The sequence below is a fragment of the Castanea sativa genome, chromosome 6, assembly GCF_040712315.1.
Source record: "Castanea sativa cultivar Marrone di Chiusa Pesio chromosome 6, ASM4071231v1".
In the NCBI taxonomy this organism is placed as follows: domain Eukaryota; kingdom Viridiplantae; phylum Streptophyta; class Magnoliopsida; order Fagales; family Fagaceae; genus Castanea; species Castanea sativa.
Genome location: NC_134018.1, coordinates 1,448,939 through 1,593,117, shown reverse-complemented (window position 1 = coordinate 1,593,117; position 144,179 = coordinate 1,448,939). Strand labels below are relative to the sequence as shown.

The 144,179-nt window shown below is 33.6% G+C and overlaps 7 protein-coding genes, 1 long non-coding RNA gene and 4 other non-coding genes across 24 annotated transcripts; 4 read left to right on the top strand and 8 right to left on the bottom strand.

The window, feature by feature from the left end:
- Positions 1-130: 130 nt before the first annotated feature.
- On the top strand, positions 131-7,756 carry LOC142638131 (subtilisin-like protease SBT5.4). 2 transcript variants are annotated; one of them, XM_075812132.1, is made up of 11 exons: positions 131-414; positions 677-776; positions 869-966; positions 1,140-1,304; positions 2,136-2,244; positions 3,886-4,423; positions 4,683-4,780; positions 4,892-5,137; positions 5,204-5,318; positions 5,415-5,628; positions 5,736-7,756. In XM_075812132.1, the coding sequence occupies exons 2-11, from the start codon at positions 718-720 to the stop codon at positions 6,278-6,280; spliced, it is 2,187 nt and encodes a 728-aa protein (XP_075668247.1). In that variant the 5' UTR covers positions 131-414; positions 677-717; the 3' UTR covers positions 6,281-7,756. The 2 variants fall into 2 exon arrangements, with proteins under 2 accessions (XP_075668247.1, XP_075668246.1); XM_075812131.1 differs by having other exon boundaries at positions 667-776.
- A 22,822-nt stretch (positions 7,757-30,578) lies between these two features.
- LOC142640709 (uncharacterized) lies at positions 30,579-32,810 on the top strand. The gene is made up of 2 exons (XM_075814925.1): positions 30,579-30,688; positions 31,776-32,810. Exon 2 carries the CDS (start codon positions 31,800-31,802, stop codon positions 32,472-32,474), a length of 675 nt encoding a protein of 224 aa, XP_075671040.1. The 5' UTR covers positions 30,579-30,688; positions 31,776-31,799; the 3' UTR covers positions 32,475-32,810.
- A 3,046-nt stretch (positions 32,811-35,856) lies between these two features.
- Positions 35,857-36,072, bottom strand: LOC142641845 (small nucleolar RNA U3). Its single transcript, XR_012845521.1, has one exon. It is a non-coding gene; the product is annotated as a small nucleolar RNA U3 (small nucleolar RNA).
- An 8,996-nt stretch (positions 36,073-45,068) lies between these two features.
- LOC142641844 (small nucleolar RNA U3) lies at positions 45,069-45,286 on the bottom strand. Its single transcript, XR_012845520.1, has one exon. It is a non-coding gene; the product is annotated as a small nucleolar RNA U3 (small nucleolar RNA).
- A 1,726-nt stretch (positions 45,287-47,012) lies between these two features.
- On the bottom strand, positions 47,013-48,847 carry LOC142641302 (uncharacterized). 2 transcript variants are annotated; one of them, XR_012845367.1, is made up of 4 exons: positions 48,572-48,847; positions 48,035-48,084; positions 47,413-47,695; positions 47,013-47,281 (listed from the first exon to the last, which is right to left on the bottom strand). It is a non-coding gene; the product is annotated as an uncharacterized LOC142641302 (long non-coding RNA). The 2 variants fall into 2 exon arrangements; XR_012845366.1 differs by having other exon boundaries at positions 47,013-47,695; positions 48,572-48,839.
- On the bottom strand, positions 48,590-48,807 carry LOC142641838 (small nucleolar RNA U3). Its single transcript, XR_012845514.1, has one exon. It is a non-coding gene; the product is annotated as a small nucleolar RNA U3 (small nucleolar RNA).
- A 3,377-nt stretch (positions 48,848-52,224) lies between the features above and the next one.
- LOC142638545 (protein DNA-DAMAGE INDUCIBLE 1-like) lies at positions 52,225-54,309 on the bottom strand. The gene is made up of 6 exons (XM_075812571.1): positions 54,222-54,309; positions 53,444-53,536; positions 53,271-53,330; positions 53,001-53,073; positions 52,451-52,508; positions 52,225-52,353 (listed from the first exon to the last, which is right to left on the bottom strand). Exons 1-6 carry the CDS (start codon positions 54,307-54,309, stop codon positions 52,225-52,227), a joined length of 501 nt encoding a protein of 166 aa, XP_075668686.1.
- Positions 54,310-54,581: 272 nt separating this feature from the next.
- Positions 54,582-54,798, bottom strand: LOC142641843 (small nucleolar RNA U3). Its single transcript, XR_012845519.1, has one exon. It is a non-coding gene; the product is annotated as a small nucleolar RNA U3 (small nucleolar RNA).
- Positions 54,799-57,795: 2,997 nt separating this feature from the next.
- On the bottom strand, positions 57,796-64,757 carry LOC142640774 (protein DNA-DAMAGE INDUCIBLE 1-like). 2 transcript variants are annotated; one of them, XM_075815030.1, is made up of 15 exons: positions 64,508-64,757; positions 64,319-64,351; positions 63,875-64,002; positions 63,012-63,120; positions 62,515-62,631; positions 62,122-62,187; positions 61,118-61,180; positions 60,938-60,982; positions 60,565-60,626; positions 59,959-60,052; positions 59,156-59,248; positions 58,983-59,052; positions 58,727-58,797; positions 58,374-58,442; positions 57,796-58,126 (listed from the first exon to the last, which is right to left on the bottom strand). In XM_075815030.1, exons 1-15 carry the CDS (start codon positions 64,571-64,573, stop codon positions 57,992-57,994), a joined length of 1,221 nt encoding a protein of 406 aa, XP_075671145.1. In that variant the 5' UTR covers positions 64,574-64,757; the 3' UTR covers positions 57,796-57,991. The 2 variants fall into 2 exon arrangements, with proteins under 2 accessions (XP_075671145.1, XP_075671144.1); XM_075815029.1 differs by having other exon boundaries at positions 57,796-58,120; positions 64,508-64,666.
- An 11,817-nt stretch (positions 64,758-76,574) lies between these two features.
- LOC142637932 (general transcription and DNA repair factor IIH subunit TFB1-1) lies at positions 76,575-87,009 on the top strand. Of its 2 annotated transcripts, XR_012844938.1 has the most exons (21): positions 76,575-77,093; positions 79,061-79,139; positions 79,426-79,487; positions 79,722-79,785; positions 80,118-80,292; positions 80,691-80,766; positions 81,015-81,110; positions 81,355-81,399; positions 81,997-82,053; positions 82,238-82,393; positions 82,500-82,565; positions 83,394-83,517; positions 83,661-83,717; positions 83,812-83,921; positions 84,000-84,182; positions 84,315-84,428; positions 84,644-84,721; positions 85,433-85,480; positions 85,878-85,997; positions 86,201-86,269; positions 86,549-86,613. XR_012844938.1 is itself a non-coding variant. In XM_075811909.1 (20 exons), exons 1-20 carry the CDS (start codon positions 77,013-77,015, stop codon positions 86,633-86,635), a joined length of 1,827 nt encoding a protein of 608 aa, XP_075668024.1. In that variant the 5' UTR covers positions 76,575-77,012; the 3' UTR covers positions 86,636-87,009. The 2 variants fall into 2 exon arrangements, 1 of the variants encoding a protein (XP_075668024.1); XM_075811909.1 differs by lacking the exon at positions 85,878-85,997 and having other exon boundaries at positions 86,549-87,009.
- Positions 87,010-87,860: 851 nt separating this feature from the next.
- On the bottom strand, positions 87,861-88,532 carry LOC142640708 (uncharacterized). The gene has a single exon (XM_075814924.1). It carries the CDS (start codon positions 88,348-88,350, stop codon positions 88,144-88,146), a length of 207 nt encoding a protein of 68 aa, XP_075671039.1. The 5' UTR covers positions 88,351-88,532; the 3' UTR covers positions 87,861-88,143.
- A 10,893-nt stretch (positions 88,533-99,425) lies between these two features.
- Positions 99,426-109,562, top strand: LOC142639170 (TMV resistance protein N-like). Of its 9 annotated transcripts, XM_075813293.1 has the most exons (13): positions 99,426-100,159; positions 101,287-102,397; positions 102,556-102,828; positions 102,918-103,715; positions 103,808-104,592; positions 104,691-104,853; positions 104,941-105,129; positions 106,783-106,874; positions 107,121-107,180; positions 107,339-107,397; positions 108,347-108,417; positions 108,533-108,623; positions 108,948-109,562. In XM_075813293.1, exons 1-6 carry the CDS (start codon positions 99,669-99,671, stop codon positions 104,737-104,739), a joined length of 3,507 nt encoding a protein of 1,168 aa, XP_075669408.1. In that variant the 5' UTR covers positions 99,426-99,668; the 3' UTR covers positions 104,740-104,853; positions 104,941-105,129; positions 106,783-106,874; positions 107,121-107,180; positions 107,339-107,397; positions 108,347-108,417; positions 108,533-108,623; positions 108,948-109,562. The 9 variants fall into 9 exon arrangements, with proteins under 9 accessions (XP_075669408.1, XP_075669410.1, XP_075669407.1 ...); XM_075813295.1 differs by lacking the exon at positions 107,121-107,180 and having other exon boundaries at positions 104,984-105,129; XM_075813292.1 differs by lacking the exon at positions 107,121-107,180 and having other exon boundaries at positions 104,980-105,129.
- The last annotated feature ends 34,617 nt before the right edge of the window (positions 109,563-144,179 follow it).

Here is a 144,179-nt window from a genome sequence, read left to right as displayed (position 1 = left end):
AAGCTATAAGGCTGACTGGTACAAGTTTATTGGTAAGCTGTTAATTAAATTATTTTATGATTAGGCTTAGTATACCCCCCCCCCCCCCCCAAAACCCCTTTTTTCCTCCACCAAAACAGCTGAGTGGGTCTTGACTTCAGCATATTTCCATTAATAACTGGAATATGGAGGAGAATAAGAGAGAAATCTTCTATCGCTTTCAATATTTACATAGTTGGCAAGGACGGTATCTATTCAGACTTTTAACTTTCCAGTCACTACAATATTGAACCAAAGTGCATGTCCTCCTTAAAAGAGAGTGCTAGTCAGCAAAGACAATACACAAAGAAACTAATGGGGCTTTCTGTTCTCACTCCTTTACTTCTATTAGTCATTTTCTCTTTGTTGCAGATGCCTACCATTGCCAACAAAAAGGCAAGTTTGTTCTCTTTTATTTTTGTTACTTCTCATTATTACATGCTTTATGTTTTAGATTCTTCTAAATGATGATTTTTTTTTTTTAATATATGTGGATAGAATTAACGACGAGTTTCAAAACTGGTATATTTTTTGCTATTTAATAAACCCCAGCAAGCTCTCCTTTCTCATTTATTTTTCTAATATTCCATTTGAGTAGATTTCATATATATGTGCCATTAATGGCCTTAAATTACTTTTATGCTTCAGTCTTATGTAGTGTACCTAGGAGGGCATTCACATGGACAAGACCCTTCATTGATGGATCTTGATGGTGTGACAAATTCTCATTATGGTTTGCTAGGGTCTATCTTGGGGAGGTATATAATTGTATACAACTCTACAAAATCTCTGGTCTTTAAAGTAGAATAGAAGTAGCAAGTTCTTTTTATTTGTTTCATTTTTCTCACAGCAATAAGAAGGCCAAGGAAGCAATTTTCTACTCATATACTAGACATATCAATGGCTTTGCTGCAATCCTCAATGAGGAAGAAGCAGCGCTGATTTCAAGTAAGAAGTTCATTTGATACATTTGTGCAGAAACGTTAGTCAGTTCAAAATAACAATTTCAAAGAAAAATGTTTTTCTCTGTTTTCCCTGTGTTTCATATCTGGTTTAATTTGTTTCTACAAGAACTGGAAGAATTTGGTCTGCTAATATATATGAACTTCCCAACCACACAGAGCACCCAAATGTTGTATCAGTTTTCTTAAACAAGGGGAGGAGATTGCACACGACAAGGTCATGGGATTTTCTTGGACTAGAGAGAGATGGAGTAGTACCTTTGGGCTCAATTTGGCAGAAGGCAAGGTTTGGTGAAGATACAATAATTGGAAACCTTGACACTGGTTAGTTTGAAATCCTCATGAGTTTTTTTTTTTTTTGCTATAACCAATTTAAATGAAACAATTTGGAATTAAGAATGAGTATTTTTAATTTTCTTAAAGAATGAAGTTACATTTGAATGTTCAATGTTGCATGAGAATTTTGCACTTCACTTATTGTTCACTTTTTTTTGTACAATCAATGTCTTTCAATGAACCTGTGATCCGTGGAATTCAGAATGTACATGGGCTATGTTTTGTCTAATGCTTTGATTTGGCAATATTAGACCAGATTTTTGTATAAGATATAGAAAAAAATAGTAATGTATAGACCACAGAGCAATTACTTAATAATACTTCAAATAAATCCAATTTTGACCATTGTGCATGACCGACCCAGTATGGCATTTTGCTAATTTGATTTGACTAACCCATTTTCTTAAGTTAAACTATTTTGTATGTATTTTTCAGATTTAGTATAATGTATACTAGAGGGATTACAGCTAGTTTGATTTCATTTAAACACCAAAAATACCTCATCCTTTAGAAAATTTATTTTGGATGATAATGTATATATTGTTTGAGCAAGCTGACAGCATTGAATCCTTCATTTTAGATCAATCTTAAGATGTCCTCATGCTTCCTCCTTGGCGGCGCTCATAACTATATTTTCTCTTTTGTATAATACCAACCATTTGACAGTGGTGGGGTCAACAAAAAAAAAGATCTTGCCTAATCATATTTGCTTTTGCTTCCCTTTTGAGTGGTACATATCTGTCCCACTGTTTCCTTGTCAATTGCTATCTTGTTTTGACACCTTTTGGCATATCACCTTTTATAATGTGGTTGTGATAGGTGTTTGGCCTGAATCAAAGAGCTTTAGTGATGAAGGGATTGGTCCCATCCCATCAAAGTGGCGTGGAATATGTCAGCATGGAAATAAAGACAAAGTCCACTGCAATAGGTCCATTTTCCTCTCTGCTTCCTGCCAATTTTAACCAGCAATATTGATAGCATTGAGTTTCTTTTCAATGAATCTTACCGGCCTTATAAGGTGGTGTTTTACCTTTTTTCCTGTTTCACAAGTTTATAATGGTAATTTTTAGAAGTGTTAAATGATTTTGATTGTGATGTCACATTAAATAGTTAGAGGTTCGTTAAGTAGTACAAAATCTCTGACAAAATCCTCCTCACACTTACTGTTTTGAAAATTTTATGAAAGTCAGTTCATAGCCATACAAGAAAACTAAATTTATGCAAATATTTGAGAGGAGTCGGCTAAAAACTAATTGTGTGCATCAGATAACCACATTTGTTTTCTGGTATTGTTGGTTTGATGAGAAATGGATATCTATCATTATAGTTACTTTGGAAATAACTCTTTCTATCCAAAAACTGTGGCCACATTTAAAAACCTGAACCTTATGGTTCAAAGTTTTGAAAAGAAGGGTCCAAAATATGTATACTGTTTGAATAAAGCTGCATAACCTTCTTTTAGAGCATGGTAGAATTTTTAATATTATCATTGAAGCTCATATAATTGAAGTTCTATAATATAAAATGTAACTTTGTGCTATTGGAATCACAGCCAACAGAAAAGACAGTGATAAAAACAAAGTTTTTCCTTAAAATACAATTTAAGTCAATTTAACTCCAACCATTCATACTAGCAGCTGACCACTCACTCTCCAATCATTATTTTAAAGTCAATTCAATTTGAGGATTTTTATTGCACATGAAGATCTAACAACTCTACATTGGATCCTCAGCTTAGATAAATGGTTTGAAAATTTTGTCTTTTAGCTTGCATAAGTTTGTCACATGTCTATTATTAAAAACATTAGGGCCTTTTTTTGTGAATCCTATACCACTAACTCTAAAACAAGCACAGCCACTGATTCTTCCTCTAATTCATGCCATGTTGATAGGATTTGCTAGCTAAACATAATTTGCTTTGCAGCTAGATGATTAAGAAATCCAAAGTCTTCTATTTGATGCCTATAATATTCCTTATATGCTTGTCCATTTGAAACAGAGTTAATCATAGTTGAGAAAAGTACCCAAAGGAAGTAGAATAAAAGATATCCAAGAATTATTGGCTCATCCCACATACATGGAACATATCTTTTTGTATACCATTGCATTTTGACTGCTTAATATAAGGCTGCTATTGTAAAGTTCACATGGTTGTATCTAATGTCAAGCTCTTAAGTCCCGTTTGGTAGAGTATCTTAAACACACATTTTCAATTTTTAAACAACATTACACGCATTTTCACACACTTTTTCACCCACACGTATTTCAAAAAACTACAAACAACATTACTCAAACTCCTCTACCAAACGGGCCATTAGAGATAGGAAATTTTTAGTTTTATTGTTTCTCTGATTTCTATGTGTCACCTTTTTACCAAAGCTTGTTGAGCTTGGTATAAAACAAAAAATAAAATAAAAAAGGCTTATTGAGGTTATTTGGCTTATGTACATCTTTTTAAAACTTTAACTTTTCTAAATACATTTGTACTTTTACCGAGCTTATAGTTAAGCCCAACAAACCAATGAAAATAACCTTTATTCATTATGCTGTGAATTTTTGTGCTATGCAGGAAGTTAATTGGAGCAAGGTACTTTAACAAAGGTTATGCCTTCTATGCTGGCACTCTCAACTGCTCCTCCTGTTTCACTGCACGGGACTATGATGGCCATGGCTCTCACACCTTATCAACAGCTGGTGGTAACTTTGTTCCTGGAGCTAGTGTTTTCAGCCATGGCAATGGCACTGCAAAGGGTGGATCACCAAAAGCCAGAGTGGCAGCTTACAAGGTATGCTGGCCACCAATTTCTGGTTTACAGTGCTTTGATGCAGACATCATAGCTGCCTTTGATGCTGCTATAAGTGATGGCGTTCATGTGCTTTCGGTCTCTCTGGGTGGGGCACCAGCTGAATTTTTGGAAGATGCAATTTCAATAGGGGCTTTCCATGCAGTTAAGCATGGCATTCTTGTTGTTAGTGCTGCGGGAAATTCAGGACCAGATCTAGGGACTGTAACAAATGTGTCACCATGGATGTTTACGGTTGGTGCTAGCACAATTGATCGAGAGTTCACAAGTTATGTTGCTCTGGGTAACAAGAAACACCTCAAGGTATTTTCAACCCTAACAACTTTTGTTGTTGCTTGTTTGGGAGATTTTATTTCATTAGCTGATTGGACTTTAAAAAATAAGCTGAGCAGAAGTACAGTTGTACCTAGAACACATAAGTTTTAAAAAGTTGTACATAAGTTGAATAAGCTGGCAAAAAGTTGTACATGAAAATGCAAGGTTCAAGGCCCTCGATGGTCTAGTACACCATTGTCATCAGAAGTAATTATGTGATAATCCATTCTACAATCTTCACTACCAGGGAGCAAGCCTTTCTGCTAGAGGCCTGCCATCTCAAAAATTCTATCCATTGATCAGTGCTGCAGATGCTAAAGCTGCTAATGCATCTGCGACAGAAGCGTAAGAACAACTCAATCTATCAATATTAATTTTATATCAATTAAAATTGTATGCATTGCTTCAATTCCTCCATCACATGTATAACTAGTGTTTTATGAAGTCCTGTTGTAGCCTGCAATGTATGCCTGGAACACTTGATTCCAGGAAGGTGAAGGGGAAGATCTTGTTCTGCCTTCGAATGAATAATGAAAGAACTGTAAAAGGCGAGCAGGCTGCTCTAGCAGGTGCTGTTGGGATGATTTTGGCTAATGATGAGCTCAATGGAAATGACGTTCTAGCTGAGACTCATTTGCTTCCTGCTTCACATATCAATTTCACTGATGGCAAATATGCCATTGCCTACATCAACACTACCAAGTAAATCTCTGAGTCTTTCTCCTATATTTTTTGCACTCATTCATGATATGTATGTATATGTAACAGGAACCCTATGGCTTACATGACTCACCCAATAACACAACTGGGAACAAAACCAGCTCCAAAAGTAGCTCAGTTCTCATCAAGGGGACCCAATATGATTCAGCAAGCAATCCTCAAGGTATGCTTAGCAATTACATTTACATCTTTAACATTTCTGTTTGTTACTAATAAACTTTTAAACCGATTGCACATATGATTTTGCTATGCATTTCAGCCTGATGTCACTGCACCAGGGTTGGACATAATTGCAGCTTACACCGAAGCAGATGGGCCAACTAATCTAATATTTGATAAGCGCCGGATACCTTTTAACTCACAATCTGGTACTTCCATGTCATGCCCTCATGTCTCTGGAATTGCCGGGCTTCTCAAAACACTCCACCCTGATTGGAGTCCAGCAGCTATTAAATCTGCAATCATGACCACCGGTACAAAAATCCTTTCTTAGGTTAATGATAATAATCTCGTGTCCTATAAAATGTGACATATACTTGCTCTAGAATTCCTAATGTTTTGGTACCTATTTCATCTGCAGCAAGTACAAATGATAACAACATGGAGCCAATGCTGGATGCATCCTACCTCAAGGCAACACCATTTGCCTATGGTGCAGGAAATGTTCAACCAAACCATGCCATGGACCCCGGACTCATTTACGATCTAACCATATATGATTATTTAAATTTCCTATGTGCTCATCACTACAACAAAAGCCAAATCAATTTATTCTTGGATAAGCCTTATGCATGTCCTAAATCATTTAGTCTAGCAGACTTTAACTACCCTTCAATAGCTGTCCCTAATCTTTCTGCAGATTCAGTTACTATTACTCGTATAGTTACAAATGTAGGTTCTCCAGGTACGTACAGAGTGCGTGTCAAAGCACCTGCTGGAGTCTGGGTCACAATAAAACCTAGGAGAATGAAATTTAAGGTAATTGGAGAAAAGAAGAAATTCAAGGTGATTTTGAAGCCTAAGGTTGAGGGTAAACCTAGAGGGTATGTTTTTGGAGAATTGGTATGGTCAGATGGCAAGCACCATGTCAGGAGTCCACTTGTGGTGAAGCACACTGAGAATTGATATTTACAGACATAAATGTCTCGTCTTTTTCATTGGAAAAAAGATTTGTTTATGCAATGCTTTTAACATGGAAAATAAAAGGGTAGTTATCAAGCAAGTCATTAATTTTGTTACCTTCAACTTTTTAGGCCTCAGTTTTTTTCTGGTTGCAGCAGAACGTCAAACCCAGAACATTAATCAACTATTTGTAACCCAGCCAAAAATAAATAAATAAATAGAATAAATAAAGTTGATGTGATTGTCAAAAACCAAGAATATTCTGGTTTCTTTCTTTTTTTTCTTTTTTTCTTTTTTTGTGGTTGCTGCCATTTTTATCGGATTATGAGTTGAAATAAGCCAGGTAAATACTACTCGAACTCAATCTATAGCCAACAGGTAAATTAAAATACTGATCCAGCTGAGCTTCACCTTGCAGTACTAGTCACAAATACACTGACCTTCTATTGATAAGGCTGCCATTACAAAGTTTTCTTCTTCTTTTTTTAACGAATTTGAAAATTTTTATTCAACAAACCACTTTGCAACAGTATTACAAATCACAGGCAGCAGCAGGCTGCAAACTATCAAAGGAAACTAATTAAGGAAGTTATCAAAAACAAAAGGAAACTTCCACAGGTTGCATAAGGTCCTATATTGGATAGAATTTCTAATATTTCTACACCAAAAGAGCCTATATATAACAACATATACAATTTAGTTTGCACCAGATCAGTTAATCTTTCCATTGTGAATTATGGCATTCCAATTAATCCAAATATGGTACATAACAGTTGTCCAAGCAATCTTGTAGATCAAGGAATAGCATGTGTTTGAGACTCCTAAAAATAATCTTGCCATAACAAGTATAAAAAGGCAATCAGCCATTTGCTTGCTAAAAATGCTTACAGTATTGTCACTACACTAAAAGAAATCAGGGCCTCGGATCCTTGCTGCTGATCATTTTCATAACTTTTGAGCTTTTCCTTCTCTCTTTTGCAGATGAATAGAACAACAAAGTCTCAGTAATTTTTTGAGATCAATTTGGATCCTCAACAGATGAGTGATAGTTACATGTATTCTCTTCCTCCATTCTATTCTATCCAAAGTCGTTCTCCTTGTTACTTTCTCAGTTGACATGTCATTTTTTTTACTATTTCTACTAGTGTTATGTTTGGTCTTCCTCTACCCTTTTTTAAACAGAGAATTTTACACCCTGCATAGCAGGATCTGCGTACACAATCAGTTAAGCCAGAGACTCATTTCCTCCAAGTTATCCAAAACTCAGCTCAACTATCACAAAGACTTCCCTGGCCATCCCGGACCAATTCACACCTGGTGACAAGGTAGTATCTGCAAATACATCATCTACTAATAGAGATCATTACATATCAACTTGCTAGGACAGATGATTGAAAATGTCACAAACTGGCCTCTTTTCTCTTAGGTAAAATTTCCTAATAAATGACATCACAAGAAATTAAAAGTACAATTTTCCCATCATTTTGTTAGGCCCAGAATTAGAAGCTACCTTCATTAATACAACATAGCCATAAATTATTTCATAATTTTTGACAATCTTCATGCAGAAGAATATCAGAATAAAGGTCACTCCCCCACCCCCCATCCCCCCCAAACCCCCAAAAAAAAAAAATCTTGAATCAATGCTTTTCAACTATTCCAAGAGAAACCACAAAAAGTACCATGTGGAAGATTTAGGCACAGATATGTCTTTTATTTGGCTTGGATGAATTAATAAATTTCTTCTTTTTTTTTTTTACTGAATAAATTATGAATTAATTTATTTGGCTTGGATGAATGAAAAATTCATTCAAAGCAGAAAAATACTTAAATATTAAAATCACTATTTTCTAATAGCTTAATCTTACTAATTAACTTCAACACAAAATACCATTCATCATCCACAGTCATACCTACATATATATACGTATATACATACCATCAACTAAATTTTAGACAAAACACCATTTAGCATGCATAGTCATACCTACTTACCTATACATACATACATACATATGCAAAATCATAAATAAGCTTATAAACCAATAAGATTAGATCTATTAGGAATTAAATATTAGACATGACTACCATATTAAAAAAGATAAAACATAACTCTGATACTGCATGAGAAAATATGAAAAAGAAAATAAAGAAAGTATAGAGAACGCAGGAATTAACATGATTCGACCTACATCCTTGCAGATAAAAAACTAAGAGAAGGTAAGGAAAGAGAGGAAGAATCGGAAACTTATGGCATGGGCGGAGTAGGGAAGACAAACTTTGTTTTTGCAACTTTTGTTATGGTTCTTAACCAAAACAAAGAGCAACAAGACCACAAATAACGTATGTTGTCCTCCCTACTCGCCCATGCCACAACCTTCCGAAAATCCAAACTCTCTCTCTCCTTTTTCTCCAATGACAAACACCACTTTGGTAGCTCCACTCATGTATGTCTGTAAGTGCCAATGCACCTTGAGTCTTTGACTAGCTAGTACTACACCTACCTTAGCTTAGATTATACATAAGACCCTTTCATGCACTAAGCATTATATAGGGGTGTGTCAATGCTAAAGTTGTGTCAGTAGCCGTTGGATTGAAGAGTTTTTGGTTAGGTGAATATTGATCTTGTCCGTTCATTTGTTTGGTAAAGTTTTCCATCAACTTTGGTTGAAAGTCTACGTGTTTGCCTATCCGAATTTCTCTTTTGCAACAAAGGTAAAGAAAAAGGAAGAGAGAAAGATTATTTATTTATTTGTTTGCTTGTGGTTCCATTCCAAAAACTTTTTGTCTTACGGTTCACATGTTGCCAATAGGAATCTCTCCTACACCGAGAAAGCAACACAACACAACACAAAACTGTAAAGTCACAACAGTGACAACACAAAACAGTAAAGTCACAAACCAAAGAATGACAATATTATGTGACTTGTTGGCCATTATTGGATGCTAATCTCTATTAAATATCAATCTTGATGGTGGATTACAGATAACTCTCTGCTAATACTATTCTTTTAAGTATTAACCTTATGGTTTTATTTATGTTAAATTTTGCAACCGACAAAATTACCTGACGGTGCAAATACTATTGGACAAAATTTTCAAGCCTCAGCACTAGGTGGTCATTCATAAAATCATACATATTTATTGTTAGAGCAAATCATACAACTCATCAAATAGGTCGCGTAGCTAAAAGTACATATGAATAGTTTTATCGACTAGCACATAATGGGTTGGAAAAATTTTCCTCCAAACCAATTTGAAGATAAATGTTTTCAATACTATTTATGTTTTTTTTAAGCATTCATTAAATTATTTAAATAAATTACATGTCCATGAAATTTATTTGAGTCACCACATAATAAGTTAAAGAAACCTTCCTCTAAATCAAATTCTATCTTTTTTTTTTAAGAAAAAAAAACTTTAACTATTATTTTGCACCATTAAAATTCGAGTAAAAATTTGGATTTGATTTCATTGTTTGGAATCAAAATATAGAAGGTATACATATATTTATAGATACTATTTTAATACTTTAATCTAAAAATTATCTAATTAACAATAACATAAATGAAGACAGACAAAATTTTCAATAATAGGTTGAAGGATATTGTTTCAACCCAGTTTAGACGAAAACTTTTTATAAATGTATCCAAACAGTAGTTTTGAAGTAAAAATAATCTCACTGATTGATATATATATATATATATATTTATAATTCGTTCAAAGGTTGAAGGAGTTCATTTCAAACCAATTTAGATGAAAATCTAGGTTAATTATTGTACGGATTGAGAATACCGGCCCATTACTAAGCTGGTGGTCCATTCAACAGATGGACTCGGTTTATTTCGACACTAAACCAAGCCCAATTAAGCCCAGCCAAACATTTAGACAGTGTACCCCCCCCCTACAGGCACGTTTGAGCATGGAATAATGCATTGGAAGAATCCACCCATCAAGGATATTAAACGACATCTTGTGCAAGTTCCAAGGAAGTCATATCAGCAGCAAGTGGTGGGTCCCATTTGGTCAGGAACTTAGTGCAAAGGGGCCCACTAATGTGAGAAAAAAGCCCCACATCATGACAACCCCACTAAAGAGAGGCTATAAATATAAAAAGAGGGATAGGGATCAAGGATTGGAAAAATTTTAGGGGAGAGAAACACGAGCAGTGAGAAAAGACATAACTTTGGAGAAAGGGAATCCTGTTCGAATTATAGGGTAGAGACTTGGCTATGCAACCATAGCCTCAACTAGGCCAGTATCAAAGAAGTTTAGGGTCATAGACAACAATTTGCCTCTTTCAGCAATCTTTCATGTCATTTCTTGGACCTTCTACTTGTGGGATAAGCCCCAACCTAGAGCACAAGTAAATTGGGAGTCTAGGCCCAAAAGCCTAAGTTCATGGGAAAAGACCACCACAATTATATAAAATCACTTTAAAGTATGAGGAGGTATACACTGTTATGGATATATGAGTTCTCTCTCTCATAACTTAGTGGGACCCACCAATTGTGAGAAATAGGACTCATGTAACAGGATATATTTTCTCCTAAACTATGGGATCCTTTGAAAGACTTACCTTAGGTCCAATATTCTAATCTAATGCAATACGTGGTTTCATCCTTACAGATCTATTAATGCACTAAGGCAATGGACCAAGCTATGTCCAACTTTCAAAGCTTGCAATCCCATCGAGCCCATTATCAAGTAGGGCCCATCAAAGGCCCACTAATGAGAACCCATTGAATAGCCCAAGTTCACGTTTGTAATGGAAAAATTTGGTAAAACATGGCCCAACACATTAAAAACACATTTACCCAAAAAAAAAAAATCAATAAAGAATGAAGTTTATGGTGGCCCCTACTTATTTGCTATGTGTATTGTTCGTAGGGTATGAGTTGTTAGTACTCACACGCAAGACAATCCCTTTCAATAGGACTATAACTCACAAGACCTTCCACTTGTGGGATAAGCCCCAACCTAGAGTACAAGTAAATTAGAGATCTAGGCTCAAAAGCCCAAGTTCAGGGGAAAAGACCACCACAATTATATAAAATCACTCTAAACTATGAGGAGGTATACACTATTATGGATATATGAGTCATCTCTCTCATAACTTAGTGGGACCCACCAATTGTGAGAAAGAGGACTCATGTAACAGGGTATATTTTCTCCTAAACTATGGGATCCTTTGTACTTTGCATCCCTAAACTTTGAAAAACTTACCTTGGGTCCAATATTCTAATCTAATGCAATACGGGCCTTCATCCTTATAGATCTATTAATGCACTAGGGCAATGGACAAGGCTATGTCCAACTTTCAAAACTTGCAATCCCATCTAGTCCATTATCAAGTAGGGCCCATCAAAGGCCCACCAATGAGAAACCGTTAAACAGCCCAAGTTCACATCTGTAATGGAAAAGTTTGGTAAAACATGGCCTAGCCCATTAAAAATACATGTACCCAAACAAAAACAAAAAATCAATAAAGAATGAAGTTTTATGGTGGCCCCCACATATTCGCGGCTAGTGTGCTTGGAGTACGAAAGAGTTTTAACTTAAATGTAAGAATCTTTATTTTGTATCACAAGGAAATTAGGATTTGGTTTAATTGTTTAAGTATATTGAATTTTATATTGTACATATTGTAGGCGTCAGAATTGCAATAGTCACAACAGATTGGTAAAGAGAGTTATGAAGAATCATTCATGTGGCCAAACATTAATTGCTCTCCTAATATCATCAAGATGAGTCCATATTACGGGCTGTCAAATATGATACAAGGAGAAAACTCGTCATTTATCAAGTATGATTAGATAAGTGGTTGGAATGCAACCATTTAGTTACCATGAAAACACATCTCAGTCATGTACTTATTTACTATGCTGTTCTTATGTGTTTTTATTTTTTATTTTTTTTAAGTATAGGGTTAACTGTTTGTCTATCTAGACCTAATTTCTAAATATTGTAGTGTTCTCTTTACATTTAAAGAACTCATGAAACTCAATTTGAATTGTAACTTATCATGTTTAAATTGATAATTGCATTGGTATACTGTTAAGACCCAATAGTTGTGTGTTTAAAATCAAGAGGAATTGAAAAACATAATCCAAAAAAATTGTAAAAGAGTCATGAAGGTTGGTACTAAAGACATATTGAAACAAAGAAAAATTGAAAAGCTACATACTGATGCAGGTTGGTACTAAAGATATATAGAAACAAAAGAAAGTTGAAAATCTACATACTGATACTTCTATAATTACTTATTTGAAATTCAAACCGGTTTCAAAAAAATAGTTTGTGGTTTAGAGCATTTTCTATTTTCACTAATTGTGTTTTGTTTCCCTGCTCCTGTTTTTAAAACAAAGCACACACATTTTTTAATTTAAACTCTTGGCAGAAGGTATAGCTTTTTTTTTTTGCTTTTTTCTTTTTTTGTTTGTTATGGTAATCAAAAGAGCCTACAATTTTGTTTATAACTGACATATTTTAGATATTTTAATAATTATTTCCGATTATTTTGAATCCCTTTATTCTTATGGCCCATACCTCCTCTTTTTGTTTATTTTTGTATCATTCTTTTCATCAGGAACATGTAAGTTTCTTTCCGAATAGTATATGTTGTTATAGCAATCATTTTGACTATTTGAAGTTTTAACTTAGCCTCATTGATTTAATAAATTTAATTGCGTAAATGTATATAATATATTTTGTGAATTTTGTTGATAGAATTGTAAAGTATGGTATTACTGAGAATAATATCCTTTTAATATGCAGTTGAATTTAAATAGATTAGGCATTCTTTGTTTTTTCTTTATTCAATTGCTTCTCATATGTGTAATTTTATTAACTATTCCGTGCATTACACGAGTTAGCGACTAGTAGATTCTATAATGAAACTAAATGTTTTCATTTTGTTTTTTAGGATAATTCTCCACTCCAGAAGGCATGTTATGATTTGTCAAATGAGCATCAATGGCGGCTTCAAAATTATTTTCTAGGGGGTTTAATAAGAAACATAAATTATACAAAATTTTAAACAAAAGATAAATTAAATATATCGACATCACAAAAAAAAATCTTTAATACATAAATTTTTACAATTGACTTCGACGATGTTTCGTATTTTGAAATTATTGTATGATATCTTCATTATCTATCCTACTAGCTACATATGTTTCAATGTACATAGTCAAACAATCATTCATGCACTAATTTCTCATTTGATTGATTTATTTAAAATTTCTTAAGATCTAAATGAGCTTTTTCTAAGGTTTAAGATTAGCAAATTCTAATTTTGTTGTTGGGCTAATTAAAAAATTTTCCCATATTTTAGATCAAATTGATTTGTTATTGAGCTTTTTCTTTGTGTTTAAAAAAGGTCAAGATATTGTTAAGATGATTATATTTAAGTTTATTTCAGTTAGGCTTAAGGTTAGGGTGTTCAAATTTTTATTTTAAGTGTCAAAATAGGGAAAAATATATATATATATATTATAATAATTTTTATTTTTTGGTTCAATTCAGGGGGTTCATTTAAACCCCTTAGGCTCCAAGTGGAGCCGCTCCTGATGAGCATCCAAGCAATTCTATTGGGAAGTTTGGTACTTATGATTTGACAAAGGTTGAAAATTCAAAATTACACAAAGATGGCAGGGGCAATTAGTTTGTTTATGATATTTAGGGTCATAAGATTAATTTAAACTTGAAAACTTGACATTTAATATTTTTGTCTCATAATGTAGCCCACTGGGCAACCTTTTGTAATAAGGTAGGAACCTTCTCTAACTCTAGAACATTAATGTAAAAGTTCTTTTTATATGCAAATCATTTTTCATCATCATTTGTTTGTACATAATTTCTTTCTCCTTTACTAACATAGGTTGGTTAATATTAAGAAGCAATAAGTTAGTTACAAGATAATCTCTCTTTATTGAGGTGCAAAGATGATCCATCATAGGTGGCAGATTTTGAAACCAAACAAAAGCATCATTGCTAGTATTGCCTATCTTTGACAACAATTGTGGTAGTTAGTTATCATAGAAATAATATATGTCATATCACAAGAAAGGGAAAAAAAACAAAAATAAAAACAATCTTCCAGAATTTTATTAATCACAATTGATTTTACAATATCCACTTAATATTATAACAATCAATTAACAAAAAAATCTAATAGACTAATTCTATGACTAATATAGACTCTTGTTACAATGAAACGGTAAGTATACAACACAATAAGAGATCAAAATATACATCAACATCCAAAATAAACAAATACATCAAATGATTGCAAATAGCAGCTTCAACTGCATTGCATTCCAATTTCCAAAGCTAGCACTTTAGCATCCATGATTTATGATATCCACTAGAGGAAGTACATCTTGAACAAAACCCCACTTGAATTGGTGCTAATAGTAGCAGCATTGTCTTCCAAAGCCAAAATTTGAGCTTCCATGCTTTAGGAGATCTACAAAAGGAAGTACAGTTTAGATAACACCACAATAGAATTTCTTCACACTCTACCCAATATTTTCCAACTAGTTTCCAACATATCTAACTGTACCATTTACATAAAAGCAATTAAAACTTATGAGACGAAATAGATCCCAAGTGATTGGCAGAATCTCAGAAAGTGATCTAGAATGAAAAGAAATATTCCTCTAGCAAGACACATAAAATGAAATGCCCAACATGCAAAGCAAAAAAGACAATAAAGATTACATATAGTTGATAACTATAGATGAACAACTCAAACTTGTTCCTTCTCACTAATGAAGTGATGTCATCCACATCAATAGACCAGCTGTTAGACAAATAACACCTGCAAGATGAGCAACACCGATATCTACCCACTCCAATATCTACATCAAATAATTAGATATATAAGCAGCATCGTCTTCATATGACCTTATATTTCTTTCCAGGAAGATATGCTTAGATACATTCTATGAAGGAAGAAAAACCATATGGTTTAGGACATTGACAAGGGTTACAAAGGAGATGGGATTCTCTTGTCTTTCTTTTGTGATGCTACTCAATGACTTAACACAATTCGATGTGTGTCCTGCTTATTTTCTTGATTCTTGCACAAATTTTCATATGCCCATCCTGAAGATTGCAACTGAGAAGCAAGAAACTAACCATGTTGTGAGCTTTCATCCAGGAGTCACGATCAAATTCAGGGTCACTGAAATCAGTGACAGGGTGACCATGGAAAAATTCAAGAACTACCACAAAGAAGCCAGCTGCTGCAACTTTGTCACTAGTTTCCTTCACAGAGAAGCAATGCATATTATTAATATCATATAGCTAGGAATAACTGATATTTGAATGCACTAACATCTAGTTTATCTAGAACATAAGAGTAAATTTGGCTGGCAAATAAGAAAATTGATGGAACACAAACAACTTAAAGACATGGTTGATGGCAGTTTGGATTTATGTGCATAGTAAAGCTTAAATATGATAAATTATAGTATTTGAAAAAAATTTGCTTATTGAGGACTGGATATTATTTGGCTCAAGTTTAGATAATTTATTGCAAATATATATCATTAACATGTGAAGGACCAAAAAGCAGTATGAGAAAAATCAAATAAATGGTGAGGATAAAAGAAAATAAAGAAGAAGAAAACATTATATACCCTGGACTAAATATAGCATTTCAGACTTGTGAACAGAACACTTCATATTTAGGATAAACTTATCAAAACACTACATATTTAGAATGCATATACAATCAACAATTAGAAACAAGTTCACTTTACAAGCCCTTAAAATCTATAACGTGGAAAATGCAAAAAAAACCCCTTGCAGTTTGCCTGTAAAACGCAAAGACCTCATGACCTTTTCAGTCTAACACACAAATTCATATAATCGTGCTTTAGTGATAATCGTGACATTTTCCATTACCATTGATGGTAAATAGTATATGTACCTCATGCAAGCATTTACACACTCTAAAATAAAGGGCAAAAGGGGAGAGTCTTTTCTGTTACCATCTCCAGCCTCTTTCCAAATGCTATAATTTCCATGAAATTCAAAGAACTTTAGGCCCCTTTGGCCCTTGGATTGCCTGGTTGTGTTCCATTAGCTAACTAAACATGCCTAAATTTAGGCCAATTACATGTAAATGGCCCAATTTTGGCCTTTATAGCTGTTGGAAAAAGGCATGAAATATTTCTGTCTCTTCTATACTCTATTTCATATACATATATAATTTCCTATGTGAGGCACATGTACTATTTACCATTAATAATAATGATAAATTAAAACAGTTATACTAAAAACATTACTTCAAGGATGTTATAGGTCACATGTCAAAATTCAGTGATCATGTCTTACAGGCAACCCACATGAATCCCCCTATGGTTACTTGCTATTTCATTTTCCTTATTTTCCTTCTTGGAAATCAGAGTTCAAAATTTTATAAGCTAACCATTGAATTCACTTTCCTTGATATAGTCATTCTCATAATATTCATCAGCCAAATTCTTCACTCAAACTAAAAATTTCAATCCTTCCTCAAGCACAACATAAGCTAAAATATTATGACTACAAGCCAAGACTAAAAGGATTCACTTCTATGCTCTCTCTTTTTTTTTATCATGAACTAGTTAAAATCATGAATGTTTTGTCATATGAATAAGACAACATAGACAGGAGCCAAAGGTCATCAAACAAGTCAAGTCAATGACTTGTAAATTAACACCATGCTTTCATAGTTTGTGTGTGCTAAGTAATTATCAAGTGCAACCCAGATCATGATCGTTGCCATTGAGGCTCTCTTGCTCACCATTACCAACAATCCCATTTGTATCCAATTGTAAGTCTATTTTCCATTCATTTCTTATTGTTTGAAAACTAAATCAAGGTAATAATAAACCATTTCGCTTTAATGCAAATTACACTTTTTCCTCCTACAAGATGAGTGGAGGACCCATTAATTGCACGTACAACTTACTAATATAAAAAAACCTACATCATTTAAATACAATTAATGAAACACTTGAATGTCTCATGGATTCATAATCACTATATATTGTTTTACAATGCACAAATGAAAAGAGAAAGCTCATCAATTTGAAACATAAATCGATATTATTGTTTTAAAAAGATTGAAGAGAAAAGCACACAAGACCCTCCAAGTGCATTGAAATTCCACTGTATCCTCCATTTCATTATCACTATTGTGCTCATTCAACTCGACAAGCCTAGAACCACTTGTTGTTTCTTCTTCCATGTGTGTGCAATCTAAATTATATAATGCACAATATTTTAAAACAAAGTATAACAGTATTATACTTATCTGTTAAAGCATGGTCAAGATTTCTATTAAAGCATGGTCAACTATAACAATAAGTATAACAGTATTGTAAGGTTGGATTTATTCAACCATATGTTGGTTTTATTCCGTGCCAAATTTACTTGTAATTTCAGCAATTAGATACTTTGTATTTAGATGGGATTAATGTAAGGGTTATGTGTGAGAGAGTGTGAAGAAATACAAGTGTATGTGCATTTAAAGGTTTCTCGCGAGTGACTCGCGACTAGCAACTCGCCAAAATGCCACACTTATGAAGCATGTAGGAAGCTGAAGGGTCACGACATCTGGAGCACTACAGGACAAAAAGTAAAGTCTGGCCTAGCAGTTATCTTGTGACTCAAACTCACAACTCGTTCCAGTCGCAAGAATAAGTTGCCAGAATACCTTGTATTGCTGAAAACTTACTTTTCACATTCCATCTCATACCCTAATATAAATACCCCTATACCCAAAAAATGTAAAGGTGGATATTGAGAGAAAAACCCTAAAAAAGGTTTCTACAACACACCCACCTCATTAGAGAGAGAGCTACTCATTCTTAGAGAGAAATCTTTGCACTCTCTTCTCCTTCCCTCTCCCATTGTTATACCCATTGAGAGGAGATTTGTACCCAAATACAACCCACACCTATTTAGAGTGTAGATAGTGTTTTAGAGCTTGGAAAGTATTGGAAGATGCCAAGGATGGCGGATGCAATATGGAGCTTATTGTGGGATCTGGAAAGCTAGAGAAGACGTGCTGGTACATTGGGTAGACTAGACTTGGAGGGTCTTTTATTATTAGTGTACTCCAACTTTATTCTCTAGTGGATCATTTTATCACTTGGAGGGCGGCGGAGAGTTTTTCGCCGAGTTCTTCGATTTCCTCTTCAATAACACATGCTGGTGTTATCCTTGTGTTTGCATCTCTCTTTCTTTACTCTTTAACCATTAATTGTTGTTGTGTCTATGATTAATTATGTGTTAAAGTAGTTTGCCAAATTGGGTATTGCCTATATTTCATATTTTGCATATACATTGTTTGAATATAAGCTTGTTTTGGCTATTTTGAAATTGGGGGTCTAAATATTCATTAGTGTTTTACACACTATTTAAGCTTTCAATTGGAATCAGAGCGGGTACACTTATTTTGGTTTAAATACGTATGATCCTTAACCCTTGTGTTATTTGCCACGGATAGTGCTTTATATGCTTCTATGCATGTTATGGTTGATGATGAATGCAACATGCCACGTGTTTGTGAAAATGCCTCTATAAGTATTTATCCTCATAATTGTGATGCTAATCTTTGAGTTTTGTTGATATTCCAAACACCAAACTCTTGAAGAAAAAAGCTAAGAAGTTTCATAAGAATTTGAGCAAGTTCATTGGTGAAAAGGATGATTTGATTGCTAAGCCTAATGAATCCAATAAATTGGTTGAAAAGTATAAGAAATTTGCTGAAAATTCTCTTAAAAAACTAAAGGAGTTTAAATGTTTGAATATGGACTTGGATGCTAAACTTGTTTTGTCTAACAAATTTGTTGATGATCTTAAATGTGAAAATAAATCTCTTAAGATGCATGCCAAGTGTTTGATTGCTAAACCTATAACTAAAAGGATGAAAATATTTGTTGCAATCATGTTGTGGTACCCGATTTTGTGCCTATTGTCTGTTTGACCTCAAAGGACAAATCAGCGTACATTCCTCCACACAAAATAAATCAAAAGATGGAAAGAAAAGCTATTAAGTCAAAGCCTCCGTTTAGGTCTCAACTAAAAGTTTTGGATGGATTTAATTTTGTTCCAACTTATCACCATTATGGTGTGATTGGTCATATAAAGCCTCAATGTCATAAGTTGAAGAGAGAAGAAAACCAAGTTGCTAAATCTCTTCCTAAAAATCCTAATGGACCTAAACACATTGTTTGTCACCATTGTGGTGCTTTTAGTCATCTAAGACCTCATTATTCTAAATTTCATGCTCTTAAAAGAATTAAAAGAAAAACGAAACTTAAGCTTCTTAGAAGTTGTGCTAAAAAGGGTAAACCAGAATTGAGTAAAAAGAACATGTTGTTAAAGAAAGTGTTTAATGCTCTTAACTCATTGTCTATATGCATCTTCGGTCCTCATTCTTCCAACCTCGTATCTCTTCTCATGAAACACTCATTCCAAATAATTGTTCTGTTTGGATGAGGAAGGGTTCCTATGGTTGAGCTTTAATTTGTTATGTTGGTCCTTAATCTAATTCTTTCAATCTTTGTAGGTCCCGTCATGCATTGAATGTCATATCTTCATATATTTTATGCATCTTGCATTTCTTTGTATACATTGTTTTTGTTTTGATCTTACTTTTATGTTTTAGTTTTGTGTGAGTAAAAAATCCAAAACCACATAAAAAGTGAAAAATTCAAAAAGTTTGATCATATATGTTTGAGCACATATCACATGTGAGTTTAGCCTAGTACCTTCATACAAATGACTTAGTGCATTTATGAGCTTACCTTGGTATGTATGTACATCTATCTTTGTGGGAAAAATCTTGACATCTATGTGTAATTCTTATAAATCGATCTTCAAGCTTGTCATGAATGATTAGTCAATAGTAATGTTGATTTTGATATATGCGTAGACTTGTGCCTATATCTCTTCCCACTCATTTATGTTTTTGCTTAAAGAGCTCAACCAATGTCAAATCTCGAAAAGAGATTATGAGCTGCAAAAGCGATTTGTATTGAATTATATGGTGCCCAAAAAGTCAAAGACTTACTCTCAAAAGTAAAACATCAAAAATTTCAAGCATTGATCTCAAAATGAGATGTAATGAATTGTAAGAAGCCAAATAAAAGCTTCTCAATGTAATCAAGTTTACGTGGGAGGTCATATATATTCATTTCTATAATTGAGATAGACCACTTGACTTAGTACTAGTTGTGTATGACTTGATTGAATTGATCATTGATGCTTCACTCTTGATTAAGGATTATTCCACATTTAATATTCACACGCAACACACATGCCTAATGTTCAATGAATGTCTTATTCATTTGTTCGATTGTACTTGATTAAATGTGTTGTATGTGTGCTCAACTACATGTTTGATCAAACTAAAAAGATTTTTGATCATTTTATATGTATTTGGAAGTGATTCTTATCACTTTTTATGTTCATGTTTTGTGCTTACTTTGTTTTTCAATGTTTTAAGCATGTTTTATGTTGAAAAATAGGTGTCAAAATTTTTGGTTACTCGTTTAGCGACTCGCGAGTGAGTCGCAAGTTTTGGCTACTTGTTTTGGCAACTCACTCGCTAGTCACGAGCTCATCCAGAGTCTTTCGCGACTCATTTCGTGACTCGCATAGTCGCAAAACGTCCAGAAACAACTTTTTAAAGGGCTTTTTGTGGGAAACTTGTTTTAAACCTCTCTCCTCCTCTTTAAAACTCCTCTTTTAATATTTTTACATCAAAACCCAACCAATTTGAATGGTTTTTCAATCCATTGACATCTCTGTTGGAAAATTTAAATCCCGGTTGATAGAATTAACAAATTTTAAACACATGTTGTTAATTAGATTTATTATGCATAAAACTTGTTAAAACAAACAAACATCAATATCATGTCAAAATCATATGCAGCGGAAAAGTAAATAAGACAAGATATGATGACCTAGGAAAACCAATGAAACCAACCAGTTTCACAGTAAAAAATCTGAGAGGAAACCTTTCCGACAAGTAATTCACTATAGTAAAGAGAAGTTTCAGATCTAGTACAAAACTTTTATCCCTAGACTCTACAATCCCTGTAGATGAACTCACAGAGAAACCTTCTACCGCTTCAGAACCTCTGAACGCTTCAGAACCTCTGAACGCTTCAGAACCTCTAAACTCTTCAATATATGAACGTCACCATTTGATGCACGGATCCTAGTATATGATTAACTCCTTTGCACGAATCCCAGTACGTGACTTACTCACCAACTTGAGAAAGAAGAATTTTTGCTGCAAAGTTTTTCACTTCATCAACAATGAAGATCAAGAAGCACTTGGTTACAAAACCCTAAGACACAAAGACGCAGTAACTTCTTTCAAAGAGAATAAGGCTTTGGTCACCTTTTGCATATGTTCTTCTTGTATTCTCTCATGTGACGGCCTCTAAAATAAGTCTTATATATGTCTAGGGTTGTGAGAAAAAAACCCTACACATAAACATAAACATAAACATAGGCCGAAAATCTGATCTGGAAATCTGAATTCACGTAACCTCGATAGATACCTCAATAGATAGCAGGTGTCGAGCCTCATTAAACCTCGATAGATAGCTATCTGTCGAGCAGTTGTCCGCAGATGTCCAACTATCTGTCCAGCTTTAGTGAACACTTTTTCTTCACTTGTTTCTTGGTCCAATCTTCATAACTTTAATACTAGACTTGAACAACATGTTTTTTAAAGTATTTACACATCCTAAATCTACCTAAATACAAGTAAAGTGCATTTTGTCAAAGGATTAGCCAAGTCTTTAACAATCTCCCCCTTTGGCAATCATTGACAAAACCACAACAAACAAATGACCATATGTGAGAAGTTATAAATCACTCAACTCATACTCACTTATTAAGTACAATAAAATCTATCATAAAACAAACTCTTGAAAAATTTTGCAAGAAGAGAGTTCATGGCATGGAAGACTTTGACAACCTGTATTTCTGAAACACTTTAAACAAAACTCATCAAGGTATCTTAGTATGAAACAGAAATTAAAAAATTGCATATAAAAATAAGAAACATGTGTATAAAGAAAGAAAAGAAACAACACATATAGAGATAGGTGAAGAAAACATACAACATTACATATATGTATCAAAGATAAGCACAATGTATGTAAACATGGTCACAAGGCCGGTGTCCAAGAAAAAGGAAGTAAGTACTCCTCCTAACAAGATGAAACACAACTCTCCCTTACAAGGTCATGTATTTCTCCTCCTAACTTGTAGAATCTTAAAAAGAAACCCAAGTTCTCCAATTTCTCCACTTTTTTGTCATGATTGACAAAGAATACAAGAAGCTATAAAGCTTTACCCGAGAAACATAAAGATGATCAAGGATAATCAATGGGATATAAAGAATCCATAAAAATGCATAAATATAATGAAACAATATGTTATGGATGACAAGATCAAAGAAATATGCAAAACATATCAAAAACAATGCATGCAGAGGATCTCGATGGATCGAGAGGTGTCGAGAAGCTATAGAGCATACCTCGATAGATCGAACAGCTATCGAGAAGCTATCAAAGGGATGGGAACTTTCTCGATTGATCCACCTAGCTATTAAGAGGTGTCAAGATTGCGATAAAAAATCAACTAAAGATTTCGATAGATAAGCTAGGTATCAAGAAGTGTCAAGGAGGTGTCGAGATTGCTTAAAAACAGTTTTTCAAGGAGGGAAAAACACAGACATACATGCAATCAAACAAGGAACTCAATCAAAGATCCAAACAACATTTTGATCTCTCAACAAGAAAAATGTCATGCATTTTGATCGAAAACAGACACGCACACACTAAACAAGTTTAACCAATTTTATATTTCAAAAACAAGTTAAGACAATTTAGTGAGCATACATTAACGCATGTAAATCTTGTGATGGCCAAATCACATTGTACCTACACATAAATCAAAAGTAGCAAAAAATATTGCGCATTGCGTGTGAAAAATATCGCAAGATTGCACAAGTATCTCAATGTTATAACGATTTGAGATATGAGAAAATTATTTTAACTCACACATAATCATAACTGTTTGATGGGGACTATCACCTTCGAGGTACATCCTAAAGTATTGACCCCTTGATAGGCAAAAAACGTATTGACCCCTTGTGATGGATTAAGTTGATTAATTAGCCAAGTTTATTAATTCATCAAATTAACATGCAAACGCATAGTAGCACAAAAAAAATCACCAATAAACTAAAGTGCAGCGGAAAATAAATTGACATGGTGATTTGTTTATGAATGGAAAAAATCTCCAAGGCAAAAAACCCTACCAGGTGATTTTAAGGTCACCATTCCCAAGAATCCACTATTATCACAACAAACGGTTACAAGTAAAGGAATCTCAGTACCTTATACTAACTTACAGTTCAACCTTTACCCCAATACCCAATTGGACTTATTCTGTAGTGATAATCTCTCTTTTTCAACGCACGGCTCCCAATACGTGACTAACCAATTGCGCGGATCCTAGTACGCAACTTCAATCACCAACTTGAGAAAATGTTAGCTGTAAAGTTCTTCAGTTCATCCTCACAATGAAGAACAAGAAGATGCTTTGTTACAAAACCCTATGGTGCAAAGACACAGCAACTTCTTCATAAAGAGATGAACTAGGGCAAACTTTTTCTCCGGTCACAAATTGCTCGAACAGACTTTGCTCAATACTTTTGCAACTTGTGTCTACTTTTACGGCCCTTAAAATAATCCGTTTATATGTCTAGGGTTATAAGAAAAGAATGCCCAAAAACATATCCACGGATTGGAATCAAAACAGATCTGAAAAACTATTTTTCTTAAACCTCGACAACTAGAGGTGTCAAGATGCCGTCAAGCAGCTGTCAAGCCTCAGGGCTGAAACAGCTTATTAAAGCTTGATAGATGAACCTGTCGAGCCAGATGTCGAGCTTTAATAACAGGCACTTCTTCAACTTGTTTCTTGGACAGACTTGTATGGCTTTAACACTTGATCTTGAAACCTTATTTCTTGAAGTATTAAAACATCCTATAACTCCCACGTCGCCTAGAAAACACACTTGCAATCATGTTTTAAAACATTTTGTTCTTTTTGCTTTTATTTCTTTGCATATTTTCTTTTATTAAGCAAACCATGCATGGGTGTATAAAAGAGAAAAAAGAAATATCCAATTATGTTAAGCTTTTTGACATTGCACTTTTACTATGCCGAAGCATACAAATATCATATCATGATTGGCAGGTAACAGTGGTGAGATGGTTATTTTTGCCTTTCTTTTAGGATTTTCTAATCCCTCCCATCAAAAAGAGTGATACGAGTGTTAAGTATAAGAGATCAGTTAACCTTACTCATCACAAACAAAGAGCCACAAAACTCACTTACTTAGTTGTGCATAAAGATGCTCATCTAAGTTACAAACGATAAAAAGTTTAGAAAACTCTATTTCAATGGCCATTTTAAGGTTCACAAGAACCGATGTACACAAATACACACTGTTTTTGTATTTTTTTAATTTTTTCCTTTATATTTTGAAAAAAAAACAAAATAAAAAAAAACAACCAAACAAAAATAGAGAAACAACACAAATGCATGAAAGAAAGGTGCAGATGCATGAAAGCATGATTCCAAAAGCAGACAATAAATCAAGTAAAGAGAGTCATACTTCAGATAGAAAGAATTAAAGTAGAGGACAAATAGAAAAGACAGTTAAGTCTTAGGCTCCTTTCTCACCCACACAGCACGAATCTTTGGCTGTGAAGATGAAAAGGCACGTGTTCTAGTATGTCTACCAAAGGACATAGAAGAATTAAAATTCTTCTAAAATTGAGTTAAAAAGCTCAAGACTTTTAATAACTCTCCAAGAGTTTCCATGACAACGGGGGTTAAAGATCACACTCAGAAAATTAATCTAATCAGAGTGTACCCGCTTTGATACCCCTTGTTGGAAAATTTAGACCCCAATTGATAGAATTAATAAGTTTTAAACTCAAGTTGTTAATTACATTATTATGCATAAAACTTGTTAAAACAAACAAACATCAATATTATGTCAATATCATATGCAGCGAAAAAGTAAATAAGACAAGATATGATAACCTAGGAAAACCAATGAAACCAACCAGTTTCACAGTAAAAAACCTAGGGGAAACCTTCCCGAAAAGCAATCCACTATAGTAAAGAGAAGTTTCAGATTTAGTACAAAACATTTGTCCCTAGACTCTACAATTCTCGTAGATGACCTCATAACAGAAACCTTTTATTGCTTCAAAACCTCTGAACTTTTCAATATATGAACGCCACCCTTTGATGCACGGGTCTCAGTATGTGACTCACTCACCAACTTGAGGAAGAAGAATGTTGGCTGCAAAGTTTTTCACTTCATTAACAATGAAGATCAAGAAGCACTTGGTTACAAAACCTTAAGACGCAAAGACGTAGTAGCTTCTTTCAGAGAGAATAAGGCTTCGGTCAGTTTTTGCTTATATTCTCCTTGTATTCTCTCATGTGAAGACCTCTAAAATAAGCCTTATATATGTCTAGGGTCATGAGAAAAGAAACCCTACACAAATACATAAACATGTGCCGAAAATCAGATCTGAAAATTTGAATTCCTGTAACCTCGATAGATACCTCGATAGATAGTAGGTGTCGAGCCTCATTAAACCTCGATAAATAGCTATTTGTTGAGCAACTATCCACAGGTGTCCAGCTATCTGTCTAGCTTTAGTGAACACATTTTCTTCATTTGTTTCTTGGTCCAATCTTCATGACTTTAATACTAGACTTGACCAACATGTTTTTTGAAGTATTAAACACATCTTAGATCTACCCAAATACAAGTAAAGTGCGTTTTGTCAAAAGATTAGCCAACTACATAAAATATGTCATTAATAATCTCTAAGGTAATTCTAAACTCTTTTTATTGATTTTGATCCTTAGATTATGTTTTAGAGAGTTTTTGTGCTCTTAGTTGGGATTTTCATCATAGGGGTTGGGAACACTTCATTTTTGTCAAATGTTTGTATGGGATTTGGTTCTTTTGATGATTTGCTTTGGATGTTAGCCCCTTGTGGCAAAAAGAACATGTATTAAGGGTGAATTTATGATGTTCATGCATTGTTTCACATTGTTATTCATAGTGTGCACGCTAGGTGTTTAATAAAAGGTCTCTTAGGCATTTTCTCACTTGTTTGAACTCCAATGAATACCAAACTTTAGGGTTTCTCATGTTTCCTCATTAGGAATATGTTTGGTTCATTAGTTGTGTATTTAACACACCTTGCCCCACATGTGCATTTTCCATACTATGGTTATGCATTGCACATAGCCAGCTCTTGCACACACCTTTGCTAGCCTTGTCATGCATTGGTCTGTACCTCGTTGCTTCATCCTAGCATGTCAGGTTTACCTTATGCTTTATAGTATTTTGTTATGTCTTTTGTTTGAGCTTCATTTTCTCATTTATATTGTACCCCTCATGCATCATTATCCTTGTTATACATTCATCTCTTGCACTCTTTTCTCCTTGACCCTTTGTTTATTCATGTCAAAAAGGGGGAGAAGACATTATGGTAATAAGAAAACTTTGTTTTGTTTGTTTTTCTTTATGTTTGTTTTCTTATTTGCTTTATAGTACTTTTAGTTAATGTTTTTGCATTTTTCTTTAGTACTCTTGTGCTCTTATTGGATCTTGTATCCTTGATGTAATTACCTTAGTGTTCTTGTATCCTTGATGCAATTACCTTAGTGTTCTTGCATCAGTTAAGTGTTAGATATGTATACATCCTTATGCTATTGTACTTCATTGAATGTATGTTAGGATGATCATTTGCTTTGCTTTGTGATCATTGTAGTCATTGCTATATGATTGTTTTGGTGTATGATTAAGTTGCTCATATGTTTCACATCATATTTACTTGATCACAATTTACTTGTTACATTATACTTGTCCTTTTATTACTTGCTTTACCTTGAGGGTCTAATGTGTTTTGTCCAAATGTTTCAAGTTACAGGTATATATGTTACAAGTTTATCACAGCTTCTAGATTTAGGTGTGAGTAAGTTTTGCTATTATTCCCAAACTCATGTTTAAGTCTAGAGTCTGTTCTTTTTCAAAAAAAAAAAAAAAAAGTCTAGAGTCTGTTTTAGGGTTTTGTCATGGAATTGCCAAAGGAGGAGATTGTAAGGTTGAATTTATTCAATCATGTGTTGGCTTTATTCCGTGCCAAATTTGCTTGTAATTTTAGTAATTAGATACCATGTATTTAGGTGGGATTAATGTAAGGGTTGTGTGTGAGAAAATGTGAAAGAATTTAAGCGTGTATGCATTTAGAGGTTTCTCACGATCAGATCTCGCAAGTGACTCATGACTGGCAACTCACCAAAATGCTACATATGTGAAGCATGCAAGAAGCTAAAGGGTCATGACAGCTAGAGCACTACATGACAAAAAGTACAGTCTATTCTAGCAGTTATCTCGCGACTTAAACTCGCAACTCGTTCCAATCGCGAGAGTGAGTTGCTAGAATGCCCTGTATTGCTGAAAATTGACTTTTCATATTCCATCTTATACCCTACTATAAATACCCTTACACCCACGAAATGTAAAGATGGATATTAAAAGAAAAACCCTAAGAGAGGTTTCTACAACACACCCACCTCATTAGAGAGAGAGCTACTCATTCTTAGAGAGAAATATTTGTAGTCTCTTCTCTTTCCCTTTCCCATTGTTATACCTATTGAGAGGAGATTTGTACCCAAACACAACCCACACCTATTTAGAATGTAGAGAGTGTTTTGAAATTTGGGAAGTATTGGAAGATGCCAAGGATAGCGAATGCAATATAGAGCTTATTGTAGGATCCACAAAACTAAAGAATACATGACTCTGAGAAATCCGTTGGTAGCAAGAGCTTAGAGGGCTCAATTACATTGGGTAGACTAGGTTTGGAGGGTCTTTTGTTATTCGTGTACTCCACTTTATTCTCTAGTGGATCATTTTACCACTTGGAGGGCGGCGGTGAGGTTTTTCGCCGAGTTTTTCGGTTTCCTCTTTCATAACACGTACAGGTGTTATCCTTGTATTTGCATCTCTCTTCCCTTACTCTTTAACCATTAATTGTTGTTGTGTTTCTAATTAATTATGTGTTAAATTAGTTTGCCAAATTGGGTATTGCTTATATTTCATATTTCGCACATACATTGTTTGAATATAAGCTTGTTTTGGCTATTTTGAAATTGGGGGTCTAAACATTCACTAATATTTTACACACTATTTGAGCTTTCAAGTATGGTGAAGATTTCTTTCAAGAATTGTATCAAACACTTTGCGAGCATTATTTATACCTTAATTTTCAATCCTCCCACCTTAATCATCGATTTGATTTTAAAAAAAAAATATTGTGTCAAATGCAGAGAAGTCCAGCTTTCTTTCAATGAGAATGAACGGTTACAAAGCAAGTAACAACAAAATTGCAATCACAACTCAGTAATTACAATAAGAAACAAAATCTGAGAAAGGTAGAGAGATGTGGGTCTCATCGTTTTAAGGAAGATAGAAAAGCGACAATGGACAACGATAGGGAGAAGAAGTTAAGTGCCTCTGCCTTCTGCCCTCTGCCTCTGCCTCCACCTCCGCCTCTACCTCTGCCTTCGGTGTGTGAGAGCTAGATTCTTTTCCAAAACCCCTTCTTTCCCTCCTCACGGAAATATACTAGTTTTTTGAATTTCATCTAATTGCTTGTTTTGTTTTCTTTATCCTTTTTTTTTTTTTTCCTTTTCCTAGTCAGATTATTTAAGTTGTGTTTTATGACTTAGCAGTGACGGGTAAGCAATATTGTAAAAATGTTGTAAACGTAGCATTTCTCATTATATATAGTATACTAGCCTTTAAGTAGTGCTTAGAGGCTCTTTTATTGTTTGGGTAAATTTTAATAACTTTTTGATCTCTTACACAGAATGCACTAAAAAATTAAACATGTAACTCTGGGCTTACTAAACTTAGGAAGGCACTTCCCAAATCCAACTCCCACAATACATTCTAAGATATATTTAGATCCAGACAACATGAAATAATTACCTCTAGAGATGATGTTGCTTTGTTAGGAATGTAGACTCCATAATGAACTTTAGCAGCCATGTTGTCAACATGAAGGGACTTCAAAATGGTGGCATATCATTTGTAGCATGGACTTCACGTCCCCTACTCGTTGATTGCAAACTTTTATCCTGAAAACATAAAACAACGTTCATTACAGAGGCTACATACAAAAATAGTTGTTGCTATGGAGGATAGGGATGGAAGGAGAACATTATAACTGTCTAATGATAATGGGTGGAAGATTGTAGTTGTGTTTGTGAGAATTTGTAGGCGGATTTTTTTTAAAGCTTTTTTTTTTTTTTTGCTAGCAATATCGGTGGTTAGTTAAGGAATAAGAAAGAATTTTGAACAATTAAATTTTTTTTAATCTATACTACAATTTAATTTTTTTTTGTTAACTTGTGATTATGGGAGGGTGGTAGTTTTATTCGAAGTTTTAACATATTTTACTTGAGTTTTTAAAGGTGAAGTTATCTAAAACTTGTATTGTTTTTAAACTTTGAATTTGAAAAAAAAAAAAGGGGCAACCGGGTAGTTTTTTCTATAAAACGCAAGATAGTTTTTTTTTTTTTTTAGAAAGGAATGTGTTAGATAATTTTTTTGATACAATGTGAATTTAGAGATAAAGATAAGTTTATCTATACTATTATTTAAGAAGTTTCTCTTATTTGGATTCCTCATTTTTTTAGTTTAAAAATGCCCTTACACTTTTATATTTAAGTAGAGACAAAACTAAAGGATAATCCAGTAAAAATGCAACTCCTAACTCTTACTAAAATATTACCTAAAAAATAGGATCACTCTCCTGTTAATTTTCAAATTACTTTATCCATTTATAAATTAGATTCACAAAATTAAAATTATATATAAAAACATAGAGTTTTTCTTTTTCTTTTTTTGCTAAAAAAATACTTTCCTGTTAATTTTTAAATTACTTTATTTACTTATAAATTAAATTCACAAAATAAAAATTATATATATAATAAAAACATAAAGTTCTTTTATACTAAAAAAGCTTCATTTATTGCGTGTAAGGAGACTAGTATTAAATTAAAGGTATTTCATTAGTTGTGTTTTTTTTTTTTTTTTTTTATTGAACGTGATTTTTGTTTTTTAGAATAAAATATTAGAATAAAATATGATATAGACACGCAAAACAATCCACGCTCAAAACCCTAGCTCTCCCTCTCTTCCTGTTCTGAGCCTCCCTCTCTGTGTTCAGTGCACCAACGCTAACAGAGGAAGCCATAGAAGATCAGGTACTCTCTCTCTCTCTCTCTCTCTCTCTCTACTTTTTCTTTATGATTTATCATTTATTCCAAAATTCATAATCTTAATTTTGTTCTTCCTCTGTTTTCTCTGAAAAAATTTTCCTGAACCGAGGGTTTTAATTTTTTGAGTGTATAGTTTGATGCTTTATTGAATCTAATCCAGAAATATTCAAACTTTAATTGATTTTCGTGTAGAAAAACCAAATGGGTTCTCAAGGCTGCGATTATTTCATGTATAAATTCTTCTTCTTCTTTTTTGGGTTTGTTTTTGTTGATATGTAAATTTCGTTTTTTGTTGTTGCCAGTTTGCTTAGGACAATACTAATCTTAAAACCCAGGAATGATTTTTTTTTTTTTTTGATGAATGAGCAAATTCATTTCGAAAGACACGACCCACTTTAGGCAAGGATAGGAAAATCTAAACAGTCAAACTAAGTATCCAAGAGCTGAACTAAAGATGACCCAATAGCAATCCTGACCTTAACTTCCCATTTAACAGTTTTGATGATAATATCATCAGAATTAATCCTGCCTCAATGAAGAATCTGAGCCGCCATAGTTGATATAAAGCAAACCATAAGGCAGTTTTGTATATGATATATCTCAAACTCGTTCCCTTCAAACTGATTATCACCCCCACAGCATGATATCTTGACAATGGAATTTAGGATTCCTAATAGAAGCGCCAACCCGTAATAGTTTTCCATCCTCTCTTTTAGACCGAGGGCACTTGAAGAAAAGATTATACCTGTCCTCAATTATATTTCTGCAGAATCAGGATTTTTCCTTAAAAATGGTTTTTTTTTTTTAATCCAAGTAAATATCTTAGTGGATTTTTTTTTCCCTCAAACAGAGCATGTTAGTTTTGACTTTGGTGTGGCAGATTAATAATTCAAAAAAGAGGCGAATGTGCATTTGCTTGAAATAGTTCCCCAATAACTGTTTTACGAATGTTTCATAGCGAGTAATTTCTTGGTACTTTGTGATTGTACAGCTATAAGCTTATAGCTAATACAATCCTTTTATATAGTTCATGTTCTAGTTGTGAATTAAGCTTTGTCAATTTACTTATTAGGTTGGAAGTTAGCACAAGCACAAAATGCAGTCCAAAGAAGCCCCTACTTCCATGGATGTTGAAGCAGTTCCATCTGCACCAAAGGTTGAATTTGGGTCTTTGCCAATGAAGCCAAAGTTTAAGCCTTTGAGTGCTCATGAGATGTCTGATGGTCAAGTTCAGTTTAGAAAGGTCAATGTGCCACCACACAGGTTCTCACCTCTCAAGAAAGCATGGATGGAAATCTACACTCCAGTATATGAGCAAATGAAGATTGACATTCGAATGAATCTCAAAGCTCGAAGAGTTGAGTTGAAGACCAGAACTGACACACCTGACATTAGTAACCTACAGAAGTGTGCAGATTTTGTGCATGCATTCATGTTGGGTTTTGATGTCATTGATGCCATTGCACTTTTGCGATTGGATGAGCTCTATGTTGAATCTTTTGAGATCAAGGATGTTAAAACCCTTCGAGGAGAACATTTGTCTCGAGCCATAGGAAGACTGTCTGGTAAAGGTGGTAAAACAAAGTTTGCAATTGAAAACGCTACGAAGACAAGGATTGTGATTGCTGATTCCAAGATTCACATGTTAGGTTCCTATAAAAACATCAGAGTTGCACGGGATTCTCTTTGCAACCTTATTTTAGGGTCCCCAGCTGGAAAAGTATATTCAAAACTAAGAGCAGTATCTGCAAGATTGGCAGAAAGTTTATGAAAGAGTTGTTTTCTCATGCTTGTGATACTTGGAAAGTCTTTCCTGAGACATGGATATTTTAGCTCAACTATGCTGAGTGTGATTGTAATTTGGTATCAATTTTGACCTTTTCGTCAACTTCCAGTAGTCTACCATTATGAGAATTACATTCCCTACTAGACTTGTTTTTTCCCCTAAGGTTATAGCCTCTTTCTTTTTTCTTTTTTCTCTTTTTTTATTTTTTTTGGCTTTTCTAATTGCTACTATTTGTATTTGCCATGATTTGCTGGTGGATTATACTATGTAACCGCATCTCAAAATTTCTTAAAACGTGCAAGCAGTTTTAATTCCATTGAATATTGAGTTCCTTTATATTTCTCTTTTACTTTTCTAGTTTTCTTTCCAGTCATAATCTTGATTTTTTATTTTCTGAAGTTATTCCAAATTTAAACATTAATTAATTGGAAGTTAAGGAAATAGCCTTCGTACTTGAATCACTGATGGATCACTGATGGACTTAAGGCATGGTTGTTTGTCATGCTAGATGGTCGGTTTGCTTTAAAATGAACAAGAAGTTAGGATTCTATCTGATAAGTGCATGATAGGAATTCCTGGTCCCCAATTGGGCTTGTCAACTGGATTCATTCCCTGTTTAATATTATGCATAAAACTCTTGCTTCTCTCATGCTCTCCCATTTTCAATCACCCAAAGCTCATTGCTACAGAAACAACTCAGACCACCTTCATTGATTCTTTATAGCTGCTCAGTTGTTAAGGCAAGGCCAAGTATAATAGTTAAGTGTTACATGTATAGGCGAAATCATACACCGATGCCATTGCTTCATCAAATAGGTTTAAGCCAGTAAAAAACTTTATAACTGCATGAGGATTCTGGCTTGATGGATGACGATACTGATGAGGCGCTTCTTATGTGTTCCTTCACTTGTACAGGCAGACGTACTCAAACGAACTTGGGCATAATTAACCTTGTGTCAGATTAGAATAAGATAAATAGTACCAGTACATTTACAGACCCGGTAAGGGAAAAAGAAATACAATTTCAACTGTTGCGTTCAGCGATTAATGGAGCATATACACAAGTCCTCTTTAGTGTTGAGGACATATTTTTTTGGTGAATCAGAAGGATAAAGAACATACTAGACCAGCCTAACAAAACTAACAGCTCAAAGGCTAAACATGCCAAGAGAACCGAAACAATTCATAAGAGAATAGGAAGCCATGCTGACCAGGACAGAGATATCTGAAAATTTTCTTTTCTGTACTTGTTGGAAATATATCTTTATGACTCCTTTAAGCTGCAGAATCTCTTCAACTAAAAAAGATGTGTGCCATGGACACTTTTTTTCCAATGGCATTACAGAATGAAATGTGGTTTTATTTGTGGAAGGAGTCTGGCAAAGATTTAAGTAAAGAAAGGGAGAAAGACTTTTTGTAGGAAACATAATTCAAAATGCTTAGCACAGCTTTCCATATTATTGTCGAATAGGCTCCACTGTCAACAAATGCCTGCAACATGGTAAAGATTAGTTTGCTTAGTTTTCAATCAACGGGTGGAATGGAACTAACAAGAAAGTGTAAAGGGAGGATGCATAATTCAAAATGACCAATATTTTTTTGTTACATATCATATGCCTGCATAAATCCCATTGAAATTTGTTTGAAAGTAAGGCAGTCCAGGAAAGTAAGATGTTATAAATAGGATAACAAGTGACAAGATACCCTATAGCCTTTAGTGATCTCACATTGCTCTGAAATGAATAGGTTCTTCCAAAGATATATTTCACCATCTAGATACCTTCAATGGTACACTATTAACCTCCATGTCAATGTACAACACAACCTTCAATAGACCACGTGTTTCTTTTTATTTTTTACTTTTGCTCAGGAAAAATAAAAAGACTAGAATTATGAGGATTACATTCATTATTAGCTGTGTTTCTTTTTTCCTTGAGGCTTCCTTCCCTTCCTTGCCGCTAAATTAGTACGAATTTTGTTAACCAGAATCATTCCGTATCTATTATTTTAGATAAAGTCTTGCTTCTTTCATGCACTCCCACTTTTCAATCTCCCAGAGCTCATTGCTACAGAAACAACTAGGACTCACTTTCATTAGGCCTTTATAGGTTCCCATTTAGTTTACAAAGACAAGTAGAAAATTGAGAATTACATGTTTCTGAAATCAAAGCAGATGTCACTGTCTCATTCTATTTGAGTAAGCTAGTAAAATCTTTTATAACAGCATGAGGATAGAGGCTTGATGCATAACCTTTCACTGGTGTATTTAGTTGTACCCAAATTAACAAGTTGGGAAAAAACTTGGGCATAAAAGACCTCACACCAGATTAGAATAAGATATATAAGACAAGTACATTGACATAACTTTTACATTCAACAATTAATGAATCATAATCAGAACACAAGTCCCTAGTATGCCTTAATGTTAAGGACATATATTTTGGCTACATAAGAAGGGACTGAGGCCATATGATTACATTGAAAACAAAAAAATAGAAATGTCATTTGATTACAAGTTTGGATAATGTTCCTAGTACATGATTACTAAGGGATTCTGTAAAAGGGAGTTATGCTGAACCAAAACTACCTCGGAATAGAACTTAAGCTTTCTTATATAGACTAGTAGGATCTTAGGATTCTTTGGAGATTTTGAAATTTCTAAGAGTAATTTACTTTTAGTCAGGGTGAAAAATTTTTCTACCGAAAATAGATGGGAATCTAGAAGGAGCAGCGAAGCTACGACACTGTTCATGTTTTATCATTTTGTGTTGGCTAGTACTGTTTTTGTCATTTTGTGTCGGCTGGTACTGTGTAAAAAGGAGTTATCCTGAATCAAGCTTCCTTTGAAATGGAACTTTAGCTTCCTTATATAGATTAGTAGGAGCTTAGGATCCTCTGAAGATTCTGAAATTTCTGAGAGTAATTTGCCTTTACTTAGGGTGAAAACTTTTCCACCGAAAATAAATAGAAATCTTGAATGAGCAACGAAACTGCGACACTATTCATGTTTTGTCATTTAGTGATGGTATTATAAGAGCAATATTCAAGGGTCAGCAACCACACCTCACCGCAACAAAAGCAAAAAACAGCATCACCCTCTTCACCTCCCTTCCCCCTAACCCCTCCTCATGTATTAGGACTAAAAAAAACAAAAGAACAAAACACCTCTTGGGAAATTTATCAAACAACTTGTGTACATGGAAATAAGAACAAAACATTGCAATTGAGTTTCATCAAAACAAGTTGTGTAAGGTAATCACCATTTTCTATTGCATTTTTTGAATAAGTAAAATCATCAAGAAGAAATTTGCTACAAGAAATTGTCCAAAATATATAAAATTCAACTCATTGTGGCAAAAGATTTTGAAGCCCGTTCAGACAGCCGCACGACCATCCCAGCTAGCCGCTTAGCTAGGAACGATCATGTACGGTTTGATCCACCAGAAAGAAGGATCAAGACCGTTAATCACGCTCAAATCGCACGGCTATGTTTCATCCTACCAGGCTTGAGATTCTGTCTCCTTAGTAATCAAGGACACAGAGATACCATCCCATTGAAAAGAGCCTGAACAAGTAAGGTCATAACCCCTGCTATCGTTTAGTGTAATATAAAGTGATGTTTTAGTTTCTATCTAGTCGATATGGGACAAGCTCGTTTGGTTTGCAGAATCATACTACTTGCTGTTTGACTATTGTACCCCTCTAAACCTTCCTAGTTCCCACTTCATTCATTGCTGTCTATGCAAGGACAAATATGGTATAAGAATTAAAGAGTGGCATCTATTAAAATCTAAGTGATAATCATTTAACTTGATCCCAAAAAATAAAATAAGAAAGTAGAGAGCGAATTTGTAACTGTTGTAAGGATGGAACCAGCAATTCATCTCCAAAGAGCATTCATCAATTCAATCAAAAATTCATTATCTATTTTAACCTAAAAACTTTTTTTTTTTTTAGGACTATAAATTATCCAATCCATTCATAAACAGCTCAGATTTGTCTCGATAAAAAGCTCATTCATATTTAATTATTTATGAACAAACCAAGATTAAGCTCTAGTTTTAGGCTTGTTTAATATACGAGTCAAGCCTAAGTAAAAAAAAATTATTCATGAACAAGCTTGTGAGTTTTGACAAAACAAGTTGAGTCTAGGCTTATTTTATGGGTTTGGTAATGAAATTGATATAAGTTTTTGACAAATAAACTCATGTCTAATTAGGAGTTAAAGATCACTCATCCAAACCAAATAGACTAGATAATAAGTTTGATATGAGCTTGATAATATACTTGTGTTGGATCTAAAGCTCAAAAGCATAATATTGAGCTCGACCCTGGCTCGACTAATGAATCAAGCCAAGCAAAGTTGAGTTCAAATTTTTATACTTTATAACGAGATCAAGCTTGAACATTATTCGTAAGCTTGATTCAAGCTCAAGCTAAGTTTGAACATTCTAATTTTGTTGTCAAGCTGAGCTTGAACAACCACTACTCAACAAAACTCGACTTGTTTGCAGCTCTAATTTTTTCTATTTTACTTAACCACTTTTCAAAACACTCACATTACACTATCTACTCAAAACTCTATTTCATTAAAATATCATTTTTAAAAAAATTATCTCTCTATCTTTGAACACCACAACCATCATTCACTTTTTTCCAAAATTCTTAATACTTGTGTTGCATGGCCGACTCTAAATTAGTAGTAATGCAAAACGTGGCATCTCCTCTTCTCTTTTTCTTTCTTTTTTCTTTTTTCCCCTCTGAAGTCATATTCTCCCTCGTTTTTGTTCCTCTTGTTTATACTCCAAACACCTTTGTCTTTTAACTCTCTCTGCAGCAAACTTCATGATTATGAATCAGTGAAGCACTGATGATAAAGATTAATCATCTACCTCAAAAAATTATTAGGGATCACCGTCTGATTTTTACCCCCTCTCGTTGTTGATTCTTTTTGTTTATATCTGATCATTTTGTGCTCACTTCATCTTGTTCAATGGTTCAATTGTTCTTCATTGTGTTAAGGAGATGTTTTTTTCTGATAAATCAGAAGGATAAAGAACAGAGTAGACCAGCCTAACAAAACTAACAGCTCAAAGCCTAAACATGCCAAGAGAACCAAAACAATTTATAAAAGATTTGGAAGCCAATCTGACCAGGACAGAGATCTCCGAAAAAATTCTTTTCTGTACTTAATGGAAAGATATCTTCTTTTCTGACCATGGACACTTTTTTTCCAATGGCATTACAGAAAGTGTAAAGGGGGGATGCATAACTCAAAATGACCAATATTTTTTTGTTACATATCATATGCCTGCATAAATCTCATTGAAATGTGTTTGAAAGTAAGGCAGTCGAGGAGAGTAAGATGTTAGAAAAAGGATAACAAGAGTGACAAGATACCCTATAGCCTTTAGTGATCTCACGTTACTCCGAAATGAATAGGTTCATCCAAAGATATAGTTCACCATCTAGATACCTTCAATGGGACACCATTAACCTTCATTAGCTGTGTTTCTTTTTTCCTTGAGGCTTCCTTCTTTTGTTAACCAGAATCATTCCCTGTCTATTATATTAGATAAATCCTCGCTTCTTTCATGCACTCCCACTTTTCAATCTCCCAAAGCTCATCGCTGCAGAAACAACTAGGACTCACTTTCATTAGGTCTTTATAGGTTCTCATTTAGTTTACGAAGAAAAGTAGAAAACTGGGATTTACATGTGTTTCTGAAATCAAAAGCAGATGTCACTGTCTCATTCTATTTGACTAAGCTAGTAAAATCTTTTATAACAGCATGAGGATAGAGGCTTGATGCATAAACCTTTCACTTGTGTATTTAGTTGTACCCAAACTAACAAGTTGGGAAAAACTTGAGCATAAAAGACCTCACACCAGATTAGAATAAGATATATAAGACTAGTGCATTGACACAAATCTTTTCAACTTTTAAATTCAACAATTAATGGATCATAATCAGAACATAAGTCCCTAATAGCAGACTCATTACCAATGCCTTTGGCAGCCAAGTATCATGGTATTATAAGAGCAATGTTCAAGGGTCAACAACCACACCTCACCACAATAGATGCAAAAAACAGCATCACCCTCTTTCACCTCCCTTCCCCCTAATCCCCTCTTCATGTATTGGGACTTAAAAAATAAGAACAAAACACCACCTGGGAAATTTATCAAACAACTTGTGTACATCGAAATAAGAACAAAACAACTCGCATACATTGTCAATACCATTTTCTATTGCATTTTTGAATAAGCAAAAATCGTCAAAGAGGAAATTTGCTGCAAGAAATTGTCCAAAATGCAAAACAAAAGCCCGTTCAGACAGCCGCTCGACCTTCTCAGCTAGCTGGCGCGCCAAGCTGAAATCGATCATCTACAGTATAATCCACCGGACAGAAGGATCAGAGACTGTTAATCACGCTCTAATCGAGCGGCTATAATTCATCCTATCAGGCTTGAACCACAGAGGTACCATCCTTCATAACAACATTGTTTAGTGCAATATAAAGCAATGTTTTAGTTTCTATCTAGTCGATATGGGACATGCTCGTTTGGTTTACAGAATCATACTACTGGCTGATTGACAATAATACCCCTTTTTCTTTTCTTTTTTGCAGAGGACAATAGTACCCCTTTAAACCTTCGTACTTCCCGCTCCATTCATTGCTGTCTACCCAAGGACAAATATGGTATAAGAATTAAAGAATGGCATCAATTAAAATAAGTGATATTCATTTAACTAGTCACAAAATATATTCATAAAAAAATAATAATAATAAAAACTTAGTCACAAAACAAAATAAAATTAAAAAATAAAGTAAAGAGAGAATTTGTAACTGTTGTAAGGATGGAACAGGTACTTTATCTCCAAGAGTATTCATCAATTCGACCAACAATTTATATCTATTTAAATATAAGAACTCATTTTATTCTATTTAGGGTCTGTTTGAGAACTGTTTATTTTGTTAAAACTGAAAACTTTTTATTAAAAGTACTATATATAAAGATAAAAATTAATTGAAATAGTAAAGTGGGGCTTATGAATAGTACCAAAAGTGCAATTACGTTTATAAATAATAACAAAAATAATTTAAATAGTAAAATAAATTGGCAAAATTCATTTATCCAAACGCACACTTAACCTCAAAAAAAAAAAAAAAAAGATTAATCATCTACCTCGAAAAATTATTAAGGATCACGTTCTGATCTTTACCCCTCTCTTTGCAAACATGTTTTATTGTTGTGGGTTCTTTTTGTTTGTATTTTATCATTTTGTGCTTACTTCATCTTGTTCAATGGTTCAATTGTTCTTCACTATTTTTTCCCACCTCCGCTAGATCTATTCATAACGTCATATATATCAATACAAAATTCATTCCAGTTGGATTTTCACTTCAATCAGTATTGACCAAAAGGTCCAAAACACCTGAAACATAGGGGTTACTATTTCAGTTTGCATACTAAGGGTCTATTTGAGATCTGCTTATTTTACTAAAACTGAAATTTTTTTGTTAAAAGTACTGTAAATAAAGGTAAATTTTAGTTGAAATAGTACATTAGGACACATGAATAGTACCAAAAAGTACAATGAGACCCATAAATAATAGCAAAAATAAGTTAAATAATAAAATAAGTTGACAAAAAATGAGCTAGCCAAACAGACACTAATACAGTATTTTCCGGCCAGAACATAACAGTATTCAAAACTTTGTCCTCTTCCTTCATCCTAAAGAAAGACTAAAAATTAAAATGCACAACTAAATTGCTAATGCATATTTGCACAAGTGCTATAGCCAAAATGCATTTTGCACAATGTATAAATAAGTAATATGGTTGATTTTTGGGGTTGGATAAACAAAATTTGGCCCTTTTGCCATTTTACTATGGCTGATGTGAGTGCTTTTAAGTCTGGGTTTGAACACTAAATACATATCATATAATAACATGAAATACACATATATTCAAGAATAAATTAATAAATAAAAAATAAAATTTGCACCTATTCAGCATTAATGAAATATTACTTAAAGAAAAGATACACTATTTTTTCTTAATACTATTTCAAGTTAATCATCCAGCAAGGCACTTGACTCTAAAGTTAAAGGCTATCGTATACTCTCTCATATAAATATAATTATATTGACATATCTTATTTGACACCTTACTCTAATCCCCCAAAAAAAAAAAAAATTAACAACATCAAAAAGAATTGTATATATAAAACCAAAAATAAAAAGTAATTTGATAACTATAATGATAAAAATAAAAAATATAACTTTGAGAAAATTTAAAAATTAAATAATTTGAGGTGAAAATTTTGTACTCAATTTGACTTTATCGAAAATAATCATCATTTTACTAACCAATAAATAAATAAATAAGATTTTCAAAAGATAATTTGTTATTTGTTCTCTTTGCTATCTCAACACCCAAACATATAAACATAATTAGCATGAACAGTTGTACTTTCTTTCTTTTTTTTATATATTTTAAAATATTAATTATACATCTATGTTTTATATAGAGAAATTTACACACCACACACCATGCTTGCCACAAGTGACTTAATAATTAATATATGTATGTATTACACATCATAAAATTAATGATTTTATATTTATTTTTTGTCATGTGACATGTTAAGATAGTTAATTTACTTTAGGTAAAAATTTATTAAAATTTCAGTAACTTACTAAATATTAAATGGTACAATATATACATTATTTTTAATTAAGTTGTGCATCGGATAGACATAATACTAGTTTTTATTAAAATCTCGCTATCTCAGCACATCTTTAGTTTGGTTGAAAGGAAACTTATTGCACCATTAACAAACATCGTAGAATTGGCAAAGTATAAAAAGAAGAAGGATATGCATGAATTACAAGAAACAACCAATCTTGTCATGTGAAACATAGAAATGAAAACCAGTGGGCTCTCCACAGTGTGGCCATTGATCAGAAAAATAGGAAAGCCCCACTTATTAGTGAGCACTGAGCAGGCACAAAAGCGAGGTTCCACATTCAAGCTATGCAGATGCAGGGTTGGTTGAAAATTATTTCAGTTGTCACTGACCCTATACTAATTTTGGCAGATTCCATCAAAATCCTCTTTGATAAAGAAACTAACAAGATAGGGAGTATAATTGAAAACATTCATATATTCACCTGCACATATGAATTGGGCTAAAACTCACAAAGGCAGCAAGTTGAAAATTTTTGAAATTGAAATACATAGCAAAAATTGCGAAAAAGAAAAATTCATGTCAACTTAATATGGCAGCACTCAGAAACATTTTTTATTTATTTATAATAATCGGAATAAATTTTATTCATAATATTAAACAACTTGAAAGTGTGAAAACTAGTCTGACAACAACACAGAAAAAACATTGCATGTGCTGGCAGAGACCTGAACCCATTAAACACAGCACAAACATAGAGAGGGAAAAAACTTAGGTAGTGCTCCGGGACTAAGTATTGCCCCATAGAGAGCTTGCTCTTCTGAAATTTCATTGCTCATGTCCTTTTGAGTACAACCACACTCACACTTTGATTTGAAAATTGAAAAGGAAAGCATAGCACTAACTCTTGATTTGAAAATGGGAAGGAGTAGAATATCATAGCTCTCTTCAGTGAATGACACTGAGCAGTCTGAGCTCTCTTAAAAAGGAAAGCATTATTGATATTGCTTACCAACTATAATCACACCCATAGTCTTTTCTGCTCACATTCTTCCATCTTTGCCACCAAATCATCATCACACAAGATCCCATCATGGCACTTTAATATTGTCGGCACAAGGATGACAACTTTTGTCACAACTCTAATGTCGCAAATTGTGAATGACAACCTATCATTTTCACATGAATCCATAAATTTTCTCACTGCTCAGTGTATCACATCAAGTTGTGGCAAAAGTTGTATCCAAAATTTTCTCAAAAACCACAAGCCTGTAATAGGCATTCAAGACTCGTGATAACATGGCTAAGAGGTAGATAGCAGAGCACACCCACAAGCCATCTCTATTTATACTGTCAATAAACTCAGTTGGGAAAGCACTTTTCCTTCTGTCTAAAGTCTCTCATCTCAGCCACCCAGAACTCCCTCTCTTCTCACTTCCACTCCTTTTGTTCCCGGAACTATCCTCAAATTCAATACCAATACCAACAACATCAACAACCCCAAACCCAAAGCCAATGTTTCCATGAAATCTGCACCACCCATCATTTCCCATATCATCATCTGCATATTCTTCTCCTCCATATATACTCTATCAAGGACGTGTCTTAGCCCTTATCAAAATCTTACTCTTTCATAAACTTTCACGCATAATATCATAAACTCAACAACTTCTAGTTTTGCCAGAAAATTTGACATCTTCTAGATTCGATCAATACTGTTATACGTGCATTGGTTTATATATATCATAGATTCGCAATCTTCTTTTGAGCTTTAATTTTGAATATAAGATGCAAATTGTTAAATTTTCTCAAACGTCGAGAGAAATTAGTGTAATTTAACACTCTCTTACAAGCAATCTATGAAATGATGGATGAAAATTTTAAATTGCAGATGATGATGTTGTCTAAGGGGAAAAGACCAGTTATTGTGGAGTCAGATATCGTGATCTAAGAAGAAGGCGTATCATATGATCAGTCTGTGTTAAAGATGAGAGCCAACTCACATCCCATCCATCTTTATTACAGAATTCAAGTAATTGGGATAATGTGACAACTGCACAACACGGTACTATCAGCACCATCAGGATTAGAGTAATCACATTATCCCAATTCCTTGAATTCTGTAATACGGATGGATGAGATGTGAGTTGGCTCTCATCCTTAACACAGACTGATCATATAATATGCCTTCTTCTTGGATCATGATGTCCGACCCTACAAGTACAGGTCTTTTTCCCTTGGACAACATCATCATCTGCAATTTAAAAATCTCATCCATCATTTCATAGATTGCATGCAAAGGAGTGTTAAATTACACTAATTTCTCTCGAGGTTTGAGAAAAATTAGCGACTTGCATCTTATTTTCAAAACTAACACTCCACAAGAAGATTGTGAATCCGTGACATAAAGAAACCAATGAGCATATAACAGTATTGACCAAATCTTTCACGTGGTGAGAAGATTCTGATCACCTTCCTAGCTAACAGTATCTTTACCCTGAAGTCTGAATAGAATAAGTTCATCCAAATATAGTTTTCACCATCTGGTTATCTTCAATGAGACTCCATTAACCACCATGTCAATGTACAACATAACCTTCAATATGCTAACATTATGAGGATTGCATTCATTATTAGATGTATTTTTTATCTTTCAATTATAGATTTCAGCAATTACTGGTATATGCAATGATTTGTGCTGGCATGATACTACTATGTAATAGTTTGTCAAAATTCCATCGAACTTGCAAGCAGTTTTATTACATCCAATACTAATTTATATTCCTGAGTGTTCTTTTCTCAGTTATTCCAGATTTCATTCCACTAATTGAAAGTTTAGGTGACAGCTTTTGCTTGAATTCAAGACGTAACGCTTGAATTCACTCCTGGACGGACCTAAGGCATGGTTGTTTGTCAGCCTAGATTATTGTTTTGCTTTAAATAAAGATGAGAATTCAACCTAAAATCATATGCAGATGCCACTGTTTCATACTAACAGACTAAACTAGTGTACTTTTTATAACAGCATGAGATTGGGGCTTAATGAATAAGTACATAGATGATAGATGAGAACTTCTTGTATGTGCCCTTCACTTGTATATGCGGTTGTACTCAAAACTAAAAAGTTGGGTAACCTGGGTAACTTGGTCATGAAAGATGTCGTACCAGATTCAAATAAGATAAACAGAACTACCCAATGACATTAACTTTACATTCAAGTTAAAGCATATTAAGTATCTGTTTGGATACTGATGAATGCGTCTAGCGTTTGCATTATTCTTCTTTTCTTTTCTTTTTTTAATTTTTGAGAAGTGCATTTCTAGTTTTTCCAGTGGGCATGCACTGTTTACAGGACCTACAAACCTCTTTTTTCAATAAAATTTTCATTAAAAATGGGTCCCACGATATTATTCACACGTTTAAAAATTATTTTGCTACAGTGTTTTAAATTTTCCGTTTAAAGTTTTTAGTAAAATAAGCGACACACCCTAAAAACATTAGTCCCAAGTACGTATGTTTCTAATGTTAAAGGACTTTTTTTTTGGGTGCATCAAAGGGATATATACCAGACTAGCCTAACAGCACTTACAGATTAAAAGCTATACATGCCTAAAGAGCCAAAAACAATTTCATAAGGGACTCGGAAGCCATGCAGGCCAGGACAGGAGATATCTGGAAATACTTCTTTTGTGTACTTGGTGGAAATAGAGCTCAGGTGCAGAATGTCTATAACACTATAATTGCAACAAAAATCCAACAATGATAATACGCAAACAACTTGTGAACATGGAAATAAGAACAGAACTTCAATTGGGAATTTTATCAAACAGCTTGTGTTGAAAAAATTGTTGCACCCACTAGCAAGCAAAAAGGTTTTGGGAGCCTGTCAGACAGACGTACGACCATCCCAGCTGGGGCGAGCCCTAGCTGAGAACAATCCTCTACAGTCTGATCCCTCGAACAGAAGGATCAAGACCGTTAATCACGCTCTGATCGCACGGCCATGGTTCATCCACCAGGTTTGGGGTGCTGTCTCCTTAGTGAGACTGGATACAGAGGTACAATCCTTTAGAACAGATCCTGTTCAGGTAAGGTCGTATCCAGTGGTTCTGTTTTGCGTATTATAAAATGAAGTTTTGCTTATTATCTGGTCGATATGGGACAAATTCATTTGGTTTATCGAATCATGCCAAGAATAAACTATTTATGCTAAATTTACTATAAATTTTACTACAAAATCTTTAAATTATACATCATTAATAACAAAGAAAAGGAAGAAATAATTTCATTTTTATTAGATGACAAAAACTCATTGACCATATTTTATTATATCAATTTAAAAATATATGCAGTTGAAATGTAATAATGCTTCGAGTTCCTTAGACCACTTCGGCGCCTCTTAATTTACCTAGGAGTCATGGTCGGATCCTACAGCTATGGGGTTTTTTTTTTTTTTCAAGGCTAAGCAGCCGGGTTGAGGTGGTAAATGAACATGCATTTTTAATAGCTAAAACTCGACTAGAAAAAATTAGTTTAAGTTCGTTTATTTAGCAAATAAGTAAAGTTCAAAAAAAATTATTAATAATTAAAGCTCAAGTTTAAACATAATAACATATATTCATAAATTAGCTTATGAGTATATCTATATACATACAAAAATAAATTATTAAGTAGCTCCCAAACATATTAAATATTGTTCGATAAGAAAATGAACTTTTAACACATAATTTAATACTTTGATGAGCTCAAAGTCGACTTATAATTGAGATAAAATTAAATGAGGAAATAAGGATTAAAGGACCTTGATAATCCAATTTGGGCCAATACCGTTTCTATTTCTTCCTTTTGGAGGGAGGCTTAGGAGGGCAAATGGGAAAAATGATGAGAGTGATGCGTTTGTTATTAATTTACACATGGTTCTCTTAATATTTAATATTATCATTTTCAAAATGGTATTATGATAGAGAAAAAAAATACAAAAACCTCTCATACTTTTTTCATCCTTCTCCTCCTTTTCATCCTCACAATTTTTCATCACTCCTACTACATCTAAATTATAAAATAAATAAAAAAATTCACTACTTCCTCTGTCATTTCACTTTCTACTTCTATAGATCAATAGGTTCCGCACACATTTTTCATCACTCTTGCTAAAAACACCTTATTAGTAAATCATTACTTTATCAATCATTGCTATTTCTGCTTCTAACGATCAAAAGATTTTACAACAACAAAGTTTTAATCCCAAATTTTTAAGATCGGTTATTAATTCTCAACAAATTATCAGGGTCAGTTGCTTATACTCTTTTCAATCTTTCTATTCTATATAAAATCATACCTTTTATTACTTTCTTAATCACTTATAATTTTTTAATACTACTACAATTTTTTTTTTTTTTTTTTTTGCCCTCCTCTACATTTTTTCATTTACCCAACTTAAATCAACCTACATTTTTTCACCGGTGCATTAGTTGCACTCTTCTAAACATAACTGAACAATTTCAAGCAATTTTTTCTCATATTTTCATCAATAAAGATCAACCCTATCTTTATTCTTTAAGCATATTTCCTCATTTCAAATAATATCTTTCCATGTATTTGTACTTATCTATTTTTAGAACATGTACTTAGTAACAACCTAATATTCAGTACCAGGCATAAAGACAAATCTAGGTGAATCATTCATAGGTCAAATTTTCACAAATTACCACCAAATAATAGTAGTAGTAATAAAAGCCTTACTTCTACCTGCGCTCAATAGGCATATAATGCAAGAAAAAAAAATTATAGACCAAAGAGAACCACACCAAGTCTAAAAGCTCGAGTTTGAAATTTGTTTACTTTCTCTCATTTGAATTGCAAGTTACAACACCAATTTCAGGGTTCAAAATAGCTTTAAAGGAATGCTATCAGTATCAAGTACACAAATTTCAATTTGTTAATTTGTAATTAAATTACTAAACCAAAAAGAAACCCTGCTCCTGCTGCCTGATCTTCATTTCCTTCGAATAATTTAAGAGCTTGTATGACTGCTTCCCTTCCAAACCCTAGCTGAACAAGCTTTGCCACTTTGGCTTCAAAATCAGGTCCCTGCTGCCATATAAATCACATGAAATCTTCAGATCAACCAAATACAATTACTAAATCTTGTTCATTAATTAACGTAACACCCATTGGTTAAAAAGATCAGATAGACAGGGTCAACTATCAATAAGATGGCAAACCGTGACAACTTGTCAATCACGCTAATGCAACAACCAAGTCTCAGTCCCTAAAGGTCAATAGCTTCTCAATGGCATTTGCATTCAGAATAAAATTCCAGGCACCAGTTCCATTCAGAATAAAGGCATTTGCATAGTAGATCTTGTAAATCCTCAGTCAAAAGTACATCATCAAGGAAAGTTTCTTTAGGACAAGCAAATTAATGAGAAGTACAAGGAGTCCCTGAGCTGAGTACTTGCTTGGACAACCCTTCTTCATTAAGAAAGTGTGATGGGATGTCTTTTTCTGAAAACAATGCACAATTTAAGTAGTTAATTTTCTATTCATCAAAAAGGTTGTCCATAAAAGCTATTTAGATAATTGGTGAGTTGCAAATAATGCAATTCAGGCCTAACTGCAGAAATTGTTCAATTATTGAACGGTAAGCACGTGTAGAGATTAGAAGGCCAACTTTGCAAAAATGGGACAGAAACTTCTCCACTACCAACTCTCAAAACATTATCCTTTAAATCTATAATGCAATACGGACATTTAGTAAGTCAGAAAAGAATAACAAACCTAAATAGCATCAATTAGAACCAAGAAAATGAAAAGGTACGTCAGATATTAGAAAGAGTACGCTACCTGGTGCTTCCGGAGCATATCCAGCCCAAAGATAAAATATATTCCCCAATCTACAGGAAGAAAGAAATAAACAAAAACAGTTACTCAACATTTTTTTAATCAAAAAAACGATATGTATATCACCAAAGTTTAATTCCCTTGATATAAGAGACAACAAAGTCCAAAGTTTGCATGTACAATTGTACATAAGCGAATGCAGACACATAAGAGCAAGCATATGAACATCAAGAAATGAACACACACACAAGGAGGCACAGAGAGACACAGAGGTGGAGGCCTCCTTGTGACTAGATGTCCAATGTTCTTGACCATTGTTCCAGAAAAAACATCTATAAGAACGAAAATAAATACAGATTTATGGAGAGAGAGGGAGAGAGGTCGACCACCTAAGACAAAAAAATCCCATTACATGACATAAGATTGTTACTCACTTTGATGTTCATATTACACAAACAACTTGTGAACATGGAAATAAGAACAGACCGTCACTTGGGAATTTCATCAAACAACTTGTGTTCAAAAACGTGCTGCACTCACCAGCAAAAAGATTTTGGGAGCCTGTCAGACAGCCGCACGACCATCCCAGCTGGGCGAGCCCAAGCTGAGAACGATCATCTACAGATTGATCCCTCGTACAGAAGGATCAAAGACCGTTAATCACGCTCTGATCGCACGGCCATGGTTCATCCACCAGGTTTGGGGTCCTGTCTCCTTAGTGAGCAAGGATACAGAGGTACGATCCTATAGAACAGATCCTGTTCAAGTAAGGTCGTGTCCAATGGTTCTGTTTTGCGTATTATAAAGGGCAGTTTTGCTTACTATCGGGTCGATATGGGACAAGCTCGTTTGGCTTATAGAAAGTATAATTCAATTACATTAAAAATACTATAAGTTTTACTATAAAATTTTTAAATTATGAGAGTTTTTATATTTATAATATTTTTATAATATTTTTACAACAAATCATACGTGATTAGCTGTTATTGGTTAAACTTTGAACTTAACACTAAAATTACTTTTTTGCCCCAACAATAACAACCAGTAACAACTTATCACTTGAGATTGTTGTAAAAATATTGTGAAAATATTTGAACTTGAACCAATAACAATTAACTACCTATAATTTGTTATGAAAATATTGTGAACGTAGTACCTCTCCTCAAAGTACACACCATTAACTACAAAAGAGGAAAAAATAATTTCATCTTAATTAGACGATTGAAACTACAGGGATCAATTTTATTATATAATTTAAAAAATAATTATGTAATAAAATTTGTAGTAATACCTCTAGTTCTTGGACCACTTTCGACTGCTCTTAATTACCTAGGAGCCATGGTCTGATCCTATGGCTATGGTTTTTTTTTTCAAGGCTAAGCAGCTGGGTGGAGGTGGTAAATGAACATAGCTAGAATTTTTTAATAGCTAAAACTCGATTAGAAAAAGTTAGTTTTATATTGGTTTATTTAGCAATTAAATAAAGCTCAAGTGGAGGCTCTCACTATTAAGCAAGTCAAGTTTAAATATAATAATATATTCATAAAAAAGCTTATGAGTATATAAATATATTATTAAGTAGCTCCTAGATACATTAAAGCTTGTTTGATAAGTGTGTGGGTGCTTTTTTTTTTTGGATAAACCCAAGTAGAAGCAAGAATCTTGGGCCTAGTGCTGATTGTTTTAAGGGACTAGGCTTGGTTCACCGCAGCTAATTGGGCTGATTTCAAACCAAATGGTACACAGAGCAAGAATCCTACAACACATACATGCTAACAAACAAAAATATATGCATTGAACAGCAAGAAACAGTAAAGGAACAAAGTGTTTAAAAAGAAGGAAAGGAAAAGAAAAGAAAGCGTTAGGGATCCTTAAGACAATGTAGAATATTCCATTACTTTCTTAATTGTGTAATACACTATGCTCACTAGGATATGTCACAAGGCCCAAATGAGTTCAAAAATCACAAACTTGGAAGGCTCTTTAGGCCTCTAAGACTTGCAAAGTTTAAATCTCTTTGAGTCCAAGTGTGTTCTCTAGTGGCTGTTGAGGATACCAAACGGTATTTTTCTCTTTTTTCTCTCTTTTTTTGAACTTTGACAGAGCTTTCTTAAGGATTTTACCCTAATTCACTGTTCCTGAATGCCCTTTCACCTGTTAGTTGCTCATCCTTTTATAGTGTCATTCTATGGTTTCCGGGGTACCACTGATTCTCTCCTTTTGCTCCCTTGAGTACCAAAAACAATGTTGTGTCAGCAACATTGGTAGTTGGTCCCTTCCTCATTCCTCATTATTTTCTTCTTTTGGAGTTTCTTCCTCAAAAGTCTCCTGCTATCTTTCCATTCTGAGGTGTCCCTAAGAGCTGACCTTGGGTCTCTCTTCTTTCAAGGCTTCTAGAGCCCATCTTTTCAGACTCAACTTTTGGCTACCTTTCCCTTTATCATTTTTCTCAAGTGAGCTGATTCCTCCCTGCCAAGTTGAAAGCCTCCTAGCCACCTCCCTTCGTGGTTCTTATTTCTAGGTTCCCCGAAGTACCAGCCCCTTATTTAAGAATGGTTGGTTCCCAAGTTTTCTGATTCTTTTCTGCATCATTGGGTGATTGATAGGGACATATCTTCTCTCGTTTCTTGTGTTTCTTAGCACCCTACTAAACTGTTTTTTATCTAAACCAGGTCTCGTTGCACGTCTCGAGGATCCCAGGCTCCCCAGCAATTTTACTAACCTTTGAGAGCTAGGTTAGGCTTTTCTCTCCTTTATTTCATGGGGCCCGAAACTTGCCCATCCATAGACACGGGTTTCTCCTTATGGACCCTTAGCGCATTTGGGCCTCTCCCTTTTTTCCTTTGTTGGAAGTCTAAACACTTTATGATTTTCAATCTTTTGTGTTGTTTTTTGGGCCTTGGTACAACATTGTGATTTTTTTTTTTGGATCTCAACAATAGGTAAATAAAATTTTAATCATGTAGTTTAGTGATTGATGAGTTCAAGATCGGCTTATATTTGAAATAAAATTAAATATAAAAAATAAGGGAGTGAAGGACCTAATAATCCAATTGCATACATAGCGGCAATTTTTTTAACAAAATTGTACAAAATGTTTTTATTTAATAACTTTAAAACTTAGAGGATTCAATTAAACTAGAGTTAAAGAACTAAAATGAATTTCAATCAAACTTCAAATGCACACTTTGCATTTTAGCCTAGAAAAATCATTACATACTCTATCATTTCTCTTTCTGCTTCTATAAATTAATAGAATCTGCACACATTTTTTCACCACTCTTTGCTAAATGCACCTTATAGAAAATCATACTCTCTATCATTGCTCTTTCTACTTCTATTGATCAATAGATTCTACAACGACAAAACTTTAACCCCAAATTTTAAGATCAACTATAAATTCTCAACAAATTATTAGAATCAGCCGTATATATTCTTTTCAGTCATTCTATTTTATATAAAATTATATTTTTTATTACTTTCTTAATTCAATTATCCTTTTTTTACTACTTCTACAAATATTATTTTTTGGCCATTTACATTTTTTTATTTCCCCAACTTAAATCAACCTAGTCTGTTTCAGTGGTGCATTAATTGCACTCTTCTAAGCATAACCAAACCAATTCAGGCAATACTTTCACTTCTTTTCATCAATAAGGATCACCTCATCTTTATTTTTTAAGCAAATTTCCTCATTTCAAATATTATATTTCTATGTATTTGTACTTACCTATTTTTAGACCATGTACTTATTAACAACCTAATACTCAGTACCAGGCATAAAGATAAATCTAGGTCAATCATTCATAGGTCATATTTTCACAAATTACCACCATAATAATAATAATGATAATAATGATAATAATAATAATAATAATAATAATAATAATAAATTTTTTTTTTAAAAGCCTTGCGTCCGTCTGCGCTCAATTTAAAAAGGCATATATTGCAATGGGAAAAAAATGAAATTATAGGCTAAAGAGAACCACACCAAGTCTAAAAGCTCAAATTTAAAATTTGTTTACTTTCTCTCATTTGAATTGCAAGTTACAACACCAATTTCAGGGTTCAAAATAGCTTTAAAGGAATGCTGTCAGTATCAAGTAGACAAATTTCAATGTGTTAATTTGTAATTAGATTACTGAACCAAATATTATTCCACAAAAAATGAAGTCTAAAAATAAATGTTAACTTCAACCCCCAAAAATAAACCCAGCAGCCTGATCTTCATTTCCTTCGAATAATTTAAGAGCTTGTATGACTGCTTCCCATCCTAACCCTAGCTCAACAAGCTTTGCCACTTTGGCTTCAAAATCAGGTCCCTGCAGCCATAGAATTAACATGAAATCTTCAGATCAATCAAATACGATTACTAAATCTTGTTCGTTAATCAACACAACACCCATTGGTTAAAAAGACCAGATCAACAGGGTCAACAATCAATAAGATGGCAAACCGTGACAACTTCTCAGTCATGCTAATGCAACAACCAAGCCTTAGTCCCAAAAGGTCAATAACTTCTCAATGGTTTAACCAACTTCACAATACAGCACAGACTATTTTTTTTTGCCTACAAGGAAGCTAACAGAAAGCTGAGACAGTTCTTAATAACAAATTTACCTGGCTCGTATCACCACGAGACCTTCCTGTTGGGACAATGTTGCTTCTATCTGTTGTTCCTGATGTCACCTAAAGAATAACATGCGATAAAAACAAAAATTACATAAACGAAAATGGTATCTACTCATTACCAATATACATCACTATATAATATACATACATAAAAAAGAAAACAAAACAATGCATACATGGCACACACTTTAGTTAGCCATGAGAAAATAAAATTCCAGGCACCAGTTCCATTCAGAATAAAGACATTTGCATGGTAGATCTTGTAAATCCTTAGTCAAAAGTACATCATCAAGGAAAGTTTCTTTTGGACAAGCAAATTAATAAAAAGTATACTTACTGGGGTCCCCCTGAGCTGAATGCTTGCTTGGACAACCTTTCTTCACTAAGAAAGTGTGATGGGATGTCTTTTTCTGAAAACAATGCACAATTTAATTAGTTAATTTTCTATTCATCAAAAAGGTTGTCCATAACCTTTCAAAAAAAAAAAAAAGTTGTCCATAAAAGCTATTTAGATAATTGGTGAGTTGCAAATAAAGCAATTCAGGCCTAACTGCAGAAATTGTTCAATTATTGAACGGTAAGCACATGTAGAGATTAGAAGGCCAACCTTGCAAAAATGGGACAGAAACTTCTCCACCACCAACTCTCAAAACATTATCCTTTAAATCTATAATGCAATACGGACATTGAGTAAGTCAGAAAAGAATAACAAACCTAAATAACATCAATTAGAACCAAGAAAATGAAAAGGTACATCAGATATTAGAAAGAGTATGCTACCTGGTGCTTCCGGAGCATATTCAGGCCAAAGGGGAATTCCATATTGGGAGAATCCAATACTGTTAATGAGCAAGGATAAAATATATTCCCAATCTACAGGAAGAAAGAAATAAACAAAAACAGTTACACTCAACATTTCTTTAATCAAAAAAACGATATGTATATCACCAAAGTTTAATTCCCAAGAGAGTGCATTCAAATTTATCCTCAATGGAACACTTACTCTACTGCAGAATAAAAGACTACAAAGTTCATAGTTTGCATGTACATAAGCAAATGCAGATACATAAGAGCAAGCTTATGAACATCAAGAAATGAACATTGTTTCAGAAAAAACATCCATAAGAAGAAAAACAAATACAGATTTATGGTGAGAGAGGGAGAGAGGTCGACCACCTAAGACAAAAAAAATCCCATTACATGACATAAGATTGTTACTCACTTTGATGTTCATATTTTTCTCAACAAAAGATAAAGCGGTTTTGACTGTGATCTCTAATATCTTTTCTTTTTGTCTCTTCTCTTGGATAAGTTTGATCTCTCATGTGCAGAATGTAACTCAATATAATGGAGGTATATGATACGTCAAAACAAATGGGTGCTGACATGCACATGGATACGTAAACAAGGGCATCCAATACACTAGAGAAGCAAACACTAGCATCTCCAAACACATGACCACATTACCAACAATAAGCAGTGTAAAAGCATTACTAAAAAGCTATATATATGACCTTGATTGGAGCTACATGTATGAGACCCTATATCTCAGATTGACCAACTCCTTGAGCAATGCCCTTATAACGTTGATCTATAAGCCTCAACAATCTGGAAGACACCAAAGTCACAACAAGAGGCTTTCCCATTTCAAACTCTTCTCACGTTAAAACATGTAAGTTCTATATTTATAACAAACAGAACAACAGGATACTAGGAATTTGTTCAAACAATAACATTGTCCTTTCATCAGAGTGAGGAGGGAATGTCTATAACACAATATAATTGCAACAAAAATTCAACAATGATAATACACAAACAACTTGTGAACATGGAAATAAGAACAGAACGTCACTTGGGAGTTTTATCAAACGACTTATGTTCAAAAAAATGTTGCACCCACTAGCAAAAAGATTTTGGGAGCCTGTCAGACAGCCGAATGACCATCCCAGCTGGGCGAGCCCAAGCTGAGAACGATCATCTACAGATTGATCCCTCGAACGAAAGGATCAAGACCGTTACTCACGCTCTGATCGCACGGCCATGGTTCATCCACCAGGTTTGGGGTCCTGTCTCCTTAGTGAGCAAGGATACAGAGGTACGATCCTATAAAACAGATCCTGTTCAAGTAAGGTCGTGACCATCGGTGCTATTTTGCCTATTATAAAGTAAATTTTGGCTTACTATCTGGTCGGTATGGGACGGGCTCGTTTGGTTTATAGTATGGTATCAAGAATAATATAATAATACTAAAAATACTATAAATTTTACTGCAAAATCTTCCTATTATACAACATTAATTACAAAAGAGGAAAAAATAATTTCCATGATTGAAACTACAGGGATAATATTTTATTATTTAATTTTAAAAAAAAAAATTATATAATAAAATTTGTAATAATGCTTCAAGTTCTGGGACCACTTTCGACGGCTCTTAATTACCTAGGAGCCATGGTCTGATCCTATGGCTATGGTTTTTTTTTTTCAAGGCTAAGCAGCTGGGTGGGGGTGGACCTGGTGGTAGATGGCTAGCATTTTTTAATAGCTAAAACTTTATTAGAAAAAGTTAGTTTTATATTGGTTTATTTAGCAATTAAGGAAAGCTTAAGTATAAACTCTCACTATTAAACAAGTCAAGTTTAAACATAATAATATATTATGAGTATAAAAATATACTTTTAAGTAGCTCCTAAATACATTAAAGCTTGTTCGATAGGTAAATGAACTTTTAAACGCGTAGTTTAGTGATTGATGAGTTCAAATTTGGCTTATATTTGAAATAAAATAAAACGTCGGAAATAAGGGAATGGAAGACTTGATAATCCAATTTAGGCCACCATTTTTATTTCTTCTTTTTGGGGGGAGGCCAGGAGGCCGAATGAGGAGAATGATAAGAAATGATGTGTTTATTACTAATTTAATTGTTCTCTTAATATTTAATATTAATATAATCGTCTTCAAAATGGTATTATGATGGAAAAAAAATACAAAAACCTTTCATCTTTTTTTTTTTCATCCTTCTCCTCCTTTCATCCTCACATTTTTCATCACTCTTGCTACATATAAATTATTGAAGATTGGCTAAAATGTAAATGGTACCCTCTAAGTTTAGCTAAAATTCATTTAAGTCTTTAATTTTATTTTCGTTCAATTAACTCCTCTAAATTTTAAATTTATTTAATTCAGGCATTCTATCCAATTTTGTTAAAAAAAATTCCTTAAAGAATATTACTTTCTCTCCAAAAAAAAAAATATATAATTAATAGAATATTTTTTATGTAAGAAGTTTTTTTTTTCAAAAATTATTTTTTTCAGTAGTTAATTTCATACTTAACGGCAATTTTTTTAACGAATTGGACAAAACGTCCTAATTTAATAACTTTAATACTTAGAGGACTCAATTAAACTAAAATAAAATTAAAGAATTGAAATGAATTTCAATCAGACTTAAAAAGTACACTTTGCATTTTAGCTAAGAAAATTCAATAGAATTTGCACACATTTTTTCACCACTCTTGCTAAATACACCTTATAGAAAATCATTACTTTCTCTATCATTGCTCTTTCTACTTCTATTGATCAATAGATTCTACAACAACAAAATTTTAATCCCAAATTTTTAAGATCAACTATAAATTCTCAACAAATTATCAAGATCAACCATATATATATTCTTTTTAGTCATTCTATTTTATATAGAATTATACATTTTATTACTTTCTTAATTCAATTATCCTTTTTTTACTACTTCTACAAGTATTATTTTTTGGACTTCTACATTTTTTTTATTTCCCCAACTTAATCAACCTACTCTTTTTCACCAGTGCATTAACTGCACACTTCTAAACATAACTGAACCATTTCAGGCAATCCTTTCTCATCTTTTCATCAATAAGGATCATCCCATCTTTATTCTTTAAGCCAATTTCCTCATTTCAAATAGAAATATATTATATTTCTATGTATTTGTACTTAGCTATTTTTAGAACACGTACTTATTAACAACCTAATATTCAGTACCAGGCATAAAGATAAATTTAGGTCAATCATTCATAGGTCATATTTTCACAAATTACCACCAATAAGAGCATCCACAGCAGTGGAGCTAAAAAATTAGCTTTTTAGCTTCACCAAAGGTTACTTTATCTATTTTACCTATACATATCTACGCATATGCTGCAGCAGTGGATCTATTTTAGCTTTCAACACAATAAAATAATATAAACATCACAATAAAATAATATATCTCCTACAATAAAATAATATATCCCACAACTCAAAAAACATTCATACAACCAACCACAACCACCTTTACCATCAGCCACAGTCACAACCACCACCACCACCACCAGTCCACAGCAGCAAAAAAAAAACCAACCGAAATCTCCAATCTTTTTCCTCAACCCAGACCAAACAAAATCACCAATTATAAACAAAATAAAAATCATCAATCATAGAGCTGGGCTTTGGTGAGGAGGACAATGTCGGCGTGGGTCTGATCGGCGGCGAGCTTGCGTGGAACTGAATCGGCGTGGGTCTGATCGGCGGCGAGCTTGCGTGGAGCTGAATCGGCGTGGGTCTGATCGGCGGCGAGCTTGCGTGGAGCTGAATCGGCGTGGGTCTGATCGGCGGTGAGCTTGTGTGGGTCTCAGCTGATCGGCGTCGGCATGGGTCTGATCGGCGGTGAGCTTGCGTGGGTCTCAGCTGATCGGCGTCGGCGTGGGTCTCAGCTGATCGGCGTCAGCGTGGGTGAGCTTCAGAGTGTGATTGTGAAATGGAAATGGACAGGAGAGAGTGAAATGAAAATGGAGAGGAGAGGAGAGAGTGAAATGGAAATAGAGAGAGTAGCTTCAGTGCCCGAATAAAAAATTTTTTTTTTTTTATAACTTTCAGCTACAGTGCTCATGTATTGATACATGAGCACTGTAGCACAAAGCTAAAATTTTTTAGCTTTGCCTCCACTGCTGCATGTGGGTTTTTGGGGTTTGAGTGGAGCTAAAATAGCAATATAACTATTTAACTCCACTGCTGTGAATGCTCTAAAAGCCTTACTTCCATCTGCGCTCAATCTAAAAAGGCATATATTGCAAGGGAAAAAAAATGAAATTATAGGCTAAAGAGAACCACACCAAGTCTAAAAGCTCAAGTTTGAAATTTGTTTACTTTCTCTCATTTGAATTGCAAGTTACAACACCATTTTCAGGGTTCAAAATAACTTTAAAGGAATGCTATCAGTATCAAGTACACAAATTTCAATTTGTTAATTTGTAATTAAATTACTGAACCAAACATTATTCCACAAAAAATGAAGTCTAAAAATAAACGTTAACTTCAACCCCCAAAAAGAAACCCTGCTGCCTGATCTTCATTTCCTTCGAATAATTTAAGAGCTTGTATGACTGCTTCCCTTCCAAACCCTAGCTCAACAAGCTTTGCCACTTTGGCTTCAAAATCAGGTCCCTGCAGCTGTGGAAATCACATGAAATCTTCAGATCAATCAAATACGATTACTAAATCTTGTTCGTTAATCAACATAACACCCATTGGTTAAAAAGACCAGATCAACAGGGTCAACTATCAATAAGATGGCAAACCATGACAACTTGTCAGTCGCGCTAATGCAACAACCAAGCCTTAGTCCCAAAAAATCAATAACTTCTCAATGGTTTAAACAATTTCACAATACAGCACAGACTATTTATAACAAATTTACCTGGCTCATATCACCACGAGACCCTCCTGTTGGGACAATGTTGCTTCTATCTGTTGTTCCTGATGTCACCTAAAGAATAACAAAAGATAAAAACAAAATTACAGAAAGCAAAATGGTATCTACTCATTGCCAATATACATCATTATATAATATATAAACATAAAAAACAAAACAAAACAAAACAATGCATATGTGGCCAACCCTCTAGTTAGTCATAAGAAAATAAAATTCCAGGCAACAGTTCCATTCAGAATAAAGACATTTGCATAGTAGATCTTGTAAATCCTTAATCAAAAGTACATCATCAAGGAAAGTTTCTTTTGGACAAGCAAATTGATTAAAAGTATACTTACTGGGGTCCCTGAGCTGGATGCTTGCTTGGACAACCTTTCTTCATCAAGAAAGCGTGATGGGATGTCTTTTTCTGAAAACAATGCACAATTTAATCAGTTAATTTTCTATTTATCAAAAAGGTTGACCATAAAAGCTATTTAGATAATTGGTGACTTGCAAATAAAGAAATTCAGGCATAAATGCAGAAATTGGTCAATTATTGAACAGTAAGCAACTTTTATGCAATCAAGCACATGGAGAGATTAGAAGGCCAACCTTGCAAAAATGGTACAGAAACTTCTCCACCACCAACTCTCAAAACATTATCCTTTAAATCTATAATGCACTGTGGACATTGACTAAGTCAGAAAAGAATAACAAACCTAAATAACATCAATTAGAACCAAGAAAATGGAAAGGTACATCAGATATTAGACAGTGTATGCTACCTGGTGCTTCCGGAGCATATCCAGCCCAAAGAGGAATTCCATATTGGGAGAATCCAATACTGTGAATGAGCAAGGATAAAATATATTCCCAATCTACAGGAAGAAAGAATTAAACAAAAATAGTTACACTCAACATTTTTTTAATCATAAAAACAATATGTATGTCACCAAAGTTTAATTCCCAAGAGAGTGCATTCAAATTTATCCCCAATGGAACACTTACTCTACTGCAGAATAAGAGACTGCAAAGTCCAAAGTTTGCATGTACATAAGCAAATGCAGACACATAAGCGCAAGCATATGAACATCAAGAAATGAACACACAAGGATGCACAGAGAAACACAGGTGGAGGCCTCCTTGTGACTAGAAGGAGATGCATGTCCAATGTTCTTGATCATTGTTTAAGAAAAAACATCTATAAGAAGAAAAATAAATACAGATTTATGGAGAGAGAAGGAGAGAGATCAACCACCTAAGACAAAAAAACCCCATAACATGACATAAGATTGTTACTTTGATGTTCATATTTTCTCAATAAAAGACAAAGAGGTTTTGACTGTGAGCTGTAATGTCTTTTCTTTTTGTCTCTTCTCTTGGATAAGTTTGATCTCCCATGTGCAGAATGTAACTTATATAATGGAGGTATATGATATGTCAAAACACATAGGTGCAGACATGCACATGGATATGTAAACAAGGGCATCCAATACATTTGAGAAGCAAACACTAGCATCTCCAAACACATGAACACATACCAACAATAAGAAGTGTAAAACTATTTCTAGATAGCAAGATATATTACCTTGATTGAAGCTACATGTATGCGACCCAATATCTCAGATTGACCAACTCCTTGAGCAATGCCCTTATAACGTTGATCCATAAGCCTCAACAATCTGGAAGACACCAAAGTTACAACAAGAGGCTTTCCCATTTCAAACTCTTCTCATGTTAAAACATGTAAGTTCTATATTTCTAATAAACATAACTACAGGATACTAGGAATTTGTTCAAACAATAACATTGTCCTTTCCATCAGAGTGAGAGGGGGGAGGGGGGGATCATGCTAATAACAAGAGAATTTTTTTGAAGAGTAGGTAAACTGGTAAAGGATAAAAATAATCACTAGCAAGTGTACGAGGTGGTTTTATAACCACCTCCCCTCTCCCTGGTGCAATCCACAATCAACTTTCTCAAAGCCGCATATGTTTTATGAGACTATAGAGGTGATTATGTATGAGTGCACATATGTAATTGCTACCCAATACTTATAAATAGCATAATGCCCATATCTACCGGTTTTGATATTCTAAGTTATTAAACCATGTCAAATAGCAAGTAAAATGAAAAATGATATTACCACTGACTGAATTAAACAACAGGCAATCAGATATAAAACAGTACATACCCACAACGCTCAGCACAACTTTTTGATATTATTGTTGATTGGGCTCCACTGTCAACAAATGCCTGAAGCATTGTGAAAATTAGTTGGCAGACTGTATTTGCTTAGTTCTCAATCAGCAGGGGCTGGAACTAACAATAAAACATAAAGAGGGATGCATAATTCAAAACGACACGGATATTAATCTAGTTGCATATCATATGCCTGCACAAATCTCATTGAAATGTGCTTTTAAACCAGGGCAGTCCCGGAGTGTAAGATGTTTTATATAGGATCACAAAAGTGACACAAGAAACCCTATAGTCCTTCAGCGATTTCATATTATGCTGAACTGAATAAGTTGTTTCTAAGATATTTTTCACCATCTAGTTGTTACCTTTAATGGGAAACCATTAACCTCCATGTCCACGTACAACATAACCTGAAGAGTTGCATAAGAAACTTTAAAATCAATGCAAAAACATATATATATATATGTGTGTGTGTGTGTGTGTGTGTGTGTGTGTGTGTGTGTGTGTATGTAATAGTGATAGCAGAGGTTGAAGATAATACATACCACCCTTGCAAAAGCTTCAGGGTTATGTTCCAAGGCAGCGGCCCAATTTTCATCAATTCCTTTCTACAAATAATTTAGAAGTATTGTCAACACGAAGTACCCATATAATATATCTTCCTTCTTGGCGTGGAAAAAAAGATAATCAAAAAATATCAATTTTATGATTATATCAATAGTACTAAGATTATATTAAAAAAAATAAAAAAGATATATGCCACAACTATCAAAGGATGAAAGAAATTTCAGACTTGCAAGTAATAAATTAGTTGGCGTAAACATTAATGAATAAGTTATACAAATATTATTAATCATTATAGTAAACATTGTAAAAGAATCTCTTTTTGACAGTCCAATATCATTTTCTATCATCAGCAATCACATTCCTCATCAAAAATAAAATAAAATAAATCAAAACGCACACTCCTATTCTGAGAATTTAATGAATTCATCCTGCAAGGCAAATATTTATAATCACAGTTTCTAGCATGTTGGGCCATGCCTACTATTGGTCACAGAAAAAATAATGCGTACATACACAAAAATCCAATGAAGAAACTTAAAATGACAAAAGAATCCTAAGGCATAAAAGTCTCTCAGTTATTACTTATTAATGCACACCAGTAAGTATTGTCCAGTCCAAGGAATTTGTAGGAATGAAAAATTAGTTTTGAAGAGAAGTAACAGATGTTTCAAGATAGCAAAGCCACTTGCAAACATCATTATAAGGTTAGAATCTTTGCACAATGAAAAATTAAATTACTATAGATTCTATAATTACAATGAACTTAAGATTTCAATGGAATGAAAAATATGCAGAAAATCAGGAGTACAAAGAAAGGTTCTTTCTTTCACTTCTTTTCCCCTCTATCCAATGCTAAACAACACCCAGACCTGTGACCTACCCTGACCCAGCCTACCTGTTGAACCCCTGAGCCAAAGCATCAGGGAAAAAGGGCCTTCTATTGATACATCAATGCCACATATGACAAAGAAATAACACTGACCTGGCGAATAGCAGCTTCAATCTTTTTCTGCGCTTCAACATCAAAAGGATCTGCAGTAAGAAGGGCCTATATCACACAATAACAAGAACATGTATGTATCAGTTTCTCCATCTAATAACCGTTGTCAAATTAAATTATTTATGTGAGAAACTCAACGATTACAATTTAACTACATCTGATCAGTAAATGGTAAGTACGTAAATACATACATACATACACACATACATACATATATACATATACATATATGTGTGTGTGCGCACGCGTGTAACCTTAGAGGCCAATATATTAGAACTTGAAAAGTACTTTACGTGGTAAAAACTTAACCATCATGACATGAGCTATAAAGGCCAAGGAATAGAAAGGGTTAGAGCCAGCAGATAAGCAACTTACAAGTTCCTCTTCTTGTTGACGTCGTAAATCAGATTTTTGGCGATGACGCTGCCGTAAAAGGTCTTGCAATTTATTAAGATCATTTCCTAGAACAGCTTGAGCTAGTTCAGGATCATTCTGTAAATTCAACACAAATTTTAGATTGCTAGAAACTCACCAGTTAAGAAAATAAATCATAGAACTCAAGAATGGACTACAAACAATACAATAATTCTTTTTATACTTTCACATATAAGTTTATGCCAACTGCTACTGATTGGCATTTTCAGATAATAATCCAATTTTCAAAATCATCTCCCAAATAGGTTCTAGCTCAAGAACACTATGAGAGTACGGCAGTGCAAATAATATTAGAACAAAGCTATTACTCAAGTAGTTAAGTTTCCAGACTTTATCTGATTCCAGACTTCTTCTTAACAGGAAAACACTATTTACATGCTTCAAACCCCAATTTGAAATGCAAAGAATAACTTTGAAGAAAAAGACCACAATTTTACCTGAAACAACTGAGCCATAAGATTAGAATCACTTCGAATATGCTGCTGGAAAGCTCCAGGGTTCGCAGCAGACCCATCTGGATTGAAGCTCAAATTAGTGGTAGGTGCACTGAAATAATTTCAAATAATAGGAGTCAGAATAAAGCTTTAGATTCCTGTTTAGTACATGACAATTATTGAGATAATATTACAAAAGGAAAATTAAAAAATTACAATGAGATAGTTGAAAATTATCTTATAAGAGATTTTACAAAAGTTAGACACAAATAAATTGTTATATTACTGTGCTTCATCATAAGACAGTGATTTGCTTTTACATGGGACTTAAAGTGTGCATAGAGAATAAGTGGAACATTTTCAGAGAAAAAAAAAAAAAAAAAAAACTCTATCTAACATCTTAAGTCACCATACTGTAATTTGTAGACTGGATTGCTGAGTATCAACTCTACATAATCTTGGCATCCTTTAAATTCCTCATAATCATGGAAATCAAAACTAATTTTTCAGAGCACAAAAGATTGTGTCTGAAGTTATTCCATCAACCTATCGATCTATATCAAATTAGTAATGTTGAGACCATCAATCACAAACACCCAACATGAATGAGGACCAGGAGGTGTTGCTGGACTGCTAAATCATTAAAACACAACAACTCATATTATTTTCCTCAATCAAAATAGGTGCTCGGTGGTTTTTCTGTTCCCTCAACTTGAATAGTTCACTCTTCCTAGCTAGTGAATTAATTCTTGAAACAAAACTAATCTTTTAAAATTATTTTAAATCACAAAAATCGTCATCAGAGTTTGCCAAACATTACAGCCTAATAAAGCAACATAATGTACTATGAATAAATAAATGAGTACCTTGATGCAGAAGCAGAAATCATCATCACCAAATCTTCATCTTTCACACCCAATGCACTCAATTTCTCAAAATTCTTCATCTCGTTCCCATTATACAGCAGCTGCTGTTGCTGAAGAGGCACACTTGTCTGCCCACATACAAAGCCAAATCAAATTTAACATTCATAAATCCATACTCAAATTTAATTTTCTAGACCTCAAAACCCTGTTTTGTTCCTCAGACAACTAAGAACCAACTGACCCCAAATACATATAAATATTTTAAATCTCACAATCAAAGTTTACAATCCAATAGTACCAAACTCAAATTGAGCAAAAAATATTGACGAAGCAGAAAGGAAATCTAGAAAGTCAAAGCTCAAAACTTCAATCTATTCCCTTCCCTCCCAGAACTACCCCACCAACCAAAACAGCACAAGAAAAAACAAATTAAAGAGATCTCACCTCCACTTCAAGCAAAGCTTTCACATTCTCAACCTATTGAAACAAACCCAGATTTCAAAAAAGCCAAAAAAAAGAGAAAAAAAAACATTAGTACCCATCAAATTATTTACAAACACATGTATATAAATACACACACACACATGTATGCATGCACGTATGTGAATAAAGATGGTGTTTTGGAAGAGTTACAGATTCATGAGGATCCACGTCAAGACTAATGATTTGCTCATCTGCAGTCATTACAGTGATCTTCATCTTCTTCTTCTCTTATCTGAATGGATCTGTGTCTCTGTGTCTCTGAGTTTTTTGTTTATGTTTTTGCTTTTCTTGAGGTGGGTTTTTATATATATATGTAAACTTTGTTGGGTTTGGTTTGGTTGCTTAGTCCACGAGGTTTCGTTTGTCGAAGTGTAATAGAATTCGAAGTTTTAGATTAGATGGAAGAGTCCAACAGTCCAAAACCTTTGTGTTTAAGGGAAGAGATATAGGGATTCTCTGTGGGAGGGTGTATCTGCAGTCGGCTAGAGCAGGTGGACTTGAAAGCATACGTGGCATGTCATGGGCCATTCATTACTGGGATCCACTATCAAGGCACAAGAGCGCATAGGAATAGTTATTAAACAAGTGCAATGTATTTAGAATTTAACTAGTCACTACGTGTGTGATGCACGAAAAATTATTAAATATATGAAATATTATTTAATTTCAGTTTATTTACAACAATCATTATATCATAAATGCATAGTATACTCAGAAACATGAGTTAACATTAATAATATACAAATTGTAGCAATTAAACCTATATAATAAATTAAGTTCAATCTAGCAAATATTTTAACTCTTTAAGTACTATCAGGAAAATATTGTAACTTTTTTGGGAATGAACGTTAAGTGAGCACAATTTTTAATTTATTTTTCTAAGAGATAGAGTTTCACTCCTTGTTAAGTTTGGATTAAACAAAAATAATTTTATTTAAATAAAATGATAATTTTATTTAAATATTGTGCTGACGTGAAAAATTGTGAGAGTTTCAAAGGTTTCGTTTATATATATATATATATATATATATATATATATATATATATATATATATATATATATATATATATTTATATATATATATAGATTAATATAAGTGTTAATGAATAAATTTTGAATTACAATAATTCACCTAATTTAATTAAAACTTTTATAGAAATTGAAGTTCGATTTTTTTTATATTGATTTTTTTTTTAAAAAGGCCATAACTTTTTTTTGATTAGTTTAAACTAACATAATTCAATATTATTTTGAACTTTAAAAATGCATATTTTCTTACCTAAAATATCCCATAAATGCTAGTAACCATGAAACAATAATAAATTATTACAAATGGTTCCTTGTAAGATTGGGATAATTTTAATTCCCCAATCTCTTAGTCCCTTTATGTTTAAAAGTAAAGATTTTTTTTTTTTTTTTTTGGAGAAAAGAATTTTATGTTTAAAAGTAAAGCATTTCATCATTAACATTATATAAAGTTTTGATTCAAACTTTTTTGTCCAAGCCTGTTAATGAGACGCTTGTGGGGTCATGGATTTTGGGATTTGGCCGAGAGCATGTGGTTTTGGCCGAGAAGCATGGGTGATCCGGGTCCGAGTCCGAGGAGTACTATCTCCTCGGATAAAGCTAAACGCAAATCTAGTATAAATCCTAATGATCAAGGATGACATTCCAAGAAGTTCTAATGATAGCAACGAGTATCATGAACGTACAAGAGGGATAAGGACTCAAAAATATCTAAGGAAAAACTGCTACCACTGCATTAATGAGGAAGTGACCTCTGAACAGTATTATGGCAGCCTTACAGCCACCCCAGAAGACTTTTAGAGGGGGCTGATGGGACAACCATCAACTGTCCACATGTAGTCCACGTGTAGGGTAAGGATGAAGGGGGAGAGGTAATATAAATAAGGGTAGAGATCCCAGAGAATGATAGATGAAAAAAGGAGAAGAGAAAGCACTATAGCAATCTCAACAACTCCTGTAACCATGGTCATCCAATATACGCTAGAACAGAGCTCCTCGGACTGTGCCGAGAACCAACTTTCTCCCACAAACCGGATTCAATTCTTGTTGGCTCATCATCCAAAACCATATTAACTGTTATCCTAGCACTAAAGCCTAGCTCTTTGACCCACTCTCTACAAATTTATTGTACTGGGTTCACTGGGTCAAGATCCCTTACATTTTGGGCTTGGTCTGAAAATTGTGTCCCCACAACGCCCATTTCATGCTTCTTAAGCGGGTCACATGTAAGTTTTTTTTTTTTTTTTTAAAGGAAAGGTCACATGTAAGTTTGTCCAATCAAATCATGTATTGTTAATTTATACATATATAAATACGATAGATTCAACCTATGGCGTATGCTTAAAGATTATTACTCTTTATTATCAAATCAAGAAATTAATTGGTTTTTGGTATAGGATGTTAAAATCTCAAATCTCTTGCTCGACGATAAAATATTTTATCAATTGAACTAATTGAAATTTGTCATGTATTATTAATTTAATTATGTTGCATCATTAATAACCTTAAACAATCATAATAAATAAATAAAGTTTCGATCTCTCAAACATTTTTTTTTAAATCCAACTAGGAAGCCAACAAATTAGAATGTCCAAACAATTTATAAAATCAAAAGTTACATTAAGGGGAAAACAAAAAAAGTTCTTGAAGCATACAATTTTAATCTCCAAAAATACCATACGATCAAAAAAAGTTATTTAGTCCTCTTAGACAATAATAAATAAATAAATAAAGTTTCGATCTCTCAAACATTTTTTTTGAGATCCAACTAGGAAGCCAACAATTAGAATGTCCAAATAATTTATAAAATCAAAAATTACATTAAGGGGAAAAAAAGAGTTCTTGAAGCATACAATCTTAATCTCGAAAAATATTATACGATAAAAAAAAAAAAGTTATTTAGTCCTCCTCATAGACCACATTATTCCCCAAAATAATTTATCTAGAAATAAAAATTTCCCATGCTTATAGATAAATTGTCTTATGATGTCGTAAAGATTCTTAGTGGTTGCATGTTTAGATAGGATTGTCAATGTTTGATATGATCCGCGAACACAACAGGAGTTTTTGAGGGTCAGGGCTGGACATTAAGGGCTTTGGGTCATAAATAAGTCTACCTGAAAGCAACACGATAAGAAATATGGCATAAGCAAGTTAAACCGCATAACCCACAATAAATACGTTTGACACGCCAATTTATTTATGTCAACCCAAAATAACCCATTTAACACAACTCGTTTAACTCATAAAACAAATAAATATTCATTTTATTTTGAATATGGGTTGAAGACTTAAAGTGTATGCACTACTTTTGGGATGTAAAGAACTTATTTATATATAGATTTTATATTTAATATTATGCAGGTTGAAACGGGTTATGTCATAATTATATCAACCCAACACAACATGTTTGTTAAGCGTGTCAAGTAGGTTAAGTTGTATCAACTCACCTTATTAATAGGTTGGGTTGGTCATGACACGATTATCAAATGGATCAAGTTCTGGTTGAGTTATTTAGTCAGATACTCTTAACTTGACACAACACGTTAACCCGAATTGATACCCTTACGTCCAAATGAGCTTTGGAAGGTATGTAAACTTTATATGTTTTTTCTGATACCTTGGTAGGGTGATGTTTGGCCGTTATTTCCATGATTCCTACCATTCCCTTTAGTTGGGACACAGAAGATGTCATAACTACAGTTATAAAAGGATGTCTTAGGATTCATGCCCATATGTAAGGGTGATGCATTAATTATATGTAAATATCACTCTCATGTTTCAAGGTTCTTATTTTTTTAGGTTTACTAACATATTCCCTAAAGGCATAAGTTAATAAATTTTTTTTTTAAGGGAGGGGCTCATCCTTCCTTTCTCATCCATTACTATTTGGGTGAGAGAATACATTGACAAGGCATACCTTATTGATTTGCATGATTTGAGTGAACTTCAGATTCCATGGTGAGTAGTAAAGAAACACACCTATTATTAAGGTTAAAGTTACAACAAGAACAACCATAAGTGAATTCCTAATGAAATCTTTTGCAAGCTTTACATTTGCCATATTATTTGCATAAAATTATATTTCATCAAAGAGAATAAAATGATATTTTGGTGAAATGGATGGTTCAACTCATAAGATCGACACATGATTTATAAAGGTCGAACCATTTACATTGTATACATTTGCAGTTGTGAGTTATGACCCAATACTAGTTTTGCACACCAAAAAAAAAAAAACATTTTTCTTTGTATTCATTAAAGACCAATTGAAACTTGTTGCAAAAATGTTGAATTTTTGCCGCCATCACACACAAAAACAACCTCTAATATGTTTAGAAAAGGAATTTATAGAAAGTTGAATTAAGGTATTACCCTAAATCCAAATCTAGATCGATACATATCTTTATAGATAATAATCAAAACCACTAAGGTGTCATTAGCCAATAAGTTAGTAGAAAAATAAGTGATGACGTTCAAACCATATATATATATAATACCACAAAAAATGCTATTAATCAATAAATACTACAACTTATTTCAAGAAATGTGAGACGACTAGAGCATTTACCCAAAAAAAAAAAAGGTAAAAGTGCCTTGAGTCCAAAATTTGTCCAGAGAGAGAGAGAGAGAGATATCTACTGCTCTAATGCTCAGTCAGTTGGATTTAGATCCTCTAAATTTTATAGGGTGCTTTACCAATAGATTTTTATTAAATCCTAACCATTCTTTTATGATTTAAGGGTCTAAATTTTGTCATATCAACATTCCACTAACAATACTCTTAAAATTAAAAAAATAATGTTGCAAACAAAATTAAAAATGCATTTTTTCTCACCTAAAATATAAGATGATAAAATATCCCATAAATGCTAGGAACCATAAAACAATAATAAATTATTACAAATGGTTCCTTGTAAGAGTGGGATAATTTTAATTCCCCACTCTCTTAGTCCCTTTATGTTTAAAAGTAAAGAATTTCATCATTAACGTAATAAAAAGTTTTGATTCAAATTTTTTTCTCCAAGCCTGTTAATGAGGCGCCCATTTAATGCCTCTTAAGCGGGTCACATGTAAGTTTTTTTTTTTTTAAAGTAAAGGTCACATGTAAGTTTGTCTAATCAAATTATGTATTGTTAATTTATACATATATAAACGCAATAGATTCAACTTATGGTGTATGGTTAAAGATTATTGCTCTTTATTATCAAATCAAGAAATTAATTGATTTTTGGTGAAGAAGGTTAAAATCTCAAATCTCTTGTTTGACGATCAAATATTTTACCAATTGAACTAATTGAAATTTCTCATGTATTTTTAATTTAATTATGTTGCATCATTAATAACCTTAAACAATAATAGTAAATAAATAAAGTTTTGATCTCTAAAACATTTTTTTAAGATCCAACTAGGAAGCCAACAATGAGAATGTTCAAACAATGTATATAATAAAAAAGTTACATTAAGGGGAAAACAAAAAGAGTTCTTGAAGCATACAATCTTAATCTCCAAAAATATTATACGATTAAAAAAAAAAAGTTATTCAGTCCTCTTAAACAATAATAAAAAAATAAATAAAGTTTCGATCTCTTAGAAATTTTTTTGAGATCCAACTAGAAAGCCAACAATTAGAATGTCCAAACAATTTATAAAATCAAAAAATTACATTAAGGGAAGAAAAAGAGTTCTTGAAGCATACAATCTTAATCTCCAAAAATATTATAAAATAAAATAAAAAAAGAAGTTATTTAATCCTTTTGATAGACCACATTATTCCCCAAAATAATTTATCTAAAAATATTAATTTCCATGCTTATAGATAAATTGTCTTGTGATGTTGTAAAGATTCTGCTTGCTCACTCCCAAGTGCAGGAGATCGTAGCAATATAATTCTCGGAGTACCGAAGTCGAACCACAAGGAGCAGGGTAAATTCAAAGACAATATAATTAAATAATAATTTTGGTGAAGAAGAAAAATACTTTTGCTTGGTGATTGTTAACAATCCTTCTTTTTACTTGCTGGACTTTGTGAGGAGGAAAATGTTTCTTAAAAAACTCTTGGGCCATCTCCCCCTAACTACCTATAGACCTAGGTTTCAAGGTGTAAAGCCAACTTCTTGCCTTATCCTTAAGCGAAAAATGAAAGAAATGTAACTTAGCAGTCTCAATAACATTTTGTGCATAGAAACTACTAATTACCTCTTCAAAAGCTCTAACATGGACATAAAGATTTTCATTTTCTTGTCCCCTAAAGTCAGGAAGTATTGCTAATAACCCTTGTTTCAGTTCTACATGTGGTGCATTAGGTGGAAACATAATGCATGAAGGAACAGAATTTTGTGTGGGATGCAACAATTCATACATAGTTCTTCTATTATCCTCACGATTATTACGTGTTTCATCACCCATGATTGATGAAGAAGGTGAAGGTGTGTCAAAAAGATTACCAAAGTAAGTTTCAAAAATTTCTAATCTGCCGCTCTCGTTTCTAACCCAAATGCTCATGCAACAATGAATACACAATCAAATAAAAACAAACAGAAAAATAAAAACAAAATAAGGGGAAAAAAATGGAACAAGGTTACCAATAGAAGAATTTCCACCGGTTGTGCTTTGCTCCAAAAAAACAAATTGCCTTTGAACACGCAGCAGCTCCCCGACAACGGCGCCAAAATTGCTTGCTCACTCCCAAGTGTAGGAGATCGTAGCAATATAATTCTCGGAGTACCAAGGTCGAACCACAAGGAGCAGGATAAATTCAAAGACAATATAATTAAATAATAATTTTGGTGAAGAAGAAAAATACTTTTGCTTAGTGATTGTTAATAATAATTGTGGGGAGTAAAAGGGCCCAAGTGGGCATATGGGCCTTTGGGCTGTAACATGGAGGGCCGACCTGCTCCAGGATTAAACTCTATGAGTTGGCCCATACGCCGAGGGTCCGAGGATACAGCCGAGGGAGAGTTTCACCTCGGACAGATCCAAGAGAACTCAAGATTTCATTATAAAGGTCAAGGCACAACTTTAGAAAGACTAGTGGTTAAAAGGGGACATCCTGAATCTTCTAGATGCACTAGTATTAAAGAAAATATCAAGGGTAAAGGCTGCCATCTCCGCATTAAAGGCTCTGCACCTACCTCCCTGGCCGCATTAATGGGGAGGTGACCCCTGAACAGTGAGGTGGAAACTTCTAGTCACTGTTCAAAAAGTATGAGGGAAGGAAGTATAAAAGGGGGGCGGTAGCTAAGAAAAAGAGGGAGAAAAAATTGTAATCTTTAAGGAAGAAAGAGAAATAATAAAGAAGTAGTCCTCGGCTCGAGTCCGAGGAGATCCATTGCAACTATTGTTCGTTATTTACCTGTTTTTGTTTGTAAAAGCCTGTTATCGAACTCCCAGTACTTCTAACCTAGGTTTCAAGTCCACACTCTACAAATTTTATTGTTTAAGGCTCATTGGGCCTGAGCCCGTGATTGTCTTTGGGTCCAGGTGCAATTGTGCACTTACAATAATAATAATAAAAATGATTTAAATCAATAATGTAAATACTAGGGCATCAGAGTGTTTCCCTATATCGATATGAAATTCTTTATGATCTAAGAAAATATCGATTTCATAATTGATTGTTCTTATACAATTAAAAACTTATGATTCGGTTGAACTGAGACAATTCAAGAACATATGATAACCTCAATTAATAATGCTGTTAGAAAAGTTTTTCAGAAAAACTCATTCGCTTTAAAATCTGATTTCTATTTGAAACTATTAGAAATTCATCTAAATAATAAGAAAAACATGGCTGAACTTATTGAAAGCACGGAAGAACTAATACATCAAAAGAAATCTAATTGAACAATCAAATATGTTGTTGATAAAATCTTAGAAAGAATCACATTGAATATTCATATCATATAGAAGAAACATAACTCCTAACCCTAGCAAGAGTTTAAGCTGCCATTAGAGAAAGGAAAATACAAGATTTTCTCTGCCCAAAATTCGTTCTGCAGCCTCCCTTCAAAACCCTAACATAAAGTGTCCTAAGAAAATAAAACTTTTACTATTTTAATTTCCATCCAAGTTTACAGCGGTAACTTGTGAGTTAATTTAGGCCTTCAAAAATTGAGAATTTTGAAAAAATCAAAACTGGAAAGTTGTAGATAATTAAGTCACAGTTCCAACTCATCTAGCCTTGTGTCAATTGGATTTTTGAGGAGAGAGATACACCCAAAATACTGATCGGTGCTCAAATTAAATTTTTCTTTTTCAGATTCTGACTCTTTGATTTCTTTCCTTATTTAAAGCTTCCAATCATGGTAGACGGTCCAAGCACTCCAACTGCACCTCCTTAGACATTTAAGCATAGTCTTTTAGCTCCACTTGATTCTAGTTTGGCCTCCATTCTCTCACAAATTTCTGTAAACTCATCTTTCTCACATGATTTTCTGAAAGTAGAAAATTACACACAATAAATGACATCTTATTCAATAAATTATGTAAAGATAAATAATAGGGACTAATGCAAATCATGACTTAATTATACAAATTAAGCATAGTAATAAGGAGATAACGCCCACATAAAGATATAACAAGTATACATTTTAAGGCATTATTAGATTCTTAGTGGTTGCATGTTTAAATAGGAGTGTCAATGTTTGACACAATCCGCGAACACAACACGAGTTTTTGTAGGTTAGGGTTGGACCTTAATGGGATTGGGTCATAAATAAGTCAACCTGAAAGTAATACGATAAGAAACATATTATAAGCAAGTTAACCCGCATGACCCATAATAAATACATTTGACATGTCAATTTATTTGTATCAACTCAAAATAACTCATTTAACTCGTATAATATCTCCGCATACCCTTGGTGTGATGGTCACTCCACAAGTATAAATTATTGTGAGATGTGGGGGGTAAGGGCCGAGTTCAAGTTTCCAGGAGGGAGTTTCGCACACATATACACTTAGATTAGACTAGAGTAGAAATTCTATCTTGTATAAAAATAAAAATAAAAACTCGTATAATAAATAAATATTCATTTTATTTTGAATATGGGTTGAAGACTTGAAGTATATGCACTACTTTTGGAATGTAAAAAACTTATTTATATATAGATTTTATATTTAATATTATGCGGGTTGAAACGGGTTGTGTCACATTCATGTCAACTCAACACGACCCATTTACTAAGCGTGTCAAGTAGGTTAAGTTGTGTCAACTCACCTTATTAACAGGTTGGGTTGGTCATGACACGATTATTAAATGAATTGAGTTCCGGTTGAGTCATTTAGTTAAATACCCCCTACTCAACACGACGTGCTAACTTGAATTGACACCCTTACGTCCAAATAAGCTTTGAAAGGTATGTAAACTTTATATGCTTTTTCTGATACCTTGGTAGGGTGATGTTTGGCCGTTTTTTCCATGATTCTTACCATTCCTTTTAGCTGGGACATAAAAGATGTCATAACTACAGTTATGAGAGGACGTCTTGGGATTCATGTCCACATGTAAGGGTGATGCATTAATTATATGTAGATATTGTTCTCATGTTTCGAGGTTCGCATTTATTTTAGGTTTACTAATATATGCCTTAAGGGCATACATTCGTAAAATCTTTATTTTTATTTTTTGAAAAAGAGGGGGGAGCTTATCCTTCCTTTCTCATCCATTACTATTTGGGCGATAGAATACATTGACGAGGCATACCCTATTGATTTGCATGATTTGAGTGAACTTCAGATTCCATGGTGAGCAGTAAAGAAGCACACCTATTGTTAAGGTTAAAGTTGCGACAAGAACAACCATAAGTGAATTCCAAATGAAATCCTTTGCAAGCTTTACATTTGCCATATTGTCTGCATAAAATTATATTTCGTCAAAGAGAATAAAAGGGTATTTTGGTGAAATGGATGGTTCAACTCATAAGATAGTTCGACACATGATTTATAAAGGTTGAACCATTTGCATTGTATACATTTGCAGTTGTGAGTTATGACCTAATACCAGTTTTGCACACCCAAAAAAAAAAAAACTGACACTTGTTGCAAAAAGGTTGAATTTTTTCCACCATCACACACAAAAACAACCTCCAATATGTTTAGAAAATGAATTTTATAGAAAGTTAGATTAAGGTATTACCCTAAATCCAAACCTAGATCGACACATATCTTTGTAGACAATAATCAAAACTGCTAAGGGTGTCATTAACCAATAAGTTAATAGAAAAATAATGATGAGGTTAAAACCATATATATAAGACACTACAAAAAATGTCATTAATCAAAAAATTACTACAACTTATTTCAAGGAATGTGAGACGACTAGAGCATTTACAAAAAAAAAATGGTAAAAGTGCCTTGAGTCCAAAATTTGTCCAAAATTTTTTGTTTCAAACTTTCAATTAAGGTGGACCTCTTCCAGAGAAAGAGAGAGAGAGAGATCTAATGCTCTAATGTGTAGTCAGTCAGATTTAGATCCTCTAGATTTTATAGGGTATTCTACCAATAGATTTCTTTAAATCTTAACCACTATTTTATGATTTAAGGGTCTAGATTCTACCATATCAGCATTCCACTAGCAATACTTTTATAATTAATAAAATAATTTTGCAAACAAAATAATTAAGATTAGGGTAAATTCCACTAACACCCCTTGAGGTTTGGGCTAATACTAACCAGGTCCATGAGATTTCAAAATTGACCACTTTAGTCCTTAACGATAATTTAATCCAAACAAAATTAGCTTCTGTTACTCATTTTTCTTTCTTCCTCTCATCCCTCTGTTTCTCTCTATCTCGTTCAACCTCTCCTCTTTTATTTGCCGTCCCTTCACATACTCCACCATTGGATCACGCATTTGTTTAGCCAAGTCAGGTCCTCCACACCACTCTCCACCGAGCCTAATAGCGTAGCAACGTTCTTGAAGGCGATGGTTGGCGATGGTCTCCTTGATGGTCAGCAATGGTCTCCTCAGAGTGTGGGTGCGGTGGTTTATGGTTTTGGTTTGTGGTTGTGGGCTTTGTACCAATGGTGGCGAGGTGGTGGTTTTGGTCTCAAGTAATAGATTTGTGGGCTGAGTTAGATTTGCAGTGGGGGTGGTTGTGTGTACCGATGGAGTGGTGGGTTTACCATAAGTTTTTTGGATTTGGGTTTTGTTGTTGTGGATTTGGCTGTGTTTTGTGGCCAATGGTGGTTGTGGGTTGAGATATGGTGGTGCCGTGGTGGGTTTGTTGGATTTTTTTTGGATTTGGGTTTTGTTGTTGAGGTAGTGGTTGGCTGAGGTGGTGGTTATGGCAGATCTAAGGTTAGATAATGGGTAGGTTTGTAGTAGGGGTGGTTGTGGGTTGAGATATGGTGGTAGGTTTGCTAAGTTTTTTGGATTTGGGTTTGTCTTTGCTTAGTTTGCATTTTCATAGAGGAAGAGAGAGAAATGGAGATGAGCAATAACCAAGCGAAAGAAGCAGAAGATCCAAGGGGTAAAGCCAAAATCATAATAGTAGATTTTCCCACAAACCCGGATGACAAAATCTCCAAACTGTAAAAAAAAATCCGATCTCACTCTCAATCTCCTCGATTCCATTTTGCAAGGTGCAATTTTTCTCTATTTTGAAGCACACCCATTTCGATTCCTTGCTTAGTTTTTATGTTACAACGTGTTTCCTGTATTGAGGGATGATTGAACTGAACAAAAGAGATTTAAGGTTAGAGAGAGAGAGGGACGAAGGAGGAGCGAGTTTTGTGAAAAGAGAGAAGCTAACAGAGGCTAACGGTGTTTAGGGACAAAATTGTCTTTGGGGACTAATGTGGTCCATTTTGAAATCTCATGGATCTGGTTGGTATTAGCCTAAACCTCAAGGGGTGTTAGTAGAATTTACCCTTAAAATTATTGTTAGTGGAATGCTGACATGACAAATTCTAGACCATTAAATTATTATATGATAGTTAAGATTTTAGAAAATCTATTTGGTAGAGTACTTTACAAAAATCTAGAGGACCTGAATCCAAATCGGAACCATGATTTCAGAGAGACAAAAAGCATGAGAGAATGAAGGCTTTTGTTATGTGACGTGGCTATTTTCAACCTTTGAATTGGTTTATTTAGCCACATGTCTTCTATCTAAGCCCCACCCGAAGCACACTACACTACTATTACAACACATGTCCATCATGCCTTGTCAGCCTTGATACATAGCAATAGTAGTAGTAGTTTCTCCTTTTGTCACACAAAAAACTTGCACCAGTAAATTCATCATTGGCGCTCTCTCTCTCTCCCAAAGCCCAAAACCAAAGCCAGCAACGCACACAGAGATCAATCCAAGCAAACCCATTTAAAAGCAAAAGTTTCTCTCTTTTTCTGTTTTTTGTATTTTTGATTCCGTTCTTCTTATTCGACCGTACACAACGTAAAAAGCTCACACGATCCTCAGTCCTCACCAGTAGCTTATAGTTAATCCCTAACCAAACCAAACCAAACCAAACCAAACCCACATACCATCTTTCTCTATCTCTCTACATACATTTATAGATCCCTTCTATCACTTTGACCCTTTTTCCCAATCATACTTTCACAATTTTCTTTTGGGGGGATTTTGGATTTTAGCTTAGCATTGAATTTTACTTTGATCAATGGCCAGTGGGCATGTGATTAAGCGCGCCAAGTACAAGACCTCACCCAAAGGCGCTGGTACTCCTGGTGTTTTAAAAATGGTATATTGGAAATGCAATTTTTTTTTGTGGGTATTTTTTTAAAAAAAATTTTGAAATTTTTTATACCCACTTCATAAATGTTTGAACTTTATGGTTGGATTGTGATATTATTAGTTTATGTGCAATTTTGCTATCTGGGTCTTGGTTGATTTTAGTGAAGAAGCTATGAGCAAGTGTTAATTTTTATTTTAGCCATTCTTGGTTTTATGGTAGTTATTTGATATGATGGGTGAACACATAATGCTCAATACATTCTTTCTGCAATTTGCTAATTGGGTTTTGGTTGATTTTGCGTATTTGATTAATGGTTCTTGAAAAAACTACGAGCTATGTGTTGAACTTCGTGGCCAATTCATAATGTTTGTATACTATGGTTAGTTTGTGAATTGATGGTGAACACATAATGCTGTATTAGTTTATTGTGCAATTTGCCAATGGGTTTCAGTTGGTTTTACGCATTTGATTAATGCTTTTAAGGAAGAAACTATAAGCGCATGTTAAATTTTATGCTCAATTCATAATTTTTGTATATAGTGGTTCGTTTCTGATATGATGGTGAGCACATCTATTAGTTCATATAAGTGCAGATTATAGTTTTATTTTCCCAAGATTTGTTAATATTTATTTGATTATTGTTATTCTTGGGGAGGTGATTAATGGCTACTAGTAAAGAAAGTATGAGCATGTGTAAAATTTTATGCTGGATTCATGATGTCTGCTTATTATAGTTGGTTTTTGATATGATTGTGACACATACTGCTGTTAAGTTTATTGGGAAATTTGGTAACTGGGTTTCAGTTGACACGCACAAGTTGTATGCAATGTGCCGTTCTAGAGCAATGGTGTTTGTGATATAGTGGCATGAAAGTGTAGTGTTTAATTGAGATAATGTTGGCTTATAGAGGTCTGAAAATGATATGAAATCAAATGTTGCTGGATGCATGTAACATTAGGAGTTGTAGTTGGAAGGGATCCAGCTTAGCTTTGTTAGAAAATACTGGGAAGGTAGAAAGAAACTAGCTGCTTCCCACAGTTGGGCGGCTGACTCCAAGACGTGGTATTGTGCTGTTAGGGAAGCTTTACTTTTGGTTTTGAGGGAAGGCTTTTACTCTCTCTCTCTCTGTGTTTGACTAGCTGTACGGAAGGGGTGAAATTGCTATTTGGGGTTAGAGGGAACTGCTGGAGATTAGAGCTTGTGATTGCTGATATTAGGATCCTGCAAACATGGTTACTGCTGTGCTAGTTTAGACCCATTAGTAAATTGGGTTTGGTAAGGTCAGGCGGATAGTATACAAGGCTTCTAGTTGTACTTCGTATCTTTTGATTTGTGTACCCAAAAAAAAAACATCCATACATATTCATGGAACTAACGCTCTGTTTGTTTCAACAATGATGTTTTCTAGAAAAATAAGTTATTTTCCAAGAAGTATTTTCTATAAAACTATCTCATTTTTCAATGTTTAGTAGCAACTTTAAATGAGTTGAAAAACAAACTCTTAACTTCCCTTATTTAGTTTACTGTGAGATAGAGTTGTTTTTCAAAAAAATTTAATGGAAAACAATCTCTAAAAATAAGTCATACTTTTTATGTTGACTAAAGATAGTTTTCCTTTGACTCATCTTTTTTTATGCTATCAAACACTGGAAAACAAAGAAAACTATCTTTATACAAGGTTTTCCATTGAAACAAACGGAGCGTAAGTTGAGGAACAATTTTTTGAACGCATAACTTTATTTATATTTTCTATGTAAAAGTAGGAAGTGGAGTTGAAAGGTTTGATTTAAGAAAGTCTGAACATGATCAGCTAGGCGATGCTGATGCAGGGTTTCTTCAATGTTTTTAATTTTATTCATTTTATATTCTTTGTAGACTGAGTCAATCCTTAGCACACAACCTGTGTACTTTGGGTCATTTTCATTCCATTTTCAATAAAACATTTTACTTATAAAAAAAATATTCATTGCAGACTGAGAACAAGATTATGTTCAAGCCGAATGATCCCACTTCAGCCTCAAAGATTGATGTAGAGTTTAGATCGATAAAAGGTATTTTATCGTTTTGTTATCTATTTTAGTCATGTTCAAAGTTATTTGTGTTTCTGTTACTGTGTGCATCCAAGGAATTGAAGCATTGATATGGAAATAGATATGAGTTTTATAGCATTTAAGCACTTTGCTTCGGTATATTTTGTGACAATTAATCTATTTTATGTGTTTTGAGAAAAAAAAAGGGGGGGGGGTCTTCCTTTAAATTGCTGATCCTTGAGAGCCATTCATGGCATCTAGTTGCTTTAAAGTTTTTAATGTTTTCTTCTTTGTTGTGAATGATCAGGTTACAAAAACACTAAGGAGGGATCAAACAATCCACCATTGCTTAATCTCTCCCTTGAGCAGGTTTTTTCTTTATCCATGAAACTCTCATGCACCACCTAATGCTTAAGTCTCTAAGGCACTCTATTTCCATCTCTCCACCCATCATGGTTCAAGTGCCTTGAAAATTATGTTTCATACTTTGACATATGAGAAACTTTAGGATTTTAATTGACTGTCAATACATTAACATTGTACTAAATGTTATTTTTCCTCATTTGATGATATATGCAAATTTCTATTTTTGTGTTATTCCAGGGTGGAAGTTACATTTTTGAGTTTGAAAATTTCTTAGATCTTCAAGTTTGTCGAGAGTTTGTGGGTAAGTCTCAACTATTATGCACATCACTTATTTCAAGCTTCTTGACCTGTAATTATGTGCTGTCAATCTAGTTCAAAGGTTTAGACATTCTGTTAGGTCAGTGTAGTTGATATGGATCTTCCCCTTTGTAAATGCATTTGAAGAATAGCCAATTGCAACTGAGGGTCGTAGGATGTTAAGAAGAACATACCACTTTCTTTTTCTTACACATACTTTTTGTATTGCATTGCATTATTTGATATATTGATTATCTAATTATTCTATAAATAATTACATTTTGATTTGCTGGAAATTTGTTTATCCTGAAGATGTGGTGTGGTCCTTATGAACAGGAAATGCTCTTACAAAGTCTGGAGATGCTGCAAAAGCAAAGTCTGGAGACACTGCAAAAGCGAAGTCCGGAGAGGCTGTGGCCACTTCTGATAGATCTACAGTTACTTATCCTGATGAACAACTCATCAGTTCAGCGGAAATGGAGCTTCGAATAAAGCTATTGAGAGAGAATAGGTTAACTTTTTTTTCTTATACAAATGTAATTAAAATGCCTTCTTTAGTATGATGTATTTGGTAGTGTTTCACCTCTTGAGTTATAAGTTTAAGGCATCTTATATATTTTTCGTAGACGTATATCTCAATTCTAATTCAGCTTTAGTTGAATTGAGATCTACTCTTGCTTTGGTTTATGATAAATATGATGCTCAAGAAATAAGTAGTATGATAAGCATTGGTTAATTTTTGTGCTAAAGAAAGTTTGATTTACATGTTTTAGGAATAATTCTATAAATCAGTATTGTTCTTTACTGGATGCTTGCTGTTAAATGTGGTGATTTTCCTACACCTTATAGTTTTCTTACTTTCAGATTCTTTGTTATTGTTTGATGTCCCTAAACTTTTAACTTTCACAGTGAGCTGCAGAACCTTCATAAGAAATTTGTGCTTGGTAATATCTTGACAGAATCTGAGTTCTGGGCTACAAGGAAGGTAAGTTTTCTTTTTGAGTATGTATTTAATTATGCTGCCTTTTCCTTTATGTTTAATATTTGAACTCTGAGCTCAATTGGATTAGACCTTTCTGTAATTTACTAAATTTCCAGTGGAAGATCTTTATTAGAACCTGTTGTTTAGTTGTTGAAAAGAATTTGTAACATTCAATGGAAGAGTTTGAATTAAAAGCTGTTGTTCTCTTGATATGTTTTTCTAACATTTTCTGAACTTAAAATTTAATACAGAAGTTGCTTGATGGAGACAGTGGCACGAAGTCCAAACAACGGGTTGGTTTTAAAAGTTCAATGATTCTAGACATCAAACCCATGACTGATGGCCGGGTACGTCAGATCTCTCTCTCTCTCTCTAATTTTGTGATGGCACTTGGGTGTGCATGTCTGTGCTTGAGTTACAATGTGAAGATCTTATAGATGTAGAAATTTTTTTTTCCATTGGTGTATTACGATTATTGCATTTTCTTTATTGGCAAGAGTTAATGGTATTTTCCTTTGCAAGTTACTTTTGGCTTGTGGTTTCATGCATGGGAACTAATTATTATTTTTCTTCCTTCTATTGTGTTTCCAGACGAACAAGGTTACATTCAATTTGACACCAGAGATCAAATATCAGGCATGGTTCTTTCTTTTTTTGGTTTTTGGTTTTTTTGGGTGTTTGTTAGCAGGTGGTTTTTCTGAGACCCACCACAAGATCTTTGGTTGATGCCAAACATAGTTGGCAATCATTTGTGAAATGTGAACATATCTGGCTGAGGTTAAGATGTAAGCATGGGTTAAACATTGTAATTGGTCATTATATTGGTAGGTGCCGACTTGCTTGATAAGCGTTTGTAGACAATTATATACAGAAATAATTTGGAGATTAATTAAATACGAAGAAAGATAAGAAACAAACATTCAGATTGTGATTATGAACATGCACTGGCATTATAGTGTTTTTCATTGGTAAGTCAACACACGCAGCCCATGGGTCTTGAACACATGACCTCATCCTTTGTTTCTTAAAGGGTTTATTTGTTTCAATATGGATATTTTTGATAGTATCATTGTTCATGCTCAAATATTGAATTTTTGAGCTACAGCTTTTTCATAGTTGCTTCTTCCATGGTCTAGATAAGACTTTGGGTTTTAACAATTTGATATTCATGTGGCTTATTGATCATGAACTTTTTGCTGCTTACTTTTCCGTAATGGTTTACTTTTCTTTCAGATTTTTGCTCTAAAACCAGCTGTTCACCGGGCATTCCTTAATCATGTTCCCAATAAGGTAGTGAGGGCATTGAAACAAATTCTTCTTTCACTTTAATTGTGAAGAAGGTTTACTTATGAAATTATATAAAAATTTTATTACCTATCAAAAAAAAAAAAAAAAGACTTAATATTTTTAATTTCTCATATACTTTACTCAAATTGTGTATTGGTGTTTTCTTCCCTTGACTTTTGTATTCCAGATGACAGAAAAGGATTTCTGGACAAAGTATTTTAGAGCAGAATATCTCCATAGTACGAAAAATGCTGTTGCAGCTGCAGCAGAGGCTGCTGAAGACGAGGAGCTAGCCATTTTTCTGAAGGATGATGACATATTGGCAAATGCAGCTCGGCAGAAGGTACTCTTTCTGAGAGTTGGGGTTTCCCTTTTTTTTACGGGATACTCCTGCATTATTTTGTATGTTTACTTGAGTACTTTTACTATTTTGTATTTTCTGTTTGCAGATTCGACGGGTTGATCCAACTCTTGACATGGAAGCTGACCAAGGAGATGATTACATGCACCTCCCAGTATGTGGGATTAGACCACTCTTGTAGTTTCTTTTGGTTGATACATTAAATTAATCTCTCTGTCTCTTCCTCTCCTTTTCTTTTTCTTTCTTTTATCCTTGGGAAGGGGGATTCAAATTTAGGCAAGTGTTTTATTTTTATTTTTTATTTTTTGAGTCAAGAAAAGTTGACATAGAGATTTGCAAAGAAGTAATTACAAAACTCTGAAGTTACTAGTCAAGTTTGGGAAGGATTTTATAGATTTAAGACTTAATTTTGAAGAGGTCTATGCAATTCTATATTGATAATACAAAGTTGCTCTTTTGTGCTAGTAGCTTTTGAACTCAAAATATATTGTGGGAGAAACCATACTTCTTTAAATCCCTCTCCCCCCCACCCACAGAATAAGAAAAAGAAAAAAAAGGTGGTAAATGATTTCTTTTAAATGACAAGATTCATAGTTGTATACTTTATCATTTCTGCATCCGTGGAATTACTCAATGAGGGAATCCACTTAGAAGGTGGTTTTTTTGTTTGTCACTTCAAATTCACTGTGTGATTAGATTCCTGCTTGTCCATTGCCTTCTGTCATGATAACTTGCTTTGGCAAAATTTTGAGGGAGCTAATTGGTGATTTGTGCTAAAAGTTGGAACATGTCAGCAGTTTCTACTTCAGTACTTGATATATGAACCATTACTTCTTCTAAGAGTAGAAAATAGCAAAAGGGATAGTTTTTAGTATCTGGTTAATTTTCCTTGTTATTAAGATAAAATCATCTGCTTCTATAGTAAAAAATTTCTAGGTGTACATGTACATCCCTATGTATCTTATCTGGTTGTATATTGCAGGATCATGGAATTTTTCGTGATGGTAGCAAGGAAATAACTGATTCACAGCACGAGCAATTTAAGAGAACTTTCTTGCAAGATCTTAACCGACAAGGCGAAGTTGTTCTCGAAGGAAGAACTATCGGTAAGGATCTCTCTTGAGTTTATTTATTCTGTTCCTCACCAAATTTCTTTTTCTTCAGACAGTTATTTGATTTTATACTAGCTGAGTTTCCTTTTTATTCATTAAATTTAGGTAGATAACTTTGGTTTATAACCTTAATGTAGATGTAGAGTTGGAAGACCCAAGAACCGTAGCAGAAGCACTTGCGCAATCAAGACAGGGTTAGCATGGTTTTTTTTTTGTTAAAAAAATCCCACTTCCTTTTTTCAAGTCTTCTATAGAATTTGCACTCATTCTTGTACTATTGTGGTGAAGAATCTGATGAGAATGCAAAGCAGGAGAGGCTTGATAGAATTTCACGGATGACTGAGATGGAGGACCTTCAGGCACCTCATGATCACCCTCTTGCTCCACTTTGTATCAAGGTTGAACTTTGTATACATTGTACAATGCTTCTAAATTATTGTCATACAGATGTTTTATACGTGATTTTCCAAAATCAGGATCCTCGTGATTACTTTGATTCCCAACTACTTAAAATTTCTGATGATACACGAGCTGGATCAGAACAATTAAGATGTAGCCTGAGCTCTGAGGAAGCATATGGTTCTTTGAGGGGTTCAATATCAGAGATAAAGGCTATGGGATTAAGTGATCCCGTAGTCAGACCTGAGGTTGCTGTTATGGTAATAGCATCTTTATTTTGTGCCAGCCTTAAGATATTAGATATAATATTACTTATCCCCAAAACCCCTGAAAAAGTGATATGCTATCATATGTATGTTGCATAATTTAACTGTGTAATTTGTATGATTCAGGTCCTTAATGGATTGACCCAGAACATCTCAAGTACCAAATTTCAACTTGGGAAGAATGCTCAAGAGAGTATACTGAACAGCTTGCCCAACACAACTAAAGAGGAACTACTACATGTGAGTAGATGTGTTTCTTAAAATAATATATAGCTGCTTCAAGAAAAATGTGGCTAAATACCGTGGATATCTTATTTATTGAAGAGTTGATTAAGCAGGCTGTGTGCTAGAATCAATTGTTTTTGTGTTATGTTGAACTTATTAATTGTATATTCTATGAATTTTGGTTTTTCAGTGATTTTAATATTAATAAGAAGAGTGTTTTTTGTTTCCAGCATTGGATATCCATTCAAGAATTACTGAGGCACTTTTGGTCTTCATATCCAATTACTACATCATATCTTTATGCTAAGGTAAGTGTTGTATTTGTTAACATGGACAAGAGTTGTGTTAAACACATTTATTTATTTATGTTTGAGCATTTTTTTGTGTGCAAAAGAGTTATAGATAGTAAACTGTCAGCAAACCACTATAAGCTTCTTGGTAAAGTGCATAACACTCTTTTTCCAATGTTAAGTAGATTAAGGTGAAGTCTCATGCAGTTTATGGGCTTGTGTTATCAAATTAAAGGTTGCGAGGAGTTACTGGATTATTTATCATGGTTTCAGATTTTTGCAAATTTTCTAAATCTAGTATCTGAAATTTTGTTCTTGCTTTGAAATATTATAACGCCAAATCTTATGATAATTAACTATTAAATATTTTGTTAGAACTTCAAGTTCTGTCAGTATTAGAAATGTCAATTTGATTGTGGCAAGGATAATACAAAACTGATATTGGAATAGAAGGATGAACTCTGTATATCTTTTCAGTAGTATATTGTTTTAAGAACACTTACCAAAATATAATATATTGGTTTAAGAATGAAGAATACAGTCAAGAACTGTTGCCGTCAAATGCGAGTATATGACTTTGATTAAAATGAGGATATGTAATGCACAGCAATTGAATATTGATTTTCTGAAATTTTACTGCATGGGTTTCCTTTTATTTGATATTGTTGTCTTTTGATTGGATTGGTTCAGCATGCCTATTGCCTTATTCATTTAGTGATTAATGTGCAGGTGAGCAGAGTGAAGGATGCCATGTCAAAAATTTATCCACAACTGGAGGTATCTTATAAAAAAAAATCCCTTTTATTTTATTTTTTCCACTCATGAGCTTTTGATTCTTCCAACCCCATCAACATATCTTCTTGATTTTTTTTCTTCAGTTCACCATTATTGTATGGTCAATTTCAATAGTTTTGATTTTCTAGAGCACTTGAATCGTCTTGGATATTCAAATTGCATTAATTTTGTTCCTTTATTGACTGCATCTGAATATTAAACAGAGTTGGTTGATATTATTGGTAGATATCAAAATAAGATTAAGCAAGATAAGAATGGAGAGTTTCTTGATTTCCTTTTATCTCAAACTTTTCCCCTTTTATCTTATTTTGTTTGTAATATTAGTGTCTCAAAATTTTCCATCATAAAAACAGAGAGTTTCTTGATTTCCTTGTCCAAGGTAACAAATGTGCTGCTCAGGAAGAACATTAGCATGTGAAGGTGACTGGGTAACAGTTTGCAGCATGATGTTAGTAGGATAAAGTAAACATGTGAAGATGAGCAACTTCCCATTGAACATGTATTTTCTTTATATCTGGAAACACTGGATGTTTTCCTTCTCTACCTCTTTTGTATTTTGTTGTGTATACATTTCTCCTACTGGGCTCAAGTTTTGATAGTCACATCTTCTGTTCCATAGGACTCACACACAAGGCTTTGGTAACTACTGATTTGGATATTGTTTTAGTTAACATTGTTTTTTATTCTTTTGTCAAATCCCAGGAAATAAAGGAATCAGTTCCTTCAGACCTTCGCCAGCAGGTTTTCCTCCTTGTTCGTCCAATGCATCAGGTCAGCATTTGTCTTACAAACTCGCTCTCTTTGGGGTTGAGTACAGTACTCAATTTGGCTGCAACATGAAAGCCAGTGGATTGTGATAGCCCGTCACTTGTCCTGTCTGTACTGTTGATGTTCTCACCCCTTCTCCTTTCCATATTATTATGAGAATTAATTAAAAAAATCAATACATGGTATAATTAAACCATATGATTTGTTTTGGCTTTGGATTGTTGTATGTGGTGCCATCTTGTTGATGGCTGAAACTCATGGGCAAAGACTATAATGGTGCAGGCTCTAGATGCTGCATTTCAACATTATGAGGCGGATTTGCAGAAGAGATCAGCAAAGAGCGGAGAAAAACCAAATGGATATGTGTAGGAGTAATATTACCCAACCCATCGTGTCTGCTGGGTCTGTCATGTAACATTCTTTGTTTTTGCTATCTTGAAGCAGTCCTATAAACTGTACATGAAATCAATTTTGCTCTGAGCTCATACACAATATAGAGTTTTATCAACTCGGCCCATTAGTGTAAACGCTGTTTAATGTTTTACTGCTGAGAAAAAATGCATAGAATACTAAGAATAGTGAACACTTGCTGCACTGCTGCCCCTGATCAGAACGTGAATCTTGTATTGTTTCTAGCAGTCAATACACTTTAAAGTTTCATAGCAAATTCCATATTGGACTGCCACAAGTTTTCCATCTGTTACCAAAGATTTATAATGTTCACGAGAAGATAGTTTTCAAGAGTCTTGGCACGAGCCTCGTGAAGTTTAGACCATATTTACATTGTACTTTTCAGGGCCTGCTTGTAGATTAAAATGAGTCCATTTTCAAAAACATGTAACCCTGCTTTTAGGGCATGTATTTTGCAATATATTTTTTTTATAGCTTTTCTTGCTTGAGCGAAGTCTAATACTAATAAACACACGTATTTGGCATTAATGTTAAGAAATTTCAATAAATATAAGATGAGTACTGTACTAGTAATTAGTGCTCCACCATGCAAGTGAGGTTAAATGCACAGCACCTTCACAAACTTGAGTTTGTCGTGTGTTAGTATGATAAAGGTGGTATCAATATTAGTCCATATAAAAGTGAGGTTTTCTAGTGATAACTTGTCACCTAAGTGTGAAAATGTTTGTGAAAACTTTTATGTCATTGCTCAAGTGTCATTTCAAGTTCTATTATTATTTCTTCCACGCAACAATACCTTCTCACATAGAGGTTAGTGTGACGTAGAAAGTGTGGAGCCAAAACATAGCGGCTACTCACATAGGCGGTTGTTGCGAGAAAAGAGTTGTTTATTAGAGGCTGGTGTGGGTGTTGAAATAGAGCTATCCACTACCTATTTTAAATCTCGAATCCCATAATGAATAATGATAGATTCCAAAATTTCCAACACATACTGTCTCCTTATTCTATGTGCTTAATCATTCATAGCTCCATTGAAATTTTGCTAATAGTAATAAAATCAAGACAAAAAAAAAATGAACAAAAAAGAAAAAACGGCATTCAAAGTACATTGAGGACCCCAATCTCGACAGATTATAAAAAAACAAAATGGCAAATATACAAATAAACAAATAAATAAAACAAGTGTATAGAAAAATCAATTAATATGATATTGGTAAACAAATTTCAAAAAGAAAAATCACATTGAATCCATAACACACAGATCAAGATTCAAGGCTTAACAAATCCTGTACATACAATAGAATTCAGGAGGTATTGAAGAAAGAAATAGGCAGTATGAAATCGACACAAATCCAAAGAAACAATCCTATAATTCCTAAAAACCCAAATACCCAGATGAGAATTTGAAGAGAAAACAGAAAAAAAGAATCCTAGTAAATGGTTAATAAAAACATTACATCACAGAATCAGTAAGGTGGAGGAGCTGTGTAACCCAAGAAGGGCCTTTTACTTCCACAAAGACTTCCATTGACATTAGGATCACAGAAAGTAACAGTGTCCTTCAACTTGTGGAAGCCATTCTTGAACACTCCAAACCCGAACAGCATTCCAATAGCAATCACCACAAGTATGAGACACGTACACAGCATACATATCCTAGTCCCACAGCACATCTTTGCCTTATCTTTATCTTTCTATCACTTCCTGAGGCTTTTTCTGAGTTGGGTTCTGGATCTTGGTTTGTAAAGTTTATAGCTTTATAGACAAAAATGAAGAAGACGCTGTTTGTTTGAGTTTTGAGGCTGGGTTAAACGTGTGGGGAATGTGATGTGTGACCTCTATCAGAGAAAGGAACAGATGACAAATGCTTCGACGTTATGTTTTGTTTGGTAATATTCGCTTAAAAGGAAAGCAAAGAACAGTGATTTAAAAAAAGCAAAAAAATAAACGAACAATTTTTTCTTTTTCCTATATTAAATTTGGATAATGAAGTGGGTTTTATGACTTTATCTGCATTGATTTTTCTTATAGAGAAAGGAGTTGTGCTTTTCTTTATTTGGATGCTGCTGATTTTTGCGAGTCACGAGATGGTGGAGTGTAGTTGTTATAGATATAGTTGTTACTGCAGTTAGTTGTTGAGATAGTTTTTTTTAGCTAAACTAGTTGTTGAGATAGTTAGATCAACTATTAGTCAAAGGGTAATTTTTACAGGGTAGAAACAATATATCTACGCGATAAAGTTTCAGTTAACTTAACTAATAAAATTTTTTATCTCTTAAATAAGAGATTTGCAGTTTTCTACCTACATAAAAAACAATAATATCTTAGTATGATGATAAGAACAATTATCATGAAACTATATGTAGTTAGTTTAGCTAAGAACAACCATTATAGAGCGGATGTTATAAATTGAAATTTTATCATATATATATATATATATATAAGTATATAGTTGCAGTACATAAAATTCTCTAATGAAATTCAAACACATGATTATATTTACTAATAAAATATAAATAATTATATCATTCTTATTGACAATTAAACTGCTTGGTCTTTTTTTTTTCTTTCCCCTTAATGGAGTTAAGCACGAAGACAAATTTCCTCCCATCTTTAGCTAGATGTGCAACACCTGATTTATTTGATTTTTAAATACCACATGTTTTAAATTTAAATAAAAATTGATGGAGATTAGAAAATTGAATGAAAGGAGATACTAGTCCTCCGAGTGCATGTATTCCTTACGTCTTGCACACACCAAATGATTATAGGAAAGAATTCCTTGAAGAGGCCCCATGATGCTAGTTAGAGATTTTAGACTTTTAATTTTAAGACCTCATGGATCTCATGAGGTTTTAGGCACCACTAGGCCAATTCCTTGGAGTTACTATGCGTTTGAATTTAATTGGTGAACATAATATATTACATGAGGAACTATACAAAAGTTTTACCCAAATTAGTTACAAATTTTCAAGTGCCCTACTATATGTTCTCCTATTATATTCAACTTTGTGGTTGCATTAGCCAATGAATTACATAGTTGAATATAATTTTTTTTTGGAAGATATCACCATTTCCACGTATTGGTCAATACAATTACATGGTTGAATTCAATTAACGAATCAAAGGTACAACACAAGGAATTGAACCTAAGTTTTGCCATTAATAAAATAACTTTTTCTTCCCCTCATTTTTCTATATTTTTCTAGCTATGTACACAACTTGATATTAAGGATTCTCTACATTTAATTTTTTTTTCCCGAATCTAAAGATATACATGGTGTTGTATAATTTATTAATTTACACAAGCATTTTACTTGATAAAGAATGATAAATTTTTTAAATAATGCGATACTATATATATATATATATGTGTGTGTGTGTGTGTATATTTGTTTTTCTCAAAAAAAAAAAAAATAGACTCTTTCTCTTTTCTTTTTAGAATAAATTTTTTCCTAATTGGTTTGAAGGAGAATTTATCTAACCCATTATGTAACAACTCAAATGAGCATCCACATGTACGGTCAATTACATAACCTATTTGATGGTCATGTGACTTATTTAAATTATCTGGAAAAAAAAAATACACAAACTTAGGTTTTCTTTGTAAAACATGGAACCCCTTGAAGTTTAGAATATATAACAATTAACCCCTTTTATGGTATTGATTTATTTATAAATTGTTAATTATGTAACACTTAATCCTTGAAGTTTATTATGTAGCACAAAACCCTCTTATAATATTGTTTTATATGAAAAATACTATGACTCTAAATATGAACACATGTCATCACATGAGCAACTTACCATTTATTTTGAAGATGTTTAACGGTTTACACATAAATTGTCACATAACATGATTATGTTTGGAGATTCACAAGATGGCTTAGCAAAAGTTACATATATTTGCAATGCTCAAAAATACAATCACTTGAAAATGGATGAGGCACCTCCTACTCACAATATGGGTCAGAGGCATCTACTATGAAATTGAAATTAAACTTGACATGAAAGCAAACATTGACAAATAATTACATGTTAACTACTGCGATAATGGAAGATGAACCGAAAAAAAAAAATATATATAATAAGAACAATAAAAGATTTCCTCTCTCTCTCTCTCTCTCTCTCTCTCTCTCTCTCTCTCTCTCTCTCTCTCTCTCTCTATATATATATATATATATATATATAAATTAATAGGTAAAGCCGAGATAAAATCCAATTAAATTTTAAATTGAATTCCAACTGTTGTCTAATTTTGTGACATGTGTTCTATTTAATTTTTTTTTAAATTTTTGTTTTAGGTGAGTTAATGAGGTGCAAAAGACGAAGGATCTAATATAAATAAATCATCAAGAGCAATACTTAGGTGTTGTTCCTTATATTCATTTTTTAAGATTCTGCAATGTGAAATTTTTTCTCATGGGATAGAAATGTATTTTTTAGTTAAGTCACATGATTGAATTTTAAGAAAGAAACCTAAGGAACAGTACATAAGGTGTTGTATCTAAATTTTGTCCAATCATCAAAAACTCAATAAAAAAAAGAAAGAGTAAACTCGTGTGTATATCTAAAAGAAATTTAAAAAAAAAGAGTAATTTGAATTTATATATATGTGTAATTATAATTTTTTTAATTGTACTGTGCATATGCACATGTTATAGACTAATATATATATATATATATATATATATATATATATATAAAATAAGTAAAGCAAAGAGAAACTCCAATTGCAATTCCAAATTTGAATTCTAATCTATATTGTGCCACATGTCATTGTAAATATGAAATTGCAGTATAATTTTCCTCCATTTGTTGTAATTCTGATGTGTTTTTTTTTTCCCCACACTCGTGTATTTTCAGGTTCATCTCCCTTTTCCATACTCACGTATTTTCAGGTTCACCTTCCTTTTTCATATCGATTCAAGTACCTTTGTATACAGCTCCCCTCTTCTTCAATCAATGCTATGGAATTTCAAAAGAATCTTTCAGTATCAGTGATGCATGTATTTGGGTATTTCTATATCTTATATACGACGTATTTTCAGGTTCACCTTCCTTTTTCATATCGATTCAAGTACCTTTGTATACAGCTCCCCTTTTCTTCAATCAATGCTATGGAATTTCAAAAGAATCTTTCAGTATCAGTGATGCATGTATTTGGGTATTTCTATATCTTATATAAGAAGAGGTTCTCCAGCTATTCTGGTTGTACTTGTCTTTACAATTTTCATGGTCCTAGTTTATACTTTGCAAAACAAATACCAACCATTCTTAAGGTTTGATTACTGCTTTTTTTCATCTGCCTATGCTGTCGTTCCTTTTTGTGTAAATTTTATATTGTTTAATTATATAATTTTGTGGTTTTCTTATGATTGATGTTGCATGTTTATTTTCTTTCATCTGCCTATATTTTCTTTCATTTTTGTCAATAATTTTTATTGTTTAATTATAAAATTGTTTTGTTTTCCTATCATTGATGTTGCATGTTTCTTTTCTTTTTCATAACACGTTATCAGCACGAGTCTCTACCTAATTTCGAAATGAAGTTGTAATCCTATTATTCTTCAAATATCAAAGATTATTTGTGTAGTTTTCTCAACTCACTATAAGTTTTATTTTAAAGAATTATTACTTATCCTATTTGTTTGTCTTTACGTTTTATGCTCATAATTTTAGAGATTTTTAATTGATTAAAAAAAAAATTATGAGATTCACATTATTCTTGTTATATATTGTTATGAGATGCATGTTATGAGATTCACATTTAATTGATTAAAGTATTTTGTTAAAAATGGTTTGTGATAAAGTAACTAAATCATAGTTATATATACCGTGTATGAATCAACCTTGAATAAATATGTTTATGTAGCATTCTTTCATTAGAATTTTGTATGATAAAAATATTTGTTAAAAAATTACATATAATGCTAAGTTTTATTAAACATGAATAAACTAAGTTTTTTAAACATGACTAAACTCATAATTAATAAAAAACAAAAACAAAACCTATAGTATCACTTAAATAATAAAATGTAATATATTTATTTCCATTATTTTATTAAATTATATACATTCTCATGCGGTAGCATGGGTTACATACTAATAATAATAATAGGTAAAACAGAGAGAAAATTCCATTAAATTTTAAATTAGAATCGAATTAGAGTCTAATTTTGTGCTATGTGTCTCATCTTTAGAGATTTGTGTCAAGTGAGTTAATTTAGTGTAAAAATTAAATTTCAATTAGAGTTCAAGTTTGTGCCATGTGTCCCATCTAATCTAAATTTTTAAAATTTTTCCAAATTAGTTAATTTAGTGTAGAAAACGAGGAGTCCGATATAATAAACCATAAAAAACAAAATCATATAATTAAAAAAAAACTCAATTTTATAAGTCATCAATATATATATTAATAGGTAAAACTTAGAGAGAGTTGAATTAGATTTTGAAATTATAATCCAATTTTGCGCCATGTATTTAAATTTATATGGAGACTACACTATAATTATCTACTTAAGCACTTAAACTTGTGCCATATGTTTATTTAAGTTTTTTAATCTTTGTGTCAAGTGAGTTAATGAATGCAAAATACTAAAAATCCAATATTAATGAACTATAAAAAAAAAAAATAATAAAAAATAATCACATATACTCAATAAAAATCACCACATGTTTCTCAAAAAATAAATAAAATAAAAATCACCTCATAACAAAAATCACCACATGTTTATCTTATTAAAAATTAGAAAAAAATGATCCTAAGTAGTATTAAATTTAAGTAAAATTTTTAATATATGACTAATTATGTTTACTTAAAAAAATAATTTGACTAATTATCTATATTTTATGACAAAAATTATGTTTAATTTTAAATGTATCTACATGTATGCATGAATGCATGTGTCACATGTTTATAATAAAAATTTTGTTTAATTTTATATGCATCCATGTGTTTGCATGGAGTTACATGCTAGTATAAATAATAGTAGTAGCTTGAGAAATCATTTTATTCCTTTTTTGTCGTTTAGACTTTAGAACGATAATTTCTCAAAAAAAAAAAGAAAAAAAAGACTTCAGAATAGTACATGCTATTTAATTTATTTTTTATTTTTGAACCAATGCTATTTATTAGTATTTGACCAATATGCCTTCTTCTGTTTTGGGGTGTGTGTGTATATATATATCCCTTTTCTTCGTTTACCCATAGAAGGATTATCACATCTATTGGGTGTAGAGAGAATGAAAAAACAATCCGTGGTGACGGTGTAGCAATAACCAAAAAAGACCAGAAGAGTTGCACACTTTCTTATTTTTAATGACAACATCCTATTCTAGTGTTATGTAATGCAAAGGTAGAGAAGTATAAAGGTATTCAAAGCATTTTATAAACACACGAGGCAGCATTAAGGAAAAAAAAAAAACAGAGAGAAATCCAACATTTTCTTCAGTGAAAACGTACAAGGAGATATAAGAGCATATTTGGAACCTATTATTGGAAGTCCAAGTTGTTGAGTGGCATGAAAATTATCTGGTGCTACCTCACTAATAAGCAAATCAAAGGAAGTGTTCTCCAAGGTTACAATGATAATTCAGCGGTAACTTATTTCCAACTTCGTTAGAGAGAAAAAAGAAGAAGAGAATCATGTTGGGTAAAATAAAATAAGCTGATGATATGTTTATTTAAATAGTAGGATTTTAGGGTATGATAACTTGCAATTTAATCCTTATCAACGCAAGGGGGGTGGGGGTGGGTCTAAAAAGTCTAAACCCATCTTTGCCCTGCCCCATGGTGCGGGTCTAAAATTTCGCTCCATCCTTACTGCACCACTTTTGCGAGACTGGAAAAACTTGCACAGGGCGAAGCGAGGAGAGACTGGTTAAGCGGGGTGGGGCAAAATTGCCATCCCTATTAATTGTGAGATTAAATATTTTGCATGCAAGTGTTGTTCATCTAAACCACAAAAACCAAAAATTCTTAGTGACTTTTGGGTTGTTGACTTGTTGGGATGGGGTTTGATTATGGAGAAAGTTTATGTAGAAGATGTTGCATTATAAATTGACCTTTTTTAATTAATTCAATTATCCAAAATTGATTAATTAAATCAAATTACATGCAGTATCGTGGAGACATGAACAAATCACCAAATAATCTAGAATGATTAGTGGGGAAAACCTTCATAAGGAAAAACCCTCATTGGGTGATTTTCATGTCACTACTCCCAAGAATCACTAATCAAAATCAAGAGATTACAAGTACACGGAATCTTACTCTAACTTGATCTATCCTAAAGTATCTACCTACAGTAGAATCCTTACACCAATCCATAATTGATCCTGATTTTGTAGAGACTTTTTTCCTTTGCACAGATCTCCAATCTGTGTCTAACAGCTTTGCACGAATCCTAGTATGTGACTAACTCCACAACAACCCTTTTGATTGTTGTAGTTGATTTGCAACAACTTCACATAAAAACACCAATAAGATTTTTCATTTGTTGGTGCCAGAGACTTTGCTTGGTACAAAACCCAAAGATCTTCATTTGTCGCAAAAAGATATCTTTCTTTTGTTTTCTGAACTCACAAGTTCAAAAGATGGAGGCTAGAGTTTCAATAAGAAAACCTTATGAAGCATTAGGGTTAGTGTTTTCTTTTTCTATCACCTTATTTAAATAAGAGCTTAATGGGCCTTTTAAATGAGCTCTCCTATTTCTATTAGGTTTACACAAACCCATAAACAATAGTGAATTAGAATTCAAACGTTTTAGGCTATATTTTGAAATTTGTCAACTTGATAGATTGAGATGTATCAAACCAAGTATCAAGGTTCATTAAATCTCGATAGATCAAATGTGTCGAGATAGGTATTGGGACTTGTAGATCCAGCTTTTCTTTAGTAGTTTCTTGAGTAATCTTCATGTCTTCAATAGTATCACTTGTAAAGTCTTGTCAACATACTTCATGATATTCTTGAGTCCACTTAAAACTATCAAAATACAAGTAAATTGTATTTTGTCATAGGATATGCCAATTACATAAAAATATGACCCTAACAGATGAATTCCAAAGTTTTGATTACTGTAGTGGGAAGATAAGTGAGGAGTTTGTTAAGGTTAAATAGAGAGTCTAGTTTCAAAGGTTTTATAAGTAGGCTATTGTAATTGTTTCTTCTATAATGAACCTTCTATAGAGTTGGATCTTTGGAGTGATTTTTCCTTTGAAGATATTCTTCATTGGTATTCAAATTCATTACCAAATTTATATGTCTTCTACTATTTTGATAATTGTGATTGAAATAACTGTTCGTAATATTAGTTTGGAATAAATCAATATTTGGTCAATTAATCTGTTACTTAGTTTTTTGGGGCTCTAAATCTAGATTTTTCAATTGGTGTAAGTAAGGGTGTCCAAGCTGACTCACACCTAGCCAACTCAACCAAACCACTCGGGCCTGAATCGAAAACTGTCTGACCCGACTCTAGCAACTGTTGGTGGCAGGTCTACATGTCTAGAAATCGAATTTGGTGGGTCGGTTGGTGGGTCTTCACATGAAAAACTATATCCAACCGACCCGACCAAGATCCGCCACTCTCAGAAGCAGATTTGGCGAGATCCAGCCAAATCTTGACGTGATCCATTGAGATCTGGCTAGTTCTCACCGTCAGTGCTGTTCCATTGGTTTTGATTGAAATTGATGCTGTTCAATCAACTTGAAACCGAACCGAATTGTGTTTTCTAGTGGTCGATGGTAGGTTGGATTTCCAATCATCCAAAGTGGTCAGGTTGGTTCCGGGTTGGGCATAAACCCGACCCGTGGACAAGCCTAGGTGTAAGAGCATTTTAAACACATCGAGGTCATAATCAAGATATTCAAAAATCCTTGGAGATGATGTGAAGTGACTACACTTATTGATGATGATACAAGATGGTGGAAGATGGACCTAGCTAATTGATACAATCTATCTATCACAAGAAGCAAAATCAATCATTATGTTTTTTTTATATAAGAGTAAAAGACCTCGCATGAAGAAACATGAGGTTTTATCATGTGGTGCATTTTTTAATATTTTCTTTATTTAAGCTTCGACCTCATTAAAGTTTGCATTTATACTGAAGTATTAGTTTATTGAATTAGTCAATAAAATGACTACATATATTAATTATCGATAATTATATATTAATTATTTATATTAAAGAAATTCATATGATTTAATAAATTTTATACTGAAAACTATTTTTATTTGGAATAATAATAATAATAATAATAATAATAATAATAATAATTTTAGAATATGACATTCTTCCTTATTTTAGTTACTTTGACAATAATTGAAACAAAGGCCATTGAAAGTTGACACGTAATATATATACATGTAATATATATATATATATATATATATATATATATATATATATATATTGGTGCATTAATTATGTAAGTATTTTTTTTTTCATTTTTCTAAGATAATAAGAGAAAAGATTGATTTGAAATATCTTATTCTTAGTCAAATTTAATTGTTTTTGCAACTGTTGAAACAAAGTCCAACAAAATAAAAAATAAAAAATTTAATTACATGCAATCAAGAATGTAAAAAAGGGCAAGACTTAGATACAATTAAGTGTTGTTTCTTAAGCTCCTCCCTAAAAATTCTGTCATGTGACTTTTTTCTTATGGAATGGAAGTGTATTTTTAGTAAAGTAGCTACACGGCATAATTTTAAGAAGGGAACTTAAGGAATAACACCTAAAGTACTGTACATAAATTTTATCTATAAGAAAAAAAAATCATTCTACGCTATCCACCTATATTTTTAGTGGGTATGGTATCGCCCAAATCTTATTAATAGTGTTAATAAGATTAGATTTTATTAGATTTTTTAAAAATTTATTAGTAGTGTTAATTGAAAGATAATTTTTAATTTATTGAAAAGTTTAGTATTGAAGTTTCATTTAAAGCTAACTATCTTAGTAATTTCATTTAGCCTTAAAAAAAACAAGACGAAGAAAGGGAATTTTTAAATATAACAAAAGTACGGTCACATGTGATGTTGGTACTACTCAATATGACAATAAAACCACCAGATGTGAGAAAATAAATAAAGGAACGACTGAATGTGACAAAAGTACAGTCACATGTGATGTTGGTACTGCATAATGTGAGGATGGTACCATCAAATGTGAGAAAAAAAAAAGGAAACACCAAATATGACAAAAATATAGTCACATGTGATGTTGGTACTGCACAAATGTGAGAAAAAAAAGGGAACCACCAGATGTAACAAAAGTACAATCACATGTGATATTAGTATTGCATAATGTGAGGATGATACCCATCAAATGTTAGAAAAAAAGAAAAAGAAAACCACCGAATGTGACAAAATTATAGTCACATGTGATGTTGATACTGCACAATATGGGAATAGTACCGTTAAATATGAGAAAAAAAAGGGAACTACCTAATGTGACAAAAGTACTGTCACATGTGATGTTAGCACTACATAATGTGAGGATGGTACTATCAAATGTGAGAAAAAAAAATAAGGGAACCACCAAATGTGACAAAAGTACAGTTACATATGATGTTAGTACCATACAATGTGAGGATGGTCCTATTAAATGTGAGAAAATTTAATATCATTCTCAATATTCCTATAAAAAAAATGTGAGAAAAAAATAAGGGAACTATCGAATGTGACAAAAGTACAGTCATATGTGATGTTGGTACTGCAAAATGTGAGAAAAAAAATAAGGGAACCACTGAATGTGACAAAAGTACAGTCACATGTTATGTTAGTATTGCACAATGTGATGATGATACCATCAAATGTGAAAAAAAAGAAAAGGAAAATCACTGAATGTGACAAAAGTACAGTCACATATGATGTTGGTACTGTACAATGTGAGGATAGTACCATCAAATGTAAAAAAAAAAAAAGAGAACCACCAAATGTGAAAAAAGTACAGTCACATGTGATGTTGATATTACTCAATGTGAGGATGGTACTATTGAATGTGAGAAAAAAATAAGGGTACTGCCGTATGTGACAAAAATACAGTTATATATGTGATGTTAGTACTACACAATGTGAAGATAGTACTATCAAATATGATGTTTTGGTAACCTAGTATAGCAGGTTGTCTACTAGTAAGTACTGTACCCAAAAAAAGAAGAAGGGGTATGATAGAATTACCCTTGTTAGAAATATTATACATTCGGAAAATATGGTTGGGTGAACTAAAGATTCAAAGTTTAAAGCTTTAGAGGCTGTTTGGTATAGGAGTTTAAACACATATTTTCAATTTTTTAACAATATTACATGTATTTTTACATATATTTTTTACCCACTCTTATTTCCAACTTGAAAATAACCATCGCGGACCCTTAGTGCGGTGATCATTTTACAAGTATAAGTGCTTGTGAGGTGATCATTCTACAAGTATAAGTGTTTGTGGAGTGTGGGGTAAGGACGGAGATTCAAGTCTCTAAAAAGGAGTTTTATACACATATACACTTATATTAGACTAAAGTAAAAAATTATATCCTGTATTAAAAAAAGAAAAAAACTTGGAAATACAAATAACTAATGTCTTTCCTCTGTCTAAAAAAAAAAAAACGCGTATTTTTTTTTTAATTTTTAATTTTTTTAAATTCTTATAAAAAGGAGCCTATTTTGTCTTTTTGGTTTGACTTAAAGTTACGCGTATTATTATTATTATTCCAAGTGCCTTTTCAGTTTTTCACACGTGTTAATCTCTTCCCACTTCAAGAGTCTCCAGATCTCAGATATTTCTACCTCACTCTCTCACTCCCTGCGTTCAAGCATTCAGATCCATTCTCAATTTTTTAATGGAACGCGTGGGACCGTCACAATTTGATCCATTCTCCTATCAAACTGCGTTTTTGTCATTAAAGTCATTTTGTTTTGCATCTCATCACATCCTTCTTCTCTCCCTATTTTCTCAAACTTTTTGCTCATAGATTATTCCTATGGCTCCCCAGATCAACGAAGGAGCCTCCTCTTCTTTCACTCCCCGATTTATCCATGATGTTTTCTTAAGTTTTAGAGGGGAAGATACCCGCTATAATTTTACAAGTCATTTATATCAAGCTTTATGTGATAAAGGTTTCAACACCTTCATAGATAATGACCTTCGGAGAGGAGAAGAAATTTCAACAGAACTTCTTAAAGCAATTGAATTGTCAATGATTTCAATTGTTGTGTTCTCTGATAATTATGCATCTTCCGGTTGGTGCTTAGATGAACTTGTAAAGATTCTCGAGTGTAGGAATAATGGACAGATGGTTCTACCTGTATTTTACAAAGTGGATCCGTCAAAAATACGTAAACAAAAGGGAAATGTTGGAGTAGCGATGACTCAACATGAAGAAAATTTGAAGGATAACAAGGAGAAAGTTCAGATGTGGAGGACAGCTTTGACTGAAGCAACTAACTTGTCTGGGTTCCATTACAAGGAGGGGTACGTAACTATTCATTGCTCTTCTATAAGTTATAGAGTTTAATAGTTTTTTTATGGGATTCACACCAAAGAAAAGTTATCATTAAATACTAGATTATGAAAGTACCTTGTTTTTCAATTTTCATAGAATCTTCTACTACTTTGGTAGATAAGTTATAAAAGTTGATTGTAGAAATTTAAGAAATAAAAAAATAAAATTTTTTTAGGCCATATAATTTTACCAATTATGACAATCGTTGTGTGCTTTTATGACTTACAAACTTTAAAAATTCGTCTTCAGTAGATCCAATCATGGATTAGAAGAAGGTTACGAGAGAATTAGGTTATCATCTTTGGCAAGCCCCAATCTTGAATTTAAAAAAAAAAAAAAAAATTCACATAAGAAATATACTAAAGCTCAAAACTACATTAATATGTGTAAAACTTTAATGGTATTTGTTCAGTATTAATAAAATATTAGCAAAACATAGATTTTTTTTTAATTTAATATATCTTAACTCAATTATATATGATCTATCAAAATAGCATTTGATCTTCTTTTTTATTCTAAAAAATAATCTATAATTAATTTTGTACTAAAAATTTAATAGCAATTTCTCTTTCAATATACATGATCAAAGAGTGTTAGATCGTTCTCTCATTTTGTTGTGAGCTTAATCTTTACTATATTTAGGACAAAAAGTCCTCATTTTGTAGTTACAATAAATTTTAGACAAGTAAGTGTGATAACAAACCACTTTAAAAACAAGTTGATAAGCTATTGACTTTTGAGTCCCTAACATCTATTTGTACAATTCTTGAATTTTTTTTTTTTAATGTTTTTTAAAGTTTGAGTGTTAAATTACATTATGCCTATAATGATAAAGTTCAATTTATAATAATAGTTTTTCATGGAATATATATATAGCAAGGGCAACCCAACCCAAATAGGGCAATTCACTATACGAAGAGAAGTTACAAATCCAATACAAAATCCTTGCCCCTAGACACTACCCATTAGATGAACTTACTGTTCCAACCCACAATAACTTTAGAAGTTTTGAACTCTTCATACATGAACGACCCATCTATGTATATTTTCAATTTGTCTAACTTATTATATGTTTCTTATGCTTTGTGTGTGACAGCTGTATTGAATCTGAAACTCAATTTATCCAGAGAATTATTAAAGAGATATTAGTTACTAAATTGAATCGCACTCAGTTATTTGTTACTAAACACCCAGTTGGAATAGATTCTCGTGCAGATGATATAGAATTGCTCTTAGATATGAAGTCAAATGATGTTCGCATGGTAGGGATTCATGGTCTTGGAGGAGTAGGTAAGACTACAGTTGCAAAGGCTATTTATAACAGAATTGCTAATTTTTTTGAATTGAGTTGCTTTCTAGAGGATGTTAAAGAAAATTCGGAAACAAATGATGACATAATCAAACTACAAGAGATGCTTCTTTCTAAGATCTCACAAGGCACATATGTAAAGGTAGACAGTGTACCCAAAGGAATTATTATGATAAAGGAAAGGCTTTGTCATACAAGACTTCTTTTAATTCTTGACAATGTGGCTGACTCAGAAGTGATGGTAAATTTGCTTGGAGAATGTAATTGGTTTGCTCTAGGAAGTCGAGTCATTATAACAACAAGAGACAAACAAGTGCTAAACAATTTTGGAAAAGATCATCCAATTTATGAGGTTAAGGAATTAAATCAATCTGAATCTCGTGAACTCTTCAACCTACATGCCTTCCAAAAAATTGAACCGGAGAAAGATTATTCAGAAATTACAGAGCAAATCATACATTATGCGAATGGCCTTCCATTAGCTCTTAAAATAATTGGTTCTGATCTGTGTGGAAAAAGTATATGTGAATGGAAAAGCGCATTGGAAAAGTATAAAAACATACCTCATGAAAAAATTCAAGAAAAACTCAAAATAAGCTATGATGGACTTGGAAGGGCTGAAAAGGATATTTTTCTTGATATTTCATGTTTCTTCAAGGGATTAAAGAAGGATTATGTAGTGAATATATTAGACGCTTGCAACTTATATCCTGATTATGGAATTAGAAAACTTATTGATAAGTGTCTCATAACTGTTGGTCAATCTGGCAATTTGTGGATGCATGACTTGCTTCAACAAATGGGGAGAGAAATTGTTCAACAAGAATCAAAAGAGCTTGGAGAACGTAGTAGGATATGGTGTTTTGAGGATGCTGAAGAAATACTAACTACAAATATGGTATAAGTTCTTTTCCATCTCTTTTTTTCCCAAATGAGTTTTTTCTTTTTTTATTTTTAATGTTGAAGAAAACTTAAGTTTATTGGTATACGTTTGTTTAATTTTTAAAATTTTTTATAGTTCTATTATTTAGTGTAACTATTGCTTTGTCCAATTAGGGATCAAGTAAAATTCGGGGAATTATGTGTTGCTCACCTCACCCGATAAAGATGCAAATAGAAGCTAAAGTTTTTGAAAAGATGGTAAATCTCAAATTTCTAATAGTTCGTAACGTACACATTTGTGAAGAACTCGAATATCTCCCCAACGGGTTAACGTTGCTTCAATGGCCTGAATTTCCATTTTCCTTGCCATCCAAATATTATCCTCGACAACTTGTTGAACTTGAGATGCCAAGAAGTCTTATTAGATTGGAGACAACATTCAAATTGGTATGAGTATTAGTATTTATAAATTATAATTTCTTTAAGTTATATTTGAATGTTGGTCTAAAATAAATTTTGTTTTTTTTCTTCTACAGGGAATCCAACTAAAATATTTAAAATATATCAATCTCAAAGGGTGTGAGTCCATTACAAATTTACCTGAGTTGTGTACCCCAAGCCTAGAAACATTGAATCTTTCCTATTGTCGAAATTTAGTTGAGGTTCATGAGTCGGTTGGATTTCTTGATAAGCTTCAGGTATGGGATCTCCAAGGTTGTGGAAAACTTCAAACTCTTCCAAACAACCTCATGTTGAAATCTCTTAAGGAGTTTGTTCTTTGGGATTGCTTAAGGCTGGAGAAGTTTCCTAATATTCACCCAGAAATGAAATGTTATAATTTAAATTTACGTGGGAGTGGTATTCGAGAGTTGCCATCATCAATTAAGTATCTCACTGGGCTTCGTGGCTTAAACATAGAGGATTGCGAAAACCTTAGGTATCTTCCCGATGACATCTATAAATTACAACATCTTTTAGGACTATATATTCCCACTGCCAAATTGAGACAGACATATGATTGTTTGGATGGCTTTTCCAGATATGGGTTTTTGAGGTTGACGTCCTTGAGTTTCAGGGGCAATAAAAATATAATTGAATTAGATTTTTTGATGAAATCCGAGTATTTCCCCGTATTGATATCTCTAAATCTATCTGCAACTAATATTGTTAGCATCCCTGAAAGCCTTAGCAGATTTACTTCATTAGCGATCCTTGATATACAACATTGCAAGCAGCTTCGGGAAATTCCAAGGCTTCCACAATCGGTAGAATGTGTGAATGCAAGCAAAAGCTATTCGTTGAGTCCACAATCATTAGGCACATTATTGAATCAGGTTTCTCCCTTTTTTAAGTTATAAAGAAACAATTTTTGTTACTTTCTTCTAGATTGGAGATTCAGTTTATTGAATTTACTAATTGCATGCAGGTTGGAGAAATTTTAGGGATTTTACCAAATAAAGCATGTAAAGGAGCAAGTAGCAGGATATTAATGGATCCACAAACATCATCAAGCGAATTATTGAATGATGATAAATTTGATATTATACTATCAGTAACTGAGATTCCAAAGTGGTTGAACTTAAACCATGAAAGTGATAGAGATGTTGTATCATTTTGGGTTGGTTGCAAATTTCCAAATATTTTTTGTCTATTTTGCTTTGGACCGGCGAACTATCCACGGATGTCTTCCTGTGTTGTTTTCCTTTCCATCAATGGGTGTGAAAAAAAGCTCCTTACAGCAACTCCTATAGATGCAGATGAATTATCCGACGATCTGTGGATATTTTCTTTATCTAATTATGAATTACAGAAACAGTTGAATGAGTCAAACCCATCCGAACAAAATTATGTTGAGGTAATATGTGAAATTAAGGATGGTTTGGTTGTGATGGATTGGGTTAAAAACCATCCAAGAAGGTGGGGGGTACGTGTAGAGTGCATCTGTTGTTCCCAAAAATCTGATGTTTTTCACTTGCCGAGTCCAAGTGCTAGGCATAATTGTTGTGGCTCTGATATGGATCAATGGGCTGTCAACAATGGAGGAGATTCTGGACATCTATGTGGACGGCGAAGAAGAAACCATCGACCAACCTATGCCAGACGTCGCCAAAAACACTACCTGTCCCACTTCGGATGGCTTCGAATCCGATTCCGACTCTGGAAAAGGGGCTCTCGTCAAGCCCGAATTCCAACTGCAACGCTCATGTCCAGGTACCTTCTTTTTTTATTATTCACTGTCTCTGTTTGGAAAGCGAAAGAAAATGAAACAAACTAGTTCTGTGTGTTCTTTTTTTTTTTGGAAACTCAAGGGCTCTGAGGGAAATGGAAGAGATAGATCCAAGGGCTTTCAACAATTGAGAAGAAGATTCAGGGCTTTCAATGGCCCGCTCTTATTTCAATGATGGTTCCATCTCCAAGTTGTATCCACCATCAAAGAAGGCAAGAAAATCTTGATTGAGCTTCGATGCCAAGGTATGGCTCCTTCTATAGTTGCATTTTTGGATTCACATATTTGGGTACTTCTCTTTCTATTTCTCTTAATTAAATGCTCAATTATAGGATTGTTGCTCAATTATTTATTGCAAACACTTGAATCAGTAAGGATGACAGAGCCACAACTTCAACATTGTTGGGTTGATTTCTGTAGCTGTTGATGAAATCAATTCCTCATAGACATGAGATTTTTTCCCTAGGATCCTCTGTTCTGTTATTTTGATGACTTCGTGAATGATGGAGCTGGGTACAGATGTAAGTCTTTTCTTTGGTACTTGATGTCCTTATTTTGCAGACATTTGAATCAATCTCTATATCTGTAGTTCTGTACCTATGAACAAGTCTTCTATCCCTTTGAAGACCATAGCTCTGTAACCATTTCATGTCTCTCCTACTTGCAAATACGTTGTGAATAAATTTAGGATTACCTCCAACTAGTTTTATTATAGTAATTTTCTATGGTTCTTTGGCATTCACTTACTTATTTCACTTGGAGTTACTGATATATACAAATTCAATTTTGAATATATATATATATATATATATATATATATATATATATATATATATTGTAATTACAAAAAATATCACCTTAAAACTTATTATTGGAATTCCTTGTAGAGAAAAGTAAACATTGTTCACGAGCAAATAGTTATGCTTGTATATCTTGTACAAACAATATACATGGGTTTAACTTTCTTATAAATAAAAATACTGTGAAGAAGAGGTCATTTATGACCAATGAGCTATATCTCAATTGGTACTTCCTCCTCCAATAATAATGGAATGGAGGGTGAGGTCATGGTTTCAAAACTCAATAGGTTTATTGTTGCATTTGTTTTTCCTTTCTCCTTTTATTAATTTTTCACTTGTTGTAACCAATGACTAAGTTAAAACATCAAGTACATACTTAGCAAAAAGACAATATCAAGTAAATACTTTGCAAAAAGAAAATCTCATGTATATGGTAATGTTAATTGTGCATTGTAATGTTCCCTCCCAGTTCAATATACTCTTACATTTAAAAAAAAAAAATTATTTGGACTATGATTTTTCAGTTAAATGTCCTTTTAAAAAAAATTTATTTTATGCCACTCACAATTAATGCACGTTTTATAAATGTAAAAAATTCTTAAATCAGAATTACTAGGGCACAGTGGTACAGCTTCACAATTTAGGCACTAGTTTCTAGTTGGAAGATGCAAGAACTGTGGTTTTACTCTCAAGTTTTATTGTGCCTTGAATCCGCACAATCATTCCTAGATGTTCACTGAGGGATTTTCACCATGTATTGCAGCCCATGATGAATCTATGCAAGCATTGTTCAATGTGATACAGAGCTTCTTAATGATATTGCGTGTTCCGAATAATTTGAATTATATCTGAATTATTCTTTTGTTTAAAAAATAATATTTCTCGTTAGATGGTTTTTTTTCTCTTTGCAGTTAAAGTTTTGAGCTTGTTATATACAATTTACAAAAAAAAAAAAAAAAAATGTATCAGGTGTAATTACAATTATCTGTCATAAGCTAGGAAGCACGGACATGGACATGAGTATGGTACAAAATGGCGACACAAATAATTTCTGAAAAATTATAACATGAAATGGCTGGTACAAAATGGATACAACAAGGGCACAACACCCTAAATTAAGTGTCCTTACTTCCTAGGTCATAAGTAAATTCTAATCTTCACCCTACTTCTACATTTAAATGAACATAAAATACAATATATCTCTTGTAACTGATGTGGAAAAAAAAGGATGTTATCTGTAACGTAAAAATAAATATTCCTTGACTTTGACAAGGTACAAATATATTAAGTAAAAACGGGGAATTTTTACCCTTATCATGGCATGATGGGAGTATATGTTTTCTTAGTTCTTGAAATTGCTTTTCCTACATTCAGGCTGGGGCCAGGGCTGCTGATAGCACAGTGAGGTAATTGCTTTAAAAAATGATGCAATGTGCAAGCAATGCATATCTTGACATCTAAGAAAGGTATGATTTGATTTGCTGGTGGAATTTGTCATTAAATTTTAGCATCATGAGTCATCCCTGATTATGCATTTGACAGCCACTATATTAATAATGTAATGGACTTCATTATTAGCTTAATTGGCCACAAACACACACATAGGTACCTTGTTAATGTTATTACTTATGGGTGTTAGAACATTCAAACAGAAACAGATTAATGTTATCATCTTATTTTCCTATGATCTGCCCATGTTTGTGTGTCAGTAGTGACGTATCCATGGCCCTTGTTCTTGTTCATGCTGCATAAATTCAAAGTTGAAAAATAAGGTTCGGATATATTAGAATAAAAAAAAAAAAAAGTGGTTTCTGTGTTTTGATTAAGTTGTTTTAATTCTATTGTTTTCTGCATTATAATTTTATGATTCTATCTAATTCTTTTCTTTCTCAAACATAAATCGAACTAAATTTTGGGTGGTTCTATGAAGGAGTCGTTGACGATCCTTATGGTGGATTTTTCATTGCAGAGAACAAATCTTTTCAAAAGGTATGTTTCCATTAACAATAATTATGAGTTTATAAAATCTTTTTTTAGATGCTTACAATTTATTAATCTTTTTTTGGAGAGCCTCACTTGGGATTATGATTCTAAGTATTGAAAGCAATGGCACAACTTTAAGGATGCTACTCCTAGCTTCCTTGCAAATATTACTAGAACAAATTTGTGTCAAATTCTGGATGACATGAGACAATGCCGTTACAGTGTTCAGGATTGGTTATGATTATGCACACACAATTTAGACTAATAGTTATAATTAAATAGTAATAACAAAAAAGAATCTTGCGGTCTTCTAGTATTCGGTCTTTGATTGGATTCTAGTCAGCCCTGTATCAGAATATTAAAATAAATAAGCTTTGGCTTGAGCTGTTGTTACCTTGAGTATAAAAGGTGCTAATGACTTTGTGAGTAGTGAGCTCTTAATCATTTCTAACCTGCTAAAAGTATCTTATCATACTAGTGAAGACATCTGATCAGGAATGACGGTTGGATCTTAATCTTTTTTTCTTTCCTTTTTTTTTTTTTTTTTGTTGGGGGGGGGGGGGGGGGGGGGAAGATCATAATTCTATATGAAATTCATTAGGGTTTCCATGTTATTTTTATGTGTGAAATTTGTCATAAAATTCGGAGTGCACCAACACTTAATATTAATGTATATTCTTTTGTTCTTGAACATAATTGGCACATGGTGCATAACAGACTTTAGACTGGAAAAGGCATAGATGAGGTATGGCCTTCATTTAAAAATAGGTTCTTTCTTCTCTAGCAAAAAGGAATTGTGTTATATTTGAATGTACAATATCTAAGAAAAAGTTGTGTATGCATGATTCTTTTAGAGAAATAAAACTGTGTATTGATAAATATTGCAGTGTTTGCTCATGTGTTGAGAGTGACTAGTCTTTGATGTATATGTTATAATATTTTTTTTTTGAAACAGATTATCCAGCACCATTGTTTTCTCCTTGATAAGTGTCTCTGTAAACATTTGCTTCTTTAGCCTATGTGAAGGTTGGTATTTTTTTTTTTATCAGCAACGCTTGACTGCTTGAGTATTGGTCTAGTTTAATTTGGATTAACAGGTAGGATGATTAATGAATATTATTCCTTTATATCTCCTAATCAGCATGAGTCTCGAAAAACTTGCAGCCATTGGGCTCCCTCTTTTTGGTACACATTCCCTGAAGAGTATATATCAAAGTTAATGAGTTGTAGAGGTAAAAGAAATCATACTGTACATTTTCTCAGTATCCATGTTATTTAATGAACTTAGTTTATTCATGATATTGTTATAAACTACTGATATTTGTGACTTTAATGTCAATTTATTTTGATTTAGAAACAAACTTGGAAGTTGGAACCAGAATTTGATATCTTTATTTGAAAATAGAAGTCATCCAATAATCACTAAGTACCTCTGGTGAATAATGCTTTTGAAAAAGAGAAGACAATTAATTTTTATGCTTATTTTAAGAACTTAATTTCCAATTTCATTGGTTGTCTTTGGGTTTATTCTTAATAGCAAGAATTTTCCAATGCAGAAAGTGGAAAAGCTGAAATCGATGTGCCTATAGTATATAGCAGCAAGGCAGTGGTAAATACTATTTATCATTGAGATTCCCAAGCTCGATAAATTGCTTATTGATTTAGTTGGGAATTCAACTAGTGCATCAAGGGCAATTAATTTGCTACCAAAAATTCTACGATCCTGACTCTATTCTATAAGTAAAGTGACACATACGCTGATACACACATCTCTCTCTATTTGTGTGTGCGCCTTCTCTCTGTTTCACACATTTTGCAGCAAATTCAAGAGGGAATCTAAAATGCTGAACTTCAGAGCTTGGGGTCAAAATTGATCAGTAATTCCCTAGTAGAGCCATACTTCTTTGTTTTTTTGTTTTTTTTTGGGAGGAAAAAAGTAGAGCCATACTTGACTCATCTTGTACAGTGGATCCTTGGGTGCTGGAAATGACCAATAATTTTCTTATATTGAGGAGTTTGTTTAGATGAAGAAAATGTGAATATGTTCAACACACCATATATGTTGGGTTTGCAATTTGAATGTTGTTGTTTGTGTCTAGGATTTGTGATTCTTTAAATATCTGTAAAAACATGAAATTGTTATTAGTTTGTATTGATTTTTTCAATTGCAATACTTGGTATTATAGTCCTCGATCATGTTATGCATATAAACTAACACATAATAGTTAACCTCAGTGATTTTGAGTTTCTTTACTCTCTCTTTTTTTGGCAGTAATCAATGTGAGTTTTCCTATCACTAAGCAAAAATCTAAATATCCCATGCTTTAAGATAAAGGTGCGTATATTCAACTTCAATTATTGAGGTTATTCAACTAAAGCTAGATTAGTTATATAAATTGTTTGTTTATTTTAGATTTGAGTTTTTTGCTTTTTTTAATAGTTCACATTCTACACCGAGTCAAGATTTCTACACTTTGAACCCAGTTTGACTTGACGACAATAATTTAACAAAAACCCAAATCTTAAATCTTCCATCTTACTCTTGGGTCATTTTGGATCAGGTTACATAAAAAATGATCTCGTACATTTGTTTTGGTTCTTTTTTTCCCACTCTTTAGGAATTAGGAATTTAACGTCCTACTCCTAATTAGGAATTAAGAATTTGTGTGCGAGTTTCTTTCATCTTTTCAACCCAAGTTGAACAATAGAGGGTTAGGTTAGATGAACTTGAGAGGGCAAAAATGAATAAACCCCTTTGCGAATTAATTAATTACTCAAGTTAATTAATTAGTCAAATTATATGTAATAACGTGGTAGCACAAATAAATCACCAAATAACTAAATGCAGTGGAAATTAAATTTGACATAGGTGATTGGTTTACGAATGGGAAAAACTATCGAGGCAAAACTCCCTTGGGTGATTTTAAGGTCATTATTCTTGAGAATCCACTATTATCAATCACCATTGGACTCTAACCCCACCCAATCGGACTTGTATTGTAGCAGTATTCTCTCCATTCAATGCACGAATTCCAGTACATGACTAACCAATGATGCACGGATCTCAGTATATGACTAACTCATCAACTTGAAGAAGATTGTTGGTTGTGAAGTTTTTCAGTTCATCAACAATAAAGACTTGATTTTTAGAGTTAGGAGTTGGGACAGTGAACTGGGAGGTGTAGAACATAAGAAATGAAAGAAAAAATTAGACAAACGAAGAAAGTGAGAAAATTTGTGTTTTGAGTGGTTTTTTTTAATAACCATTGCATTGTATGACATGTGTCTGTCATCTTATTTAAAATGGGAGATAATTGGGGTACAAAACGGGGAAAAATTATTATATACTTTAGGAGTATCATAAATGTGTACTCTCTCCTCTCATATAAATTATGGGTTCCACCATAAATTTAATTAGTGGGACTCAAAATTATGTGAGGGGAAAGAGTATGCATTTATGGTACTCTGGGAGTATTGTATAATTACTTCTAAACGGGAGGGGAGCTGAACACTTTTTAGTTTAATTAAGTCTATTTGTCATCTTCTTCTTTTGGGGCGCATTTGCTAAATTTGGGCTTCTCGTCTCATACTTTTTTTTGTTATTATGCATCAAAAATTATGAGAAATTTAGTAATTCAAGGCTAGTCATATATATATGGCTCATTAGCCACTTCATGACAAATTTGTAGTTTATTTTTTTATACTAAAAAATAGTAAGAATATGTTTGCATTAGTCAGCTAAAAGGGCCACATGGGACTGTGATTTCATGAACAACAAGTAAATTTCAAATAGAGTAATGGTAGGTGTGGACATAAGGGGGGGGGGGGGGAGTCGCTACCTAGTTTTTGCAATGGTCTAGGAACCATATATATAGCGTCCTTTTCGAGGAAGGACCTTTGATCTTACTACCAAAGTATGAGTTCTGAATTTAGGTACGCTCTAGGGAAGGTGTTAGACACCTAAGATTGCCCAACCCTAAGGTTGGCCTCCCATCGTTGTGTCTTATGTCTTAACCTTATTTTTAAAAAAATGACTTTAACACTTGCATTCTAAACTCTCACACACACTAACATGCATTTAACATACAACATGACATCTTTTACCCCAAAACAAACATATCTATCCACAAAGTAAAAGAGAACCAAACACACATAAGAAACCCTACCATTCATCTAATGAGGCAGCAGCCCCAAACATGACAGCAAGCATATCATCAATCACAAGATCATGTAAAGCATTTAATTAGTATTGAAAGACACAAAGCACGACATTCAACAATACACCATCAAATGCATGTTCATACCTATGCATGGCTTATATTCACTTACCTTTTAGCAACATAGCACTTATGGCATCATGAATGGACAAGTGAATGCATGTTCATGGCATCAAACATAAAACTCTAGTCTAAGCATGTTAAAGACAAACAAGCATGCAAATTAGAGGCTCAGGTATGTATAAACATGTGAAGAAAGTTTAAATGGAGGTAAAACATATGAGACAAGCAAACCAAACAAACGTAAGGAATCTGGATTAGGGTTTTTAGGCAAGTGCCTACGTACGCAGCTAGAGGCCTGCATGCACAGGATTAACCTGCATGCGCATGCTCATGACATGTGTGCATGGGACTTGTTTAAGAACCCTAACCCAGAAACTTGAAGCAAAAAACAGAGCATGAAAAAAAACCTAATTCTAACAACCAAACATGCTCAGAACATAAAAAGAGCTGTGTAACCCAAGAAGGGCCTTTTAGTTCCACACAGACTTCCATTGACATTAGGATCACAGAGTCACAGTGTCCAACTTGTGGAAACTATTCTTGAACACTCCAAACCCGAACAGCATCCCAATAACAATCACCACAGGTATGAGACACATGCACATCATACATATCCTAGTCCCACAACACATCTTTGCCTTATCTTTATCTTTCTATCACTTCCTGAGGCTTTTTCTGAGTTGGGTTTTGGACCTTGGTTTGTAAAGTTTATAAACAAAAATGAAGAAGATGCTGTTTGTTTCAGTTTTGAGGCTAGGTTAAACGTGTGTGGAATGTGATGTGTGATCTCTATTAGAGAAAGAAACAGATGACAAATGCTTCGACGTTATGTTTCGTGTGGTTTGTTTGGTAGTATTCGCTTAAAAGGAAAGCAAATAATAGTGATTTAAAAAAAGGAAAAAAGAAACAAACAATTTTTTCTTTTTCCTATATTTAATTTGGATAATGAAGTGGGTTTTATGACTTTATCTGCATTAATTTTTTTATAGAGAAGGTAGTTGTGCTTTTCTTTATTTGGATGCTGCTGATTTTTGCAAGTCACGAGATGGTGGTGGAGTGGAGTTGTTATACATATAGTTGTTACTCCAGTTAGTTGTTGAGATAGTTAGCTCAACTATAGGCAAAGGGTAATTTTTATAGGGTAGAAACAATATATCTATGTGACAACATTTCAGTTAACTTAACTAATAAAATTTCTTATCTCTTAAATAAGAGATTTGAAGTTTCCTGCTTACACAAAAAACGATGATATCTTAGTCTGATGATAAGAATAATTATCATAAAACTATATATTGTTAGCTTAGCTATTAGTCAATGGATGAAATTTATAAGGTAGAATATAGTTACACTAGAGGGTTCTAGTTAGCTCTCAACTGATAAAATTTCTTATAGTCAAATAAGAGATTTGGAGTTCTCCGCCTACAAAAAAAAAATGATTGATATATTAACTTTATAATAAGAACAATTATTATAGAGTGGATATTATAGATTGAAATTTTATCACACACACACACACACACACATATAAGTATATAGTTGCAGTACAAAAATTCTCCAATGAAATTCGAACACATGATTATATTTACTAATAAAATATAAATAATTATATCTTTCTTATTGACAATTAAACTGTTTGGTTTTTTTTTTCCCTTAATAATGGTGTTAAGCATGAAAAAAATTTTCCTCCAATTTTTAGCTAGAAGTGTAACACTTGAGTTATTTGATTTTTAAATGCCACATGTTTTAAATTTAAATAAAAATTGAAGGAGATTGGAAAATTGAATTACAGGAGATACTAGTCCCCCGAGTGCATGTATTCCTTACATCCTGCACACACCAAATGATTATAGGAAAGAATTCCTTGAAGAGGCCCTATGATGCTAGTTAGAGATGTTAAACTTTTAATTTTAAGACCTCATGGATCTCATGAGGTTTTAGGCACCACTAGGCCAATCCCTTGGAGTTAGTATGTGTTTGAATTTAATTGGTGAGCATAATATATTACATGATGAACTATACAAAAGTTTTACCCAAACTTATATACAAATTTTCAAGTGTCCTACCATATATTCAACTTTGTGGTTGCATTAGCCAATGAATTACATAGTTGAATATAATTGTTTTTGGAAACATATCGCTATTTCCACGTATTGGTCAATACATTTAATTAGCAAATCAAAGGTACAACACATAAGGTTGCATTAGCCAATGAATTACATAGTTGAATATAATTGTCTTTGGAAATATATCGCTATTTCCACGTATTGGTCAATACATTTAATTAGCAAATCAAAGGTACAACACATAAGGAACTGAACCTAAGTTTTGCCATTAATTAAATAACTTTTTCTTCTCCTCATTTTTCTATATTTTTCTAGCTATGTACACAACTTAATATTAAGGATTCTCTACATTTAATTTTTTTTTCCTTGAATCTAAAGATATACATGGTGTCATATAATTTATTAACTTACACTAACATTTTACTTGATAAAGAATGATATATATATATATATATATATATATATATATATTTTATTTTTTTTTATGTAATGCGATATATATATTTCAAACTTGTAAATTTTTATTATTACATAGACTCTTTCTCTTTTCTTTTTTGAATAAATTTTTTCCTAATTGGTTTGAAGGAGAATTCATCTAACCCATTAATTATGTAACAACTCAAATGAGCATCGATATGTACGGTCAATTACATAACCTATTTGATGGTCATGTGACTTATTTAAATTATTTGGAAAAAAAATACACAAACTTAGGTTTTCTTTGTAAAACATGAAACCCCTTAGAAGTTTAGAATATAATAAGTAACCCCTTTTATGGTATTGATTTATGTCTAAAATGTTAATTATGTAACACTTAATTCCTGAAGTGTATTATGTAGCACAAAACCCTCTTATAATATTGTTTTATATGAAAAATATTATAACTCTAAATATGAACACATGTCATCACATGAGCAACTTACCAGTTATTTTTAAGATGTTTAACAGTTTACACATAAACCGTCACATAACGTGATTATGTTTAGAGGAAAACTTATGCAATTCACAAGATGGCTTAGCAAAAGTTACACATATTCGCCATGCTCAGAAACACAATCACTTGAAAACAGATGAGGCACCTCCTACTCACAAAATGGGTTCGAGGCATCTACTATGAAATTGAAATTAAACTTGACATGAAATCAAACATTGATAAATAATTACATATTAACTACTGTTATAATGAAAGACGAACCGAAAATATATAATATATAATAAGAACAATAAAAGCTTTCCTCTATAATAGAATATAATATAAATAATAGTAGTAGCCAAAGAAATCATTTTATTCCTTTTTCGTCGTCTAGACTTTAGAACAGTAATTTCTCAAAAAAATAGACTTTGAATAGTACATGCTATTTAAGATTTTTTTTGAACCAATGCTATTTGACCAATATTAATCCTTACTCTATTGGGGTGTAGAAAAGGGATATTTACATATCCCTTTTCGTCGTTTACCTGTAGAAGGATTATCACATCTATGGGTGTAGAGAGAATGAAAAAAAAAAAAAAAAATTTCCATGGTCATGGTGTAGTAATAACCAAATTTTATAAACGTACAATGAGATGTAAGAGCCAAGAAAGTCAATACCGTACCGGAGGCTGTACCGGTTTGGCCACCGGTACGATATATTTCGGATACCGGTCAATACCGGTGTACCGTTTCGGGTTTACCGCTATTTTATATATATACACACACACACACACCAAAATATCTAGAACCATGTTTATAAACATATAATATTTCACTTATATTATAGTAAATATAAAAGTTTATTATAAAACATTACCTCAATTCAGAACAAATTATTCATAATTTTAGACTTTAGTATCAAATAAAAGAAAAAAAAACACAATATAAAAAATAGAAAGCTTAGTTGTTCATTGCATACTAAGAAAACAAATAATACTAAGAAGTTAATGTAAATAAGTTACCATTATACCTTTACAAAAATTCAAAAATTACAAAACTAAAAAAAAAAAAAAAAAAAAAAGCTTTTTCAGAGCCGGTACGCCCGGCACGGCCGTATTCGAAATTGGCCGGTACGGCCGGTATTTTTTCCGGTATAATATAAAAGTATACCGGTACCGGTGTACTAGCCGGTACGGTATGTACCGGCCGGTACGGCCGGTACCGGTACGGTATCGGCCACACTGGTAAGAGCATATTTGGAACCTATTATTAGAAGTCCAAGTTGTTGAGTAGCATGAAAATTATTTGGTGCTACCTTCACTAATAAGCAAATCAAATAAGAAGTGTTCTCTAGGATTCCAATGATAATTCAGTGGTAATAGCATCGGTTATAGTGCCTCATATTTGTGGTTGGAACCTCACCTCTCCTTCCACCACTATCTACCTATCTCAAAAAAAAAAAAAAGTTGAAGCAAGTGTTATTTGAGATTGAAAAAAAAAAGTTCTAATCAAGAATATGGAAGAAATTCCAAAAGTAGAAGGAGAAACTATTATTGAGAGCGCAAAGAGAAGTTCTAATAAAGATGGCAGAACAAGTAATCCGAACATATGCAAAGACTGACTTTGATTTCCCATTAAATTGTGTGAGGAGTTAAACTCTATGATTAAAAGGTGTTGCTGGTAATAAAGAAGACATGAGGCGCAAATCCACCGGATCAAGTAAGAAAATCAATGTGACAAAAAAAAAAAGAAGGTAAAATGGGGTTAGAGATCTACAACATTCAATTTGGCATTATTAAGGAAGCAAGTTTGGCAACTCATGCATAGTAAACTTTCTTTACTTTGTGAGAGGTGAGGGTAAGATATCTTTAAACAAGTACTTTCCTTGAAGTAAGAATGAGGAGTATAAATGGTGACACCTATATTTCCGATTTTTCACCATATAAACCAACCCTTACTACAAGAAGAGGGAGAGAGACTGTCATACAAGAGCAAATCTAATAACCAAACCTCTAGAACCAAAGAGTTAAATTTCTTTGGGAATTTCACCCCATGAGATATTATTTAGAGTTTCTTGTCTTGAGCGCTAACTGTGAGATTAAAATATGGGCAAATTACAACTTACTTACCTATGGTTTGACCAAAATTTAATTTGTCTATTTACGGTTTGAAATTTGACATTTTACTCACTTGAGATTTGATGAAAATTTAAGTTGCCTACTTGTGGTATGAAATCACAAGATGCAAGTGTTTCATTGGATTCTTTTTTTATCTTATTTGATCTTTTATATATATATATATATAAATATATATATATATATATTTTGTTGTGTTTTTGGAGGAGAAAGACATAACAATGGAGCAAAATTACATATTAACATTGCATTTAACAGAGGTGGATTACGAAACTCTAATTAAGCTAATCTCAAGTGGGTAAAGTATCAAATTTCAAACCATTGGTAGGCAGTTTAAATTTCGACTTAACCATATGTGGGTAAGTTGTAATTTACCCTTAAAATATTTTAAGTGTTGTTCATCTAAACCACAAAAACCGAAAGTTCTTATTGACTTTCGGCCCCAGGTTGTTGACTTGTTGTGGATGATGGGGTTTGATCATGGAGAAAGTTTCTGTAGAAGAATTCCAAAGTTTTGAGGTTATTGTAGTGGGAAGGCAAGTGAGGAGTTTGTTAAGGTTAAATAGAGAGTCTAGTTTCAAAGGTTTTATAAGGAAGCTATGGTAATTGTTTATTCTGTAATGAATTTTCTATAGAGTTAGATCTCTAAAGTGATTTTTCCTTTGAAGGGATTCTTCATTCGTATTCAAATTCATTACCAAATTTATATGCCTTCCACTATTTTGATAATTGTGATTGAAATAACTGTTCGTAATATTAGTTTGGAATAAATCAAATTCTTGTTCAATTAATCCCTACTTAGTTTTTTTGGGGTCTAAATCTAGATTTTTTAATTGGTGTAAGAGCACTTTAAACACGTTGAGGTCATGATCAAGATTTTCAAGAGTCCTAGAAGATGATGCAAAGTGAGTGCACTTATTAATGATGATACAAGATGGTGGAAGATGGACCTAGCAAATTGATACAATCTATCTATCACTGGGACATATATATATATGGGTGAATTGGGCCTGATGAACTAGACCGACCATTGAGGCAAAGCCCAACCCGAAGCCCAAGGCCCATTGGATAGTGTAGGCCTAATACACAATGGAGAGGTACCCTTGGGGTTTCATCACATTGGGCTCGATCATTGGCTGAGTATCAGGAATTGGTGCAACCCTCCCTGAGGGGTCCTATAAAAGGAGGGGGTCTGAACCAATCACAAAGGAGGTTTGAATGTAGTCCCTAAGAGGTCAGTAACTGAGAGTTAACGGTTCTAAAAGGAATCCACTCCTGAGCACTATTCGGCGTTTGGAACAAGTTCCAATGGAATCCTTTGAATTCGTGAGGATCCCTTGGGATTCTGGGAGATATGGGAATATGTGAGTGAGTGGGAATAAAATGATGGCCACTCCACTCACGGAGGGCTATAGAAGGAGGTTTAAGCAGTGGTTGTGGGGGTTGGAAAAAACAGAGAGGGAAGAAGGAACGTAAGAGAGAAAGAAAAATCATTGGGAAACTAGAAGGGAGTAAGGAAGAGAGTAAGGGATAAACGCTTGGCTAAGATAGACCAAGCTAAGGTTGAAGTCCCATTTGTAGGATCAAGATAAAGCCCACATATAAATAAGTTAAGGGCTTAAGGACGAGCTCATCAAGAGCTATAATTGGTGCCCACAATTGGCGCTGATTTTGGGGATCTTACCCATTTAGGGCCTTCAAATTGGTTTGATACTATCTGATTATGGAAGGCTTGCAAGCTGGAGAGAGTTTAGTAGCGTGAAATCATTCAAGGACCTCATCACGGGCCAAAGGAGGTTAGAGGGAGAGAAGAAGGGAGTAGCAACGTATGTAAGATGGACATGAAACGAGGGTGGACTGTGACGAGGGATCTTCAGAAGGGGAAAGATCTATATCCTACATTCCTGAGTGATCTCGTCAGAACGATCGGGTAAGAGAGCTGGAGAACCTGCGAAAACAGGTCAATGATCTGGAGATTGAGTTGAGAGGCTGACACCGGAGAAAAGAACAGGAGCAGTCGTCGTTTGACCTCGATTATATTCCAGGGGCTTTGTCCCATGGCTGTAGTTCTCGTCGGTCGAGGGAGAGATCTCGCGAGACAGCAGGGTGTCGTAGTGAATCCCCCTGCCATGGACGACATTGTTATCATAACATGGCTTTCGATGCTATGAGCAGAGCGTTAAGGACGGTGGCCCAGTCACCTTTCTCCAAAGAGATAGAGCGCACGGAGATACTGAGGTGGTTTAACCACCCGCCATTTACAATTTATTACGAAAAAACCGATCCGGTTGAGCATGTAAGTCACTATATACACATGATGTCACTTTATTCTCATAATGATAGGTTGATGTGTAAGGTGTTCCCGTCCAGTCTTGGATCGACTGCTATGAGATGGTTCAATGGATTGAGGAAAGGCTCCCTCTAGAATTCGGGGAATTGATTCAAGAGTTCAGCGCTAGGTTCATAACATGCAGTAAAGTTCCTCGGTCCATTGATGCTTTGTTATCCATGAGGATGAGAAGTGGGGGGACCCTCTGTTCCTATGTAAATAGATATTGGGAGCTGTATAATGAGATAGGAGGAGGGAACGAACAGGTTGTTGCCAGTACCTTTTGGTTAGGTCTTCCCGAGGATTCCGAGTTGAGGGACTTTTTAACCATGCGGTCGCCTGAGGGAATGCACCAGCTAATGAGAAGGATCGAAGACTATAAGAGGTTGGAAGATGACTGCCTACAGGGAAAGGGTAAGGCCCCGGCCTCTTCGCAATATCGTAAAGAATATTGTCCCTACAAGTTTCAACAGAGGTCTATGAGGGAGCTGAGAGCCCCAGGCGAGGGCTCGGCACAATGCTCCCGAAGGAGTTAACTTGACATTCAAGGAACCAGTTTGTAAAATTCGTGAACGCATTAAGAACGAGTCGTATTTTTTTTGGCTAGGTAAGATGGGTGGTGACTCGACGAGAAGGAATCAAAGTTTGTATTGTACTTACCACAAAGAGAAAGGACACACAACTGAGCAGTGTTGTATACTAAAAGATCACCTGGAGTAGTTGGTGAAAGTAGGGCACCTCAAGGAGTATTTGGTCGAGTAGGGAGGAGGGAGTGCAGGCAAGGGGGGATCAGGAGGCCGAAGCGACCGCGCACATACCCCTCTGTTAGGAGTTATAGAGGATATTCATGCAATTTCGCAGGGCGTGAGCTTAAATAGTTGAAGGGGAGTTTTGAGTGTGATATTTGCATCTGAAGCGGACAGTGGAAACCGACCAGAGAAGAAGCCTAGGAGGACATTGGTCTCGATTACTTTTAGTGAAGTTGATTTGGAAGGGACGTCTTAGCTACATGCTGATGCTTTGGTGATAACTTGTATGATTAGTGGTTTCCTAGTGAAGAGAGTCATGGTGGACTAGGGGAGTGGAGCCGAGATTATGTACCCTGACCTTTATAAAGGACTGGGACTGAAACCTGAGGATCTAGGCGAATACGACACCCTTCTAGTGGGCATTGATGGAAAGGTGTTAATGCTCGAGCGGCAAATTAAACTCCTAGTGGTAATTGAGGGTAAGGAAGTGGAGGTGAACTTTATCGTGGTTAACGCTTACTCACCCTATACTGCAATTCTAGGGTGTCCCTGGATCTATAGCATGGGGGCGGTGCCTTCAACATTACACCAAAAGATCAAGTTTCCTATAGAAGATGGAATCAAGGTAGTCTGTGCCAATCAGAAGGTAGCTAGACAATGTTTGGTGGCCACAATAAATCACGAGCTAAAGCAAAAAGAGCAGGTTGATCGGGAGCCGTTATAGCAATTACCGATAGCCGGGAGTTCGGCAGGCGTGGATGGTGCGGAAGAGTTGGTCCACATCAAAATTTTGCTGCACTCTGATAGATACTTTTGGATTGGGAAGAACTTGTCGGTGGAAGATCAAGTGGAGATTTTGCTATCATTAGTACAAAGTTTGGATGTGTTTTCTTGGAGCCCATATGAAGTACCCAGGGTGGACCTAGCCTTTATCATGCACCGATTAAATATGGACCCTTTAGTCCCCCCAAAGAAATAGAGGCCGAGGAGAGTTGCGAAACCCCATATTGAGGTCGTGAAGGAGGAGGTGGAGAAGTTAAAAAGGGAAGGGGCTATTAAAGAGATATTTTTTCCTGAGTGGTTAGCCAATATGGTGGTCGTGAAAAAGAAGAATGGTAAGTGAAGGGTTTGCGTTGATTTCACAGACCTTAACCAAGTGTGTTTGAAGGATCCTTTCTCGGTGTCGAAGATAGACCAATTGGTGGATGCAACGGTCGGGCATCAGAGAATGAGATTTTTGGATGCTTTCCAAGGGTACCATCAAATAGCTCTAGCACTTGAGGATTAGGAGAAAACTTCCTTCATCATGCCGGTGGGAACTACCATTATACTGTAAATGCCCTTTAGGTTGAAGAATGTAGGAGTCACTTATCAACGAATGGTTACCCAGATGTTTAGGGACCAGATCGGTAAGACCATTAAAGTGTATATAGATGATATGATAGTTAAAACCAAGGAAAGTGGAGGGCATACAGGGGATTTGGTAGAGGTTTTTGGTATACTACAGCAACACAAGCTATGCCTCAACGTAGAAAAATCTTCCTTCGGAGTAGGATCTAGCAAGTTCTTAGGCTACATGATAACCACTCGGGGCATAGAGGTGAACCTAGATTAGATTATGACAATTCAACAACTCCAGCCTTCCAACAGCCCAAAGGAAGTATAGAAGTTTACTGGGATGATTGCTGCTTTGAATAGATTTGTATCTAGATTGGCAGACAAGTGTCAACCTTTTTACCAGTTGTTGAAAAAATGGAAGGGTTTACTATGGACAGAGGAATGTGATGCGGCCTTCATAGATTTGAAATCTTACTTAGCAAGCCCGCTGATTCTATCCCGACTGGAGCCCGGGGAGGACCTTTATATGTATTTGGCAGTTTCTGACCGTGTTGTAAGCTTGGTATTGATTCGACAGCCCGAAGGGATACAAAGATCCATACATTACCTCAGTAAGACCTTGGTGGATGCAGAAACATGGTACTTGCCCTTAGAGAAGATGGTCCTAGACTTAGTGCATGCTACAAGGAAATTACCACATTATTTCCAAGCACCCTTTACAATCCTTGCTGAGAAGATCCGATTTCATGGGAAGAATAGCCAAGTGCGGAACGAGGCTAGGGACCTTCGACATACGCTATAAGTCGAGAAATTCCATTAAGGGACAGGTGCTAGTAGATCTTATTGTCGAATTCACTCTCTCATCGATGGCTTCTTTAACAGTATGCCAAGTCACGATTAAGCGGTTGAAGGTGTATGTTGATGGTGTGTCTAATGGAAGGGGTTCGGGGGTTGGGGTCGTGCTGATATTCCCCGAGGGCATAAGGTTGGGGAAGTTGCTCAGGTTGGGTTTCCGAGCTTCAAACAATGAGGTTGAGTATGAAGCACTCCTTGCAGGATTGTAGGCAGCACAAAAGCTTGGGGTGGAGGAGGTAGTTGTATTTTAAGATTCTAGGTTGGTGGTGAGTTAGATAGACGGGAGTTTCGAAGCTAGGGACCAGTGCATGTCTTAGTACTTAAAGTTGATCCAACGTGGTCTCGAATGATCACACCGACGCCAATGTTATTGTCTTATTTTCCCATGATCTGCCCATGTTAGTGTGTGTCAGCTGTGTCATATCCATGGCCCTTGTTCTAGTTCATGCTGCATAAATTCAAAGTTGAAAAATAAGTTCAGAGATAAATTTGGCAATTTGTAAAAGATATTTATGAGATCAAGTTAAAAGGGCAATCCTTCAGATGTACAGTCCTATTTAAAATGCATGTTGTTCAGAGCTTGATGTACAGTTTCCTCTTTTTCTTGCATTTATGTAAGCCCTCCTTCAGATGAAGCGGCTAAAGAATGAGTAAGGATGACAGAGCCACAACTTCAGCATTGCTGGGTTGATATGTGTAGCTGTTGATGAATGCAATTCCTCGTACATAGTTCGAGAAGGGAAGTGGGGTAGTGGTTGGGGAGGCTTCTGTATTCATATGAGAAAGTCAGTCATGATGGCAGTGGAGGAACCACGGAGGCATGGTGGTGAGTTTGTAAAAAAGAGGAAATGAGAAAATCTCGGAAATTCAAATTTCAAACACTACGAATTCCGGTGATCATGTGTCGCTTGAAGGCAAGTCTGAGTACGTGAAGGCTCAGTGCTGCCTAAAGTAAATGGGCCGAAACCCAAACTGCATTCGGAGTTGCCTAAAGACATTGGGCGGAAGCCCAAACTGCCTGTTTGGAAGCCTATTGGTGCGAAAAGGGCTGGGCTGCTTTCTGAGCCCCAAACCTACAATCTAAGCTCTGTTAAAAGACCAGAAGCGTGTTGCCCAACCTCAAACCTAATTAATTTGTTATGAATTCATAGCCAACCTCAAAGTTTTTAACACTAAGGTTTGATAGTTGTTGCCAATTTCTTTTACGCTGGTAATTTTAATTTAGGGATTGTGTTTGTACTTTAAAAAATAATAATTAAAAAAATAAAATAAGTTCATATTTTACCTTCAATGTGCCTATCGAATAATGTGAAAAATGAATTAGCAGAAGACAACTCAAGCATGTACAAGCTTAGATGGTCCATGTTTGGTTTTCAAAATTGATCAGATATGCGGACTTTCATGTGCAACCTGTACACTGCTAGGGAGAAAAGCATGTGGTTAAAACGATATATATACTAGTACAATATTATAAACTCAACCAAAAGTCAAATTGGTTTGGTTATATATATATATATATATATATATATATATATATATATAATTGAAGTATTTTAATTTGAATTTTGGTTGACCTGATAATATTATGCCGTTTAAACTTTTGGAACCTCACAATTTGACACGTCATTATTTTAATTGAATATAAATTCAGTTTTATATTTAAATCTTTTAGTAGAATCTTGATCTTTTGGGGGGGGGGGGGGGGGCAGGAAGAACATAATTCTATATGAAATTCATTAAGGTTTCTATGTGCAAAATTTGTCATAAAATTTCAAAAATGCTCAGTGCACCAACACTTTAATATAGTTATAATGCATATTCTAATGTTTTTGAACATAATTGGCACATGCTGCATAGCATACTTTAGACAGGAAAAGGCATAGATGAGGTATGGCCTTCATTTAAAAATATGTTCTTTTTTCTCTAGCAAAAAAGAATTATGTTAGATTTGAATGTACAATTTCTAAGAAAAAGTTATATATGCACGATTCTTTTAGACAAATAAAGCTGTGTATTGTCAAATATTGCAGTGTTTGCTCATGTGTTGAGAGTGACTAGTCTTCGATTTTTATGTAATTATATATATATATATATTGAAACAGATTATCTAGCACCATTGTTTCTCCTTGATAAATGTCTCGGTGAGCATTTGCTACTTTAGGTGAAGGTTGGTACTTTTTTTTTTTTATCAGCAATGCATGATTGCTTAAGTTCTGGTCTAGTTTAATTTGGATTAACAGGTAGGATGATTAATGAATATTATTGCTTTATAACTCCTAATCACTAATCAGCATGAGTCTCAAATAACTTTGTGATAGGACTTTATCATACGGACAAAATGAGCATAGATTTTTTTTTAATCTTTTTTTTAATAAGTTATTGTTATTGTGTTCATCCCCATAAGAATTTAAGCATAGGTTAAATTTTTGTTATTTTTGACAATTTTTCTTTAATTCCTTTATAATTTTTGTATTGTGTTGGTTTAAATGAATTTTTTCTCAAGCTTTCAGAGAATGGACTTTAGATAAAATGTTCAACTTTATATGCCAAGCATTGATTGTAAGTCTTGTACATGGAACAAATCGAGATAAGAAATTAAGAATATAGTCCATTTGGTTGGCCTGATTTTTCTGGATATCAATTTTCTCTCCTGCCAAAATTTTGACTTATTTTAGGCGGAAATTTCATTGATTAATACTTGTATACAAAATTCAAGCATCATTAAATTGGAATAGGCCCCTTACAGACCTAACCAATTGGAATAGAATGAAATTTCTTTCCATCCAAACTGAACGTTGTGTACACTCCAAATTGTTTTTGCATCTCATAGTGATACGTTGTGGAAGGGTGTCATCTAAGTCTAACATGATTGAGAGTTGTAGTTGAGACTATGGCCTAGAAGCTTTACTATTCAATAATTGCGAGAAAAATTAAACACTCATTTGATGTAACAGGAGACTACACTTCCTGAGGCTTTTTCTAAGTTGGGTTCTGGATCTTGGTTTGTAAAGTTTGTAGCTTTATAAACAAAAATGAAGAAGATGCTGTTTGTTTGAGTTTTGAGGCTGGGTTAAACGTGTGGGGAATGTGATGTGTGATCTCTATCAGAGAAAGAAACAAATGACAAATGTTTCGACGTTATGTTTTGTGTGGTTTGTTTGGTAGTATTCGCTTAAAAGGATAGCAAATAACAGTGGTTTAAAAAAAGGAAAAAAGAAACAAACAATTTTTTCTTTTTCCTATATTTAATTTGGATAATGAAGTGGGTTTTATGACTTTATCTGCATTAATTTTTTTATAGAGAAAGTAGTTGTGCTTTTCTTTATTTGGATGTTGCTGATTTTTGCGAGTCACGAGATGGTGGTGGAGTAGAGTTGTTATAGATATAGTTGTAACTGCAGTTAGTTGTTGAGATAGTTAGCTCAACTATTAGTCAAAGGGTAATTTTTATAGGGAAGAAACAATATATCTATGTGGCAATGTTTCAGTTAACTTAACTAATAAAATTTCTTATCTCTTAAATAAGAGATCTGAAGTTTTCTGCTTACACAAAAAATGATGATATTTTAGTCTGATGATAAGAATAATTATCAAATGAGCATTAATATGTATGGTCAATTACATAACCTATTTGATGGTCATGTGACTTATTTAAATTATTTGGAAAAAAAAAATACACAAACTTAGGTTTTCTTTGTAAAACATGGAACCCCTTAGAAGTTTAGAATATAAAAATTAACCCCTTTTATGGTATTGATTTATGTATAAATTGTTAATTATGTAACACTAAATCCCTGAAGTTTATTATGTAGCACAAAACCCTCTTATAATATTGTTTTATATGAAAACTATTATAACTCTAAAGCTTGGTTTGGATACAGCTGATAGCGTCCACGTTTTGGTTTTGGCGTTTCAGCTTCTTCTTCTTTTTTTTCTTTTTTTTCTTTTTTTTCCTTTTGTTGCTGCAAATTTTCTTTTGCTGCTGCACGCGTCAGAGGGGACAAATTCTACTGTTCATGCTACTATGCATGAACAGTAGCCGCATATTGTTGACTTTTCAGCTACTTTTTATCACATTAGTGGGTTCCACGATACTATTTACACCTTTAAAAATTATTTTGCTACAATGTTTTTAGTTTTCAATTTTTAGCTGTATCCAAACGGACTCTAAATATTAACATATGTCATCACATGAGCAACTTACCATTTATTTTTAAGATACTTAACAGTTTACACATAAATCGTCACATAACATGATTATGTTTGGAGGAAAACTTCCCCCTCAAAAAAAAAAAATTGTTTGTAGGAAAACTTATGCAATTCACAAGATGGATTAGCAAAAGTTACATATATTCGCAATGCTCTGAGATACAATCACTTGAAAACGGATGAGGCACCTCCTACTCACAATATGGGTCCAAGGCATCTACTATGAAATTGAAATTAAACTTGACATGAAATCAAACATTGATAAATAATTACATATTAACTACTACGATAATGGAAGACGAACCGAAAATATATAATATATAATAAGAACAATAAAACCTTTCCTCTATAATAGAATATAATATAAATAATAGTAGTAGCCAAAGAAATCATTTTATTCCTTTTTCGTAGTCTAGACTTTAGAACAGTAATTTCTCAAAAAAATAGACTTAGAATAGTACATGCTATTAAATTTTTATTTTTGAACCAATGTTGTTTGACCAATATACCTTCTTCTATTAGGGTGTAGAAAACTAGATATACATATCCCTTTTCGTCGTTTACCTGTAGAAAGATTATCACATCTATGGGTGTAGGGAGAATGAAAAAAAAAAATTTCCATGGTCATGGTGTGGCAATAACCAAAAGAGAAAAAAAGATTTACCCTTTTTTTTTAATGACAACATCCTATTCTAGTGTTCTGTAATGCAAAGATAGAGAAGTACAAAGATATTCAAATTTTATAAACGTATGAGGCAACATTAAGGGGAAAACAAATTTAAATTGTGAGAAATCCAACATTTTCTTCAGTGAAAACTTACACTGAGATGTAAGAGCATATTTGGAACCTATTATTAGAAGTCCAAGTTGTTGAGTAGCATGAAAATTATTTTGTGCTACCTTCACTAATAAGCAAATCAAAGAAGAAGTGTTCTCTAGGAGGCCAATGATAATTCAGTGGTAATAGCATCCATTATAGTGCCTCATATTTAGGGTTGGAATCCCACCTCTCCCTCCACCATTATCTACCTATCTCCAAAAAAAAAAAAAAGTTGAAGCAAGTGTTATTTGAGATTAAAAAAAAAAAAGGTTCTAATCAAGAATATGGAAGAAATTCCAGGAGTAGAAGGAGAAACTATTATTAAGAGCTCAAAGAGAAGTTCTAATAAAGATGACAGAACAAGTAATCCAGACTTATACAAAGATTGACTTGCTTTGATTTCCCATAAAATTGTGTGAGGAGTTAAACTCTATGATTAAAAGGTGTTGCTGGTAAAAAAGAAGAGATGAGGCGCAAATCCATTGGATCAAGTAAGAAAATCAATGTGATAAAAAAGAAAAAGAAAAAAAGAGAGAGGTAAAATGGGGTTAGAGATCTACAACATGCAGTTTGGCATTATTAAGAAAGCAAGTTTGGCAACTCATGCATAGTAAACCTGGTGCAGACATCACATGATAGCACATCTGTGAAGATTATCTTTATCATTTATGTTATCTTTAGTATTGGATTAGTATTTGAGATTGTTAGGATTATCGTATTTGAGATTGTTTAGGATTTGTTTAGGAGAGTTTATCCTTATCATTGTGATTCCTGGAAGCTGCATATAAAGCTCCAGATGGTTTCTTTTGTATTTTACAGACAATGATTATTATTATTATTATTATTGAGATTATTAAAACAGATTGCATTGTGTTTGTTTGGTGGTGAATCCAAACACCTTAGGTGGAAAGCCTAAGGTCTACGGTAGGACTAACCTAGGTGGGAAGCCTAGGTTGTCCTAGGTTGTCCTACATCAACTTGGTATCAGAGCCCAACCCGATCACCCCTTTCAGCAACCCAAAATCACATCTGACAACCCACACCCACACCCACCAGCAGAAAACAAATCAATCACCAGATATGCTATTACTCAAATTCTTACCCCACAAGATTTGCAAACCAAAGCAACCCCAATTCTTACCCCACGAGATCTGCAAGCCAGAGCGAGAACCAATCCGTACCATATACCGCCTTTGGCCACACGAATTCTTCATCCCAAAACCAACAGAGAAGTCCACTACTCCCTCCAAGCTTATGACCCTAATCCGTGCTCGACTCTGATGACAGAAACAGGAGAGCTTGAAAGTCAACAAATAGTCGCCGATGTCACTACTGGAATCACGCCGCCGACACGCCGTCACCATCACTCCTACCATGCCGCTTCACGCTTCATGGGTTCCATCACTGCGATCTGACTTGCAAGCTCCAATCTCCACCATCGAGCACCGCCGACAGTGAACACTGATGAGCCCATGCCACCTCTCAGCCAATGACTCCAGCGACACTTCATGACCGCTCCGCAGTTTATTTTCTCTTTTAGTTTCCTCTGTTTCTAGTTTCGTTAGTTTTGGTGTTTAATGTTTGACGTGCTACTATTTGACACCTTGGCAGATTTTAGTTTTATATTGTAGTTCTTTCTTTATTGTATTTCAAAAAAAAAAAAAAGTCAAGTCAGGTCTCAAGAAGGTTCCACTCCACTACATGTGAAAAACCACAAGACCAATTTCATCATTTTTAGTAGCGTGACCCACTATCCAGTGAGGCCCAGGTCATTAAGTCGGCCCAACCAAGGTGTGGACTTTCCTATCTTAATGAATTGAAATGCACTTTCTAAGTTAATATCAATATGTCTCCTATGTGCCTCAACTTTACCTTCAGTAACATGCTACTGCCTTTGCCCTTTGTTCTACTTAAACTTTCACATGACTTTGTTATTTTAGCTGCTGGTTTATTTTCTTTCAGCCTTTCATTTTAGCCCAAAAAAAATTATAAAAAAAAGAAAAAAGAAATCCTTTACAGTAATTAATTCTTAGTATTAGTAGTTGAACTAGCCTAATCACATTGTAACAGTTAGGTCCTTTTTAATTTAATTCTTGTTGAAGCTAGTACTGCTTGAATGCAACAACCTGTGGAATTCATGACTTCTCTTCACATATAATTTAACTTGAGTATTATCCTTACTATTCACTTGCTAGAATTACTTTGTTGATCTCTTTGCATGCATTCGCGTAGTGGTCATCTAGTAACTAGTTCTAAAGTATAGTCTAATTCCAAATTAGAGTCTAGTTCTGTATCCCACTCTAGTCCCCAATCCTGCCTGAACATGGATCCTCCTCCCCAAGATGAATTAAGACAACCATTGCAAAGCTTACTGCTTGTCTAGGCCACTTAGAAGCTAGGTATGAAGAGGATAATGCACATAATGGAAGAAACAATAATAGACATGGCCTCATCCTAGGCAAGACCATAGAGACAATGAAGACAACTCAGCAAAGCAGATCAAAGTAGAGGCATCTACCTTTGATGGTGTTAGTAACCCTCAGGTCTACAATGATTGGGTGCGAGAGATGAAGCATTTTTTTGAGTGGTATGAATTGTCTAGGGACAGAAAGGTTAGATTTGCCAAAATGAAACTTGTGGAAAGAGCAAAACTCCATTAGGATAGTATTGTCAACCACCTCCGTAAAACCCGCCAACCACCCATAACTCTTTGGGAAGAAATGAAGGCAAAGCTCAATGAAAAGTACTTCCTAGCATCTCATCAAGGCAACTTGTTGGATCAATGGCATGATTTGAGACAAGACAATAGGTCTACAACTGAGTACATAGAGCAGTTTGAAGAGTACAAGATACGTAACAATGCATCCGAAGATGAGCCAATTACCTTGAGTAGATTAGGAAAGGTCTCAATTATGATCTTCAAAGAGAATTGGTGGCCCAATAGATCTCAACTCTTGATGATGCTTACACTTTGGTGCAAGATTTAGAGCTAATCCTTAGACCCCAAGGTGGAAGGAGATTTGACAATCGCATGTTGCCTCACAACAATTTTGAAGGTCCCCTTAGGGTACCTCCAAGGTGCTCAAAATAGGCCTTACCCCAACAATAGGCCCTTGCACATAGAAGACAATCCTTAAGGTAGATACCAACAAGGTCCTCAAAATAGACTCAATACCAACAATAGGCCCTTGCGCTCGGAAGACAAAGCGAAGAGTGTGGTTAGAGAGACATTTAGGCCCAATTCTAGAATCCAATGTTTTAAGTGCCAAGGTTTTGGTCATATGGCTGCCCAATGTCTTAATAAGACTTCGTTGATTGAAGAATTGGATAGAGAGGAAGAGGTAGAAGAAGTAGTCTATGAGCCTAACATTGAAGACATTGTAGAAATAGAAGAGGATGATTCCACCCAATTAGCTGGCATTAGAGCCCTACCATCTTTTGATAATCTCAGTGAGGGTAGTCTTGATACTCATGTAATGAGTGTTGTTAGGTGTACTCTAGCACAGTCCAAAGAAAGTGAGGATTGGAAAAGAAATACTGTCTTCCAAACCTTTGTAAAGTGTGGAACCACAAATTGCAAGGTTATAATTGACAGTGGAAGTTGCATTAATGCAGTCTCTTCTAAACTTGTCTCTCTCTTAGGTTTAAAGTTAGTTGCCCATCCTAAGCCCTATAAGGTTTCTTGGGTTGATGATTCATCTATCACCATCAAGGAAAGGTGTCTTGTTCCTATTTATATCCTCTCATACAAGGCTCAGATTTCATGTGATGTGATTCCAATAGATGTAGGACATATAATTTTGGGATGACTATGATTTTATGATTTAGATGTCACTCTTTATGGTCGCTTGAACTCTTGTTCCTTCATGCATAATGGACAAATGATTAAGCTTAACCCAGTCAAAACTAAGTTTGTTAGTACAAGTAAGGCTAAAGAAGAGCCCAAAAGGCAAAGTATGAACCTCATTAGTCCAAAAGAACTTGAAAGAGCTGTCAATCAAGACTCCATCATCTTTGGTTTGGTTGTTAAGGAAGTTAAGAAGTGCCGGTCTTTGATCCTTTAATGTGAGTTGTGCTTCGAGTCACTGTGTGTGCACCAATGGGGTAATCTCTATGCACAATAGCGAGACCGCTCGGAAGTTTAAGCTTTGCCTTTGCAATGAGACCCATAATGAGAGAGGGAAATGGAATGACTGTTTTGGAGTTTTGCTTCTCAATGCTTTTGGTCAAGAGGTGGAAGATGTGTCCACAAATATCAATCTCTTTGTGAGTGAAGAGATCATACAAGAAGATTGTCCTTGCAGTGGACAATGTTGTCAAGTTGGTGACCGAATACAAATTGTGGATCATCACATAAGCAAGAGCCCTCATTTCCGGACTGAATAGAATTGTGTTCATAGACCTCTTGGTTGGTGTACCACCAAGAATTTTTACCATTTCCTCGATGGATTCCAAATGATCACTATATTGCACGGTAATCGGCTGTGAAGGAGGAAGAACTTCAAGAAAATCTTTGATTGAATCTCTTGTAATCACAAATTCCTTGTGTCTCACCCAGCAGTTAATATGGTCTCCGTGCACACTAGCATTGGAAAAGAACTCTTTAATGATTTTCGAGTACACATTTCCACTCGAAGTTAGCAGCTTCGTCCATGTCCTCTCCTTGAATACATCGGGAATGAAAGTGTCTTCAAGGGTATCCAATTGGACAACTCTTTCCATAATTATTGTACCTTGCTTGTAGCAGTCATTGTAAGCCATATCTGCCTCAACAAATTTGAAGTTGTCGAAATCCGTGCGAGCACGCTTGGAGGATTTCTTGGAAGCAACATGCTTGGTAGGTGACATCTGCATAAATAAACACAGAACACAAAAAGAGAATGTATAAACACAAAACAGACCATAAAACTTGATTAGATTCAAGTTAGTCCAAAACAAATAAGCACAAATACTTAAAACAGAACATAACAGTGTCAAAACTACATGCTTTACGCTCTAAATCATGTAAACACTAACAAAATGCAAGAATATATCAACTGTGCATGTGAGTGCATGAGTTGATGTAAGGAGTGTGCCTAGTGTGTGCCTAGGTGATGCATGGCATGGCATAGAGGCACAAATTGGGCAAAGTGTGAAAAACACACACCCAATGATCAAAACATGTCAAGCATGTTCAATCAAGGGTAAACCCAAACATTGGAACTCATTTGAGTCCAAAACAACACAAAAATGTCACTTGAACATTTTGTCAAACACTTAGCATGTAACACTGTTCTACATGAATGGACAATGCATGAACACAAAGAAAACTACCTAAATACAAGTGTAAAATGCCACAAGGGGCCAACACAGATACACCCAAACCAAATGGAACTCAGCCCAAAAAAAATTTAAAAATTTTGAAATTTTTTTGCTTAAAAGTCATGAACCCAACCCTTGTTTCAAAAATCCCCAAAAATTATAACCCTAAGATAATTTCTGCATAATCTAAGACGGAAATGAAAAGAATGATTTAGAAAACATACCTTGAAGTTGATTTTGCAGAAAACAATCTTGGAAAAGATGGGGTTTTGAAAGAAAATAAGATTTGGGTTGAGAGAGGTTCGAGAGAAGCAGTGCGAGGGAAATAGAGAGTGTTTTAAAAACTCAGTCACATCAGCCCTATAAAACTGAAAGCACGCGTTTTTCACGGGTTAGAAAATCGTGAAATTACTCGCGAAAAACACCACTGAAGCACAAACACTTTTGCGGGAAGCTTTTAGTCGCAATACAGTCACGAAAGTCTCTGTCTGAAATATGTGTTTTCCAGTTTTTGTCTAAAAATCTTTTCGTGGGAAGAGCTTGGTCGCGAGACAATCGCGAGACAGTCGCAATACTCTCTGTATGAAAATGAGATTTTTAGATTTCCCTTAAACTCTTTTCGCGGGAAGCTCTTAGTCGCGAGCTTCTTGCGAAAATGCCTCTGAACTAGCTTTTGAAGAACAACACAAAAATGCATTTTGAACAAAAACTTAAAGCACGAAAGTACAAAAACACTTTCAAAAACATATAAAATACTCAAAAATCTTTTTGGGTTTGATCGACAAGCAATTGAGCATACACATCACATTTGATCATGTACAATTACACTAATGAAATAAGCATTCATTGAACAAAGTCTTGTGTGTTGTGTGTGAGAATCAAATGTGGAATAGTCTTTAATCTAGAGTGAAGCTTCAATGATAAGTTCAATCAAGTCATACACAACTAGTACTAAATCAAGTGAACTATCTCAATTATAGAAATGAACATATATGATCTCCCACAAAAAAATGATTACATAACTTTGAAACTTTGAAACTTTTCATTTGGCTTCTTTACAAATCATAACATTTGATCATTTTTTAACAAATACATCTTAGTTTGAGATTGATGCCAGAAATTTTTGATATTTCAACTTTGTGAATGAGCCTTTGGCTTTTTGAAGCACCATACATTTTGATACAAGTCACTTTCCTTTTTTCCTAATCAAATATTAGTATATGCGACGGCTTTTGTAGCTCAATATCTCTTTTCGAGATTTAACATTTGCTGAGCTCTTTAAGCAAAAACATAAAAATGTGGGATAAGATACAAGCACAAGTCTATGCATGTATCAAGACTAACAAGACTATTGACTAATCATTCATGACATTCTTGAAGATCGATTTACAACAATCACACATAGATTTCAAGATTTTTTTCACAAAATAGATGTGCATACAAAACAAGCTAAGCTCGTAAATGCACTACGTCATTAGTACGAAAGTACTAGGCCAAACTCACATGAGATATACACAACATAAACAATCAAACTTTTTGAAGATTTTTCAATTTTTATGAGTTTTTGAATTTTTTTTTAACACACTCAAAAACATAATAGGAAAAGTAAGATCAACAAAAACAAGAACAAAAAGCAACTAGAAAAAAACATGTTATGAATCGGAAGTAATGACACAAGAAGATTTTGCATGACATGATGCATGAACCTATAATCCTAAACATCGAAAGAATTAAATCATGGGCATAAGAAATAATCGTGCATGGGTACCCTTCTTCACCCACACTTTTCGAGTGTTTTGGGTGAAAGCCTTGGATGGAGGTGTATGACCAACATAGCTTTCCAACCTTGGAGTGAAGCTAGCAAGGCATAGAGAGATGTTCTTTAGCATTTCCATGACGTCTCCAATTAGATGTCCTTCATTTTCTCTCTTAGATTTTGTTCCCTTTGGTCTCTTCTTTGAACTTTCTTGGCCACGCATGGAATCAGCTTTCTTGAGTGCATGAGGCTTGAAATAGTTGGGTCTTGTGTGCCCTTGAACGCCACAATGATGACACACATGCATAACTTGAGGCCTCCTCTGAGTTTTGGGTAATGACTTTCCTTTATCTTTTGGTCTTACACCAATGGTTCTCTTCTCAGCAGGAGAGTCTCAGTCTCAGGTATCACTTCTTTAAGTTTCTCAATACTCTTGGATGATACGAACCTCACTTCCTTCTTTGGTTTGCTGCTGGAGCTTCCTTTTCCGGTATAACTCAAGCCGGTCTTGTCATGTGAGGATTTTTGTGAGGACAACACACTATCAAGTTTCTTGGTGAAGATACGCTCAACTTTGACATTAGCTTGGATTATTTCAAGCTCTAGAAACTTGATCTTAGAGTAAGTTTCAACCAGCTCTCCCTTAAGTCCTTCTACTTCACATTTTGCCTCTTTAACTTGCACAAGAGTACACTTATGCTCTTCTTCAATCTTCTTCATCTTTCTCACAACATGGTTTGCAATCTTGACATATTTTCCACCATCTTTTAGCAAGGAATCATATGCTTCTTGAAGGCTACTCTTACCTTCAGTTTGGCATATATCTTCATCTTCCGATTTTTCAACTTCCTCACCCTCAGAATGCTCACCAAGTTCATTTACCAAATTGCTCAAATCATCTTTAGATTCAACAGAGGTAATTGTCATGAAAGCCTTATAGTTCCCGTCACTGTCACACTTTTCTTCCGTGTCTGAATTTGAGCTTTCGGAATCGCTAAGAGTAGTGGCAAACACCTTAACCTTCCCTCTCAAGTAGTTGGGACATTCGTTCTTGATGTGTCCATGACCGTTGCATTCAAAGCACACAACTCCTTGGGGGATTGAGAGTCTTTCCCATCTTTCTTCTTGAACTCCTTCCTACCACCTTTGGATGATGAAAACTTTCCTTCGCTGAAAGACTTCCCACCGTCCTTCATCTTCAGAAATTTTCAAAATTTTTTTGCAAGGAATGCTATTTCTTTCTCCACATTATCTTCTTCAGAAGAGTCGTCCATTCTCTCATTGATGGTTTTGAGTGCAAATGATTTGCTTGGCTTGTAAGAAGGCAGTCTAAGTTCATATGTTTGGAGAGATCCAATTAGCTCTTGAATCTTGATCTTATCCAAATCTTTGCTTTCTTCTATAGCAGTAACCTTCACACGGTAGCTCTCCGGTAAGGACCTCAAAATCTTTCTCACCACCTTAGCTTCCTCAATCTTTTCACTGAGATTGAGCTTGGCAATCACGATTTCGTTGAGCTTCCCATAGAATGAATCAAATGACTCATCGTCACTCATCTTGAGTTCTTCAAATCGAGTGGTAAGCATTTGGAGTTTTGTGTCCTTCATTTTCTTGGTACCTTCATAGGTAGTCTCAAGAATCATCCAAACTTCCTTGGCAGTCTTCACATGCGATATCCTGTAAAATTCATCAGTAGACACACCACAAAAGATAGCGTTAATTGCTTTGCTATTGGCATTTGCCAAAGCAAGAGCTACTTTGTCCCATTCGGACTTGGCTGTTATGGGTTTAACATACCCATTCTCAACGGAATCCCATACGGACTCATCTATAGCGTTAATTGCTTTGCTATTGGCATTTGCCAAAGCAAGAGCTACTTTGTCCCATTCGGACTTGGCTGTTATGGGTTTAACATACCCATTCTCAACGGAATCCCATACGGACTCATCTATAGAACAAAGGAATGCCTTCATACGAACTTTCCAAAAAGCATAGTTGCTTCCATCAAAGAATGGTGGAGCGTTGAGAGATTGTGACCAATCCATCACAAAAGGGGTCTTGGATTGCACTTAGGTAATGAAACCACAACAAGTGCACCCACTCTGATACCAATTAAAAGCTCAAATTTATGTTAAAAACACAAAAGCTGTTTAGACCCTACTCTAACTTAAACTAAGTGCGGAATAGAGTAAATGCGAGTGAACAAACAATACAACTACTCTAAGCTATATTCAACAAATCACAGTAGTAAAATGAAATCTAAAAGAGTAGGGAAGAGAGATGCAAACACAATATAACACTCCAATGTGTTATCAAAGAGAAAACCGAAGAACTCGACGAAAAACCTCTTTGCCGCCCTCCAAGCGGTAAATCGATCCACTAGACAATAAGTTGGGACACACGAATAGTAAAAGACCCTCCAAGCCTAGTCTATCCAGTGCACCTAAACCCTCCAAGCTCCTACTCCAACAAGACTTTTCAAAATCGTGTCTTGTCTAGCTTTCCAGATCCCGGAATTTCGCCCGATTGCATCCGTCAAAGCTTGGCCAAGGCTTGGCTTCCTCCAATGCTTCCTAGTAGCACCAAAACCTCATTGGACACTCAGTATGGGTGTGGTAAATGTTTGGGCTATCAATCTCTCAAGGATTTGGAAATAGAGAGGTAGGAGTAGAGAAAAACCACAATGGATGGTGTAGAGAATTGTGGGTACGACAATCTCACCCTCTCAAGGGTTTGAGGCTAGAGTTTTCTCTCTGAAAAGTTCTCTATTTAATATATGGGTAATGATGATATATATAGTGTGTATGAGGATGTAGTGGAGCAGAGAGGACAAAATAGCAGAACAGACTGTTTCGCAGGTATCTCGCAGGAAGACTTTACTCGTGAGATACTCGCGAAAACCAGCTGTCACCATCTGTCAGGACTCTTCGCATTCCAGTCATGTGCTGGGCACATGCTTCACTTTGCGGGATGGCTAGTCGCGAGCTACTCGCGAAAACTCCTTTTGTCTTCAAAAGATACCTTGAGTCTTCACACTCTCTCTCTCACACACAACCTTTACAAATAAATCTCACATAAAATACAGGGTACAAAAGATTGAACAAAATTACAATCAAATTTAGCACGAAATTAAAGCCAACACAAAATAGTTGTAAATTACAACTTTACCGAATCCGTCACACATAGAAGTAATATAAAGAAAAAAAAATAAAAGGAAAATCTTAATAATAAAGGTACTAAAACAAACATTACAACTATCAAAAATATTGTAGCTCATGAAATTGTCGACTCTATGTTACGAGGAGATCCTGGGCTTTGAACCCTCAAACATTACTACTAATATTAGTACATTACATTTAATAATAAAAATATTAGAAACAAGTAATGAAAACCCAGAACATAGCATACTCAAACTCAAGGAATCAAACTTACATCATTATCTTTTAGATACCGTCATCTTCTTCATCATAATAAAATATTCCATGTCAAACCATTGGTTATGTTGTCAAAACTGGTCGTTGACGTTGCGGTATTGGAAGTTCTGACAAATGCATTTGCTACCTCTAATTCCTGGTCAACTTCACATGCATTCGCACAACATGCAGCTCCTTTGCCAGCACTGAACACTCGGACTCGATGAGGGGTTTGTGTGTGGGGGTTTTGAGGGAGGAGATTGGGAAAGGCGGGGAATATGTAACAGCTCGGAGAGAATGAACCAAACTGGACCGAAATGTACCAAATCTCGTGAGCTTTTGCACCAAAGAGGAAAATACTTTTTTTACTCAACCTCCCGTCTTATATCATCAACATTGCGGCCAAGCCAAATCATGCAAAGCACGTACCACTTTTTTGGACTCATTTTGAGGATCAGACTGAGGATGGCATGGTGTACTCAAATTCTGCTGAGACTAAGACATTCTTATCAAAGGAATCTAAAATTTCAATCTTATAGTGGAAGAGGGATACATAGCATGAATTTCAACATCTCAGAGACGGTGATCTCCTCCAGCAAAAGATTGTGCGGAACAAGAATGAAGCAATTGAATAAATTTCAGGATAGAGCAGGCCAAAATGAGGGTAAACCCAGTTTTAATTTTGTTTTGGAGTACTTGTTATTCTGCAGCCAGTTTAAATTCATTGATTTTATATAGAAGAATAGACCAAGTTGAGGTTAACCCCTTTGTAATTCACCTTCATATGTGTTCTTTTGGGAATTTTATCTGAGCTAGTGGATAGTTTTTGTTGCTATTTGATAGAATTAGGGAACACCAAATTTGTTGGAAAAGCACAGTATTTTACTGACTTCTTTGATGGAGTACCTAATAAAGTAGACTAAAAAATAAGATATTATTGTAGTTTTTTCTGACACTCCAATCAATTTTTGTAGTCAGAATTGATATTTGACATAGAAAGAACTGAGTTCATAAATGTGGTGTATATGAAAATATTTATTTTCTAGCTGTTATTGTTAAGACTATGATTTTTCCCACATGATTGCAAAACCAAATTAGAGATTTTGGATTGTTATCTGGATTGTGCATTGGGGTTATACCATAGTCAATAGTCTTGCTAGGAAGAAAGAATTTAAAAGAAAAAAGAAAGGGTAAAAGAAAAAGAAAGACAGAAAACTTAGAAAGTATTGGATTGGATTGGTTTGGTGCCACTTAACTTTCCAGGGTAAAAGAAATAGAGGACAGGGTGTTTGTACAGTGTCAGTGAATTTGGATAACTATGTCGAATGTTCAGGCACTACAAACAAATTTTCTTGGTGACAAGAGAGTAATTTTAGCATCAATTCTGTTCTCTGATGCAAAAGTTTGACAAAATGGAAAAGAAGTATTTGACAACTGTTCAGTAAATATTGCTAAAGAAATATTTGATTTACAAGAATTATGTGCATTTAATTCTTGGAATAAATTTTCTGGATGGTATATTGCCTATGACTATTACTGCACACTTTCATACTGGAAGTTTTGTTAGTTGGGAGTAGAGGGGAAGGGCAAAGTGTTTTCAGCAGAGGAACCTCTCTAATATCCTGTTGATAAGTTCATTGATGGGGTACAATTTGTTGGTTAATGATGATGGAGAATTAACTGATCTACCAAAATGTGTCAATAAGTGACAGCCTTTTTTTTATTTCTGCTTCTATATTGGTGGCATGGTTTGTATTTGTTCGACACTTACTTGTACTTGTTATATCGGCACTATATTTGGGAGTTTATAAAAGAATGGAATAAATGAAATATTGAAATTGATGGATCATAAAAGAATATAAAGGGAATGAAAATGAATATAATGTATTTTATCTATATAATATGTTTGAGAAACTATAAAAGAAATAAATATATAATTTTACTATCATGGCAGTTCATGAGTCTTGAGCAGAGAGAAATAAATTACAAAATAAATATAGAATTTGTTGCTATAGTTGCAGTTCAGGTGTGAGATGCTTGGAGTTTGAGAGGCAACTCACTATCACCAGCACTGTCAGCATATATGCACATCCTACTCTTACAGCACATGTTTGTAGTCTTATATAGGAAAATAAAGGAGTAGATGTCTTAGTTATTAAGAGAAATGTGTAATCTCTATCAGAAAGAAAATGCTATGACGTTATCTCCACTTGTTGTTTGTGTGCGGTGTTGGCTTCAAAGGAAAGCAAAATTCAGTGAATTTTGAAAAAAAAGATATCTATCATTGCCCTCTTTTTAGTTTAGATAATGAAGTGCCTTTTGTCCGTCTTTTGAATAGAAAATATGTTCTGCTTTTATTACATCTAGAAGGGGAATTAAAATAGTACATGATAGACAATGGGACTATATTATTTTAAACGAAATGGTAAAAAAATAGGACATTTGATGTTGGGTGTATTGTAAAATGAGTTATTAAAATTGATAAAGTGGCTTTTTAATATGCTAAATGCTAAAAATTTTACAAGTTTTAATGGGAATGCTCTAAGAGTCTGTTTTGATACTGCTTATTTTGCTAAAACTGAAAACTTATTGCTGAAAATACTGTAGATAAAGGTAAAAGTTAGTTGAAATAATACAATAGGCTCATGAATAGTACCAAAAAGTGAAGTGAGGTTCATGAATAATAGCAAAAATAAGCTGAATAGAAAAATAATTTTAATTTTTCATTCTTATCCAAACGCACGCTAAATCCAAATTCACAAATTTTTTCACAAAAATTTTAATCTTATATGAGAATCAATAACAACTTGACAATTAATGATGAAATTTGTTGTTAAGATATCGAGTATCAAACATGCAGTATTACTCACGTATAAGATTATCAGCTTTCTACCCTACAAAATCCCTTTTATTTGTTAATGATGATGAATATTTTCCATTGTTTCTTTGCATTGCCTGGATTTGTTTTGCTTTTGTTCTTTAACTATTGATTCTTGCCACCACTAACAAAATTTAAAATAAAATAATGCATTTGATACGAGACAAGGAATCATGTGATACCTTAAAACTTTTGTCTCTTTAGGACTTTAGAAACCAAAACTTACCACACAAGTTCTCAAAGATAAATGAGCTTGAAAGAGACCTCCAACACTTCCACTAATAGCTTTTTACCAAGCAAATCCAACCAATAAATAATCAAGGAGAAAAGTGAGAGATGATGGAAAAGTGAGAGGATAGAAAATATAAAGAGGATGGAAAAGTGGGAAGATAAAAAAGTTTTTAGTTTTCCTCATTTGTATTTGGTTGAGAGAATGGAAAAGTGGAGCGATGAAAAACTTTTTGGTTTGGTTGAAAATATAGTTTGTATAAATTTACCATCATGTCCGTCTTATACTTTTTAAAAAAATTATGTATAGATGAATGTTGACATTTCAAAAAATAGCATAAGAAATCATCAAAAAGCGTTTTCTTAAAAAATAATAAAAATTAAAATTAAAAAAAAAGAAAAAAAGAAGAAGAACCCACCATGTCCTAAAGAAAGAAAAAATAAATAAATAAATAAACAAAAAGCCAGCGTTACCAAAGAAAGGAAAAGTCAAAAGAAAAAAAAAAAAAAAAAAGAAAGGAAAGGAAAGAGGATAATGTGGAGATGTGTTGTGTAAAGATAAAAGTATTTGTGTAATTTACAACTCATATCATCTTTTCTTTTTAGTTTTCCTTCCAAATTGGGAGGACAAAATTTTGTGGGTTTGGAGGAAAAATTTTCCACACTGTTTTATTTCCCTTTTGTTTTTTCTCCTGAACCAAACAAGGGAAATTTCTATTTTCTACCCTATTTTTTTCTCCTTCTTTTCCATCCTCCTTGTTTTCATCCCCAACCAAACGGGCCTTATGGTTTTTGTAGCATTAGCCATTGTCCATTCAACAACATTTGAGCAATTGAAATGATACATAGAAGTTTAACAACCAATGCCAGTCATAAGAATTTGGAAAAGTAAAATTCTTAGTTTATATTGTTAGTACAATGTAAATCTATAATTACCCATTAGAAAAAATTTTACTTAAATTTAGAGCCTATCCCATTTATTCTATTAATATTTCTGGTTTTCAAATGAAAATTTTGAGAAACAAACACACAAAATAATAATTTAGTAATTTAAAAAAAATGATAATATAGTGATTTTACTATCAAGTTCTATGTGACCATTGATTTATAAAATAAATTATAAAATTTTTTATTGGTAACAGAAAAAAAAAAAAAGTAAATCAAAGAAATATGTGATTTTTTAAATTAGTTTACCATTAATTTATTATAAAACAAAGAAGAAACACACGACACTACACGTAGAAAAATTCTTTCCGCACTGCAACAAATCAGTATGGGCCTATGGCTATCCACTTTTTCTTTTTCTTTTTGTTTTCAATATTATATAGTCGACAGTGTAGATCAACATCCCACTTAATTATATTTCATCTGCGAAGTAAGAGATCTTAAATCCAAGGTAATTCATATTCATTTTATATATTTTTTAAAGTAACATTTCATTTACCCCTCTAACAAAAAATTACAATATAACTAGTCATTGATCACACAATAATTACATATTGACCACTGATGTCATAGCTCGAACTAACTAGAGGATCTAAATTGTTTGAAGAGAGAAAACTGGACTCGACTGGTTAGTTAACTCTGAAACGTCTGAATACAAATATATTTTAGTATACTTTCAACAAAAAACAATCAACAAAGAGTTAAATAAACTAATTTCAAATGCACACTAGTATTAAGATTGAACACAGAGTCTAGATCACTCTTCATTATAAAAACCTTCAGTTACACCACTAATAATTACAAACATAATGGGAGCTATACCCATTACATAAGAGCATTTACCACCATGATGTAAGATGCATGAAAACAAGGAAATGACCCTTAACAAAATACTAAGAACAACTCCATATAAGGAAGAGCTACAACTAGGTTTAGGTATGAGCCCACAATAATAATTAGTAAGTAATCTTCTCCCATTCTTATATTTTATGACTTAAACATTAGAGCTGTTTAGGCCAATACCAGATCAATACCGCTCTATGATTCTTCTATTGTTGGCTGACATCTCCTAGAACTATCCATTGCCCATTGCATTAACGATTTTAATATATCCCAAATTTATTCATCTCTTTCTTCTAATTACTTAAAAAAATAAAAAACTAAAATCCTATTATGAACAATTCAATTTACATACTCGCTTTATCCCAATTTGTGAGTTCTCTATTCCATTTTAGGATGTCTCAAAATGAAGTCCTCTCTCTAAATTGGTAAATAAAATTTCTATCTTACCCCTTATTTTATTCAAAAGTCAATGCCATTCATTTTCTATAATTTAAATTAATGAGGGTAGTTTGGAAAATTTTTACCTTTTTAACAAAAGAACAATGCATTAAATGACGTTTTCTTAAAAAAATTTGATTTTCTAAACAAGACTAACAATTTGGGATGAAGAGAGTATATGTCAAGGAAATCCTTCAAACAAAAAAAAAAAGTAATTTTTCCCTAATATATATTATAATCATTCCTGGTTTTACTATTATAATCTAATTTTGTGGTTTATACTTAACTATCTTAGTATATTTTCATAAGATATTTTTTTTTTTTTTTTGTCTAAGTAGCAAAATAGCAAGTAAATGATTGAAGGATATAATATTTATTATTTTTCCTTCGTTCATTTAGATAGAAAGAAAAATACCAGCTCATGAATAAAGCTTAGCTGAATTGTTTTTCAAAACAAAGTTAGTAAAAAATAAAAGAAGCAAATAGTAAATAAAATTATTTATTATCTTATATTATATTATTGTAATTTAAATTGGTTTGACTTTTGCCTATTTAAAATCTAATATACATAAAAATGTAATCCAATCATCCAAATTATATAAAAAAAATTAATAGATCAAAGAAAAAAAATTATAATAAAAAATATGATAATATTGGAATTTAAAAACACAAAAATATATAATGATTCATTGTTATTGTCTCAAATTATTATAATTTAAAATGATCTGAGTTTTGCCAATCTAAAATCTATTATACATAAATATAAAGTATATATATAACATTAAGATTCCATCATCCAAATTATATATTTAAAAAATCATAATAGATCAAAAGAAAGAAAGAAAAAAACTCAAATTATTATTAAAAAAAAATGAAAATATTGAAATTTAATATAAATATTAAAACACAAAACTCTATAATTATTAATTTTAATAATAATTCTATTATTGTACTATATATATATATATATATATATATATATATATAATAACACATCTTTTTTTATTTTTTTAAAACATTTTTGATAAGCAAAAAAAAAAAAAAATGAAGACCCTATTAGCATTGTTATTGTCTCATATTATTATAATTTAAAATAATTTGAGTTTTGCCAATCTAAAATCTATTATGCATAAATATAAAGTATATATAACATTAAAACCCCATCATCCAAATTATATATTTAAAAAATAATAATAGATCAAAAGAAAGAAAAAAAAAACTCAAAATTATTATAAAAAATATGAAAATATTGAAATTTAATTAAAACAAAAAACTCTATAATTATTAATTTTAAT

Coding starts and splice junctions, on each gene's coding strand:
- LOC142638131 (XM_075812131.1), top strand. CDS start 280: ATGTCCTCCTTAAAAGAGAGTGCTAGTCAGCAAAGACAATACACAAAG. Junction 967..1,139: donor AGAAGCAGCGCTGATTTCAA/GTAAGAAGTTCA, acceptor CCAACCACACAG/AGCACCCAAATGTTGTATCA. Junction 1,305..2,135: donor AATTGGAAACCTTGACACTG/GTTAGTTTGAAA, acceptor TGGTTGTGATAG/GTGTTTGGCCTGAATCAAAG.
- LOC142640709 (XM_075814925.1), top strand. CDS start 31,800: ATGCAGTCCAAAGAAGCCCCTACTTCCATGGATGTTGAAGCAGTTCCA.
- LOC142638545 (XM_075812571.1), bottom strand. CDS start 54,309: ATGGGAAAGCCTCTTGTTGTGACTTTGGTGTCTTCCAGATTGTTGAGG. Junction 53,074..53,270: donor TTCTGTCCCATTTTTGCAAG/GTTGGCCTTCTA, acceptor CATTGTTTTCAG/AAAAAGACATCCCATCACAC. Junction 52,354..52,450: donor TTGTTGACCCTGTTGATCTG/GTCTTTTTAACC, acceptor CTATGGCTGCAG/GGACCTGATTTTGAAGCCAA.
- LOC142640774 (XM_075815030.1), bottom strand. CDS start 64,573: ATGAAGATCACTGTAATGACTGCAGATGAGCAAATCATTAGTCTTGAC. Junction 64,352..64,507: donor ACGTGGATCCTCATGAATCT/GTAACTCTTCCA, acceptor TTGTTTCAATAG/GTTGAGAATGTGAAAGCTTT. Junction 58,798..58,982: donor TTCTGTACCATTTTTGCAAG/GTTGGCCTTCTA, acceptor CATTGTTTTCAG/AAAAAGACATCCCATCACGC.
- LOC142637932 (XM_075811909.1), top strand. CDS start 77,013: ATGGCCAGTGGGCATGTGATTAAGCGCGCCAAGTACAAGACCTCACCC. Junction 83,518..83,660: donor TCTCGAAGGAAGAACTATCG/GTAAGGATCTCT, acceptor ACCTTAATGTAG/ATGTAGAGTTGGAAGACCCA. Junction 84,429..84,643: donor CTAAAGAGGAACTACTACAT/GTGAGTAGATGT, acceptor TTTTGTTTCCAG/CATTGGATATCCATTCAAGA.
- LOC142640708 (XM_075814924.1), bottom strand. CDS start 88,350: ATGTGCTGTGGGACTAGGATATGTATGCTGTGTACGTGTCTCATACTT.
- LOC142639170 (XM_075813295.1), top strand. CDS start 99,669: ATGGCTCCCCAGATCAACGAAGGAGCCTCCTCTTCTTTCACTCCCCGA. Junction 100,160..101,286: donor GGGTTCCATTACAAGGAGGG/GTACGTAACTAT, acceptor TGTGTGTGACAG/CTGTATTGAATCTGAAACTC. Junction 102,829..102,917: donor TGGAGACAACATTCAAATTG/GTATGAGTATTA, acceptor TTTCTTCTACAG/GGAATCCAACTAAAATATTT.